This window comes from Lathamus discolor, chromosome 6 (genome assembly GCF_037157495.1).
Source record: "Lathamus discolor isolate bLatDis1 chromosome 6, bLatDis1.hap1, whole genome shotgun sequence".
Lineage (NCBI taxonomy): Eukaryota > Metazoa > Chordata > Aves > Psittaciformes > Psittacidae > Lathamus > Lathamus discolor.
The window spans coordinates 66,414,777-66,522,576 of record NC_088889.1 but is presented as its reverse complement, the minus strand read 5'-3'; the positions used below and the strand labels follow the sequence as shown (position 1 = coordinate 66,522,576).

Here is a 107,800-nt window from a genome sequence, read left to right as displayed (position 1 = left end):
ACCATTACATGGTAAAGGAGATTGAAATTAAATGAAAGACTGATTCCTACACTTGTAATTTGTAGTTCAGAACATATCTAAAATGAAAGTATTTTGCCAGAGCAAAAAGAACTAGTCAACCAACACAAAACCACCAAGAGAATTACAAATTGGCGTTGTGGCACTGTGAAGAGTATTCCCTTCCCATTTAAGAAATATCTATATACTTCAAGATTAAACAAGTGTAACCTGACACATTCAAATATGTGTAAGTTTTCACCAGTTTAAGAAAAAAACCCAACATGCCAAACATTAAAAATAAATATCACTTTAATATCATTGCAATGCTATTAAAAATCAGAATATAAAATTCCATGTTCATATCATTGAACGGTTTCAGTTGGAAGTGACCTTAAAGCTCATTCAGTTCCAACCCCCTGCCTTGTGGAACTTCTGTTTAACAACACCTTAAGTCCTTCTCCTCAGGGCTGCTCCCAGTTCATTCTCCTCTCAGCCTCCATTTGTGCTTGCAGATGATGAACAGGAACATATATTTTATACCACCTTAAAAATCTACTTGTTTCTTCTTATAAATTGTGCCATTTTTCATACCTGCATACTTGTGAAGACCATGGTGTGTTAGAGGTCTGTGTAAATGTCACATACACAATTTTCAATCTTCTGGTATAGAAAATGTATTTCTGTAATATTCTCTTAAGAAACACAACTGTCTTTGGCTGCACACTGACATTTTTAGCAAAGTCCTTTATGACAATAGAGTACATGCTGTAATTTTCCCTAGAGCTGAAAACTCTTTCAAATGAACATGAGTCAGGCAGTACTTTCGGGAATAATGTTGCAAAGTTGTAAATGCTGCTTACCATCCCCATGAATGCTGCCTTTCGGAGGCAGTACATCAACAGTCAGACACAATGTGAACTCTAGATTATTGGAGTACCTGTTAACGTAGTGATATTTTCAAAGTTGTCTTGCTAACTTTGAAGAGAAACAGCTATTTAGGTTTGCAAATGAAACAAAGGTTGCACAAACCGAACACATGACATTGACTGTGACTTGTTTAATGATGTAAATATGGGTCTAGATTCAAAGCTCATTGGCACTTTTTGATCCAGGATAATTTTATATGAAATACTGGTTATTCACAATCTAACACCAGCCTGTTTAGTGGAGAAGCACTAACAGTAACTAGCTTAGTTTTCAAGCACTCTGGTGCTAGTTCTGAGAAATCTTTTAAAAACACACGCTCAGCTTTTCTACCTCCTGCTAGGAGCCTGCCCTACTAGAATTGTGCCCTCTGGAAGTCTAGCCATGTGGTAGGGGTGATTATGATTACTGTAGTAATTACTTATTAGAAGCAGGAGAAAGCACAAGGTGGCACAAAAAGAATTAAATCTGAGTTCAACATGAACCATTTACTTCCTTCTGCAAATACTTCCTTCTGCAAACCTTTTCAGGAGAAGCTTTCTCCTTATTGATGATGATATTGCTGTTTTTTATTTCATGCAGGCTTCACAAAGATGTGTCTTTTAGGAGTAGGTGCCGTCTTAGATTGCTGATGGTTTTCCTATTTTTTTGTCAATATTGAACTTAAAAACAAAAGTTGTACATTAATATTTTCAAAATTGTTATGTTTCAAATGAATATTCAGAGTATTTCACTGTGTGACCAGATTAATAGTTCATAGAAATAAACTTGGTGAAGCAGCCCTCTATTTTCATAGGCTGGGTGAATATATAGAGTTGATTTACAACAAGTATTCTAAGTAACTTTTTGTAAAGGGCTTGAAACAAAGCTGGGATTTCCAAAGCTGCATATAGCTAAAGTATTCAAAATATCTTGTCCTGTATGTCCTTATGCTTTACATAGTAGTTCCAGCCTGTGTTTAATGAATGATGCACGAAGGGCTGTTAGGAAGTTGTGCTGCAGGGAAAGACTTTATTCTGAGTCATGAGCAGTGCTGAACTGTAGCCTCATTAATTTGATTAAAAGCATGGCTCATTATAGCCCAGCTGGTTATGCAATTTTAAAATAATACATAGTTTTCCTGAGATCTCATTAATTGAAGTTATTATGCATTTTATATATTTTTGCGACTTTGATCTAAACTGTTGCGTTATCCTGCTGTTTACATCATCAAATTTGCCACTGGCCATGCATGTGCAACACCTGAATGTTTGCAACATAATCCTTCTGATGCTTACCAGACATATAGTTGGGTTTTCAGCTTTTTGGTATGGTTTGGCATTATGAATCACTAGAAAGATGAATAGATTGCATCCATTTTGAAAAATAATTATATAACCCAAAAGTACTGCTAATAAAGAAGTTTATAACAGAATTTTAAGTATGCTTTGAAAGAAACTTCTTTTGCCTTTTTTAAAAAGTAAATGCTAATAGGATACAGTTAACAAAATGATCTACTGAAAAATTAGTTCGATAACTGCTTTCATGCACATACTTCTTTTCCCTGGTGGTCAAAGTTATTAAGGTCACAGTGACAAAATTATGCTTTCTATGAATTGCTCAGTATTACATACCACGAGGCAATTAGCACTAAATCTAGCACAAACACTATTCTGAATCACCTCAAGAGATGCCAAGTCAGTAGGTAGCAAATAGGCAGTAACAGTTTAAAAAAATAATTAATAATAAAGACTGAAAAAATAATATTGAAAGAAATTCTACAGCAAAAAGAAAAATTTCACTACTGCAAAGCCAACTCACTTGAAACCTTTGGTTCATATTGTCCTTAGGTGAACTATCAATGCCATTTTTTAGCAGGAATACATGATGATTCGAGTCACATCCAATCCACTGTCTCTAGTGAATGCAGAAAGATGACCTGTGTCATAAAAGATGCAGGAAACATCCTGGAATTTGACTCTAGGTGAAGACAACAGTAATGAAAAATCTCCTTCAAGACATAAGATTTCTTATTGCGAAGCCCTGGCTGACGGGCTGATGTTTGACATGTCTGGAAGTCTTGTGATTGTCTGGCGCTCCATATGATGTGCTCTGATTCTGCAAAGAACCGCTTCATAACTCAATTATGGTTCACTGGGAATATAACACTTTCTAGTAAGGAACTGTGAATGACAGACGGATTCTTAAAACTCCCAGGGGGGGGACACTGGACTTTATACCTCCTTATCAAAATCACATGTTCTTCTCCCTCACAGACAAACACTGGTTTTAGAGCTGGCAAATGCTGTTTCCAAGCTTGCCACTTTTGCCAGGCACTGCAAAGATGCATCCTGAAGGTCAAGCAGAACATAAATTATTAAGATTTTCACTTCCTATATGTAATTTTCAAAAATTCTAAGCCTTTACGTAGACAAAACTTCTAGTGTTGAATAAGAACATGTAAACTAAACCCCACCACCCCTCCATATTAACTAAATCCAGAGGAGTTGAAAGTAACTATTGCTGTTAAGGTTTTTTTTTATTGAATTATTTATATTGAACTCAATTCAACGGATTAATCTAAAATATACCTGATGGGACTTAACCAAAGGAAACTTTGTTTTCTGGGAAGTGATTATCATGCTAGCTGAGAAGCTATCAGAACTATAATCAGAACTGTTGACCCAGGCTTTCTTATGAAATATGCTCAACTCCTTTTGTAAAATCTGGGCCATTCATACCCTATTTGAGGTGCTCAGGGTTAATGCATCTTTGTGGGATTTCAGCATTTCAGGCTTTCTAGTTCAAGCACACCTTCTACCTGATCAGTGTTCAAACTTACACAAAGAACAAGAGAAAGTCTTATCAAACAATATATGAGAAATTTGTCAAATGCCATATTAATCTTACTGAGATGCATCTGAAAAACAAAGTACAGTCATATAAGTGATAGAGCCATCTAAACCATAGAGCTGAAAACCACTGTGAATGTAAGATGGCATACAAATTACCTAGGATAATTCAACACAGTACTATTACTCTTCTATCTCACAACATGCTGTTGAACTTTCATCCAAATTAACTTGCACCTGTCTTTGACATTGTCATGGTTTATCTGTATTTTAACAAGATACAATCTTGTCTTTAAATAAGGAAGAGATAAGCAGGCAAGGTTTGAAAGATTCATACTTGTGAATCTTTGAGCTGTGAAGCATGCAAAGTCATGCACCAAAAGTAATTGGTATTTGAAAATGTTAGAGTTTCAGAAGTGTTTTATAACTGACTTCAATATACAATGATAAAATATTTTGACTCAGGATTTTTTTAACAAACAGGAAAAATAAAAATAAAAACCTCATGAAAGAAAAATTTCTATTCTTTTTGGTTTTCCCCTTTAATACACATGGTAATCTCTAATACACATGGTAATTAAGTGGTAATCTTTCCATTATTTAGTGCTTCTATTTTAAACAAACCTTGTTTACAGAATCATGAATTATAATTCCATGGATTATGGAAGCATTCCAGTGACAGGCCCCTCTCTTCTATGGTCATTGTGATTTTACATCTGTAAAGAATCATGAGTTATGTAAATATACTTCTTATTAACTGATCAGAGTTTACATGTAGTTGTAGATTTGCTCTAGAGAGCTCAGCTGGTATATGAACAGAGTTGTCTTGACATTAGTTGTGCTGGGTTTGAATATGGGTTTTTATCAATAGGCAGATTTTAATGATTTTTCCCTACTGTTACTACACTCATAAGGAATCATAGTAAATTTCTGTCAAAAAACCCTAGAGATTTACCTATTCACCACTACTAGCAGTTGGACTAGATGGTTGTTGAAGGTCCCTTCCAACTGGAGCTATTCCATTCTATTCTATTTAAATGAGTTATGGAGTTGTAGTAAATAACTGACATGTCCTTCTCTAGAAAGAGACCGGTTTTGGTTTGGCCAGTTTCACTGACACTACAACTGCAGTGTTGAAAACAGAAGTTTTCCTTACATCAAGTCTTACCTTGCAGTAGTACATGAAGTTCCCAGCTCCAAGTCCAACATCCACTCTTCATACTCAACCCCTAAAGACTTCCCAAGCATGAAAATGTAAATCACCTGTTGGAACAAGTTGGGTTTTCTGAAAGAACAAAACCAAAGTGACTGAAGAGCCTGGGTTAACTTTACAAGACATCCAATAGGATGAATTCCTTTTAAATCCCAGTTCAGTTATTATGCATTTTACCCACCACTCAAATAGACACAGGATTTACCCCAGGGAAAAAAAACAGAAATGTAAGTTCACAATTTATACGAAATAACAGGAAAATGAACAGTTTAGATAATAAAGAACTAGTCCTTTCTAAACAATTATCTAGAAGACAGGGTTGTGCAGCCAAAAGCTAGTGTAGAGTGAACCACAACTAATCACTTTTCACTGTCTCTTTGGCTGTCCTGACTGTTTTTCAACAGAAGCTTGGATGCATTTTTTGTTTCCTGAAAACAATGAAAATGTAAAGTAGCCATTAGAGCACAGAAGTTTGGGTCTTTTTTGTCTTTTTTTAGAGCAAAACTTCAGAGTGTTGGGGTGGGAGAAAAAACCCTGAACTTACCTTTTAGCAAAGTTAGCATATCAAGAGAAAAAAAGCTGTCCTCAGCTGCTGCTCAGAAAATGGAACATCCAAGCAAAACACATCCTAAGAACAGAATTGTGGAAGACACTTAGCTATTTCTGAGATGAAATATTTTGTTGAACTGAAGAGGACTGAACTTACTCAGGTGGAAAGACTTAAAGAAGGAAAACTGGCTGGGACCAAAGAACCATGGCTCAGTATTATCATTTCTTTATTTTTTTGAGAATGAGCTTATTCGGGCAGGTTGCTTGTGCTTAGCACAGTTATATTCTTCTGGGCAAATTGCTATACAAAAAAGAACTCTGAACAGACACATCAGTTTTTTGGCAAGAGATAGATGAGCAGGCACAAGCATGCATCTTCACTGTGTCTTATCCTCCCAGGTGATGGCAGAATTTGCCTCATGGTCTCTAAGCATAATTCTACAAATAATGATTTTTTTTTTTTTTTTATAGGAGAAGAGACAAAATAGCTAATGTCCATGTGCTAAGAAACTTTTGGGAGCAGTATATGCAGACAGCTTATTTATATAAAGCATAAGCTAAACTGTAAGATCACAAAATGATCTAAATAATACAGATGTTTCTTATCTGTATAGCATGTTTCCTTCCAGAGCATCTCTGATCTTTTCAGTATTATCAGACTTGACTTTTGGGCAAAAGAAGAAGCTTGTAACCAAAACCACCAGAGAATTCTTTCTGGGTACATGCAGAGCCTCTATTTAAAGTCTCATACAAAAGGTTTCTATAGAAACCTGGAGGACTCAGCCAACCAGTACTAAAATGCTGAACCCTGAGGCCTATACAAAACCCACAAACATATTTGTTCCTCCTAACGGCTCCTTAAGTCACTGATCTCTATCATGCTGAAGCATACCTACCTTCTTAATATATAGTGTTATACCTTACACTAGCATACTGTATCTTTGAAAATAAAACAATCTGGTAACTGTTAAAGCCATGTTTTTAACTCAGGTCCTTAACTGATCCCATAGCTAGTGAACTGAAAATTAACTCTGATCTCCTTTCTGACATATACTATCTCCCAGGACTTTTTTAAAAGAGCTGTTTGTCCTATATATAGTTATGTTTCAAATTGTTACTCAACTAAAAGAGCAAGTATTTTTGGTTCCTTCTGAAAGTCATATTTCCATAGTGATGCCAAGCTGACAAAAATATGCAATACATCATGATAACTGAAAATTAACTCACTATCACAGATACTGCTCCCAGATGCCATCTTAAACTTGCTCTGGAATATTATACTGGTACAAAATCCAGGTTTTCCTGAACGTGATTTTAATATATGTTCAGTATGAAGCATTCTCTCCTCTTGATTTTCAGCTTGTTCCTTGTTTCTCTTTTGGGTTGTTTCAGTTAGTTATCCTAGGCTAAAGCAGAGATAAGGACTCATTTCAGTGTCCACTCCTGAACAGCAGCTTGGATGGGACTGTGCTAGGTTTGGCTTCCTCTTCCCTGTAGAGTGAAACACTCTCCTCATAGTGCCATAAACGCTGCACAGCCCTCCAGCAGGCTTCCCAGAAGACTTCCATTCCTCATCTCCACAGCATCTCTTTCCCCTGTGCTCATTTTCACACTGTAGAACCACCAGGGTCATCATTCCACAGACAATAATATTTCTCCATGTTTGTCTCCTGGAATGTCCATAAATGCTCGTGTTCTGCTGGCTATTAGGGCTATGCAGAACTCCAGAGAGTTCACCATTGGTTCACCAATGATGAAAACTCACACTGAGCAGAGGGTATATAGCACAAGACAGAAGGAAGTCAGCTCAACTGTCTCACTTAATTTGGGCAGTGCTTTCAATGTGCCTGAAAGGACAGACCACATATTTCTCATACCTGTTTAGTGGGAGGGTTTTCCTTGTGCAGAATCTTTCTGCTTTCTTGACAACAGTCTTAGAAATGCAGATTCCTTCATTTTCCCACTTCTGATCTTCCACTATGGCTCAATCTCTGTTAAAATAACATTTCAAATAGAATTTAAGTCCATAAATATAGTAGTATTTCCTTTCTGTTAAACCAAGAACCACCTGCAGCAATGACAGAACTCCAAAGTTCAACAGCATAACAATACTTCACAAAGAAACGGCTCTCCAAGACAAGTTGGGCATTCATCTCTCTCTTGAGCTTGCAGAACTATGATACTAGGACATACCACAGACACCAATTCCAAGGATAATTATACATACCATCTATGAACAACTCTCACAAATGTGGAGTTTGGGGCAAGTTTATCTTTATAAAGAATTCATGACATACCTCCTTTCAATCATCTCATATCCACCCACACTGACATTTCACAAACCAAACTTATCCGTAATACCTCTCAACGCAAGGCATTTTCTACACATTTGTTCAGGTCAGTGTGCAAATGTTCTCACTTTCCAGCCTTAAAAAAAGAGAAATAAAATAAAAGGAAAAAAAACCCCACATATTCCCACATCCTTGTACAAAAGACTACTCAAGGTCAAGATCAAGAAAAAAGGCCTTTGTCCTCCCCTTTTGTCCTCTGCTTAGCCTGTGCAGTACATTCTTTCACGGAGTGCGCAATAAATTTCCAATCAGAATTTCTCATCTCTCACAAGCTCTTTCTCCCAGGGGTAACAAGATCAGACAGAATCAAACAGACAAATATTACACACCTTTATCTAATTGCCATTGCAAAATGGCAACCAAAACACACCAACCCCCCCCAAAAAAACCCGCAAAAAATAAACCCTCTGAGAAATTGAATTATGGAAAACAAAACCCTCACAATCTTTATTTCTAAGTAAAATCCTCACTGTAGCTTATTTATGCCATGGTTGTTGGAAACACCTTTTGAAGCACTTTACAGCAGATTTGCTGCCTGTGTCTTAACTGCCTGCTAAGTTCTCTAGACCATCTTTGATTTTTACCAATGTTTGATTTTTACCAATGTTTGATTTTTGCCATTTTTTTTACATCTTGGATTTTTTCAAAGATTCAAAAACTGCTGAATGGCCCTTTTTCCAATTCTAAGGCAACAGCTCCGCTTTTCTCTTGGACAGACCTCAATGACATACTTCACATTAAAAAAAAAAAGAAAAACAACGAGAGAGTTCTTTTTATGGCAAGGCAATAGCTGTCTCAGCTGAAGTCAAGCTTCTGTGTATGATAGTTATTATCATCATATTGGATGAACTGCATTACAAGTTGGAATACTACTTGAAGGAAGTAATGTATTTATGTAAAGGAATTAAACATATGAAAAAATATATCTATATTTTATATGACTTTAAATGATGTAAAGGCAGAAAATGCTAACTTGCATTTGCTGGTTCATCAAGATAATTATTCTACAATATTAATTAAGTAGCAAACATTATTATTCTCTGATTTCCAGGTTTTTGTTGTGGAAGTGAAGTCACTCTCTCACAGCCTGCTAGTGTGTCATGACACTGACTTTATGAAAATGAATCTCACCCCAGAAAGAACAAATGAAGGATCAGGCCTGCATGAAGTAAGGATCCATTCCTGCAGTTTTAGAGAAGAGTCATCACCAGCTTCTCAATTTTGTTGCTGTCCCACTGAAGCACCATGCAGACTCATTCATGGAAACAGCTTTCAGCAACCCATGTCAAAGGATGCTGAGCAGACTTTTCAGAGGCTTTTAATTCATTTTTAATCTTTGTTCCTAAATGTGAGGCTGATGCAAGTAAAACGGCCAGAACAACTTCATTTTAGGAAAAAAGAGTCAGTTTTATGCCAGCATTGCTCTCAGGTAGGGCTGAAATGTTTCCTCTTAAACTCCCCCAAAATGTCAGCTTCAGGCAACTCATCTCAAGTTTAAAATATCATCTTTACGACTGAACTACAATAAAACAAATGAAAAGGGTCTGGCAACTGGAAGTGTCGGTAAAGCTTAACTATGGATGACACTGTCAGTTCCCCGTGCAGCACCAGGAACCACACTGTGTGGTAAATGGTGGGTTTTGTGATCTGGATGTACTTCCTAATGATCTGCACCACTTCCTAAATGTCAGACATGTGATGTGAATTTCTATTCATGTTACCACTTCAGTCGATAATCCTGAATAATCACTATAATCTGTTCTTAGCAACTGTGGTCATGGTAAGGGATGTACATCCACATCCATCAGAAATCACTGCCAGTTCTCACAGGAAACTTCAGGAGAAGAGAAAAAAAGACTGAAATAAATGAAAACCCTTCATTCAAGATTCTACAATGCCAGTATGATTTGTGCCCTCTTCGCATCAAGCCCTTGAACACATGTATAATTAAGAACTTAATTAATTCCACTGAAGGAAATAAAGCTGCTTTATATGTATCACTGTTTTGAAGGAGTGCAGTATTGTTCTCACAGCAGTAATATTTCATGGAATGCTGTTGAAAATTAAGTAGTATAATTTTTTCATTACATGGAATAAAAACCAAACCCCCCTCAATAAAACCCCCAAACCCCAAACTGAAACTTAGGTGAACACACATGCATCAATGTATTTCAAGATGTAAATAAATGGATCACATTTAGATCTCTGTCAGAGAAACTAGTTACATTTAGTTAGAGAATTTAGTATTAGTGTCTACTTAGAGGACAGGCAGTTTTATGCATTCAGAGAAAATACTGCTCATATCTCTTTGCTAAATACCAGCACCAGTACTACAGAAGGACTGCTGCTGCTGAAAAAAAATCCCAAAAAGCAAATCATAAAGGGAATAGGCACCAGATTTGATTTAAGCACAAAATCACCTAAAAATAACATACAGCTACATTGTATGCAGGCAAGACAGAAGCGGCAGACTAGTCTAACCAATACAAATTGAGGTCCCAAAAAAGGAATACTAGTAAGCACATACTTGACATGCAAGAAAAAAACCCAAAAATTCAAAAGTAACACATGCCACCAGTATTGTAGACTTTGTGTCTGAATATTCTACTAGAGCTAGTAGTATTTGTTACTTTGCCTTATAAAGGAATGATTAATTGATGACATTATTTTCTTAATACATTTTAAATGTATTACCTTTAGAATTAATTTATTTGCTGAGCACAGGTTAGACTGAAGTTAAAATCCTCTTAATGGTTCATAGCAATCAAAATAACTGAATTAAATTGAAAGTGGATCAACTTAATACAAATCTTGTTACTCTGTGGTAAAACACCCTATCATAAAAACTAATATAGGCTTTAAAGTTCCATAAAATTGAATATTCTGACAATGTTCTGATCTTTCTAATGTTCAAAAGAAGTCTTCTAGGAAAGGCTGAAGTAGACTGGAACCACTATTTCCACCATGACTATGTTGGTAAAGGAGCTTGGCAGAACCAGTTTTTCAAGAATGAATAAAACTCCAGCAGGGAAGGATTTCTACAGAGTCTTGCTTTAAAAAATGTTATCATTCCAGACAGAGGAGCAGCAGAGAGATGGCTATGACTAAGGACAACAGATTTTAGACGTGAAAAATTAATCTTGTAATTTTCTAATAGTTCTCTAGCAAGATATCAAGTAACATTTGAAAGCATCACTGATAAAACTGTCTTAAGAGGGATTTTAGGGGGGTAGTACTATAGATGAGAATTAATGAAGGTAGAGGCTACAGAAGAAAGCCAATACACTTCACAGCACATCTGGCTTCTGATACGATAATGCAGGTATTGAAAAGTGCTCATTTACATATCACTGTATTCTAATGAGGAAGGACAAATCATAAAAGGAAGGAGGAAGCTGATCTTTTTTTGTTCAAAGCTGAGCATCACACAAACACACAGAGTAAGGCAGGCCCTGGTGTTAGCTTCAATTTCTAGGAGTAAAAGAATCTTGTCTCATCTAAGGCTATGTCAAAGAAAAAAAACAACCCAACCCTCGCTTGAAGACAACTTCAGCGGCAACAGCATTCCTTTCCTCAAGCGGCAGATCCAGCCCAACAACGTGTTCTGTCTTGCTGTAATGTGCCACAACCAAATCCCATTTTATGTGTAACAGACAAGACAGGGAGCAGACTGTGGCTTGTGAGCATCACTGACACAGAACTCTTTCCTAAACTTTTTGCTGAACCTTCAATTTAGTACAAGCAAAATTATTCATTTACCCAGCGCAAACCCTGCAAAGCATCTAAACTTTCACTAAGTCCTGTTTTTCAAAGTTAGCATCTTCAAAAAAAATGTAGCAACACACGTACACCAGAATAACCATTTCCAAACAGAATATTAACATTCCACATGTGCACTTCTGGATATTAAAGAAAGATTAGTATTCAAATAAAGGAAATAAGGAAGGTCTGGGTTACTTTATTCTTTCATTCCTGAGAAAGGAACCTCATTCTTTGTTATCACAGAGCTTTTGCTCCTCTTTATTTGAAGAGCCAAAGTGTCAGACTGTGCTCCTGCGGGCTGATACATCTTTTTCACTGATCAGCTAAATTTCTCTTTCCCTGATTTTGTGTTTTGTGGTCAATATTTCAGACATGAAAAAATAATCTTATAATTTGTGAACTATCCTCTAAAAAGAGATCAAGTAACAGCTGAAACCAAGTGCTAATGAGATAGCCTTGGGACACAGATTTAAGCAGGGAAGGAGCCAGCTCATTCCTGCTCAGTATCGTGCAGGGTGTTGGCCTGTAGAAAGTTATAACAAAACCTGTTAAAACTTCAGACTCAGAAGGACATACCCTCAGAGTATATTCCCTCTCTTTGCCTTTCTGATAAACAGTTGCATTATCTCTTTTGCCAGCCATCTGATGTCTTAACGGTCACGCTGCTCTGCCTGAACAATGAACCCTCTCCTAACACAGATACTAAGTTAGTTGACTAGGTAAATTTACTCCCCATTATGATGGAACGAAGTAGCTGTGCTACACCTGTTCTTTGGGTGCTGATACAGTTTTCATAGGTCTAACTTGTACTGAACAAAGACTGGTAGGAGACCAAAATTATTCCAATATATTTCTAAAACCACACAACGATCTGCATGTCCTAAAACCAACCAAGGAAAGCAGAAAGCAGAAACAGACCACAAAGGCAGAAACAAAGTGCAGCTTTCCACTTTTCCTCATGTGACTTCAGCCCATTACATGGGTAAAAACTTTTAAGTGCTATCAGATAAAATTCGGATTAAAATTTTAAAATGTCTATTTTTAGGATGGGACAACATGGAAGGCACTATGATAAGAAGTCTGAAGGTGAACAGGATGGTGTGTTAAGCCACCAAAACAGAATTTTATGATGGAAACTAACATGTTCCTCAGATACTCCTTTAAAGTAAGGATGGCAACATCTTCTAAGAGCAGTTGAGTACTGCAAATTAATTAGGTGAAAATTAATAATGTATGCAATTAATATCTTACATTGCAAGAAAATCTAAATAGTTTGTCAGTGCATAATACATACTGCATACAGAAATACATAAATGAAACAAAAATTAATCACTTGACTTTGGTGCTATACTATTAATTTTCTGCCTAATTCTTCAAAATTTCCTTACACAAATATTGCATTCTCTTGATGTTTGCTAAACAGAATGCTCACCAGTGAAAACTGTTGTCCTTATGCTCCTCTGAGAAGCTGCATTCACTGTATGCATGCAGCAATCTGTTCTTCTTGATTTTCTGCAGCTGACAGATCATATCCTCCAACAGCATCACAAAAGGTTGTACCAGCAGAGGCTTGCTAACCTATCCAAGCTGAGGTGCTAGTCTTTCCCTTTGCTAGAATACATTATAAGTAGATAAACATGAAAATACTAATTCATTTGCATATGAATTAAATCCATATTTGTGGAAAGTGAGTTACCAAACTAAGACATATTTGACTACGTTTTGAGTAAACTCTTGAAAGAACTACTGACCCCCAAAACCATCAAAGGCTTAACAGAAAAGCTTGCCTTCTAAAGAAGGCTTGCCTTCTAAGTCAGCAATGCTCTTCAAGGAAATAATAAATAAGGCATGAAGAGGCCTTAATTTCATTCCAGATAAAAATATTCTTCCTTAGCTAGTAAGTCTCAGTAAATTACATAGGTGCATGAACTTCAGTCAGGCTTTTCTAGTTTTTGTGAGCATTGGCTATAATGCAACTACTGCCCTGGTTCATGGGGTATATAAGTATTACTGATTGTTTTCATTACAACACCAGTAGTAAATAATACCTCAGAGAAAAGGAAACAATCAGCATGTCTGGACAGTGCAGGTAAAATTCACAGACAAAATATCATTGTTTTCCAATGAAGTCTTGTACAAGATGCTGTGCACTGCCATGTCCAATTGGAATATTAGGCAAAGAGACAGCATTTCAGTTTCCAAGGATATTAATTATTTGACTCCTAAATAATTTCCAGCAGCAGCTTTAGTTTCCAAACTGTTCTGTATCAGATTTGCCTCAGGAAAGATAAAAGACTAGCTTAACTCTCAACGTGTGACTGGCACTGTTCCCTTCACATTTTTTAACTCTATCTACATTTGATAAAGCTACTTTCTCTAAGTCCAGCACCTTTTTTTTACCATTCCATTTGTCAGTCTAGTTTGGGAGTTCTCCCGGCACTGGTATCTAGAAAGGAGGAAGAGTAATAATTAAAACCAGGAATCAAGTCCCTTTTTGAACAGATTGAATTGCCCACTGTCAAACCATTAAATTTTGCCCTTTTTATATGTCATGAGTTAACTTGTACTAAGGTTTTTGTAGATCAGACTCATCAGCCTCTTTTAGGCCATTCTGCTTTAACAATTACATAAGGTTCTGGTTAGAGTTTTATATACAGATATTACACTGAGAAACTCCATCATCCATCTAACTAGTATGAGATTCTCTCTTCTTTTATAAAGTCCTTCTTGAGATGGACACTAACCAACAGACAACAGCTGTGAGGCAAGCAGAATAACACTGACCTGACCTGTTAATATGTTTTGAAGCTATACTGTTATGACCGTAAAACAATTTGGAGAAAAATACAACATGTTATTCAAATTCCAGCTTACATACCATTAAGACTGTGTTATCAGCTGATATACTTGGAGTGACTCTCAAACTACTTCAAAACAGAATTTGCAGCATTTTATGCATGGTTTTGAGAGGAATCCAGATCCATAATTTCAGGCTAGAAAGCACTAATAGCTGTTTATATATACAACTTGCTTACATACAACTTGCTGAAGATGGCCAATACCAGAAGAGCAAGACATTCCAAACAAAGACTTAAAAATATGTCTTTTTTTAGGGAGTGGAAATAATTTTGACTGACAGCAAAGGATACCTTTATATATGCCAACTTAAGCATCAGTGTTTGCAAAAGCAGACCTTTTATTTACTAAATATCCACTGATGTTTGGTTTAATCTCTCTGAAAATAACGAGAAAATCAATTCCATATCATACTGGCTGAATTTTAAACATGAGATTCTCAAAAGATAAAGCTTTATCTGGAACACTCCATGCATTTATCATAATTCATAAGTACAACTTTACTGGAGCAAGGAAATAGAAGAGCTAGAATAATTAAGAGAAAGATGAGACCAAAATGCTCTTGGCTTATTATTCTCAAAAGAATTAAAACTTTTGGAGGGTGAAGGATAGGATGAAGATAAATTTGTTTCCTAGAAACGTAACAGAGAACAGAACACAGTCAGGAAAAAGGCTATGTGAAAGTTCAATATGTTGACACCACAAGTACACATGAGCTGTCCATAAATAAGTTTAAAAGAAGCATCCTACGCATCAAAGGAGTGAGGGTCTGGAAAAGATCCTCAGAGAGAGCATATTAATTTATTTTAAGATGGAGCCAGATGCATCTAGCAAGAAGGATTAAGATTTGATGGCCGAGATTTTTCATAATACTGTGTTCCAGTTCTGGCCTTGGATTCCCAGTTCTGCCCCTTTGTCCATCGCATGCAGGTTTCCCTTTGTTTAGGGAAGCTAAAGATACTTTATTACAACACAGATATGGCATCATAGTTTGGATTTAAATAACCAAAAGTCAAGCAGTGACAGATGTGACTCAGGAAAGAATTAACTTCACCAGTTTTAGACTGACAGCAGGATGTAGGGCTTCAACATTTGCAGCCATTTAGGAGGTGAAAGTGGGAAGAATGAATAGATAGTGAAGCTTCTATTTCTTTACTTGCTTTCTTTTAGCTATATTTTCACCTCCCATCAGGAAAGAGCAGAATACCAAAGATCTCTGGGCATCAGTTCCCTGAGTTATGTAACCTGACTTTCATTTCTTTTGGGATCCTCTATTTCCGAGTATAGGATGGAGATTACTTGAATCTCTGGAAATGTCAATATGAGATCACAATGCCAACATTTCTTATGTAAGGTACACCATACTGCTATGTACACAGGATAAATTCAAGCAATTTATTCTCTACAATGTTATCTAAGCTTATTTTGAAAACATTAATGTGATAGGGAAGTAAGCAAACCATGCAAAGCACATCCAAACCTACCAGAATGAAATATTTCCAGAGGCAGCCAAAAAATGAATCCTTTGATACATGATAGAAATAGAAGGCTAAGAAAGAAACCTGTACCATGCTTTATGCATAAAACAATGGATTTTCTTGGCTGTCCCAGCATTTCCTCTTTAGTTCCATTCAGCTTACTGCCTGACCCCCAAGACAAGTCTTCTGGCTACAATGACTATGGCAAATACTAGGGCAGAAGGCTGACGCTGTGGTAGGGCCGGTTCACTTCATGCAGAATCCTTTCAGCTTACCCAGTCCACCAGAACTGCTCATCGGAGAGCGTACATCCCTGCTTACCCAAGACCAGCCATCATGCGTTTGCACAAGCTCATGGTGAAAACAGCAACTCCCTTTTTCATGCAGCAAGATTCACTCTCAATGCAAAGAGCAAGCAGTACTGTGAAGCACTGACGGAACAAAAGGAAAAAGTGTGTGTTGTTCTACAGCTCTGATGATGTGAACTCAGTTGTGTCAGGGTTTGGGGTGTGGGGTTTTTTTGGTGATATTCAGAGTTGTATAGGGGGAAAGTGGTTCTTGTCTGTAAAATTCAGTTTATGAACTTCCTATGGAATTACTGGGATAAAATAACTAAAATTAGTGTAAAACTGCGTAAGACATTCATAATACTGACTCAAGAACATGATGAGATTTAAAAGATGGATGTAACTGGAAGGAGGAGGGAGGGGCAAAAGAGAGGAATTTGTGTTAGAATTGATAAATTATTCAGACCCTAAACAAACCATCCAACAGATTTGAACAGAATAATAGAATTATTAGCCATCGGCCTCTCCCCCGCCTCCCCAGGCAAATATTTTGCTCCACATCAAAGTTTAGGAAATTGCTATGGACTGAAAATGGAAGAAGGCTTCTCTGCATTATTTCTAGGCCTTACTTTAGATTTGGAGAATTTTAATAACTTGGCTAAATCTTATTTGTCTTAATAGAAGACAACAATTCTTCCATTTATCATCAAGTGGTAAGGATATTTCCCAGAGGATCTAGAGCCCCAAAAGATAAAAGTCAAATCTGCATTTCCATAACAAATAACTACTTAATTAAATTCTATTTTTAAAGTTGTGAGTGCAGCACAAGTGTAGGTGGCTTACTTTGATTTTGGGATACACAACTGAACTTTTTAATATGAGAAAAAAAAAAATCACAATTCAATTTCACCTTTACTACAAGTGCTTCTATGCATAACCAGAACACGGGGTTAAGCAGTTAATATTTTTCATACATTTATGTTTTAAATGCACTGTTTCATGCTTTTAAATTTTCCTTTATTATGATGTAATTGACTTAAAATGAAGAGTGGGGGAGGCGTAAAAAAAAAAAAAAATCTAGCCTACCCAGTGTCAAAAAGAATATCAAATTATTGATCTGGAGACAGGAGAAATTAAATATGGGACCCCCTTCTCATTTAAAAGAAAATAATTGGAAGAGCTCCTTAAAAGTTCACAGAACAAATAGATTAAAAATGTAGTCATAAAATCAACTGCTGTCTTGAATGTGTCTTCTGCAGAAGTTTTATTTACAGAACACCACAAATATCAGGATTTATCAGAGGAGTAAGGACTTAACTTTCTTTGCTGACCTTAACTCTTATGTGTATATAGCCAGAGACATTTCCTAGGTGTGATAGCCAAAATTATTACTTCACCTCTGAAAACCATTGTTTTCAGTGACATATCATCTTCATATATTTTGCGTCAGCAAGTTTCTTCTTCTTGGATTTCTTGAAAATATCTCTACATTTTATCAGAAGTCAGTCTAACGGACAAAAATCAATACTTTTTCCATGGAGAGCTACAAAATCATTTTTGCAGCTCTGAGGCCTGAGTTGCATTAATCTGGCATGCTTTATTCCATTAAATATTCATGGAGGGTCAATCCAAATTTGTAACTTAACTGTAAACTGTTTATATCTGTGTTATTGTATTTTTATCTGCATTTAGTGTCATTCCACATACAGCTTGGTCTCTAAAGAAAACAAAGAATGAGATAAAAGAGACCAGCGCCTTATAGGTGTCCAGGTATCAAGAAATTCAGATAGAGATTTAAGATGTAATCATAAAGACTAGCTTTAGCTTAACAGTCTAACCAGTACTCTCCATGTGCCAGTCTCTGCCAGAAAGCAGAATGCTTTCTTTCCTTTCCCTGACAGTAGGTGGAACCAGAGATGACCATTCTTTAGATAAGTTTTCCTTTCTAAATATTTACATCCCTGTACGATTTAGGCAAGTAGCACCAGTACCATGGACACTGATTCCCATGCTCCCAGAACACAGGCTCAGGTATTCAGCTATAGCCTCTAAGACCTATGTAAAATTGTATTTGCTTAGATAACAGTAATTTCCATTGTTTTTCATTCTTGTGCATACACACTGTAAGTGGTGTACTTCATGATAATTTGAGAGAAAAGAAAGAGTCTTAAAAGGATTGTGGATATTCAGACAACAAAAGCTTGAACACAGGATCTTAAAAGCATGTAACAACCCTGTTTAGAAAGGATCTTGGCAGTTCATCTAGCCCAAACCTCTGCTCAGTGCAGGGTCAGCCAAGTGATTAGGCACAGCTGATCCAGACTTGAACCCAGTCAGGTCTTGATAAAACTCTAAAGATGGAGATTTACAATTCCTCTGGACAACCTGTTCCACTATTCCAATAGTGTATAATGGTCCCAGGGTGAAAAAGGCTTTCTTTGAATCACAGTTGGAACCTCTCATGTTTCAATTTCTTTCTGTTGTCTCTTGCCCTCATGCACAGGGCACACATGGCTTCCTTCATGCTGGACTATGTGAAAATGTGAGTAGGATACTGTTTCCCAGCACTGATACAGTAGTTGCACTGAGGTTAAATACCTCAAGTACAGAAAATACGGTTTTAAATTGCAGATTATTACAAGTAGTTTCATTAGTTTACTTAATAAAAATAATAGAAAAATTAAAAAACCAGCGTGCTGTCTGTTCACTGATTCCATTCCCACCTTTCATCTATGCTTTTCCAGCCGTACAGCCCTCTGACAGAAAAACTAGGGAAAAAATGGAAAGAGAAGAAAATCTAGAAATAAATCAAAAACTCTCGGAAGTTTAGAACTTCCATTTGAAAAACTGAAATACAGCTTCAGATCATTTTTGCTATCTTCAATATTTTTCAATTCCAATATAGCTCAAACTTTTCATTCCTACTAAATTTATTGAGAAGAAAAAGTTTTAAGCTCCACTCTGAAGTATTTACTAACCCTACCCAAGAAATTTCTTGCATCTGTGGAATTGTCTGGAACTCTTCAAACCCTGGCTCATTCATTTGATCAGAAGCACTGGGAAAAAAGCTCTTGTACAGTTCTCCTAACCTACCTTGATTACATGCAAAGAAAATCAAAACACAAAGAATTCACAAACTGTAAGAAATAATTTGACTACAAGACACTGCATCAATGTTGCTGCTGTTAACTATGACAGATATTTGGACAGAGTATTTTGTTAGTTGAACAGATTTATCGTGGAATTATTTCTAGGCAAAGGCTAACACTTTCAAATGTCAGTACCCAAAGATCAATCTCCAGGCACACAGTGAAACAATCATTTTCAGCTGTACATCTGTGTAATTTCAATTTTCTCATGAAAATCTCATGAATCCCAACAAGATTATCTTTATATTATGTGTATATCTAATGCCAAGGTCTGAGAGGTTTCAGGTTTTGAAGGGAAGGATTTCAAGAGAACCCTCCCTTCTCCCTGCCTGACCATAGATATTAAGTAACTCTCAAATAGCTTTGTACCAGTCTACATCCTATTATCCTTCAACAAGGGAGAAGAAATTAAATGGTCAAGAATTGCTGAGAAATAGACATATTAAAGAGATTATCAGAAAGTTAGGTTTTATGAATGGCTGCTCACATATTAGAGAAGGTAGGCTTAGCATACACGAAAAAAATCTCATTTGTTCCAAACTGTCTTTTCCTGTGCAAGCGTCCTTCCTTACGCCTACAGGAAAGAGAGATTCTTGTTTTTCTGTTTTGTTTCCATCCACACAGACCAGGTAGTATCAGAAATACCACCCACACAGCTGGAAGTGATGGTCTTGATTTTTATATTAAACTGTTTTACTTACGTACAATGATGTCTGGGACGACAACATTAGAACACATTTTAGCAGACATGTGCAAGTACCCAATTGACATAAGGGAAAGAGGGGTATTAAATGCACATCACAAATTTAGAAGTAAGCAGCTAGCTGACAAATCTTTCCTCTGCTGGTTCTTGTCTTGTTAGCTTTTTTGTAAGTCTCCCAAGAGTTGCTTTAGCTGCACCTTGTGATATTTCACTACTGCTATTTTCTACCCTTGCAACAGAACCTACTATTTCATCGTAAACAAATAGTGTTAACGCTTGTGATGCTTAATGTTTTGTCAGTTTGCTCAGCAAGTGTGAAGAAAATGCAAACACTTCCAAGACTTTTTTCATGCTGTCAGACTTCACAAAGTCGAGATCTCCCAAATGGATGGTCTTGTATGCTGCATTTAGATCATTTGCTAAAAAGAGTAAGAGCTGAAACTCATGTGATTCTTAAAACAGTCAATACCTGGTTAGTAAAACCTCTATTTTCCACCTAGAAGAAGTAAACATTTTTCTTCACAAGAAGCATTGAAGCTATGGACATATTTCTTAGCTACAACAGGCTTGCTTCCCAGAATGGCCTGTCTTCCTTTCATTTCTGTGAATGGCTTCCTAGATATTCCTATGTATAATTTCCTATATACATGCTTAAATTATTTTAATTATAATTAATATTAAATGCAATAACTTACATTAATTCTAACAAATACAGGTAACCTTAGGAAAAGTTGATACGCACAATTCCCACTCTGAAGACTGATACAATTTTAGGGGTTTATATAAAGTACTCAAACATGTAATCCTGAAACTTACTGTCCCTTTGATTTCAAAAGGTGCTTGAGATACATTAAAACTTTGAAAATGTAAACATCAATGCATTTATCAGGTATCTAGTGCTTTTGACAAGGCCTATGATATTCATACTGACCTCTGGCTGCTAATCCAGAAAGTTACAGGTTTCCGCAGATGAGAATCTGCCAGCCCCACGCAGCTGGTGCAGTCCAGTCTAAAGTATCTTAGATACAACCAGAATTGTACTTAGAAATAGCACATACACAATCCTCTTCCAAAAAACCTCCATAAGCCACGTAATCTTACTTTGGATGTAAGGGACATGACTAGAAAATTAAGAAAGGCGCTTTTCTTAGCAACTACCTAATCCTGGATGCAGGTTTTATTACCTATGTTACCACATCACATGTGCAACACACATTATTTTGACAAAACAAAACAAATCAGTATCTCCCTTGCCATTTCAAACCGGATCTTATCACATTTACTCATTAATCTAATAAATAGAAATTAAGAACCTCTGGAATTGTAACTCACTCTTCAGTGCATCACCCAGGAATCCCCTTTAGAGAAACAAGACCAGCTCTAACAGATAAACTTCATTCAGCTCAGCTTTGACACTCATAGAATGAAGCAAAATAAATTTAAGAAAGGACTGACCTGTGAGGTTTAAAGAAAACTCTCATCCTAGATACTTATTCCTAAAACATTTCCATAATCACTGTGAATGTTTTATATGTAACTATATTTTATACACCAATTTATTTCTGGTTAAATACTTACACTATTTGCATCATGAGAAATCAGTTTCACCAGACTAAAGACAACAAACATGGTCTCTGCAGGACTGGAAGAGAAACAAAGAAAACATATACAAGAGAAGTACCAAATCAACGTTAGCTAAAACACTGGACAAAATCAGGCAATTGCAACATGTTCTAGGAAAAGAAAAAAAGCAACTTATCGTTAACTCTGATTAAAAAATTACCTAGAGACAAACAGAGCTTTCCTACTAGAACTATGTAATGAACTGCCCATAGCAACCTCTTTGACTTGGAAGAGACTGACCCAACAGTACAAAAATCCAGCAAATTAGGAAAGGTATCAAAATCAAGCCTCCAAATCGCATAGTGTCTGAGGTAAGTACTAACTCAAGCTTGACTGAGGTCTCAGAACACTACTGCTACTTAGGGATTAATTTCTTTCCCTGGAAAGCCTAATTCCAAAGCCAAGAGTGCACTGCCATTCCTAGAGCTCATATGAACCCCTTCAAGCACAATACTAGAATAACCTGTTGGGGAGAGGGAAATAAAAATCTATCTGTAGCAATCTACTTCCAAGCTATTTACCCACATTGATGGCAACTGAACTGGAAGTAGACTAGTAGCACCTGCAGGATTTAGTTCAGAGAGCACTCACCAGTCTCTGATGTCACTGAAAGTTTCCAAATGTCTATCTAAACTTATTAATGGATAGAAAACACTAAGGTGGGGGGAAATTAAAAAGGGCGATTATACTCCATTTATTGTTATTAAATACTTCCTTTCCTATTTATAATAAACTGCTAACAACAGGAGTTGCCCGATGGTGTGAGGCATCTTGTTATGTAGAATATTTTTGAAATAAAGACTATAGGTTTTTACAAGAGAAACAACAACAAAATTAATGCACACACAAATTTCATTTTTTGCTTCCTGCTGGAGTCTTGGTATGTATGTTTTTGTTCTGCTTCAAAATGATTTTTAAACAGACTTGGACACCTCTTTACTTAACACTGTCAGTTTGAACCAGATTTATTTGTCCAATAAAGTATGTTTTATCAGAACATTCATTACCCTTTTTGAACATGGTGGAGTCAAGGATCAGAAAGCAATTTTCCTTTTTCCTTCTTTCCTGTTCTCAAAAGTATGATTTTTTTTTTTTTTTTTTTTTTTTTTGGGTGAGGTTAAGCAGTGCTTTTTCAAATTCCCTGTGCTTATGTGTCATCTGTCGATGAGTCAAGCCTGTTATGCTGGAACTCTGAATGCAAGAAGAGTCCCTCACTTTGCAAACTTTGAAAAGGAATGCTTTATTGTCTCTATAAGGGGCTCTGAAATACGGTCTCCTTTTATTTGTAGATGTCATGGCCATACCCACTGATACAAGGTGTTGACTTTGTACACAGCCTCTTCAAATATTCATACTTCCACCATGACTGCATTGCCTAACTAGTTCTGTTTTGAAAGACTAAAGCTACTACATCAACATGAACAGACTGGAATTTCTTCACATTTTTAGAAACATCTGCTCTACGTGTCACTATGTAATATATCCATATATTTACTGTAAAAGAAATTAAGGTGTTAATTTGCTGCCAAAAACTTAAGCATGTACAGGACATTACTATTTTTGATATGCTGCAGATGGAGTGCTTTTAAAAGGACAAGTTTAGCCTTTGCAGCCACATGTAATGGATGCATATCCATCCTCCAGATAAAAACAACTCTAGGAAGTAAATGTTTAGTCTGCCTTTCTGCTTTTCACTGAATTTTACTTCTGACAGCTGCTTTCTAGTTCAGGTAAAAACACTACTGATATTTGAGGGAAGAGCTATGCGTCTAAAACTTGATGCATGATTTTCTTACTGATCAGCTTAGCCCCTTCCTTAAAATAAGGGAGTTTGAATTCAGAGGTCGAAACTCCCAGGAATATATTCCAGTCACACAATGACAGGCTGGACAGGGGCACCCTTTATGACTGTTGATATGAAAATGTGCCATTATGTGAAGCAGCATATAATATTCACAGGGAGGGAAGAAAAAAGCAAAAGTATGAGACCTTTCACAGTGGTTACAATTTTTAGCTACAACATTTGTAATTTCTAAAAGCTCTTACGTCCTTTACCTTGCTTAAAGCATAAAGGAACAGCAAAGAAACTTAGCCTATAGAAAATGTTGAAGCACTGGCATGCATTAGGAGATTTCAGGGCGGTAGACAATCAGGAGGGGAGGATGTGTCACTCTCCCAAGATACCCACTTCATTGCTACAGCTGAGGCAATGGTGAAAATGAGGTATTTTTATTTTTTGCCTGATCCATCTTTTAATTTCTCAAACCCTGCCTCTTCTCAGTGAAGAGTCTTTCCCGGACATTTTTGTTCTTGGGATACTCCAACTGCAAAAGGAAACACTGGTTCCATTTAAAACTAAATTGTCCCTTGGAGAATACAGAGAATACATCTATTTTGTATCACCTGAAAAGTTGAATTGATTCAGGAGATAGTCCACAATATGTAAAGAAAAAAAAAACCTCTTAATCTCAAAGTTTCCTAACATATAAAGTAGCCACCCCCAGCAAGTAGATCAACATCTTTATGACAGTTATCTGGAAGGGAATTTGTAAAAAAGAAGGGGCAATATCTGAGCACGAAGAGTCTCCTGTGTTCTTTTACCTTCACAGATACATGCAAGAGCCAAAGATTAATCCAGTTTTAAACATTCTTTTTCTCCAATGTTCAGTTTCTTGTAGTGTCTGATACGTAGAAAGTGACAGTCTATTATTGTTTCAGCACAGGTTAGAAAAATCCTACTGAGGCGAGCCTCTGAGCATTCCCTTTGACTGTGCTTGAACACGAGTTGGATTCTGGCTGCAGGACACTGCAGGAGCTCCCTTAACACACTCCAGCTACAGAGGGGCAGGCAGAACGCCTGGGGACTATATTACAGCTAGGCTGAAGGAAAACCACTCCAACAGAGGCAGAGTGGGAATGTCCTGTCCCCAGCAGCAGCTGGTTTCCCCTACAGATCCATTCCTATTTACCCACGTGCTAACACAGAAGTAGCTCAGCTGCCTGCCAACTGCATGTTAAGAACCATGACTAGCATTTCTTGCATATGCTCATTCTTTTTGTGTCTCTCTTACAAAATCAGGCTGAGAGATTGATGCTAAACAGCACAAGACATTCTCTCTCCTCAGTGCCTGAGCAATCTGTCTCTGTGGTCTTCCCAGCCTTTATGAACCCAAGGATTTGGAAAACAAAACTATCAAGTAAACCCAACTAAATCATATTGCACAGAACAAAGCAGAGACAGAACTCTGGCTGGCCCTCACCATTCAGGAAGACAGTACTGTGCGTAGATCACTGATATGGGGAAAAATAAACGCTTCTCTCAACTGACAATTTTTCAATTTAATTTTTTCTTTCAATAAATAATACTGAGTTAGTATAGATGCTTTTTAAGATGGAGAAGAATGAAGCAAAATTAAGTGGCATTGAACATCAAAATATCGCTTCAGCTAAGCAGCAGGATGTTTAGATCCTTGCTGAAAGCTTGTCTGAACTACTGGAAGCTCCCTGACTCTGCAAAATCATGCAATAAATTTTAAAGCAGGCACTTCCACTGCCAGGAATTTCCCATTAGCAAAAAAGAGAGGATGGGGAGGAAAGAAGCTCTTCCATCATTTCAGAACCTAGGAAAGGCTGGTACTACAGTCAGGTGACAGTTAGGGGTATTGGATGTTGTTTTATCTAGATTTTCTTTCTACCAAATTTGATTACACATAATTAATGTTTTTTAACTAGGTTATTGTTCTTTTTAAGTAGTACTTGTGCTCAGATTCAGAAGTGTTCTGAAAATGCAATTTCATGCAGGCTTATGAAAATCATTACGGACAAATATGATAGAATAGAATCATAGAATATTAGAATATATAATATTCTAGAATATTCATAGAATTCATAGAATATTCAATTGCATGTATGCATATAGATAATTTCCACCATTTGCATTTACACATCTCTAAGTGTTTGCAAGAACAATCATAATATTTGGACATAATTTATTAGCTGGACAATTACACAAATCACATATTTGTATTTTAAATGAGTCCCTTATTTTTTCTACATTTTGTGTAATATTTGATTAACTCATTAAGAAACACGAAAGTTAAAATTCAGGAGTGGCTGGATGCATGCCTGTTACACTTAATTAATGACTGCTGAAAGAAAGATCTGAGAATTGTCATACCCCATGATGACAAAGATCTATGCAGCAGTAAAAATATTCTGCACAAGGTTTTAATCTGGTTCTTTGGTAAGTTTAAATAGGTGAAGTAAAATGCAGTATTGTGCATTATGTCGGGATTTAATTTTAGAGTTTTATTTACAAATGCTACAAGTCATTTAAAGAACGGAATCCTAGTAGGAAGGTGTAGTAATACAGGCTTCAGTATATAGAAAATATTTAAATACGTATGCCATACATTAAGAAATTGACAGAGCAGCAGATTAAAATGCAGCACTTTTTGGTATAAAGATTTCAGATACAATACAGGGCATGAAAGCAAAGTAACGGAGTAAATGTGAATCATCCTGCTAAGATGCTGAAAATGTTCAAAGGGTTAAGGATGGCAAATCACATTTTGTTGCTATGTGCAGCAAGGATAAAAATCTACTGGAACCCCCTTCAATAGGTGAAAGGTGGTCTGAGCCAAAACGCACATACTGACGTCCAACCCTTCCCCCCAGAGAATCAGTGATGTTTTTTTGTGTGTGATCAATGTAATATTCCACAGCTAAATTTAGGGACTCTGCATCCTATGAAAATGGCACCTCTCTATGACTAATTAACAAAAAATTGTGGTTATCTACAGGTTTAATTATTTGATCTCCAAGCTTTTGATTAACTTAAATCTTTTTAGTAAGGACGAAGGAGTATATGGAAAAAAAAATAATGCCTTTCTAATGCTGTTTATTCAGAAGGGATTCTGTAATTTTCCCTAGTCAGCTTGTAAGGTTACACCTTTGCCGTTAAATCCCCTAACCCAAGCAACGTACAGCGCGAGACAGACTGCTAATAAACCTGTGTCACTGTGCCTGTGTATTATTTGGCTAAATCATAAGCTATACCTACCTTTTATTTTTGTAGGCATTATGTATTTATTTTAACAAATAACTTTTATTTTGGAATGGTAAAGACTTAGTAATATAGAGATCATCAGATTCAGTGTTGTATTTTGAGGTGTTAGAAGAAAGCTGAAAAGGTAAAGGCAAATGTCTTTAGCCACAGTGATGGTAACTGGTTTCTGGTGTATTTTTATAAAGCAAACAAATCTTTACATACAGGTCCACTCTCTTTTCGGTACTGGCACTGCATCTGCATGTTTATAAGTCATGGGGTGATACGTGTTGGTCCACCAAAGTCGGAGGGAGCTTTGTCTGATATCAGTGGGGCCAGATTTCACTTTTAGTAATTCATTTGGCACACAGGCTGAAGTATTTGAAGTGACAGAGCAGGTGGGTATTGTGCAAAGAATGAAATAGGAAAGAGACACTCTCACCATAGAAACTCTTCCAGGAGCCAACACCATTGTAAGTCCTGTTTTCTCCATGTACTCTGAAGATTCTTGCTTATATCTTATTGCTCTGTCCAAAAGTGCGTATTATTTTAATGAAGATTTAAAGGAAGAAAAAGACCTGAAACTCAGGGAATACGAGTTCAGTTCTCAGCTCTGACACCAGCTTGCTCTAAAACCATAAGCAAACCCATATAGCTCAATTTAGAAACATTAATAAGAGAAATTAGCACATGAGGAGATTTGAATCATATCACAGTGAGAAAAAACTCAAGAAAGTCTGCTTTTGAAAATATACTCAGGTCTCTTCCTGTTTTTTTCCCTTAATATTATGCCCCATAAATGAAAGTACACTATAAAAATGAGTATTTTAATATCAAGTATTGTTCTTAGAACTTTCAATATTTAATCTATTTCTGTAGAACTTGCCTTACCAAGCAGAAGATCATTAGGGATAACTTCATATGATCTAGGCATTATTCTGAAATAGTTTTTATGTTAAGCTTACATTCAAATGCATTTTTGCAAGAAGAAGCCTGTGCTAGCAAATGGAACACATTTTCAAGAACCAATTAACCTATATGCACCAAAGAAAACCCCGACACTTTGTCCAAATACCTGCAGAAAAGCTCTATTTGGATGATTGCAGGGTGCAGATGTGATCTTCCCAGACAGAGAAGTTGTTGGTTTGATGATAATGCTACGCAAGAAAGGAAAATATATTGATCAAGAAAAGTCAGGCTCAGTTTTCACTATTGGCAAGTAAGCAACACATGGACAACCCAGTTAGAAAGTTTCATACTTTAAATTACTTGTTCTAAATCAATGCAAAATTTTGACCTATGATTAGAACAGCCTACACATGCATTCCCAGGCTCACAGCAAGTATCACAGCTCTCCACTGGTATTTTTCTAGTTTATTGCTAACAATACTTTCTTGCTCATCTACAAGTTCTGATACCATCATCCTACAACATAATTGATACATACCTACCTCTACTGCTGTTACATGTGTTCCTTTACCCACTGTGTTTTGTATTCAATATGCAAATGTTTATATTATCACAAAAATCTGGCTCTTGTGATCTTAGCGGGTAAGTGTAAAGAAAAACAACATTGAAAACATTTTTTTTTTTCCTACTGCAATAGACATGTAAACAAACAAATCAGATGTCTTGGACCATTCAGCTCTGCCTTACCAAGAGCCATATCTGTCAGGATGATTGCAGTCCTATCTAATCTCTGCTGAAAAGTGTGAGGACTTATTTTCACTAGCTTTATCCACAGTCTCCATTTACAGACAGACTCCAGATGCTAACATTTCTCTAGAAATAAAGTTTCAGGGCCATTTTACAACCACATGGCCTTCTGGTGGAAAAAAAGAGAGCCATTCACGTATTCCCCCTCATATAGATAGATAGATAGATAGATAGATAGATAGATAGATAGATAGATAGATAGATAGATAGATAAACTAACTAACACAATTCTGATTTGTTCCATCGAGAAAAAATATTCACAGAACTCAGTTCAGCCTTCTTATCTTCAGAGTATTTTGTATTAAACATTAAAGTAAACTGAAGTCACTGAAAGACATGGAAGCCTCAGTGATTTAGGAGGAGAAAACACCTCTGAATTCATAATTATCCCCCCACTGGAAGCAGTGGCACTCTTGACTGTCACATAGTAAAATAAGGAAGCCATCTCTATTTCACTTGGATATGTGTTGTCTTGAAATCTTGTTAGGCCCATTATAATCCCAGGTCACAAGCTAGGGAAGTTAGACACTTCTCTAACAGAGTTAATATGACAGAAAGAACAAAGACCCAAAAGACAGATGAAAACTCATTTGGGAGATATTCAAGCATTTGGGGAACTAAGCAGCAGATTCAGGTCTATTCCAACAAAACAAGGATGTGCATGGTAGACCTACCAGAACCTCAACGGCTGAGGCACTGGAAGACCACACATACATTTGACAATTTGATGGAAGTTCTAGCTGTCAGAATTTGTAGCTGTACTTCATCTGATCTCAACTTAGTTCTTGCTATATACAATGATAAAGGCTGATACAATGAAAACAAAATTACGTAAGCTACAAATTATGTATGTAGGTTTTTTCAGTTGTTCACTCATCAAGTGCCCCCACAGTCCCAAATGTTGATTATTCCCAATAGTGCTCCATTTCAAATCAGTGACACAAAGAAAGGTAGCTTGAATTACCCAGAACCTGGCTTCGAAGCAAATTATTCTTCAATATGTTCAATATTTTTGGAAGAAAATAGTCCAGGCAGCCCTATATATTTAACATTTCTGAAACAATTTTGAATCCAGCTGAAGTAACAGGTGACTGAAGAAAAAACCCAAACACTTACATGTGATCACAAGCTGTTTTTCAGATGACTCTTGTCATGTTCCTGACAAAGAACAGGAAGCTTTCACGGTATGCATTATATCTGTATAGCGGACAAGGCTGTTGTCCATTGGAATCCTGCTTTTTTTGAAGCAAAAAGGAAATATGTGGGCTGAAATGGAAGAAACTGTGGAAGAATAGAAAGCTGAAGGACAGCAGGCTCAGGTAACTTCCAAGGTCACATACAAGAAGGTATTATAAGGCATAAGCAGAAGACTCTTTCTGGTCTCTTCTTTCAATCGCTGAACAACAGGCAGTACGAAGAAAATCTGTCCATGCAGTATGACGAAATACTTGTTTTGAGCTTACAGCCCAGCTTTTTGTTTGTGAAGTGCTGTGTGCTTGCTGCTCTGCCCTGGGCTTCCACACTGGTAATGGGAAAAATCAGTCATGAAACCAGCCCAGCTGTTGGAATAAACCTGATTAACACTTCCAGTCTTTTTATGCGTGATACAATCTACTCTTCCTTTTCTCAGATTAGTTTTTCTAAATGCATTCCTTTTCAATTTAATACATTAAATGGAAAACTACATTAGTTTTGCATAAACAACACTTCTAAACACTCACAGACATGTCACATTTATTTTCCCTCAAGACAAATGCTTTCTCCTGCATAAAGTTTCTAGAAGATGGACTTTTGGCTTGCTTTTAGGATCTCTGTAAAAAAGTGAAAAGACACTCCTGAACATCAGGGATGTTTAGTCACATGATTAGAAGTAGCCAGGAAAATTTCAAGATATAAATTATTTCCTGGCTCAGAGCTGAAATGAATGTGTCCATGGAAGGTAAGAGTACAACATCACACCCAGAAAATAACACAGGCTCTGCAGTTCTCAGGAGTACCCTTACCCAGTGTGATTTAAATCAGTCATCAGGCAGCTGAGATTTGGGACACCGTACAGCACTACACAACACCGATGAGAATGTATGATGCATTCTTTACTCTGATATTTTGAGAACCCCTCTTGTACCCTATGTCAACATTTCCTTCCCTGAAAGACTTCTGTCCAGAAAGAATTCTGTGAAACATTTTTGGCTGTGGGGTCATAATGAATCTGACCCTGTACCATGTTGTGCTGCTAACACAAAAAACACTTACCGACCAAACATCATCTGTGGCTCACAGTCTGTAAGTGCAATTTCGTGTTAGAGATACACGATTACTTGTTCCTGGCTTCATTACCTGCTAACAATATATAGATTGGCCAGTGTAGCACAGTTCTGTGCTTGAAGGGGATCCATGGCTGTCCTGTAAATAAGTGAAATGCAAATAAAAGAAACACCTAAACCAGTTTGTGAAAGCCTGCTTGTAAGTGTTATATTAGTACTTTTGTCACCACAGGCAACCAGAGTGTGAAGCTGGTAAGAAGTAAAGCAAGGCCTTGACGTCAGTTTTTCCTCATTTAGAACAATTTTGAACAATCCATGACTTATGTTCATGTGCTGATTATTGATTAAGCCACAGGGATGTTTCCTCTGGTGTTTCTTTGCCTTTATTACTATAAACAATGTAGTACTTTTCCAAACCACTTAGTTTCAGACTCTGTGCATGGTCTATTAATAAGTGCACCCTTATAGTCTTTGTTTTTCATTAATACCTAGAAAACAGCTGATTTTCTGACAAGCTCTGGATCTCTGAAACAGGCATCATTATCAGCACTAAGTTATGTTTATTTCTTAGTTGCATGCAAACATTAGAATTTATGCACAAAGAAGAAATCATTCCTCTAACAGCATGATCAATTTTTTTATTTCTCCATGTAGTTACACATTAGTCACTTGGCATTTTCAGTTAAATGAATACGTTCACTTAAAATAAATAGTAAGGAAAAAACAATAGCACATAAAGACATCATAGGCAAGCAACAGCAGTAACTAAGGGACTTCTGATGTTTTAAGAAACCCCTGATGCCTGCTTTCATTCACACAGCACAGATTTTAGAGAGAATTAATTTCTTTCAGTATGTTTTATTAAAAGCAAATGAAACTCCAGTGCACAGATTAATAGTCTGTGAGTTATTATTTCAGCTATGTTCAATGAATATTTCATGTGCATTTCATGTTTCTTCATAGCATGGAACCCAGTAATATGGACTCCATGTTTCTTTTCAGCCTTTCTCCATATCATTCTCAAAAGCCATTGCTATTTCTTGCTACCACCCCATTAAAAGCATCAAATTGTCTCCTGGCCATTGTTTTTCAAGGCAGAGTCACTGAAATAAGGTGCTGCAGCTCAATAGATGCAGTCTGAGAGCCTCTTTAGAGGTGGTGTGGACACTGCAAATACCAAACATAAGAAAGCCTGGTAGATCAGCTATGAATTGTATGTGGGATGCCTTGTACTGTGTGCTGAAGCTAAACTTGGAGATGTCAGCTCAGCAAAGATGGGAATCTGATACCACAGCTAATAGGAAAGAACAACATGCCAACAATTGCTGTGAACAGGAAAACTGTTCCTTTCCTTCCTATCTCTGGTTACAGTCAGGAATGGCTCATTCTTCAGGCTTGCACTACTCTAGGAGAGCAGAGGTGCCTGGCCTGTGAAGGAAGACAGGAAAAGGGAGTATTCCCAAAGCAGGAGGTGGAAGGAAGGCAGCAGTCTGAAGTAGCAGGTATGCAGAAGTACAGAGAAAGGGTTTGCCCCTCTGCTTGCAAGTTGCTAGACTCTATTGACCTCAGTCTTCTATTTCCAAAGTATTACTTATCTTCACAGAAAGCATGTAAGACTTTTTTCTGGCCGATTATAAATTCAGTGCATCTTCAGCTGAGAATGGCCCAGCAGAATAAGCCAATTATGAAAATCTTTAGATCAAATGCCTGGCTCTGCAGTTTCCATCCCTAGGAAAACCATTTGAAACCCCTCTTTTAGGAGTATGTGGAATAATATTCAGCTACTAATTCATGAGCTGAATGCACAGAAGCATCAAATAAGAGTGGTATGATGCAGAGCAGTGCGAGCTGGCAGACTAGTAGTTAATTTCTCTCATCAGGTCATACAGTACCATGATCAGCCTACTACCAGCTAGACTTGACCCTTTCAGTAGGATGGTGAAAGAGAACAATGTACATATATTCAGTCATTTTCTGCTATTTTTTCTTGTTTCTCCCACACATGCTCTAAACTGTGACAAGAGGGAAACCCCTTAAGCTTCTTCACACATTTTTTCTCTCTAAAAGGTGTTGAAGCATGAATTAACTGCTACTAGGATAGTTCAGGATAAGTATTTTTGTGTACATGATGACATTAATTATTACTGGTGCTGAATGTTACATTCACGCTACTATAGTTTTTCCTCCCCTGAATATTTGGAAATACTTGGATGATTTAAATGATCATTGTCTTGGATTCACATAGCAATGCTTTGGTAGCAGGGGAGCTACAAGGGTGGCTTCTGTGAGAAGATGCCACAAGCTTCCCCAATTTCTGGTGGAGCTCCGATATGAACCCACCACTGGCCAAGGCCAAGCCCATCAGCAACAGTGGTAGTGCCTCTGGGATTACATGTGTAGGGGAAAAATACCCTGCACAACAGCAGCTGGAGAGAGGAATGAGAATATGCAAGAGAAACAGCTCTACAGGCAGGTGCTGGAACAGATATCCATCTGCAACCCATGGAGGTACACAATGGAGCAGATACCCACCTGCAGTGCAGGAGGACCCCATGCCAAAGCTGGGGGATGTCCAAAGGAGGTTGTGACCCTGTGGGAAGCCTGCACTGGAGCAGGCTCCTGGCAGGACCTGTTGCCATGCGGGAACAGATTTGCTGGCAGAAGCTGTGACTTCACAGGGGACCTAGGCTGGAGCAGCCTGTTCCTGAAGGACTGCACCCTGTGGAAGGGAACCACACAGGAGCAGTTTGTAAAGAACTGCAGCCTGTGGGAAGGACTTACATTGGAGAAATTCATGGAGGATGCTCCAATGGCAGGGACCCCATGCTGGAGTAGGGGAAGGGCATGAGGAGGAAAGACTGGCAGAGACAATGTATAATCATAAGTTCATAATAATGAACTGATCACAACCCTGCATCACTCATGGGGAGGAGGTAAGAGAAGTCCAGAGTGAAGTTAAGCCCAGGAACAACAGAGGGGTTGGGGGAAGATATTTTAAGATTTGTTCTTATTTCTCATTATCCTACCCTGATTTTATTGGTACAGGTTCATTTCCTCCAGTGGAGTCCAGTTTGCCTGTGTTAGTAATTGCCAAGTGATTTCCCCGTTCTTATCGCAATCCACAAGCTTTATGTCATATTTTCTCCTCCCTGTCCTCTTGAGGAGGGATAGTGATAGAACAGCTTGGTGGGCACCTGGCCACTAGCCACGGTCCATCTGGGCTATCATTTAACTATCAAGGTATCACTAACTACAGCTTTGGAGTAAATTCCACTCCCACTGACACTAGTAAGAGTTTTGCATTTTTTCCAAAGATTCTAAGTGTATGCCGGTCATACACCAATAGTGCCTGCTATTAAGTTGAAAAGAACCACATATTCAAAGTGCATACTCAATGATACTAGAAGTACTAAAAGCTTTCCTTGTGAATGTTTATGTCAAATTCACCACCACCAACATTTAAGGACAAAAAAAAAAAAAAAAAAAAAGCCTCTAAAAGCAACAAAAAAGGCCTAGAAGAACTGCAAGAATTAAAACTTAACTACAAAGGATTTCCAGTGGAAAAACTAACATTTCTAATCACTTCTTTGAGGAAACCTGCTTCTCTCAACTCTTACTGCAGTATTGCCAAGTAAGGTCCTTACGGATGTCCCACTTGGGTTTGTTCAAATCATCATTCCTGCTGTAGGAAGGAGAGCAGAATTATTTCTGGAAAATAAAAGGCCATGGACAAGGAATGGAAATAGACCTAGAAAGGAAATATCTCTGTTGAAATCCCCACTACTGGAGATGAAGCTCACTCTACAGAGAGCAGTGAGACATCTTCCTTCCTCACTGCTCCCCCTTTCTGTTCCTCACCTCCAGATACTTATTCAAAATATTCCTCTCTGAATGTGCTGAGTTTTGGCCTATGATATATGGCATGCAAATTCCAGCATACCAAATAAAACCAGGATCAAACTCTATTAAGCCAACACATCTGGGGAGGTTTTTCTGACAGATTTTCTTTTTTAGTTCAGTGAACCTACAAAGCATGAAGGGCTAGCAGTTATATTTCTGACACACACACTGGAGTAGTAGCAGGTGGTTTGCAACAAACTCGAAGACTACAGTCTCTTCAACACCATGTAAATTCAAATGTGTCACAGGTTAGTGCTGGGTGTGTGGGTACCTGAAGGCTTTCCTCTCCCCAACCTTGCAGACCAATGCAATCTCAAAAAAATACTGCTCTGTGTACAGCTAAGCAAACACTCAGATTGAACTCACTGAAGGAAGCCACAGAGGTTAAAAGAGAAATACTATTAACACAAAGTGCTACCCCTATTACACCAACAGCTGGTAAGCCCTCAGAAAAACATAAACTAATTAGACACAGAAAAATCTTCAGTGTAATGATGCCCATCCACGCATTGCACCACCCTCTCTGATTAGCAAGGGCAAAAGCGAAGCAACACACTTTCACTTGCAGGCATATGACCTATCCACTACTGACCTTTAAGTAGCGGGGTATCTCAAATACAGCTATGTGCCAATGTACACAAGCATGCCTGGCTACCCCATTAACTGGATACAAAAATCTATCAATGCCTCTGCACAGCCTTTCAACCCCATTCCCTCCCCCCCTTTTTTTCTTGGCATTTTAAGAGCTGCACAGTCTAAAAATTCCTGAAGGAATGTGTGGGAGCACGTGTTACCTGTGTAATATTACTCTGTGAAATTTTCAATACCTATAATGGAATACTGAAGACAAGTCATTGTACAAAGCAAAAGCATCTATTAACATTATTAACATTTAGTTAGTTTCTGCTGTTGCCCAAAAACCTGCTATGTTTAGGTTTTCTGGCACACAAGCAAGACTACTATCCACCTTTTAACTAGAAGAGTAAAAATTCTTCAAAACAATTTAACAATTAATGCATCAGACTGGGGAGAAGGTGAAAAGGGAAGAGTTCTACAAGAGCTGAGAGGTGACTACTGACAGATGTCCCACTTTGTCAGCAAACATGAGTATGGATGGTTGAGCGTCTGTCTACTTTCTGGTTAACAGATCTAGTTCTGTTCAGAAGGAGGTTCACCTCAGTTTCTTCCTTTTCCATTTCAATGATAATACCACAACACAGGCATGGACCAAAGCTGGGTGCTTCATGAGATTTGTGCTTTACATAATACTTTTCACTGCGTTATTTTATTCCTCTCCAAATAGCATATTTATTTGCTTTTCAACTCATAGGTACTGTCCTGGGTTCAGCAGTAGCAGTCGTTTTTCTCCTTCTCAGGAGCTGGTGCAGTGCTGTGTTTTTGACTTTCAGCCTGGGAACAGCATTGATTAACACCGACGTTTTTAGTTGCTGCTCAGTAATGTTTAGTCTGACCAAGGACTTTGTGAGTCTCATGCTCTGCCAGGAATGAGGGGAAGCTGGGAAGCAGAGACAGAACACCTGACCCAAACTAGCCAAAGAGGTATTCCATACCACAGCACATCATGCCCACTATATAAACTAGGGGCAGTTACCCTGAAGGGCTTGATCACTGCTTGGTTGGGCTGGGTATCGGTCTACAGGTGTCTGAGGGGTTGCATTCTCTTCCCTTGTTATTTCCCTTGTCATTATTATCATTGGTGGTAGCAGTAGTTATTTGTGTTATACCTTAGTTACTGGACTGTTCTTTTCTCAACCCATGGGAGCTTCATTCTTTCGATTCTCCTCCCCATCCCTCCGGGAGCTGGGGGGAGGAAGTGGGGGAGTGAGCGAGCAACTACGTGATTCCAAGTTACTGACTGGACTTCAACCATGGCAGGTACCTGCAAGAATCTCCATACCTACACAAGATTTGGTTTTCAAAATAAGACACCATACCAAAGCACTCAGTAAGCACAGCTGCTGGCTCCAGTCAAAGCAGAATCAGAACATAAATGCTGCAGATTAGATCCTGCGCTGTTACACAGTGGTGCAGTTCAGTTTAATCACCTGATTAGTGGTGGGCTTAGTTTAGGTCAGGATGCCCTCTGACACAGATTTTAATGACAAATTAGAGGTATAGACAATAATATCAAAAACAGTTTTCCAAATTTTGCAAAAGTGAAGTGAGTGAAATTCTAAAGCAAACAAAAAACAGGTTTGGAGTGAATTTAATGCTGATGAAATAGCTAAGATTTTCTCCCAACCATAGGTTTCCTAAACTCAGAGATCTGCAAAATCATACTTCTATGTTCTTCTTGGTAATATGAAATATCCTATACATTGAGTTATGTGTAAAAACTACTACTACTAACTACCTGCAACTTTTCCACTGACTGTGGGGCACTGCCATTCTGCCTACTTCAGGTGTTTTGCAAAGTCACATACTGCTCAGTGAAATTAAAACAAATGGAAGATTTTAAATTGCACAATACTTCAAGCAGACAGTATTTTGAAACACACACAAGTGTAAACCTTGGCGGATCACAAAGAAGAATACAGGCAGAAGCTCTGTTCCATAAGCACCATTAATGATTACACAGCTGAGGAGGGAAATGAAGTATGCTAGCACTGGTAATCTACCTTCTAATGGCAGAAATCAGCATAAATTTCTACTTACTGGCAGAAATCAGCATAAGATTCCCTACAGCAGAGGAAGAGCACTGATTTACATCAAACACTGGACCACTCACCCACTCTCAAGGGGTAAGGCTAGGGTGTATATTCTACCATTCACTGGCAGCAGTTGGAACATTCCCTTCATCTTAAAAAGAGAAAATCTTAGGCACCCACTACTGTAATTTCTACATTTATAGTAACCTGCCAGCTTCTGCTTTTATTTAAAGTAAGTTCTAATCATACATGGGATTTTAGGTCTCGGTTTATATTTGCAAAACGAAACAGTATTCTCCTACAGATTTTTTAAGGAAAGCTGAGAAAACACTATTTTTTTAAGAATGCAAGTGACAAGGTAGAAAATCCCTTTTTCTTAAGTGCTGGAACAATAATTTAAAACAGAGAGAATAAGAAGCAGTACATGACACGTATTTTCATTCATATACTTGCTATTGTATTTCCACTAGAGTCAGAATTCTAAAATTTGCCCCATGAGTTTCATTATTTCATTTTTAACCTTCAACACTTTATTTTCATGTTAAAGATTTTCACTAATACGTAATTCCTGTGGGAATATTACAGGCTTATTTGTAAAAGACTTTTCTTTTTTCTTCCTCCCCTTGAGTTTTCCATTCTAACTAGGAAATGATGCTGCTAGTATTTGGATGAACTCCAGGAAAAGGAGTAGGCTAATAGCATATGTGCTGGGTGAGAAAGGATTACAGACAATGGAATACACTATATGTGTATGGTTAGCCAAAAAAAGAGATCCTGCTCTTGAAATACTTGAAGTTTTCCTGCTGCTCCCTGCTGCTTCCTCTAATGAAGAAGTTATCATCTTCACCTTTATAGATTCTGAATTATAAAAGAATCATTCTGCAGGGAAAAAATTAATTGCAGCAACCATGCCATACTAGCAACAGGATTGATCCATACCCTCAATTGTTGGCTCAGTGATTTAGCATACCAGTGAATGTGTAGATTTAACTCACTGCAAATTTCTTGTAAAAGAGAACACCAGATGTTTTCCTCATTCCAGTAGGCTACACTTGTCCTGCTAGCTCATGTGAGAACCTTGTAAACAACAAACAGCACTCTAATAGTATGTCTATGGAGATCCCATAAAAAACATAACTAAGAAAGTAATCCAGAGTATGACATTTGCTGAACTACCCCAATCTGTGGTTCTCTCTCCTTCCACTTCTCACTCTTCAACAAGATTACTCGCTTGTAGTGCCTGGTATTTGCACTCTTCCACCTGGCTGTGGAGCACGAGGTCTGGAAGTTGGAACTCAACTCAGTCAGGATGGAAGGGGAAGCATTTAATATCCGAAGTGGAAGCTCATAGGTTGGGGTGAAGGAAAGTGAGCTCCACAGGCTGGGCAAAAAGCCTCCAGCCGATCTAATGTTCTGTGGGTAGCAGGGGCCCAGAAAATAGCACATTCCATTATGGCCACAAGGTTTTCACTCAGTAATGGAATACGTAGCTTTTCAGATACACATCTCGTATTTGATTGTGATTATCTGGCCAGTAGAATACATCAGGACAACAACAGGAGAAATTGCAATTGTTAACTTTGGAGTTTATTGCCTCGGAACTTAACCCCATGGTCTACAAAATACACAAGGGAAACAGCATATCTGTTATATAGCATTATATGCCCAAGTTGCTCTTCCAAGCGACGGGCAAGTAAACAATCACATGTACTGCACTGTATGGCTCATAGCTATATTTTCAGTCAAATTTTGCTCAAGACTTGATGATTATCAAATACCACATAGCACTGTGGGTTTCCATACATTATACTTATTTGCTTGTCCAGCAAAACGTAAAATTTTGCACTCTTTATCCTCATAGCCCTAAATAAATCCTATATACCCACTTCCAGCTGCTTTTTTCCAAGTCTCTTCAGTGAAATATACTAAAAACCCCACAATGTAGCACTCGAAACTGAAGATGCTAAATCTCAACTTCAGGAACATGAAAAGACACGAAAGAAAGGCTGGGTAAAGTTTAAGCCAATGGAAGTATGAGTCATTATTATATAACAAGCAAGTTGGGTATGTTCTGATATTTTAAGCTGAAGAAGAGAGAGGTTGAGAGGGGAAGAGAGCACAGAAGTGGGAGTCAACAGGGGAACTGAGGTAAAGTAAGTGGGTATGTAAAAGTTTAGGAGCACTAATAGGAACTTCTATGTTCTCTTAATTCTTGTTTCCCCACATTTTTTTTTTATTATTTTTTTTTTTTTTTTAGAAAACTAAGGTAGACCTCTATAAAGAGGTTAACTCTATTTTCTTCTCAAGGGATGAAGTATCCATGTAAACCATACCAATGTAATTAATTTTCACTAGGTAGCGATAAGGCAAGTTCTAGGTAACTTTGACAAACTTATTCTGTTCATAGAAGACACAGCTGGGCAGAAATTAGTCTCTAAAAATACTTTCACACAACCTGCTTGTTTTCTAGTCACTGTCTTCTTATGTTATGCTCATTCCATCTGTCAATAGATATGAGTCACACATTCGACCTTTCAGTTTCACTTGCGCACATAAATTTCTTCCAATTTCCTGTGAAACAAACACTTTTAACTCTTTGGGGGCATAATTTGCACATTTGGCATGCTAGAATTAAGGTAGAAGCAAGCTCTTGGGCTGATATTATTAGCTTTCCAGTCTGCACTACCTTTCAAAAGCAGTCAGTCGCTTCAATTTGGTGACCACACTTCTGCCCACATCACCATTTTTAGTGAAAAACTAGCAAATATGTTGAGCTTCAGTTTAAAAACAACAGTCTAACCATGTTGTCCTGGATTCAGCAGCAGCATGACACATTTTCAGAGTAAGCTAAACAGCAGAGAAGCAGATACAAGTCACTCCTGACATTATCAGCCATGATCAGCAGATTCACTGATGGAAAGCTGTAACTTTACCATTTTTACATCTGAAGCAGGCAACATTTGGTCCAAAGCTAACTTAAAAATAAAGACTCATGCTTGTCCAAATGCTACCCACTGACATAAATCATGATGCCTTCACCAACAGATCCTATTTTCTCTCCCTAAACAAAATAAACACCTCCAGTATGAACAAAGAAGGAACACAGCCACAAAGAACAGTGCAAAACATGAAAGCTAGAGCAGTATTCTGGAATTTGGGAGTAGATTGCCTTACTCTTTCTTTCAGGCACAGTACACTTAATTTTTCAGGGAGCTTTCAAGAAAAAGGGGAGAAAATAATCAATTTTAATAAGAACCACAAAGCTGGACTACTGAACAAAAGACCAAATTTGGCACGTAGATCTGGTAAAAGAAGGAGCAAGACCTGGAATGTACAATTTATTGGCAGACCTCATTTGTGAGCTGTTCACGCATTATTACTGAAACAGCAGCTTACAGGCGAGATGCTTTAAACAGACTAGTAGACTTATAGTCCGTTTCAATAAAGCATTACGATGGCATGCAAATGTCTGTGGTTTGGCCTTATGGGTCTCTTTTAAAATACACCAAACTCAGACCAACTGCAATACAATCCCATGAAAATTACTTTAACCATCTAAGCAAACTTACTTTTCCACTAATGACTGAGACTTCTCTATCTATAGTAATAAGAGGATACTTTTAATGGAGACAATAGGATGTCAGGCCTGAAGTTCAAAGCCCACAGTTGCTGGAAAGGGTGAGTGGATGAGGTATGGCTGAGATGACACTGGAACTGCTCAAGCTCCTGTGCCTGTACACCAATGTGACAACAGTGTGATCAGTGACACTTCAGGGATCAGTGATACTTCAGCACTGTCATGTAAGAGAAGTGCTTTAGACAACCCTGTAAAATGTGCTAGCATCCAGATGTATGTATGAAGACTGAATTTTTTTGACCTTCAGTATGTCAACATTGAAATAACAGAATGATGGCCTGTTGATATAATGGACATGTCTCGCAGTCACTTAAGTCTAGTCAAATTATTGAACCCAAGATGACACTGTAGATGCACATATGTGGTATTTGCATTAAAAACCTCTTCCTTCCTTGCAGGCAACACACACAGAATCACAGAATCACAGAATCCCAAGGGTTGGAAGGGACCTCAAAAGATCATCTAGTCCAACCCCCCCACAAGAGCAGGGTAACCTACAGTACATCACACAGGAACTTGTCCAGGCGGGCCTTGAATATCTCCAGTGTAGGAGACTCCACAACCCCCCTGGGCAACCTGTTCCAGTGCTCTGTCACTCTTACAGTAAAGAAGTTCTTCCTGATGTTAACGTGGAACTTCCTATGCTCCAGTTTACACCCATTGCCCCTTGTCCTATCACTGGATATCACTGAAAAAAGCCTAGCTCCATCATCCTGACACCTACCCTTTACATATTTGTAAACATTGATGAGGTCACCCCTCAGTCTCCTCTTCTCCAAGCTAAAGAGACCCAGCTCCCTCAGCCTCTCCTCATAAGGGAGATGTTCCACTCCCTTAATCATCTTTGTGGCTCTGCGCTGGACTCCTTCAAGCAATTCCCTGTCCTTCTTGAACAGAGGGGCCCAGAACTGGACGCAATATTCCAGATGCGGCCTCACCAAGGCTGAGTAGAGGGGGAGGAGAACCTCTCTTGACCTACTAACCACTCCCTTTCTAATGCACCCTAAGATGCCATTTGCCTTCTTGGCCGCAAGAGCGCATTGCTGGCTCATGGTCATCCTCCTATCCACCAGGACCCCCAGGTCCCTTTCCCCTTCACTACTTTCCAGCAGGTCAACCCCCAACCTGTACTGGTACATGGGGTTGTTCTTCCCCAGATGCAAGACTCCAAAGACGAATTTTGGTGAGTTAAACTCATTGCCAACTTAAGGAAACCAATTATTTTTATTTTTATTTTTTTAATCCTAAAATTAGCAATAAGCCCTATTAGCCACTGGGGCTATTGGTTTGTTTCATTAGGTGGGGGTAGGATAAAGTGTGGAGAGTTGGCGTTTTTTGTTTGTGGGGTTTTTGTTTGTTCGTTTGTTTGTTTGCTTTTTAGTGTCAAGAACTATGCAAATTGCATTTGTATACTGATATTTTGGTCATTATGTGCCTTTAGGATAAACTTACATTATCATTCTTCAGGCTCTTCATATTTATTAGTTCAGATAAACACTTGCCATTGGCACACTGTTAGCTGATAGTAACACCTACTGGGTAAAAAAAAAAAAAAAAAAAAAGGAGCAAAGTCTGTTATGTGATGGTTCCAACAAGCAGCTTTTCTGTGACAGTCTTTCAAAAATGTTATGATCCATTTACAAATCTATACACTGCCTACTATTGCTTTCTTAAGGTTTCAAATCAGCATATTTTCCTCAGCTTCCAAAAGCATATAGAATCATAGAACAGTTAGGATTGGAAAGGACCTTAAGACCATCCAGTTCCAACCCCCTGCCATGGGCAGGGACACCTCACACAAAACCATGTCACCCAAGGCTCTGTCCAACCTGGCCTTGAACACTGCCAGGGATGGAGCATCCACAGCTTCCCTGGGCAACCCATTCCAGTGCCTCACCACCCTTACAGTAAAGAATTTCTTCCTTTTATCTAACCTGAACTTCCCCTGTTTAAGTTTGAACCCACTACCCCTTTTCCTACCACTACAGTCCCTAATGAAGTGTCCCTCCCCAGCATCCTTGTAGGCCTCCTTCAGATACTGGAAGCTGCTATGAGGTCTCCACACAACCTTCTCTTCTCCAGACTGAACAGCCCCAGTATGTGTCCACTGTTGCTCAAACGTCTCACTGAAGTCAGTTGGATTTAGAAGGTGACTTTCATAACCTGGTGTGACAACACAGTAACCTAGCCAGACTGTTCCAAAGTCAGTGCATATTTACTTCTCCACAACATACCAATCTTATTTTTTGGCAAGACCAGATTCTTATTTTACAAATCAGGCAGCGAAGAGTTATATACATTCATAGTATAGATTAACAAAGAGAAATTAATACGAAGATCTCGAATGTTTCACAGGAAACTATAATAAAAATTTATTGTCAGTTGTGAAACTATGACCTAAAATACAGATGCTGACTCAAGGATAATTTAAAATACAACTAGGTATTTATGTATTACGTATCAATAAGTACTTTCCATATTTTAACCTGATGCTAAATTAAAGTCAGTGGGATTTAGATTAAAGTCAATCAGAAGGAAAAGAATAATGCATTTCAAAAGCCCAATTTCATTTTCTTTAGTTTTTAGAAAAACTCAAGATGACTACTACAAGTAGAGCAAAAGAATCAAAGATAGTCTGCGCTTCTCTTAAAGGATCCTTCACAGAAAAGCAGCAAGTGATCCATACCTTGCTAGCAGTGACATTAAGGATGAAAAATCCATATTTACGGATTCTTTACCAGATATGCATTTGCATCAGGTCACTCATCACATGAGACAGATTTTTCCACAAATCTGCAGGGGTCTGGTGACTCTTATTTGTGCCGGATAGTTCCTAAAGGGAAAGCAAAACTTGCAGCAGTCTTTTGGACTGAAATTCATTACTGTCATTTTCCATGAAGTTTCTAAGGCTGAAGTTTAAAAACAAACAAACAACCAACCACCCCCCCAAACAAACAAACAAAAAACCCCCCACAAAAACACAAAACAAAAACCATAGGACTCTGTGTTCATTCCTTCCAGATAGTTACTTATCAAACAGAACCATTCCAAAACAATCAATAATTGACCAGGTGTTATTGTCAGCAATATTTTCCAGCCACAGTTACTAGAACATTTATTAAGTGATTGCAAACAAACAAGGCATAACCTGATCAAAGCATCCAGACAGGAACAAATTTCACATGTTGTTCACTTTCTGCAGGTTGTTCTGGAACCTTAACTTTAACCAAATGGTATGAAATGTCAGATTCAAACCGGCCATCAACGGCCACTCTCGATCAGTTGCTGAGATGAGTAGCTTGAGAGAGGACGCCTCCAACACCGGAGCGGAGAGGGGAGAGATCAGCGTCCAGGAGCCTCAACTCAGAGCGACAAGAGCCACTGAGGAGGGAGCCTCAAGTCCTCAACAGGACTTGCCCAGGACTCGGAAGCTCAGCTCCCGCCAGGGGCTGACTCACAGGGGGCGGAGGCAGGAGGAGTGGCACCAGCTGGGAGTGGCTAAAAAACCTTCCCAGGGAGCGCGGCGAACAGAGCCGGCAAACAGAGAGCGTCGAGGCAGTTTGCGCGGGCAGGGGAGCGCGCAGGGAAGCGTTCCAACCGCCTCATCGAGAGGACTCGCCTGGAGTACAGGAGGGGGAAGGAGTGCTGAGAGACGTAGACGGATTGATTGACCAGATAGATCATGGTTACAACACGATCGAAAGCTGTAGTGAGTACTAATGTGGGTATCCAGACTGAGCCTTCCTGCAGACATGCAGCTGTGCAGGTCTCTGGCTGCAGCGAATGCCTGAGCCTGGCACTTGTATTGGAGGGAGCCAGTGACACTGCTTGTGTTCGCTGTGAGCAAATAAATGACCTGCTCAGGCAGGTGGCTGAACTGAGGGAGGATGTTGAAAGGTTGAGAGCCATTAGAGAGTGTGAAAGTGAAATAGATTGGTGGAACCACACCCTAAGGCAAGGGCAGAGCGAAGTGGTTCAACAAGTTATGGATCCCCTTCCCTCCTACCATCAGACAGAAGGAGAGAGCTTAATGGACAAGGATGGATGGAGGGAGGTTCCTCCTCGGAGAGGTAAGCGAAAACCCTCACAATCCCTTCCTCCCTCCCAATTGCCCTTGAATAACAGGTACGAGGTCTTGGAAATTCAGGGCCAGGTGAATGGAGATGGTGAGGCAAATCTATCTAGTGAGTCACCCAGGGCTAGTCACTCACCCCTATGCCTCAGAACTTCCCCAACCAAGAAGAAAAGAAGAGTAATTGTGGTGGGTGACTCCCTTCTGAGGGGAACAGAAGGGCCCATTTGTCGACCGGATCCACCCCACAGGGAGGTCTGCTGCCTGCCTGGGGCTCGGATTAGAGATGTTAAAAAGAAACTCTCTGAACTGGTGCAGCCGTCTGACTACTATCCGCTGCTGGTTTTTCAGGTTGGCAGTGACGAATTTATTACAAGGAACATAAGGGCAATGAAGAGAGACTTCAGGGCCCTGGGACGGCTGGTTAAAGGGTCTGGAGCGCAAGTGGTGTTTGCCTCCATACCTGTTGCAAGCGAGGGTGAAGGGATATATAAGAAGACTCTGCAGGTTAATGTATGGCTATGTGACTGGTGCCAAAGGCAGGGGTTTGGGTTTTTCAGTCACGGGCTGCTGTGTGTGACACCTGGTTTGCTGGTGACAGGCGGGATACACCAGTCCCAGAGAAGAAAAAGGGTTTTGGGGCAGGAGTTAGCAGGGCTTATTGACAGGGCTTTAAACTAGTTATGAAGGGGGGAGGGGATTTAACTGGGCCTGTTGGGGACAAGCCCAAGAGGAACATGCTAGGGATTGAAGGATGGCGGGCTAAGGAGGACTATCAATCTCTTGTTTCACTTGTGGGAAAGGATAGCTTTTTAGACCCTGCCCCGCAGGGGAAAAAGGGTACTAGGACTGGCTCCCTGAAATGCCTGTACACCAATGCACGCAGCATGGGGAATAAACAGAAGGAGTTAGAAGTCTGTGTGCAGGCTAAAGGTTATGATCTAGTGGCAATTACAGAGACATGGTGGGACAGTTCACATGACTGGAATGTGGTCATGGATGGCTATGTCCTTTTTAGGAAAGATAGGTCAGCGAAGCAAGGTGGTGGAGTTGCTCTTTACGTGAGAGAGCAACTAGAATGTATTGAGTTCTGTCCGGGGTCGGATGAGGAGCAAGTGGAATGTCTGTGGGTACGATTTAAGGGGCAGACTGGCACAGGTGATACAGTTGTGGGGGTCTATTACAGACCTCCTGATCAGGATGAAGGAGTTGATGAGGCTTTCTACAGGCAACTGGAAGTAGCCTCGCGACTACATGCCTTAGTCGTCTTGGGGGACTTTACCCCGATATTTGCTGGAAGACTCACACAGCCAGTCATTCACAGTCTAGGAGGTTCCTCGAGTGCATTGATGATAATTTCTTAATGCAAATGGTGGACGTACCAACTAGGGGAGCAGCGCTGCTAGATTTAGTACTCGCCAACAAGGAGGGTTTGGTCGAAGTGGTGACGGTCAATAGCAGCCTTGGCTGCAGTGACCATGAGATGGTGGAGTTTAGGATCCTGTGTGGGAGGAATAGAATACCTAGCAAAGCCACAGTTCTGGATTTCCGAAGGGCCAACTTTGGCCTCTTCAGTCAACTGCTAAGGGAAGTCTCATGGGAAAGTGTACTAGGCGGTAAAGGGGCTCAAGATAGTTGGTTAGCATTCAAGGACCACTTCTTCCAAGCTCAGGATCGGAGCGTCCCAATGAGTAGGAAATCAAGTAAGGGATCTAGGAGACCGGTGTGGTTAAACAAGGAGCTGCTGGGCAAACTCAAGTGGAAAAGGAGAATCTATGGATTATGTAAGGAGGGGCTGGCCACTTGGGAGGAATATAGGACAGTTGTTAGAGGATGTAGGGAGGCAATTAGGACAGCTAAGGCCTCCTTGGAACTCAATCTTGCTAGTCGGGTTAAAGACAATAGAAAGGGCTTCTTCAAATACATAGCAAATAAAACTAACACAAGAGGCAATATAGGCCCAATGCTGAACGAAGTGGGTGCCCTGGAGACAGAGGATATAAAGAAGGCAGAGGTGCTGAATGCCTTCTTTGCCTCTGTCTTTACTCCTGCAGACTCTCCCCGAGGGCCCCGGATTTCTATAGCCCCAGAAGGAGTCAGGACAAAGGAGGAGTTTGCTTTGGTAGATGAGGATTGGGTTAGGGATCAGCTATGCAATCTGGACATCTGTAAATCGATGGGTCCGGATGGAATGCACCCACGGGTGCTGAGGGAGCTGGCGGAGGTCATTGCTAGGCCACTTTCCATCATCTTTGGTAAGTCGTGGGAAACAGGCGAGGTGCCTGAGGATTGGCGGATGGCAAAGGTCACACCAATCTATAAGAAGGGCAAGAAGGAGGACCCAGGTAATTATAGACCGGTCAGCCTTACCTCCATCCCTGGAAAGGTGATGGAACAACTTATTCTTGACTCCATCACTAGGCATATCAAGGATGAGGGGGTCATTAAGAACAGCCAACATGGTTTTATAAGGGGGAAGTCATGTATGACCAACCTTATAGCCTTCTATGAGGAAGTGACTAGGTGGAGGGATGATGGTAGAGCGGTAGATGTAGTTTTTCTTGATTTCAGTAAGGCATTTGATACTGTCTCCCACAGCATCCTCATAGATAAGCTAAGGAAGTGTGGGCTTGACGATCAAGTAGTGAGGGGGATCGAGAACTGGTTGAAAGGAAGAAGGCAGAGAGTTGTGGTCAATGGCGCAGAATCTAGCTGGAGGTCTGTGACTAGTGGAGTTCCTCAGGGGTCGGTGCTGGGACCGGTGCTGTTTAATATTTTCATCAATGACCTGGATGAGTGAACTGAGTGCACCATCAGCAAGTTTGCTGATGACACAAAACTGGGAGGAGTGGCTGACACACCAGAGGACTGTGCTGCCATTCAGTGAGACCTGGACAGGCTGGAGAGTTGGGCAGGGAGAAACTTGATGAAATTTAACAAGGGCAAGTGTAGAGTCTTGCATCTGGGGAAGAACAACCCCATGTACCAGTACAGGTTGGGGGTTGACCTGCTGGAAAGTAGCGAAGGGGAAAGGGACCTAGGGGTCCTGGTGGATAGGAGGATGACCATGAGCCAGCAATGCGCTCTTGCGGCCAAGAAGGCAAATGGCATCTTAGGGTGCATTAGAAAGGGAGTGGTTAGTAGGTCAAGAGAGGTTCTCCTCCCCCTCTACTCAGCCTTGGTGAGGCCGCATCTGGAATATTGCGTCCAGTTCTGGGCCCCTCTGTTCAAGAAGGACAGGGAATTGCTTGAAGGAGTCCAGCGCAGAGCCACAAAGATGATTAAGGGAGTGGAACATCTCCCTTATGAGGAGAGGCTGAGGGAGCTGGGTCTCTTTAGCTTGCAAAAGAGGAGACTGAGGGGTGACCTCATCAATGTTTACAAATATGTAAAGGGTAGGTGTCAGGATGATGGAGCTAGGCTTTTTTCAGTGATATCCAGTGATAGGACAAGGGGCAATGGGTGTAAACTGGAGCATAGGAAGTTCCACGTTAACATCAGGAAGAACTTCTTTACTGTAAGAGTGACAGAGCACTGGAACAGGTTGCCCAGGGGGGTTGTGGAGTCTCCTACACTGGAGATATTCAAGGCCCGCCTGGACAAGTTCCTGTGTGATGTACTGTAGGTTACCCTGCTCTTGTGGGGGGGTTGGACTAGATGATCTTTTGAGGTCCCTTCCAACCCTTGGGATTCTGTGATTCTGTGAAATGGGAATAGGCAGCTTATGATTTAGCACATCAATATGCCCAGACACCTTCATCTGTATGCTGGCAGAGTTTTACAGCTAGAAGCTGCATTAAAATTGATGAAAGATAACATAACTTCTGTTGGATTCTTCTGTGCATCTTTAAGTTGACAAAATAATGTAGCATTCCTGAGGAAAGGTACCCAGTATTTTCCTTGGTTTATTTAATAAATGCCTTTGCTCTAAATACCTTGACTTCCTGTTTTGATGCAGTTTCACTGTTTCCACTTTTAGTTCTTTGCATACTGTAACCATAAACCTAGTGATTAAGCCCCTGTTAATAGCAAGTTAGTGACACAAAATTATTTGCTAGAATTCAAGGGCACGGGGGACCTTTAAAATCCTTCAAGTTCTGTCATTGTAGAAGTCCCAGAATCACTGAGGGTTTTAAAAATCATGCACTAAACAAGTACCTTAGTGATTAATTATTACATATACAAGACCATGTTAAACTTGTGTGCTCGATATACGGGCACAGGTGCACTGCAGAGTAGGAGGGTAACATGCATGTTTTCATGAGATGGCAGGAAGGTTTTGTTGTGGGTTGGGGGGGTTGTAACTGCTCTGGATTGCTTCATTACACAGCAAAGGCAGTTGTTCTGTTAGTGCTAATTAAGCCTTGGGGAACCATTTGTTGAGGTAGCAGGAGAAAATTTGAATGAGAGCAAAAAGAGGAATTTTAATGCTTTAATCCCAAACAGAAGCAGAAGCTTTCAAGATCTAAACTTCTGGGATTGCAGCATTGCAGCTCAATGACTGATCCTGCAAAGAATGAGAACCCACAGCTTTCACAGAAGCTTACAGACATTTACACCATGTTGCAGGATTGAGCCTTTTCAATGAAGGTCTGTTTTTTACATTAAAATAACTTTAATTAACTGCATCATTTTATATGCTTGTACTATTACAGCAGACTCTTCTGTTTGCCAGGGTCATATTCAGGATTTTATGGTTGTATATGGAAGTACCACAGGTAGTGGGTTTTCATTGCTAAAGATTCTTCTCTTCAATTTTTTCAAAGGCTTGTTACCAAATGAAGGAACCGTCACTCTTCCAGCAAAGTAGTTCCTATAGCGACTATTTGATTTCAGTAAAAATCACGCTCACAACATCTCAAGAAACAATGCTAATACAATAGGTAGTTCTTCTAGATTACTGAGATAACATACAAAGACTTCTCCAAAAAGAGAACATCTTTACTGTGAGAGCAGTCTCACCACCCTCACAGTAAAAAACTTCTTTATATCTAAGCTAAATCTCCCCTATTTAAGTTTGAACCCACCACCCCCTGTCCCATCTCTACAATCCCAGATGGAGAGTCTCTCTCCAGCATCCTTGTAGCCCCCTTCAGATACCACCAGAAAGCTGCTAATTAGCTAAAAAGTAATTCTGGCAGAAGCAGCATGGCCACTAGCAAAAGAAACCCACCAAACCCAAGTGAAGAGACTGAGCCTTTGTACCCGACAGGCATGAGAAGCGAGGGGGACCTTTAACCAATAAGGGGTGGAATACTAATTAACAAACAAATTGTGTAACTCTTAACCATTGGATACTGATTTCTTTGACAAAATGTAACAAATCATCGGGGTGCTTGATTTGTGGAGACTTCCACCAAGCACCCTGCACAGAATAGACTGTTTCCTTCGTAAACTAGACGGTCTCTTTGATTATGAAGCCCCAAATCAACAACAGCCCTCAGAGCAACAGCACTGAAGCCTGCATCCCATGCTGTCATATCAGCTTGGATCAAAGATGGACTGCTAGCATAGGTAACATCTCATCTTTCACCTAAATGTGAATTTAGGTGATGGCTGTTTTTTCTTCTAGGTCATAACTTAGAGAACTGAGAACAGATAAAAGGCAAACAAGATAAAAGACTCTGCTTGTTTCTTTGCTGGCACAAAAAGTGGCAAACTGGGAGGCTGTCTAGGGATGAAGAAAAAAAATAAATAAAAAATGAGCAAGAGTTCCCTGCTAGGGGAGGCAGAGGGGAAAGAAAGGAAGAGAGGTCTTTACTAGATTGGCTATCTGCTTAAGAGCTGAGAGAAACAGAACAAGCAGCTGTGACATACAAACACTACCAACTTTGTTATGGACTTGCAAGGGGTAAAACCAGAGGAGAAGCTTATGGAATCATCTGCGGGCAGGCAAGAGAGACGCAAGTATATGAAGATTTGTGTATCTGGGGACAGCTTTTTGCTCATATAATGTTTTAAAACACTGGAGATGAAAAATGTTCCTTCTTTTAAATTCCCAAGAGTCTCAATGCTTTATAAACCAGAGAAAGACATACATCAGAAAAATAAAACTGGATTCTCTGCTGGGAAACATCACAGCAGCAGGTAAAAATAAAAATTCTGTTTTTCAAACACAGATGTCCCTCCCCAGTTTGACTTCTTAGAAGACTTTAGTTGCAGAAGAACAGTTCAACACAAATACATGTGCTTTACGAAACCCCATTGTCGTGGTTTAAACCCAACCACAAACCTCGTCCACTCACTCTCCCCACTTCTTGCCCTCCCCCTGCTCCTGGAGGGACGGAGAGGAGAATCGAAAAGAATGCAACTCCCACGGGTTGAGATAAGAACAGTTTAGTAAGTAAGGTATCACACAAATCACTGCTGCTACCACCAATAATAATAATGATAAAGGAAATAACGAGAGGAAAGAATACAACACCTCAACACCAGCTCACCGATAACTCGCCCCACTCCCCCCAGCCGAGCACCGACCGATACCTCGTCCAACCCTGCAGTCCCTCTAGCCCTTCTGGGTCACTCCCAGTTACCTCCTGGGCATGACGTGCTGTGGTATGGAATACCTCTTTGGTCAGTTTGGGTCAGGTGTCCTGCCTCTGCTTCCTCCCAGCCTCCCCTCCTCCCTGGCAGAGCACGAAGCTCAGAAAGTCCTTGGCCAGACCAAACATTCGAGCAGCAACTGAAAACATCGGCGTTATCAGCACTGTTCCCAGGCCAAAAGATCAAAACACAGCACTGTACTAACTCCTAAGAAGGAGAAAACTGACTGCTGCTGCTCAAACCAGGACACCCGTTCTTCCATTTAAGTATCCTCTCCCAAGATTCCATGAGTTTTCCATCATTTATAGTTTTACAGTCTTCCCACAAATCTCCATTTCTCTTTATTACTCTTTCCTACATCCCCTTTTTTCACTCCCATCCAACCAACTCCTCTGCATCTATTTCTGTCTGCAATTTTGTCATTCTTTGAGTTTGCTCATAGTTACTGTTCTTTGCTCTCAATTTGCATTCCTACACGCACATCCTGCACATTAACCTTCTCCCCTCAACTTCCTCCTGCTGCCACAAATTGCAGACATCCTTCCTTGAAGCAGCTTCTCTTTGTTCCTTCAGGGAACAAAGCAGGAAAGTGACCGTCTTGTCTAAATTCAACCAAAGTTTTGCTTCTCAGAGGATGAAGGGCGATAGTAATCATTTTAACAGCATATTGGAAAAGCAGTCAAGTTTACTAGTGAAATAACACTTTTCTGTTCTAAGCCACAGTGTATACATTTGGAATTAAGAAGAAATTATGAAATGATGGATGTGCACATTTAAATAGTGTTTTATTTTTTTTTTGAGGAGAAATAAATGAAAACCCAAACATCCCGCCCCCCCCAAATAATAAAAAATAATCATAAGCCACCAAACTAAAAAACCCAAACCCGATCTTAAATTACTTATGTTCAACAGAGACACCTCAGGAGCTTAGTGGCTGCTCAATAGATTTCTCTATGCAATACAAAACCACCCAATCAGATTTCCTTTAATGTGTCTGAAAAACCCTCATACATTTGGGGTTCTGTTGTTAGCATCTAGAGGCCACAATCTGCCCAGGCACCAGGCAAAACAAGACAGCGGCTTCTGTTTCAGCAAACAAGAGGCTGTTAAGCTAATGGGTATAGCTAAAGTCTAGAGTTTTAGCAAAAGCAACTGACGCCTCTCCCTGAGGCCCCTCCAAACCTCCTCATTCCCTTGAGAGTGTAAGATGTGACTCACTGAAATGCCCAGAGGATATACTTTTAAATAATTTCAACTCATCATCAATTACCAAAGGAATTGCCATTAAATATGTTTTTCTACACACAGGTTGTGCTCCGAGTTTGGGAAGTGTGATACCTGTTATGTGGAAAAGCTGAATTCTTTCGTCAAAGGAAAGGATTGATGCACTCTTGACCATGGAGTGGTCTTCTGAATTTCCAGGATGTTAACTCCCTTTTAGTTGCCATTTCCCAGAGAGCCCAGGCTAATAAAAACCCAAAGGCAAAAATGGTAACCAAACTAAATCGCCAGCTGCCTCAAGAAAGCAAGGAAGAGCTAGTGTAGAACTCCAGCATTGAGAGCAGTAATGCTATTCCTCTAAGCAGAAAAAAATACAACTAACAGGAAAACATACATATATATATATATATATGTATATAAAAATAAAAATCTGGTTATACCATGGGGTTTTTTAGAAATTAATTTAATACTGTGTCTTGCATGTGAATTTTCAGCCATGTAAATCCTTCTTCGAAGGTTCAAATGACCCACAGTTATTCACAACCTTCTATACAAAGAGAAACTATAACTCAAACACAGCCTGAGGGATAAAGTCTTTTAAACCAATGTTTAAGACATTAACTAATGCTCTCAGAAACCATTTATCTGTTTCAACAGATCAAGGATAACAAAGGAGTATGTAACAAGCCAACAGATAACTGAAAAACACCAGTAAAGCTAGATAAGTTACGAAGTTTACCCAAAAGAAGTTTTGTATAAATGCCCATTCTGTTCCCAGAGTTAGAATTCTGTAGTTCAAGCCCATTTCAAGTCCAGCACTATCCTACCGTGCATGTTTTGATTGTGTAATTAAAACAATGAAGTAACTGGAAAAGTATTAAACATTTCTGTACCTCTTGCTTTTGGTTTACAGTTCTCTTTCGTAAGACTTCTTCTCCCTTAAGTACCTCCTTTGATCAATAGAGCATTTTTAATTTAAAAGTCAATGTTACACGTAAGATTTGGGTAAAAAAATCCAAGGATCAACCCTGATCTCTAACATCACAGTTTATATATAGCTGAACACTTGTCCTCTAGCCTAGACCAAGAAAGCCTGAAAGAAGAGATGGTAAAGATGAAAATAAACCACTGACGATTAAGCCTGACGTAAGGTTAGAGCACTGGCTAGGGTTCAAGGCAGCAGAGATTCAGAATGTGATATACTGAAGATGTACCAAGGCCTAGAAAATCTGCAGTGAGAGGTAGGTGAACCAGACTATAACTGCATATCTAACACTAGCTAGATTTATCTTGTCACCCTCACTTTAAAATTAGAGGTCTTTAAGAGGAAAAGCTAGTACCATCAGGAATAAAAGATAAGAGGTAAAAGCAGGGTTAGGATCAGATGAAGGACTGTGTTTATAGCAAAGCCTTTTGAAACACTGCAAAGGCTATGTGCAGTAGACAAGCGGGTTAAGACATAATATAGAGACAAGCAAGAAGTATGGGTAAGATTTGCTGTTTAGGAGAGCACAGGCTGAGAAGAGAGCCAAGTTGTATAGAAGCCCTGGGCAGCTTAGAGAAACACTAGAAATAAAACACAGTTCATAGTATAGTCTGGCATTTGGGTGTGTTAAAGACAGATTTGACACTGGTTTAGAGTTCAAACATAAAGCACCTTGATCCCCAAACTGAAGTAATCACTTCATCCTACAGGAATCTTAAATGAGATCAAAGACTACAACTTCAAAGACTACAAAAGGTTTTTAGGGTCAACCCTTGAGTCTGAAAGCTTAAACTGAACAAAACTCAAAATACACAGACAAGAGTAACACTTACTACTTAATCCATAGGATAAGCAAGGGTAATAAGGAAATATTTAAAACAAAATTTCAGTTCAGACATAGCTGCAAAAAAAAATCTAGAAGTGTCAAGAGATTAGGATGAAGGCTATGAATCACTTGGGATCTGGATTATGTCCCTTGCAAGCCTCTGTTCCATAACCAGTTCCTAGGTTATGAGGCTATACAGTGTAGGGTGGGAATAGAGTTAAGGGTTCAGTGACTAAGACCCAGATTTATATCTTAGTGCTGGAAAGGCCCCAGGTCTATGACAAGAATTTATACTGGCAGAGGAGTTAGAGAGGCAGAAAACCCTTAGCTTGGCTAAGAAAAAAGTGGCAGCTCCCTTAAAAGATTTAAGGCATATACAAGATTGTAAATGGGTTAAAACTTAAACAGGGAAAGTTTAGACTGGATATGAGGAAGAAGTCCTTTACTGTGAAGGTGGTGAGGCACTGGAATGGGTTGCCCAAGGAAGCTGTGAATGCTCCATCCCTGGCCGTGTTCAAGGCCAGGTTGGACAGAGCCTTGGTAACATGGCTTAGTGGGAGGTGTCCCTGCCCATGGCAGGGGGGTTGGAACTAGATGATCTTAAGGTCCTTTCCAGACCTAACTGTTCTATGATTCTATGTCAAAGTCAATGACTAGCACTACTAAAGTATGTCAAAGACTTTTTTCACCTTTTCAGGAAACATTCATATTAAAATAAACATGGAAAAGTAAATAATAACATTATAGCCAAAAGTAATGAGACCAGATTATCTCCCTGTCTAAATCAGGGGACTTGAAATAATACAAGTGAAAACAGTAAAAGGAAGTACTGCAGGGAAAATTATCTGTTTATTTTAAGGTTTGGTAGCAGTTGGCTTTTGTTTTGTTTTTTAACTCAGAGAAGTGAAAACAGTATGCATTGTATTGTCTTTCTCCTGAAAGAAGTTATGGATTTTTCCCTCTACTTTTTCCATATGTTATAATTCAATTTCATATGAGGATAAGCAACTGTCATTGTCTAAATTCTGTTCATAACTAAAACACAAACTTGGTTTTGTATTCAAGTCAATCCTAACGGAGAGGAAGCATTTAGAAATAATTCCCAGTTAAAAAAAAAAAAAAGTTAGTTTTATTCAAATACCATAACATGCAAAAAATATTGTATTAGTGTTCCATTTTTTGTCTCTTCTGTATCATTTAAAAAGTGTTTATTAAGGAGGGGTACTTTTGAGAACTTTTAAAGGCATAGTTCTTGATTTAACAAGATCTAGAATAAGCACTAAAGATTTGCACTGTCTGAAGTCTTACTAGACTATAAAACTAGATCAATAAAATATTAATCTTTTGAAGACCATATAATCAGGAAAATATTTTAAAGAAAGGAGTTAAAATAACATGTTTCCCACACCCACAGTAGAATATATTTCCATTTAAATACTCAGTCCAAAAGTAAAATATTTTGAGTTTGTCATGTATCAGCAGTCAGGTATTAAGTGTTTTAGGTCATTTGGATGATAATATTACCAGCTATATTTTCTGGTTTTCTGCTGGGGGAGGCTTTCACTGGGAATTTATCTGTTTATCTACAGCACACAGGTGGCTGAAGGCTGTTTCAGTTACATAGACAGCAACAGCAACTGTACCAGGCCCCAGCACAAAGGCAGGCTAGTTTTTGTTGAAGTGCTTTTGTCCCAGTAATCCTCTGTCTTAAAGCTTCATCCCCCACATCACCGTTTCTCCACCTACATAACATTTAAACAACTGATGAATCACAAGAGCTCATCACCCTGTGGCTGGCAGCATCTCCCAGACACACTGCACAGCTGTAAGTGGCCACACAGCTGCTGAAAGGAAGGTTAGACTTGTATTTCATTCTACTCTACTGCCTTGGGCTAGGTTACAAGCTACAGAGACCAGCATGATAACAAGTTATCAAGAACATTCAAGAGAGGGGTAATCTATAACCACACCAGCTGAAGATGACACAGGACACCCCAGACAGTACTTTTAGCAAGACACAATGAAGTGGCTTCACTTTCTTCTAGACATTTACTTGGGAGATTAGTAGAAAAAACAGCACTACCGAAAAACCAGCAGTACCAAAGACCACATTTTCCTTTGCATACTCCTATAATGAAGACGGCAGTTGAGATGGAATGAGGAGGAAGGAAATGCAGAGGAGATCCCATTTTGTATGTTTCATAAACTGTTTTACTACCTTTAAATAAATAAACAAAAAATAATCACACTGACAGCTCAGTCTTTTAAAAACTGAAATCTATGAAGTTGTGGAAACACCTAGCTGCTTCTCTCAAGAGGTTTCATGGATAAGCCAGACAATCTTGCTTTTCAGTGTGTATGATAGAGCCTGGGAAGTTCATGGCACTGCTCCATTAACATCTGGCTACTGCCTCATTGATATTCATTGCCTGCAGTCAGAATAAGACACTATTCCTGATGAAATAAATGTTAAGTCACAGAAGATGACTAATTTCTCCTCTTTTCCCCCATCCCCAGTCAACCATAGCCAGCAATTCAGAGGAGTGTTTTGTTATTTGAGGAAATGAGTCTGTGGCTATTCAAACAGTAAAGACCCCAAGAACACCTGAACATGTTGCTTTAAAGCTTCTCTATAAATAAGCATCTGAGTGCTAGCTTAGGTGCTTAAAACACAGTATGTGCATGTCCATGGTGAACTATCATTACTGCAGAGCTAATCTAAAGGGAACAAGCTAGGTGTAAGAGGTCAATAACTAGGCAAGTTCTCCAAGACTGACTCATTTACACACAGGGGATTTTTGCTGTCCTGCAGCCAGTGCATAAAATTGAGAAGTAGTTATGACTGTACACTATGAGTACCGCTGCACGAATAATCATTCTCTCTCTAAAATGGGGGGGATTAACATGATAGCTTGGATGCTAAGGGTAAGCTGTGGCTGTGTGAGGATCAGTTTTAAGCCATCTTGGCATCTGCCTCACTTCAGAGGTAGATTTCTGTATATTTTAATACAGAGATAGACAGAGTTTATGCCTTACACTTTTTCTCTTTTGACAGACATAACTACAACTGACATCATCCATTGCTAAACCCTGGCTCCACTAGCAAGAGACACTTAAATTAGCACTAGTCCTGTTCCTAAACACAGGGACTTGTTTCTGTGTAAGACAGAATCTCACTCCAGTTGACTGTAAGAAATAACTGTTTATTACTTGACTAACATCTCACATGACACTGGGTAGACCCTGAACATCTCCAGAGCATTCCTTCAAGTAACAAGTTTTTCGGTTGTTTATATTCTATGGTTTTGCCTCTGTTTTCAAAGTGGGAGCCCCAGATTTGGAGGTGCTACCACCCAAGTGAATTCCCAGCGCCAGAACTCCAATGTTTATAATATGCAATTATCCCCTTCTCTGGAAACAGGAGGAGAAACAACAGCAAAGTCATGTATTGCCACAAAGCAGCATAGAAAATGTATCAAATCTGAAAAGACAGCCTAAGCCATCTGACCTCTCTGTTCGCAGTGCCAAACATCTCTCTTACTGTGCTGTCTCCAAGGGAAGCATTGCTGGAGAAGCCACTTCACACCTGCAGAAATATCTCTGTTGAATAATGGGGTGGATAAAAACATAAAATATTTTATTGCTCGGGTTTTCTCACAGAGCCACTATCTGGCTGCAGGGCACTTCCACCTACACATCAACATAAGAAAGATCCTGCTATAAATGTGCTGTCCTCCCCCAGTGGGCAGGGGTAATGGGAGAGGGGAATTCTTCAGTTACTACTCTGCCTAACTGGAAGACAGACATTCTTGTAAAACTGTGTGTGGGAGCATTTCACAGTGAAACCAAAACACTGTTTAAAGTAAATTCAGGGAACTACTTCTCATGCAGCACTGTTATATGAAAAGATGAGGGTATTTTATTATACACACACAAACTGCCAGACACCAACACCACTGCAGTGCCAGGTTGCCACCAGAGAGCTAGCATGCTCTTTGTCCTTAATCATACCTATTATTAAGGTTCTGGACCAAGTCATACCTTCACATGCCAGTCCCAATCTACCCCTTATCAACCCAAAGAGCTGAGGGCAACATGTACCTTGTTGCTTCAGCTTCTATGTAACTCTTATAGCCCAATTTAAGTCTTGTTTGGAGATGACACAATCAGCTAGCATTAGTCAGCATGGAACCCTTGACTTTCTAATCACACCAGATTAATGCTGATAAAAAAAATTAACAGAGGCAGCCTTACAACACTGCCATACCATCAACAAACTTCTGTGCCAAATCTGTTTAATGAGAAAAATTCATTGCACCTAGTTGCTCCATGCAGCATCAGTCCAAAGACATACTGAATGCGAAAAAGGTTTTACTACAACTATGAGGCACTATATTTTTAAAAGAGCCATATGGTAGGTACCAAGAGTAACATGCGATTGTTTTGTTTTGCAAGTTTTATCCTCAATATGACAAAATAATGAAGATTTACTCTCTGCCTTAGCCCAAGTTGACAAAATTGAAACACTTGATGTTTAGTGTAATTGATTTTCCACCCACCAAGAACAATAGTTAAACACTAAAAATCAATGCCGATCTCTAAACTCCTACTTTTTTTTTTTTTTTTAATCACATTTGGCTGTTGCGTAACAAGTTATATAGAAAAGCGTCAAAGCGAAGGGAAAAAAAAGTAGCGAAGGAAATAATGTGGTCAAGACCATCATGCCCTTCATAATAAACACTAAAGGCATCAAAATATTAATGACAGAATAATTCTCCTTGGCAGTAAAAGTACATTGGCTGTTCAGGACACTGGTATCTTAGGGTCAGCCTGTATTCCCACTTCATACCAATGGGAAACAAAAATTTACAGCATTGCAATACTCTGAATTCCAATAGAGTAGAATTGAAGGTTTGTACTCAGCCTGAGCAAGTGTTGCTACTGCTTACCTATAACTTCTACTCTTCCATTAAGCCTCTTCATGCCTCAGACATTTGCAGCTACTCCCACTCAGATTTGTGTCCTTGAAGGCATTCAGATTAGTATTTGCAGAAAATATTTAAAGAAAAGTTTTTTAAACTGTTGTACCATTGCCATAGTATGTTCTTAGGGCAATCTAAGAGAATGACAACCATGTGCATTACATACACACTCAGGTACTGTTCATAAGGGAAGCTCACTCAGTGGGAGCCAGTTTCACAATTTATAGTCAAGATGCTGTTATGAATGTAAAAAACTGAAATAAACTACAAATAAGCATTAGCTGTTAACACTACAGTGAACCTTTAAAAACATCAGGTCACACACAGAGTTACAAGCTTTATGTAGAAAGTGCTATATACTCTACCCAAGAGCATACCACTGTTTCATCTAGCCAAGCCAAGACAAGCTTCATCTTCAACTATTTCACAATTTTGCAGCATTATTTTTATATGGAGATATTCACTGCTTACATGAAGGAAGCTAATACTCGCATCACACACTAGACACACAAGTCAAGAAGTATTCTGGAAGCTAGCATAACCAAGTGGACAAAGTCAGGCTTTTCCTTTATTATCAGCATTGGATAAAGATGCTTTTAATTTCTATCAAACATTTGAGACTTCTTTAATAATTCATAACTGGACACAGTTAATGAAATGACCTATTGATTGTTCTTTGTTGACTTGTGTATTAACTAACCATAAAAAGCTTTTGCCTAGCAGAAAACATCCCAAATTCTCTCTCTTTAATCCTCATGGAATGTAGCAAGTTTCCTTTATCCCTCAGGAAGACTTCTACCCCAAAGCGGGAGTTGCAATTCTGGTAACACCACATTTAGTCAGACAGTGTGCTCTCTGATACACAGGGCACAACTTGAGAGTTTCCTACCCATACATAAATTTATCCTTAAATTTGAATGAAACTACTGATGGCCTATGCAGTAGAAGTTCTGCACTTTTTGGTTTACAGCATGTAAAAATCAGTTTTATGGAAACAACCACACATTGGTGTTGTCCATAGCACTTGGTGATTAGGCTGTAGGCACACAGTTACTTCTTAACTGGCTACAAGGATACTATAGGCTCTCCAGCCTATCATAGCTTAGGAAACTGTGCACAGCTATATTTACCTCTGTGAAACTGCAGTTCAATTCATATTTGAGCTCAAGTCCAAGTTCAAGTTAAACTAGTTAAGAACACAATAACAAGTTTCTCTTCACTAAGGCAGACTGCTCCAAGTGATAAAGTAAACCTTAAGGAGTCAGGGTCGGTGGAACTGAAAATTGGCTTTACACTTTCTATCCTGAGCCACCTTAACTACACCACTAAAACAAACACACAAAGCTAATATTCACATCCAGCAGAACTAAGACATCATTTTTATGCTTGTATTTAGCCAGGAGGGTGGGGTTTTTTTGGTTGTGGTTTTTTGGGTTTTTTTTTGCCTATGAGGTGCACTAGAGTTTTTAGTAATGAAATTGTATTATAAATTATAAAATTCAGACACAATACTGTATTCTGTGCTCCACACTGAACCGTGTATGTAACACTGAAATAAAAACAATTCATGTTGATCAGTTATAACATTATATGCATGAAAATTGCTGCTCAGAATAACTATTGTGTTATCTGGATTGACATGGAATAGAAAGGCTTAAGTTCTATAGACATCCTGCCATTCTACACCATATTAAACAGATATAGTTAACACCATAATGAAACTTGTGCCATACTTTCCAGCACTGAGCACTTTCATCCTAAAGGTCTTACCAGTGAGAGCAAGAGGGTGTTTTGATCTGTCTTTTTCTCTATGCCAAGACCAGCAAACTCACATATCTCCACTGTGCTAAGGAAAACTACAAACAAAGGCACTCTTTGCATCTGAGAGCAGTACTCCCTTTTATCTATACAGGGAACCAGGTCAAAGAAGCCCCAAGGCCTCTCTGGACTACATAAGCAAGCAGAGGCCCATAAAGGGATATTTCTGCAGCTGAGAATCCCTTGTGCAAAATAACAGCCAATTAATAGTCTCTTTTCAAGACACACCCATGCACTGGATACAGGAGAAAAGGACAATGTCCAAGTTACTCCTTAGTTCAAGAAACATCCTGTTGGCTTGCTAAGTCAGTTCAAGGAGAAGGAAGGAGTCTATACAAAAGAGAACCCAGGGGATAACAGAAGAGAGCCACAGGCTACTATTTACTGCCAGCTAGTATTTACTAGCAAATAGCCAGGCATTTTACCTATTGAGGACTGAAAGGAGACCAAATTAATTTCAGAATTGTTACAGTCCAATTATTGTTTGGTTGCAGTGTACTACATCAAATTTTAAATACAACCTTGCAGCTAGATGGTTCTCTAACCCACTGCCAGTCATGGGCCAGCCAGTCATCTCCAACTATATTTTCTTACAGCAGATTATAATGAATCAGGAATTTCAGAGAGTTTATCAGAAAGATAAAAGATGAAATTTCTTTTAGATGCAACATAGAAACCACTTGCTTACTATTAAGAGTGCATCTATACAGGAAAACAAATAAGAAAGAAACAAAATACAACCTGGCACAAAGGAAGAGACAATTCTCTTAAAGCTCAGCATCCAGGAGTGCATCAACCCAAATAAACATACAAAAACAGGACTGCAGCTTGGGAATCACACTACATTTATGGAAATGATACCGAGGTGTTCAAATACCTAACCATTTTCTCTAGGAGCGCTGCCTCCTACATACTAGAAAATTGTATTAATAAACAAACCTTTTCCAGCCTCCAGTGAAGCAAAATGCACTACACCCAAAATAACAGAAGAATTTAATAATCAAGCCTTAGAGCCTCATAGCTGTGCAATTTTTCCCCCAAAAATCCTCTATTACCTCAGCCCATTCCAAAACCCTGTGGCGTCATCCATATTTGCAGCAGCCTTATTTTTTTACCTAGTTTTTGGTGGGAGTTGTACCTGGATTTTGGGTTTCGTTCATGTTAGTTTCCTCGAGGAAGAAATTTTCTCCCCTTAATATGAGCAGGGCCTAACACAGAGGATTCTAGACTAGATAATCTCTGTGTCATACTAAATAGCACATTTTAATGTGTTAAATGAATGGGAAAATTTCCTTATTGAATAATAGCTCAGTATAGTAAAATAAGGGAGAGAAATGCCAGTTAATAATCCTAGTGTGCCCACACAGAGGAGTATACTAGTGGGCAATTGACATAATTTCTTTATATTAGAGGTGGGTTGTGGGAACAATGGAATAACACATTTATGCAGCTTTGATAGGCAATGTTTAGAAGTAAATGTTATTTGCAGGCTACCCACTTAGAAGAAAAGTGAGATATTCCAAATGGAGATTATTGCAGACATGAGATAAATAAGGGTGTAATAAAATGAACATTTGCCTGAATCTATAGGAATTACACAGTCAGAAATCTCCCTAGACAGAGAAGATACCTTGACTTCTTCCATTAGTAGTACCAGTTCTATGTGGATAAAGGAATAATTAAGTTACCACAGTAACTTTTGCTGGTTTATTTTTAGGTATAACTTGAGCAGCAACACCATACATATGGGAATATAGCATGCCACCAGTAAGTTCTGCATACCTATAGAGTCTAAACCATGAGGGCAAGGACTTCAATAGAACATTATATACAGCAGCAAGCAGAAGAAATGTGTTGTAATAAGATAGGTTAACCATAGTATGCCTTACAATGAGCCATATAGAATTAGATATATTAGATTCATAATCCCTATATATTAATAATATATATAATTTATATATATAATTGACATATAGAATTATAATTATAATATAGAGTTTATATTCTATACTATAATATAGATAAATAATATATAATAGATATAATATATAATTATAATATATAATATAAATCTAATATATATATATTAGATTAATAATACCTAGGATCTGAAAAATACAATAAGCAAAGGTAAAAATGGATTACTTACCCTGGTATTATAAGTTGCTTCAAGTTCCCATCTCTTTAGCTTCATAGCTGCAGGTACATGACACACCACAGTTTGCAAGCATATCACAAAGTCCAAGTTTTCAGGAAATAAAGCTGCACAAGTAAAAGAGTACTTCCCCAGTTGTTCATTTATCCAACATCAAGACAAGAAAAAAATCACATCTATTAAGACTGAACTCCAAATTACAAACTACAAGAACAAAGCACAAAGGAGTACTGTCTGTACTCACATGTTCTGCAACCTGACCCAGGAGATAAATTGGTTACAGGTGAGACTCCTCAGAGACCCTCATCAAAGAAACCTGCTGAGCTTCACAGATGCCTCTTATTTTATGTATTGGGGCTAAATCAGGTATCTGTTCCTAGTTCCTTGGGTTTGCTGTTGAAAGCACAAAGTTCTATTATTTCCTTCTCCTTATCAAATCTTGGCATCAAAAAAGTTTGAGGTTTAAAATGAAGCCTACAAGACTTTAAGTTACAGCACACAGAAAATAATAAGAAAAAAAAAAACAGAAATGTGCTTCCAGGTATGTCAAGGCTCAGAAAAAAAAAGAAGTGTTTTGCTTTGGATTGTGTGCTTTTTAACATTATAAGCTTTATCTCTGACTAGTGGCAATGTTCTTTGATTCCACGCAGCAAACACATACAGACACCCCCCCCCCCCCCCCCCCCAAACTCCCTTGATTCAATTTACAAAGAGATGAAGAGCTTGACATATTCAGTAGATTTTGTTCCTGGTCATAATCCTTCTGAAGTAATGTCTAAACTTTGTTGCAGCTAATATCTCAATGGTCTGTCTGTTTAGATTTTCTGTACTCTTACCACAGATTAAACACTCAACATCTAGCTGCCCGTGCAGCCTCAGAGCCCCAGTTCTGCATTTGCAAAACTGATGCCAGGGAGTGGTAATCATACTTCAATGACTTTATTGACTGCAAATGATTAAGCTAAGCATGACTGACAAAGCTTCACTGACCACTTCTATTTATAACACAGTACCATTCCATACCCATTCAGACTCAGCTACATGCAGTTCTTGCATGAAGCAGGGCTTTACTGCCTCGTAAGTCTTGGGGGCTTTTACAATAAGTGGGAGTTATTCTTTCATAACTGGTCATAATGCCATTTGGAAACTTCTCAAAGCTTTTGGGATTTTGGGAGACTGAAACAGAACTCTGTTGTTCGCAAGCAGTGTATTTTTCATTTTCTTGGTTTGGATTAACACATACTGCCATCATGTGGGCAGACGTAAGAAGAAAAAAAGAAAAAAAAAAAGTAAAAACCTCTCACCTTGAAAGCTTTACCTTCATTTTAGAACCTTATCACCAATGCAGACACTAAATCAAGATTATTGAAACCCTTAGGGACATGGTTTAGGGGTGGACTTGGCAGTGCTATGTTGGACTCCATGAATCTATCATTCTAAGAAAAACCTGGCATTTTGTTTGCTTTTGTTGTCCTTTCACAGAAAATAAGCCACTGCTTGAGGACTCAGTAGAAGGACCATAAAGCTATGTTGCAGCAGCACAGTAGCCGACAAGCACAAGTGGAACTATACCAGCTTCAGCACAGTATTTTAGCTACTTTTTTCTCCTACTCCTTGACTGCACACCTAGACATGACTCACATGGGGCTGGAGATTTGAGTGACTAGATAAAGAGAGTGCAAGCAAAAGATAAGCCCCAGTGCAGCAGTGCAAATGCTCAGTTTGCATGGCAGTGCCCAATATTACTGTCTTTTAACCCATGCACAAGACTCAAGAAACTCATCAGGTGAAAAAAAAGCTCCTTCTACACATCACTCCCTCTTGCCTGTGGGTTCACCCTTTTCCCTGAGGCACTGCAAGAGTGTATTTACCTCTTTCAGCATTAGGAACTTAAACTAGAAGTACTGTTGCAAGAGATCCAGAGTATAAAGGATGGAAAGAAAAACAATGATCCAAAAGGATATATATGTTGTATTTTACAAACATACCTTGAAAGAAAAGCACTATAGAATTTAAATATATCAAAAATGTCTTACCATTTTGAGGAGCCTTGTCATTGGAGGAAACCCAAAATCTTCAGTTTTCAAACTGCATGTACTTGCATGGACTAATGCTATTTAAAATATTTTATAAGACCTGTATGGTTTTAAAAGATAATATAAGCATCTGATATTGCCAAGAGCCCCAGCCCCCACACTGAAATAAGAATACACTTAAATTCTAGAAATCATCCTAGAAATAGCAGCAGTTTTCAAGTTTAACTACACAGTAGAAAAATAGGGGTAAGGTGTTTATATATTAAATGTAGCTTATCAAAAACTAGTACCTAAGTCTTCACTAAAGTACTAAAATGCCCAAGTTAAAGCTGAATTTACCAGCTTCATGGTCTCTTTCTGCAGAGCCACTATAAGCTACTTCTCGAGGTCCATCACATGGAACCAATTAGTGGCATCTGCTTTCACAATGAGAAGCACTGTGTTCCAGAAGGGTCCCACTGAGTAATTTGCTACTCATACAGAGCTCAGTACATCAGGATCAAAGAATTACATAGTAAAATATAAATAATATGTTGATTCCCCTAGTGTAACAGCTTATCAAGGAGTAATATGAAATCCATTAAATATGATTCTTATTCCAGAATCTTACCTTTTGCAGAAAATAACCTTTCACACAAGAAAACTACATCCAGACTGCATAGGATCTGAGATTGTATGCTATAATTACTGTATAAACAAACTTACATTGGTTAACATAAGTAACTTAGACAAAAACACGAATATACTGTCACAGAGGTGTTACTTGAGAAATCAACATTCACCAACAAGATTGAAAGAATATTTCTGTCCACGTTTACCAACAATGGTTATCATCAGGTTTTTTGGTTTACAATAACTATTAATAACTATTTTTTTAAGAAAGATGGATTCGAAAAACTTGGCCAGTCTAACAGTTTCACTATTAAGCTTTTTAAATTATTTATTATACAGAAACAATTTTTCATTCATTCATTTTCTGAGTGCCATTTTCCTCTTTTATTAAAAGCAGATCTTTTCCTGGAGCTGCCTTTTAGTAGAGTTATTTAGTTGCTTCAGAAATTGTCATGTCATAGATTGCTATTTTACAAGGTATAGCTAGAGGTGAGAAATAACTGAATTTATACCAGGTGTAATTGTTAATATGACAATAATTCCTTCAATTTAATAGCATTAATCTAAATTAAGATCAGGTTACCTCTCCTTTTCATTTTAAGTACCAGAATTGTTCTCTCATCTGCCTTTAGACACAGGCATAACAAACTACACTAATGGAAAAGAAAATTCAAATAGGTGAGCATTAAAACAAAAAGACAAGAAAGTTGCAAAAACATAGGAGAATAATGAAAAAAGGGAGAGCTATAAACTCTAAAGCAAGAGTTCCATCAAATACACTGACAAATTAGCTATCTTTAGTACATCATGATGTTTCATGGAATTTCCGCCATGAAGACTGAGGTGCAAGCTTGACAGAAAATTCAGGACTTCTAACTCATGGATCAAGCCTATACATGATAGAGTAAAAAGGAATGGGAAAAAAAAGGGAGCCAGCACCACTTATTTCTGCCTATTCACTTCAGGGTCACCCAGTTTTAACACATTTCATCAACATCCTCATACTCTCCAACAGAAAATACCTGGATGAAAAGTAGGTTGAACAGTGGTGCTGGAGCGAGTCCAACATATGTTGCTCGTTTATCAGTAACAAGTTCACCAGCTTCAGTTGTAGCTCCTCATCTTTCACAACACTTCCATTGTAAGCACAAATAATTCTCATAAAACAGTGCATGAAGTTCAAGGAAAACAAATACTAAGCCAAATGTATCACAGCCCTCTCTTTATGCAATTTCTATAATACAGGAAGTTAAGAAACTCCTCTGGTTTGGACTGGAAGGAGCCCTATGGATACACACACACTGCATTTTCACATCAACAAATATGTTTTTATCCAGCTTAAGAAGGACTTACGTAAAGACAGGACAGAAAGGGTGTTTTTTAAATATTTAAAATTGCTAACTGGATTTTAGGCTTACAGCTAAAAGACTAACAAAATTATTTCTCAGTTTCAGTGAGATTCATTCTTTCCAGTTACTTCCAAGTAGAATATATGGATACTTTGTTAATTATCTAAGGATGCTATCACAAAACATGATAGAATATCTGACCCCTGATAGACAATTTTGTTACATTTTGTCACTATGACTTGAACCTACACTGAAATACAGGCCGTCCAGTGAGCTACAGACCAGACAAAATTGTACTGCAACCTCAAAACAACAGCTTAATCAACAGGCAGAGAAGTACCCAGTGCTTCAGGATTCTTAAGCAAACTGCTACCTAGATAAAACATATAACAAAGAAAACATAACTCTGTAGTCTTTTTTTATATATTTCATTCTAAGACAGCAGTCTGTGAGGGTCTAAACAGTTTTGGGTTCAGTACCTTCCTACCTTACTTTAACTTGTAAAAGTCATTAAAAGTATTCTTTTTTTCCCCACCTCAGTCAGACCACAACATGCAACAATGGCGAGACAAATACATGATGTTTGCCAATCAAATCAAACAGAGTATTTCCCCTTCCTTCTGTAAAGAATTAGATACATTTCTGTTCTTTTTTCCTTACCTTCCTAGATGTGAGCCCATATTTCATACAGAGGTTCGCAGTGGTGTCTGGCCAGGTTCAGTTAACGACCAGAGCTGGTTGAAAAACAGGCAAAAGCTCAACAAATCTAAGAGGATTCATCTCAGCCCTGAGAACTACAACACTTGAGCTGAAGCACCAGCCATAGGGGAAGTTCAAATGGGGCTGTAGCCACACTTGCTCTGTGACCTGCAGCTGAATCCCTCAGCAGGAAATTTCTCCACAGCTACAGGAAAGAGAGGAGTTAATATTTTACATTCTTTATATACCTTAAGTCTGACCCTCTGAATTTGGCTGCTTGCTCACTGACCACTTACACAAAACTGAGCAAGCTCTGGGCAATGTATTGTGCTCCCACTTAAGAAATTGATGCTGCTGTGCACAGGGCAGCCTGTGTGGCAGAGGTTAGACCAAAAGCTGAGGTAAGCAAGTGAAGTCTGCCAAACTCAGACTGAGATTTGCATTATGACAAGGACAGGTAGGTTTGACAAACTGTTCAAAAAGCACAGAGCTAGACACCACTGTCTGAAATGAAATCATACATTTCAGGGACGTTTTAAGGTTTGTGAGCTATATCCAGGTCTGAAACTCTCCAGTAAAACTAATCCCCTGAAACCTTAGTTAGACAAACAAATACTGGAGCAGATAATATGTTCCTGTAAATATAAGAAGAGTTGCAAAGGTACAGAAAATATAGCTGTTAATAAAAAATGCAAGTACATTTCCTACTCTTGCTTTCTCCTGAATCTTGTAGTTACCTCCTCTCACCACCTACCAACTTGGGTCTGACTGGTTAATCTGTTTCCTGAAGTGATGGAAGATAATCATAGGTGCTTATGTTATAAACGATTAAGAACCATACTGAGTTGTATACACAACAAGGCTAAAACTGAAAAGGCTGATTACAGAAACATTTTTTTTCAAGGTTCTGAAATTCCTACCTTAAGGATAAGGTTAATTCTAAAATTCTTCATTTAAGTCCTATTTACCCAATCATAGCAACTTAATTTTTGAAAATCTGTGGTTTTGTTGTTATTATTTATCTTGTTATTAATCTCCTAGAGGTCAAGACCTAAGACAGTTAATATAACATGAGCCCAAATCTACTGTCTACACTTTAATACATAGAACGTATTCACGGTAATCCACAGAAAGGCTGTTTAAAAGGCAGAGATCAGGACAAAACCTTAAATTCTGTAGCATACCACTAGAGGGTATACAAGGCTACTCTATTGTAACCTCTGTCTTCAGATACAGATACTCTCACAAAGCTCCAAGTAGGCTTGTAAACAGTTACTCAAGCTTTAAAAGGTGTGATCCTGCACTTCAGAGGAATTGCACTGTTCACTTGAGTAAGGGCTGTGCTAGTCCAGAATCAGGCACAGTCAAATTTGGCTTTCTGTTCTGAATATTCAGATTGGCTCCTCCAATGTGCCAAGGTAAGTTTGCCCAGTGGCTACTGTTTTGTGGAAGTTCGGACTTTTATGCTGTTTCTCCGCACCCTTTGGAGGAAACAACACAGCCACAAGCAAATTGCTGCAAACAGCTAGTCTTTCAAAAACAATTCAGGATTCATTTGCTCACTCTCTTGGAGCCCCCTGGACAAAAACATGAGCTGAACCAGTCCATATGATTCTCCCTGTGCCTGTCCTTTCTTCTAGGCTCTGCAGACTTCATCCCAGTGGAAGTCTTTGTGAGGAAGGGGTATAGTCTGCATTATTATTTCTAATGTGACTGGAATACTGGAAGAGACTACCAAAGTCATAGTAAGCGGGGGTGAGGAAACTCCAGTTGCAGGAAAACCATTTGACAGGGGGTTTCCTTTCCTGTCTTGTGAAGGTAAGGGGATAAAACTGTGGCTCCATGATTATTTTTCATGACTCTGGAAAATCCTTTCTACTCTTCTGCCTTAGCCTTGCCAAAATATTCAGTTGTCCTGCTAGAAAGGTGACCTCACCAAACACTACAAATTAAAAGAGCATCAGAACTAAGGGTGTCTAGGTCATGTTTTGGACAGAAAACCACATGTTGCTGGCTTGGGATCAGACCCTAAGGGCTAATGAAATTAGGGGCACCAAGCTACCATAGATCACAGAATCACAGAATCCCAAGGGTTGGAAGGGACCTCAAAAGATCATCTAGTCCAACCCCCCCACAAGAGCAGGGTAACCTACAGTACATCACACAGGAACTTGTCCAGGCGGGCCTTGAATATCTCCAGTGTAGGAGACTCCACAACCCCCCTGGGCAACCTGTTCCAGTGCTCTGTCACTCTTACAGTAAAGAAGTTCTTCCTGATGTTAACGTGGAACTTCCTATGCTCCAGTTTACACCCATTGCCCCTTGTCCTATCACTGGATATCACTGAAAAAAGCCTAGCTCCATCATCCTGACACCTACCCTTTACATATTTGTAAACATTGATGAGGTCACCCCTCAGTCTCCTCTTCTCCAAGCTAAAGAGACCCAGCTCCCTCAGCCTCTCCTCATAAGGGAGATGTTCCACTCCCTTAATCATCTTTGTGGCTCTGCGCTGGACTCCTTCAAGCAATTCCCTGTCCTTCTTGAACAGAGGGGCCCAGAACTGGACGCAATATTCCAGATGCGGCCTCACCAAGGCTGAGTAGAGGGGGAGGAGAACCTCTCTTGACCTACTAACCACTCCCTTTCTAATGCACCCTAAGATGCCATTTGCCTTCTTGGCCGCAAGAGCGCATTGCTGGCTCATGGTCATCCTCCTATCCACCAGGACCCCCAGGTCCCTTTCCCCTTCACTACTTTCCAGCAGGTCAACCCCCAACCTGTACTGGTACATGGGGTTGTTCTTCCCCAGATGCAAGACTCTACACTTGCCCTTGTTAAATTTCATCAAGTTTCTCCCCGCCCAACTCTCCAGCCTGTCCAGGTCTCGCTGAATGGCAGCACAGCCTTCTGGTGTGTCAGCCACTCCTCCCAGTTTTGTGTCATCAGCAAACTTGCTGATGGTGCACTCAGTTCCCTCATCCAGGTCATTGATGAAAATATTAAACAGCACCGGTCCCAGCACCGACCCCTGAGGAACTCCACTAGTCACAGACCTCCAGCTAGATTCTGCGCCATTGACCACAACTCTCTGCCTTCTTCCTTTCAACCAGTTCTCGATCCACCTCACTACTTGATCGTCAAGCCCACACTTCTTTAGCTTATCTATGAGGATGCTGTGGGAGACAGTATCAAATGCCTTACTGAAATCAAGAAAAACTACATCTACCGCTCTACCATCATCCCTCCACCTAGTCACTTCCTCATAGAAGGCTATAAGGTTGGTCATACATGACTTCCCCCTCATAAAACCATGTTGGCTGTTCTTAATGACCCCCTCATCCTTGATATGCTTAGTGATGGAGTCAAGAATAAGTTGTTCCATCACCTTTCCAGGGATGGAGGTAAGGCTGACCGGTCTATAATTACCTGGGTCCTCCTTCTTGCCCTTCTTATAGATTGGTGTGACCTTTGCCATCCGCCAATCCTCAGGCACCTCGCCCGTTTCCCACGATGCTGATGCTATAGACATCTATATTGTTTCCCACGATATAGATGCTATAGACAGAGACAGCATCAGCAGCCAGATTGGGCTAGGTATTGGAGGATGTTATATTCTTCATTTGTAGATTATCAAAGGAAAAGGCACATCAGGGCAGATGAAACAGAAATTAGCAGACCATATATGGACAAATAATAATTTTTATTTGCTATTTATTCAATTATTACTTGCATTTATAAAACAGAACCTGAGAGGTAAATGCCATTAAAATGTCTGACAACAGTAAATAGTATTTTCTTAGGACAGACAAGAGAACAGGGAAAATGCAGAATAAAATAAACCCATCCTTACTGTTCCAGAAGATTGGAGGTCAAATTGCTGTTAAGGGAATTCACAAATGAAGATTTCATATGACCTATGGCAGTTAGTAGTCCTCTGAAAGAGATCTGTTCTGTTCCGTTTTAACCCTTTATACTTCAGGCCTGCCTATTTGCTATCTACTGTTGTTTTTTAGACCAAATTTTATTTAGCCTCTTCTTTAACAACCCTTTCCATGACTATCTTTATTGTCTTTCTCTGCTATTTTTAGTTCCGCTAAGAAGTATGAGAGTTATCAGTGACCACACTCAGGACTTTATAAAGTAGCATGGTAATGATTTCTACTTTTTCACGGTCGTTTCCTGAAATTCCCAGTCTTCTGTATATTTTGACAACCACTAAGTATTGAGCTTATGATTCCTGAGAACTACAAGAATTACTTTAACTTTCTTTCTATGGTAAAAGAGAGCCCAACATTTTGTTAAGGTTTGTATCACCAGAACTCTGTCAACTTAACTATTCATTTGTTTTTAAAGTTTATTTATGTGTAATGGCCACTTTTGTTTAACATTCTCTAAGGGGGAAAACTATTTAGTACCATGCTTCATATGCTATGGTTTAATGTTTTTCACTCTATAGCAAGAAATGATTTATTTTCTTTGTTTAGAAACCTTATCCATCCATGAGGTATCTAAAGATACTGTTAATTATTTATCCATATTGACATTGTCACTGCTTCAAAGAATTGTAACAGATTTTGAAGATAAGATTTCCATCTGCAGAAGTTGTGTTTTGTTTCTCCCAACATTACCGTTATCTAGATATCTACTAATTAATTGAATTTATTACAGTTTCCTATCTTTTCACACTGTATAGATCTGTAGCTCCTTAGACCCACTGTCTTCTTTCTGTTCTGGAAATCATTGTGAAAAGTTAGCATAATTGCTTTACTAATATACTAATACCTACTCCTCTAAGCAGCTGCATGGAGAAATGACCACAGAAATGGAAGCAGCAATTTCATGTTTGATTGCCTTGGAAGTCATTGGTTCTACCAATTTGTCAGTGGTTATTTTATCAGTTTGTCATAGGGTATCTCCAACGAATTCTTCAAATGAAGACTGCTCCTTCAAACCCATGCTTAAAAAGGATTATTCTCAAGAAGATAATATCTTTTTATTTCTAACTGCTTACAACTGTGAAGTTATGCAGAAAAGCTACATTAATTTTTCCAACACAGTTGAGTCCTCCCTTTGCACTTCCTTCAGAACAAAGCAACTCATCCTTACTAAATGCAATGGATTTATGTCCATGGATTCAGAAAAAAACAGATTTAAGCCTAGATTCAATGATCATCTGCAATCAAATCTACAATGTTAAGGATCGCAACCTGTGGAGGATTGGCTTGTCGAAAAAGGTCAAAAGGTCACGCTCCCATCAACGAGCTGAAACAAGACATCTGTGTAGAACATGGTGCAAACCTCTCACGCCAGATAATGAGGAAATGAAGGACACCGGCAAACAGCAACATACTATGACCAATCACAGCCAAGGCCACTAAGTGATAAGTGCATGAGAAGGAGGATGGTGGGGGGTGTGCACGGTGTAGCTGCAAAAAATGTAGAAGCTACAAACCAATGATCTTGTAACATGTAAAAGCTGTAAGCCAATGATCTCTCTGTAACCAAACTATAAACATGCAAGCAAGGTATATAAGTATCCATCTGCTTAGCAATAAACGAGACTTGTTGGTCATCATCTGATGAGCTCGTCTCCTGGCGATTCCCACAAATGGTGACCCCGACGTGATCCCTCGAACACCACGGTGGGACGACGTAAGTTGTGCTCGGGTCCTGATCGCAGCCACAGGACGGTCAAAGCGCCAAGATCTCAGGATTTTAAGCGCCGGACCCTGGGTGACCGTATAGACGAGCCCGGCTGATACGCGCCGCCGAAACCTGAAGGGGCTGCAACAAGCGCGCTAAGGTATGGAAAGGCAAGCGGCGTATGATTTATTTACTGCCTTCTTACAAAAGCGGTAGGTTAAAGGGATCGACCTGCAGAAAGAGCTGCAGGGACTGTTAGCTTATGGACAGTCTAAGGGATGTTTTGTTAACCCTCACACTGTCCATAAATTAGCAGAAAGGCGAAAATTTGGAGATAAGATTTGGCAAGCTATATATAATACCCTGTTAAAACAAAAGGCTGGGAAGACAGCAGGGATCGGGAAAGCTCCGAAGAACGCAGCCACAGAAGGCAGTGACACTGTGAAACATTTGTTGGTGATTTGGAGAACTATTTTAGAGATGTTAAAGTCAAAGTTAGGTAAATTATGGTGGGTGGTACATAATGAACTTTTACAATATCAGGCAGAAAAGAAAGCTGCCGAGCAGGCACTCACGGCTCAGGCAAAAAACAGGAGTTATGAAATTGACTGGCCTTCCTCCATTCCAATGCCATCTGCTTTTTCACAAGTAATGTTGCCATCTCCACAAAATGCAGATGACACCGGAGCAAGCCCCTCAGTTTCGGAACCAACAGCTCCCCCCACCACTACGACTCTAAAACCAGAAAAGCCCTCTGTTAACCCTCTTTCAAGCAATGAGCCTATCCCTGGGGCAGAAAGTGACCTAGTGGAGGCCATAGCTAAAGAAAGAAGGGAGGCTTGGGCAGCGGTGGCTAAGGACAGCCTTGAAAAGGGGGACAATGAGGTGGCGACCTCCTTGGCATGCCCGGTGACTTTTCAGCAACACCAGGGTGGTTTGATGGCAACTGTTACCCCTTTAGATTGGAAACTGTTATCACAATTACGAGCGACGGCCAGTCAATTTGGAGTCACCAGTGAGCCGGTAAAGCAGATGTTAGATTATATCTGGACTGCTCATATCTTGCTACCATCCGATTGCAAGAGTATTGCTAAGCTTATATTCTCACAACATCAGCAGTTGCTTTTTAACGCTCATTGGCAAAATCTGGCTCATGGATTCGTAGCTATACAAAGACAACCTGGGGATCCCCTTTACGGGGTAACCCTGGATGAGTTAATGGGTACAGGACCGTTTTTTAGAACCGAGGCACAAGCTTTATTAGGACCTGATAAGTGTAGAGCAGCTATGAATTTGGTACGGCAAGCTATTAACCAAGTTAAGGACCCAGGAGGTGTGCCTTCATATATGGCTATCAAGCAAGGACGAGACGAATCATTTGGGTCCTTTATAGACAGAGCTGCTGCAGCTATTGAAAAAGCAGGCGTCCCAGACTACATGAAGGGAGCCTTGTTAAAACAATGTGCTTTACAAAATTGCAACCCCATTACCCGAAATATTATTCTTACTTTGGGAGCTAATTGGACTATAGAGGAAGCATTAGAAAGAATGGCCTCACAACCAACAGGACCACAAGCTATGGTAGTAGATGCCATAAAACAGCTAGCTGAGGGAATTCAGGAACAAGCTAAGGCTTCACAGACTCAGGTGTTAGCCGCTCTTGCACCCCTTCAAGCGTCGGCCGCACTTGGCCAGCGCAACCGTGGCCCTCTACGCTGTTATCGATGTGGAGGAATGGGACATCTCCGCCGAGAATGCACTGTCTCAGGAGTGTGGTGTCAGAAATGCCGAAACAACACACATAACACCTCTATGTGTCGGTGAGGTTCGGGAAACTGCAACAGGAGCGCGTACACCAACGGCCGCATGCAGAAACAAATTGCCGCTGTAGCTCAGATGATTCCACCCCCTTGCAACCCGCAACCAGCGGAAGCCTCGGCTTGGACCTGGCAACCTCTGTAGAAACACTTGTAACTTCACAACCTCAAAAGATCCCTACAGAAATTAAGGAAGACAGAGATGAAGACACTCTTTTGACCCAGACCCTATTGACCCCAAGAAAGAGCCTGTGCGTGCTCATCAGGCTGCTGTTGCTGCTCCTGAAGTTCTGACGCCTGTTAATTCTGATGCTGACCTGGATGATCCTTTTGACATGGAGCCGGAAAAGAAGCCTAATTTATATCCCCCAGATCCTCATGATAAATGGACAGCTGTAAAGGGAGAAGCGAGATGGGTGTGGGATGCAGATGTATTGTGTGCTTTCCCTGTGATGTATGTGCTGGATCAAGACCCGCGGTGGGAAGGTCTCGTATGCCCTTATCAGGGGTATTGGGAGGACTGTGGTGGACTGTGACGGACTGTGGACTTGGGGCCCCATATACAACTCATTTGATACAGTCTCTCTGTGATACTCATGTACTAGAAGTTAGCAAATGTCTATGATTCTATTGATGCTTGGAAACCTTTATAGATATTGCTGGCCACTTCTTCTGACATAGACTGGCCACCTGTGTCAGAATGAGTGTGCATTTTGATCAGTATAAAAGCCCTAGCCTCATGCGATGTGAGGGAGGCAGAGCCTCTGCGGGGACGCTCGCTAGGGCTGAGCCTGCCACCTCACACTGGGATGATGCTTGTTGGAGCTGGTTTCCTGATGGTCTTCACAGAGTCCTTATGCCACGTTCTGTACGTGGAACTGTGTAGTGCGAGTAATGATTGTCTGGATTTTGTGTTTCAAATATTGTAGTTGTGTGAAATGTGCTTGTGGGATCCCATATGCATACGTATGTGTGTGTGTGTGATGAGAGCAGATGGTGTTCTATGTATTTTTTTTTGTTATCGTGTTCATGTAAAAGTTTTTAACAGGTAGTGGTTTAACGTTTCAGGCAAGAAAGGGTTAATGCAAAAGTGTGGTTGCTGACAGGTATTTATGGCTGCTGCTGAAGCAGGCAGGCAGCTGTAGCTGCTGCCGAGCAGGCTGCTGTTTGTAGCCGTGCAAAGCAGGGTGAACAACTTTTGAAAAAAAAAAAAAAAAAAAAAAAAAAAAAGGGGGGGGGGGGAGAAGAAAGGAAGGTAAAGTTGCAGAGCACAGGTAGACAAATGCAAATCCAGGTGATAGATTGGAAATCTATTCAGAGAGAGACTCTGTCAAACAATGATTTTGATTGTTGCAGGAAAAGATTCTTGCCTTTCCTGTTAAGTACCAGATTAACGCTCAAGGTCAGGCAGTAAATGCTGAAATGTCTCCCTTAAATTGAAATTGCTATCTCAGTTAAGGCAAACTGTTATTTCTACAGGCATTCAGTTTGAACCCACTAGGCAGATGTTGTCATATATTTGGGGAACAGATTTGCTGTTATATTAAAAGTATTGTGAAATTAATCCTCACCCCTTTGCAGTTGTTGTTATGGAACATGTATTGGCAGAAAGCCTGTCAAGAGGCAGTTGCAGTTCAGCGAGGCCAGGGAGATCCCCTGATTGGGGTGCAATTACAACACCTTATGGGAACTGGACAGTTCTCCACTAAGGAGGCTCAAGTCCAGCTAGGTCCAGAATTGTTAAAAGAATCTATGAGACTAGCCTTGCTACTGGGGAGATCATCATCTGCGTTGAAAGGACTATTCATTGTTCCAGGTGTTATCAATGCTGATTATATGGGTGAAATTACGTTAAATTATTTATGCATCTTTGGTGATGAACAAACTCCAGCGGTTATTAAGCACTTTGTACAAACAGAAGATAAAGCCTTCTTTTAAGGCGTACTATCGAGATCCTAATACAGATTTGTGGCAGGGGCCGGCAGAAGTAATATATCTGGGCCGTGGTTACGCCTGTGTTTGTGCTCCTGCAGGACCCTTGTGGGTACCATCCAAGTGACTAAGACCGGCTGCTGCAGAAGCTCCAGTGACGGCGTCTCCGAGCTAGTGTATGGACCCTGACTCGCAGACCCGGGAGGAGCGTCGCTTGCGCCGAGCACTACAGCCATTAATAGAAGAACTTAACTCCTTAATCAACACAGAGCTTTCGTTGAGCACGGTTGCCCTCCTAGATCCGGTCCATGGCCACAGGCATATAGTGGTACAACTGAGATTGGTGATACAACAAGTGCTTCGATAACTCTGTAGTTTTTGTCATCAGTGTGACCCTACAGTAGAATTATATTGTGGTGGTTGTCAGTCTATAAGGCGTCTTCGCCAGAGTTAGCTGAAACAAAGACCTTTTGTATAGTCTGTCAAATTATCTTTTATGTAACCCGCTTATAGCGCTTCAGAAATATTTAGCTGATTTTAGAAGTTTCACTTCATAGAGCTGCATATACGTTTGCTTTACAAGCTGCTTCGCCGTTATAGGTCTCATAATTATAGGGGGCTTGTTACTTTGTTATGCTTTGCAATGTTGTTCTGCTTGTTTACAACGACTCCTGACTCAGACCTTATTCCTTTATAAAGAAAAAGGGGGAATTGTGGAGGATTGGCTTGTCGAAAAAGGTCAAAAGGTCACGCTCCCATCAACGAGCTGAAACAAGACATCTGTGTAGAACATGGTGCAAACCTCTCACGCCAGATAATGAGGAAATGAAGGACACCGGCAAACAGCAACATACTATGACCAATCACAGCCAAGGCCACTAAGTGATAAGTGCATGAGAAGGAGGATGGTGGGGGGTGTGCACGGTGTAGCTGCAAAAAATGTAGAAGCTACAAACCAATGATCTTGTAACATGTAAAAGCTGTAAGCCAATGATCTCTCTGTAACCAAACTATAAACATGCAAGCAAGGTATATAAGTATCCATCTGCTTAGCAATAAACGAGACTTGTTGGTCATCATCTGATGAGCTCGTCTCCCGGCGATTCCCACAGCAACCATCAAAAAATCACAAAGATTTTTCTTCTTCCTGGCTGGTTGACCAACTGCATAACACTACTATCACTACCCTGATCATTATTCCTGGGGGAAACAACAGTTTACCACAAGAGCAGATGTTCTAACCTTTTCCTTTGCAGCCTGTTACAGATGCTTGCAAGTCAGCTGTCAGGTCATCAGCCTTGGGCTTGTTCGTTTATTTGTCTGTTTGTTTAAATAGATGCATCTCCTGGGCAATTAATTTTTCTAATCACAGTCATGATTTGATCCAGCTGTAAGAAGAGCTCTGCTCAGTTATAACACATATTTATTGTTTGTACAGTAAAACTACTCTCACTGTGACTCTTTTGTTTTGCTGGGCATCATTATATGACATAAACACTAAAAAGAGGAACAAGGTCTTCATTAGACACCTAAAACCCCATTTGGTTAAGCCTCCTGCTGTTGTTTTCCATGTCACTTCTCCTCTCCTTTCCCCCCTCCTTTCTCCTCTCCTTTCTCATTTGCATTCCTTTTCCTAGACCAAGAATCACTTGGACCGCTTCCAAATACTTAAACCAATATCTTATGACATCCCAGCTGTTGTTATCTCTGGAAACAAAGTAATTGTTGCTATCAATTATGACCACAGGACATATAAATAACTACTGATGGCAGTCTAGATGCTCAGGGGACTTCCACTTGGGCATTTCTGTCTCAAGTGACCTTTTCCTTCCATACTGCTTCAAATTCATTTATCCTGGGAATGAATTTGGAAACAGTATCTCAGCTTACTGTCAACAATTCTTAATTTGTCTGCTTTCTTGGCAATCATTTATTGAGATAGTGCAGCCGATGTAAAGGAAGTGTTTTCAGCAGCCTGCCTTTTCAGATTTTTCTTGCAATAAAAATTGGGAGAAACATACCCAGCCTTTAAAGTTATAATTGTCACTCTTACAGTACAGTCTGAGAAAGATGAGAGGCAAAGCAGTAAGTACACATAAACTGATGAAACATGAGATTCCCCAAATAAAACACACTATATTTTCAGATTTTAAAAGGGAACATTTCTCTTTTCTAATTCCTGCCCTTAATACTATACAGTTATCCCTTAGGCAGACAGAGAGATAAGTCCTTAACATGACAGAATGGCACAATCAGCTCCAGAAAGGCTTACACATGCCTAAATGGTGCTTCCAGAGAAATGAGATTATAACATTTTATGCATGTTGAAGGGCATTCTCTAAAATACTGCATACAGAAAAGAACAAACTGTTTGCCATTAAGTATATTTTCATTCTACTAGGACTATTTAAACTAAAGGATGATTTTTTCTTTTCTTTGTGATACACAACTGGAATAATTTTATTGAAGCTGTAACCCCATGCCAAAATGAAGCTTTCATGAAGTATCAGTCAATTAAGCCTACCAAGAGAAGTTTGGTCCTTCATGTCTGTATTTAGAAAAACAGGCAGAAGATAAAATCTCATCTTTTGAAGATCCACTGAACTAACAATTCACACAGAACTAATTCAAACATTTAAAATACTGTGATAAATTGAGATCTCAAAAGAATTGTCAGATAAGACAGTTTGGTTGAGAATGTAGACTTGGTACTGGCAGATCAACACAAAAACAATCATGTAAGAGATCTTGTAACAAATCTTCAGGGACACAGAAGCATTAAATTTAGATGGTGGACCAAAGAATTAGTTACATTACAGAAACTGAGATAAACTGGAACACTGTGTCCTTGCTTGAGTTAGAGTTTCCCTTGCAGTCTTTCAGGACAATTACTGTTTTATCACCACAGTGATTAAGATGAGAGCTTCAGTGCTGTATACACTTAATTGAGCTGATATACAGTTTGTACTGTAATGTTTCTTCACGAAAAACAAGTGAGTTTTGTCATGCATCACTTTAAGTGGTCATGAAAGAAAATACTTGTATAAGAACTAAGTCTCTATTCAAAATCATTTAAAAGAACAGTAGGCTATGCTAAAGTTTAGTTAAGAATACAAATACTTCAAAACTTGTTTTTAAATCATGATGCTTTTCCCGCACACAATCCCAATAAAATATTGTCAGCCCTGCAGTCCACATAAAATATTCTCATACGGAATTCATTGCATTTTTTTATATCTGTGACCTTCTCCTTGGAACTGGCCAGAGAGTAAATTCACCAAAAAAAATCTTCAAGAGAAATTAAAGGTTTTGGTCAGTCTCTGAACAACAACAACAACAACAACCAACAAAAATTAAATAAGTAGAAAGAAGTTTTGAAACTGTTGAACAAATTCACTTTCTTGAGTAGTAGGATAGTAGAAGGTGTTATTTCCCTTAAATAAATGTTTGATGTAACAACTTTTTTTTAAGCGTATGTTATTTATTTGATCTAAACCACAATTTTATGTTTTTATTTATTCAATAAAAAGTTTTCTTTCCTATATTTCTCAGGATGTGTGTACATCTATTGGAAGCACATAGCTGAGTTTTCTAAACTGTCTAGTATAAGAACTTATTTTTAATGATTTGTACTTTGTCCGGCATTGTCTGAACCATGACTGTGATTCCCAGAATGCAGGAGATCTGTTTGTGTCTTCCAGTGCTTTGTGGGCACTGGCAATGAGAAGAAAAGCAGAAGAAAATCTGAGATGCAGGGTAGAAGAGCTTCAGTGGATACAATTTGGGGGATGTTGAGGTAAATTAGGAAGACAGGGAGAAGTGAAGGGGAGTAGAAGAGTGGCTGATGGGAGAGAACAACTGCAAAAGAGCTAGGAGCAAGAAGAAAACATTTGAGCAGCATAAAATGTGTGAACTTGGAAGATGCAGCTGGCAGGAACAAAGCAGGTACAAGAGAGCTGAAAACTGAGAAAAGCTGAAGGTGGTGAGAGGAAAGCAGGGAAGGAGAGGTGTATAATCTTTTACCTCATTCCAGATACTGTTAACTCAGGGGAAAAAGTGAAGCATGGACTGTGGTACAGCCAAGTTTACAATGTCAAGAGGCTTTCTCCCTGCCTGTTTCCTTTGAGTGACCGGCTATACAAGTAAACAACCTTCAGACACTTGATGCTGCTTTGATAAGAGACAATAAAAAAAAAGAAAAAAAAAAAAAAAGGCTAAGTATAATTAGCCCAATGAGGAAGACAAAACATTTTCATGCCCTTGCCTGTCACTCCTTATTCACTGAAATACGTCATCCAGGAAAAGGCATATGGCAGTATCTGTGCCTGGATTGAAAGAGAAAGATCAGCTCTCTAGGAAAAAAAAAATTGCTGGAGAGAGGTCAACTGTAGTTGATATAGAGAAGCAAATACATGAAAAGTGAAAAAAAAAAAAAGAAAAAAGAAAGAAATCTAGTTCAAAAGAACATGCACTTTACAAAATCAAGTACAAGTAAGGAAATGTCAAGTATAAACATTCTTATGTAATCTTAATTTGACTTTGCCACATACAGGCCAAAACTACTTTTAAACTTAGCCTATTTTTGAAGTGGAGTTCATAACTGAAATTTGAGTTCAAGCCATTCTTTACTATCATTTGTATAATTAATTAAATTCACGCCAACAAGCCAGCAGTGAACAACATTTCAAAATCTGGTATTTTGGAGTAACTAAAGCATGAATATGATTATGTTGCCTCTAGACTAGTGAATGATAAATAGTTGCTCCCAATCAATGAGACTCATTTGAATGTGGAGTAAATATTTATATCTGAATGATGAATATCTGAAAAACAGATTTATCATGGAAAGTATTACAGCCTGTTAATTGCAGCACTATTCAAGTTGTCACAGAATAACATAAATCACACAAACATAAATTACTACATTCAAAAAGAAAGGACAGGCATTTTTTGATACTTCTTTCAGATTAATTTACTATAAATATCAATATTTTCTGACAGTAAAATAATATGGAAGAAGAAATGCAATGGATGTGATTAATCAGCATAAAATTACCAGCGGACACTACCTCAAAGAAAATAAACTTCTTTCCTTGCTGATGAAATGAAGTAAACAAATTTCTTTACTCCTAGAATGGAGATGGATAGGCTGAAAATGATGAAGAAATGCAGCAGATTGTTCAGGCTTTCAGAACAGAATTTTTGAAGTCCTTTTATTCTCCAAATACTTTTGGTATCATGTATGAAGAACAAAGATGAACCATATTATTTACCTACTTAAAGCAAAATCAATCTACAAGTTCCTGCCCCATATGCTAATGGTGTTTTCCCCAACCATATGTCAGGGACTTGCCCTTCCTGAACACCTTGTATCCTAGGCTGCATTCACTGGAGACAACACTTCATAGTAAAACACTATAGAATTTGTATCTCACTTCCTTGCTGGGATCCTCTAAAGCTTCTAATGAGAATCAAATATTTCCCCCTTTTTCTTTTTTACTTCATATTTGTATACCACACAAACGGGAAATGAGAGGGAAAAAAAAGGCAGATAAGAATTCTATCTAAAAATGAAATCTAAATATAGAAATGCTATAATTTTGGCTATTGAGAGTGTTCCCTAGAACACAGACAGTGTGAACTGTAGGTTGGGGGGTCTCAGTAATCAACAACCAAACTGTCAAAAAGTATGTTAGTGAAAATTTGCTGTCTTTGCACTCAAACACAAAGGATGAAACTCACTGCTGTAATATACCTGTACACTGAGATGAGAAAATATCACAAATCTTATTTGGAAAATGAAAAATTAGAGTGAAAATTCAGTGCTAGAATAGAAAGATTAAAAATTCTAAGGTCTTATGTTCCAAACTTTGTCTTTTGTATATAGTTTAGTAATTCAAAGTGGGAGTCTTCTAATGAGAAAGAGCTCTCAGATCAAACCTACTGTTTCCAGAACTGTGTACCAATTGCCTAGAAGGGCCACCTTTGATTTTCCAGGCTGAAAACGTATGCTCATGTTGCTTTTTCCTAAACACAACTACTCATGTTATGCCAACAAGCAGTCGCTGACTTACAGAAATGCAGGTTGGTGATGTGTTACCATTCTACTGCAGTTTGAGTTCAAGCTCTTTTTTTTACTGCTATGCCTAGCAGTGCCAGAAGAAGGCAGAAGCTGAACATGTTTCCTATACTAAATTGCAGTGAAAGCATACACAACCACTTCACAACCAACCTGTGATCACTAGATTGTACAAATCATTCCTGACACGCAGAGCTATGTTTAAATTACAAATTTCAGCCTTGAAAAGTGCAAATGCTGTAACTAATCGGGACTAAGAGAAAAAAAAAAAAACAAAAAAAAAAAAAACAAAAAACCACAATAAGAAAACACAGAAGTACTTTGCCAGAGTAATGCCTCAAGGCATTTTTCCCACACAAGGCAAAACCTGTGGGAACAACACTCTGGTCCCTGGGTTAACTCTATTCTATTTTTGTTTTATTGACTGGACATGAAAGGTAAAAATGCTTTTGCAATTATAGAATTGGCCTATAATTGATAATAATAGACTTCAGTTTCTACTTCGGATACCGAATTTCTATGACAAGCCACTTTACATCTCTGTGAAGAGCTTATAGTGAGTTTATAGAGTTCGTAATTTTATAAAAATATTAGCAAACTGTTGCTATATTAGCACAATCAAAGAACACAGCTGAGGTTTTAATTGGAAATAAATAAATAAAAAACAAAACCAAAACAACCCACCTTAAAAACTAATTTTTAGACAAGTTTTTAAAAGGATATTAAAATTCCCACACATGATTTCTGCATGCACTGAGGATGGTATAAGTGGGATTGTTGTATTAACATGGTTGATCTCAAAGGAGTTACTTACTTCTGACAGTACTTGACATTCAGTAGAGAGCACTCGTCTCTGTGTTAGTCTTGCTTGCAGGAAGCAGCTGGTAGAGAAGAGAACTGTAAGATGCCATTTAAGAAAGTATTCCTGACTAGGAATTAGAAGGAGATAAAAGGAAGTATTGACAGTGCTGCTTTTAATCTTGTGTTTCATCAGTGCCTTTGTGTGACAGCTTTCAAACCGGACCTTGTCCCAGCTACTTGTGTCTGTTATAGAAAAATAACCCTCTTCCTTACTCCACAGTGTTCTGAGCAGCCACCTTTAACTAGCATTCTTTACTGCTCCAGGTGGTACACCTCCTCTTTTCAGGAGGACTGAAAATGTAACATATCAGTACATAAAAGACAGAGGAAATACAGAGATTTTTATTTGATATGTTAAAGCTTTTTAACTGAATCAGCAGTAGCATAATAAGCTAAATACAGTGGGCCACAGCAATTCTCTATTGTGTTTCCATGTACACATGTACATAATCCTCCAAAGGGAACAAGTTCTTCTTTCAATGTTAATAGCTGCGCTTGCTGTGAACTTTTCAATGAGGCATAAGCTGGATGAGCAGTGAAGTGAACTGAAAACTGGCTGAAAAGCCAGCAGTGTAGGTCAGAACTGGGTCCAATCTTGTACAATACAGGGTCACAGAATCATTCAGGTTAGAAAGGACCTTTAAGATCACCGAGTCCAACTGTTAACCCAGCACTGCCAAGTCCACCCCTAAACCATGTCCCTAAACATCACATGTATGCATCTTTTAAATCCTGGAGACAAAGCCTTTGCTTCTGTAATGTGTTATGGTTAAAGTTTAGATTACCTGACACCTCTACCAAGGAGCTTGCAATCTTTCTCTGTAAGCCTTGAAATGCCTACACACGTGAGTACATCCTCATGGCACTGAACTGCTTAAATTCTATTTGATGTATCTGTAAGTCGTGTATACACTGTCAATGTAAGGCTCTAAGTATATCCCAGGTAAAACAAAACAGCCTTTTCCCAACTCCAAAAAAACCCTTTGGTTACAATATTACACCAAAGGCCTGTGACCTGTCACACACCTCGCTAGTTCTGTTGTCCTGGGAAGCTGTCCTCAGGACTCACTGTATCATCTGTACAGATGTTAAAGTTGTATCTCGTTCACCTTAATTTCCTCACTTTGTCATTTTCATGATTAATAAATTTCTCTTTGAAGATGCTTCATTACTTTCTAGTTACATTAGTCATTCTTGTTGAGGTGACTAAAACCCATGACTAGATACAGAACATAGATTAAGCTAAAATATAATAATATTATTTCAAAATAACATAAAATCCATGACTAATCTATGTGGAGAGGTGGCTGGCAGGGAGGGGTCGTGTTCCCATCAACGAGCTGAAATAGAACATTTGTTTAGAGAATGGTGCAGACTTACTAGCACCAGATAATGAACTGAGGGACATCTGGAGGGAAGCGCCATGCTCTGGCCAATTACAGACAAGGACACTAACTAATAAACAAGATAAGCACATAAAAATAGAGAATATAAGAGTACACAGTTTAAATGTAAAAATAATGAGCTTACGCAATGCCTCATTTGTGCCAGAACCAATCAAGTGCCTAGTATTTGAATATTCACTGTTATATTAACCAAAGGTAGAAGCCCAATAAACGCATCGTGCTTATTGATCACAATGGTCGTGTTGATTCCTCCCTGCTGCAACAAATCTAGAACATAGATTAAGCTAAAAATAATAAAATACAACAGTAATTACTAGGAAAGTAATTAACACTTACTGATCTTTCACTCTTCCTTTTACATGCTTTACACTTTCTCAGCTTCAGGAAACCCAGGCTAGTTACTGTGCATCTCTTTATATCCAAGAAAAAACAGATGCACAAGACTGGAAATATTCATTCTACAGGCTACCAATTTTCCTTTTAAGGAAAGATTGCTACAGTAAACAAAATTAGTATAAAAATGTGATTTTGCAGTAGGCACTTTTATTGACTCTGGGTTTTGCTTTTTGTAAAAAAATGTACGATAACGTTCAACAAAAGGTATCACATTTTCCATTAAATAAATGGATTTCTGTATTTACATTGAAGAGGTTTAGCTGGATTTAATATCCCAAACTAGAAACTATCCTTGGGTCCTTTCAAGGCCTAAGGATATATCCAACAGCTCTGATAGCCTGCCTAATAAGAAGGATTTCATTAAAGGTGCAAAATTTAAGCTAATATGGCTGAATTAGTGCAACAGTTAGCATGCACACCTGTAGTCCAGGGTAAGATTACCTTTCCCCTTAACATTAAATCAAACAGGATTGGATTTAAGCTAAGTGGCAAGATTACACAAAGATTTTGTGTTGTCAGAGTTAAGCCTGTAACAGTAAAGAGTTCATTGCTGCATCTTGACTGAAGGAAAAAACTCAAAGGTGGGCTGTTCCTTGGACAGTGTAGGTGTTTCTGCTATCGTTGCTGTTCCATTACCATTTTCTATTACTTCATCCATACAGCTATTTCTTGGTGAAATTATTCTTGATATAAAAATCAATTACTTAATACAGTTATGTCTATATCTTATATAATAAAATAAATTATTAATATACTTATGCTCTTATGCTTATTCCAACTAAAAATAGCTAAATTAATATTACAGTTGTGCTTTGGGCACCACTCAGAACCACTCAGCATGATGTGCTGTGTAAAGCGAGAATGGTGCTGATCCTAGAGTATATGCAACATGCAATGGAAGATGAAAATGGACAGCAAAACTAAATACTGAGAAAAATATGGTAATCTAATAGGCAAAATTCCAAGCACTTTGTGTACCAGCTGCTTATAATTTCATGGGAAATAAATACGAGGAGAATAAATTTCTCACAGGGAAATAAATACGAGGAGCAGAAAAATGAACTAGCTTGACTGAATAGCAGCAGTACTTGTTCCCAAATGAGGGAACCGAGGTCAAGAGAACTGATGAAAGACCAAGAGATCTCAGATGGGACAGTAAATGTAGTGGAATAATTATCTTACTTGTGTTCTTTTTTTTTCAGTAATCAGATCCAATTGAAACAAATGTAAATGTCAAGGTACAGAAGGTGATAGGAGAAGAAACTGTTAGTATTGAGTGGGCACCTAGAACACCTAGAACATAGTATTATCATATTCTAGACATTAATCTTTACTCATAACTTGAAAATATGTATAATAATAAAAGATTCTGAAATCCAACATCTAGGAATGGAGGAAAAACCCACAGTAGCAATGATGTAGTAATAATATTGTCAAGGGGTTGCTTTCCACATAATAAAGCACTGAACTTTTTTTCTTTGGGCAAGATGCAATTTCCTGACAAAGGTTTCTGTACTATTTAACTGTACTGAACTTCATGAAAGGACACTCTTTGTTCTTTTTCTTTCTTTTTTTATTATTTTTACATCTTAATTGAATTACCTTTTATAATGACATCAAATATTTCCCCCAATTTCAGGCCTCACTAGGAGGACAGTCACAGCCTTTCATATCCACCATGAATTGTTAAATTAATGAAGGCAATAAATAGAATATTGACTTTATATAAATGAAATCATCACTGTTATTTATTTTAAAAAGCTGAAAATAAAACATTGTAGAAGAGATCAGAACATGACAATATCTCTGGTTGTATAATAGATCTATTTCTATTCCTATTTTCTTCTATTTTGAATGTATATAACATTTTATAACTGAAGTGCCCTTCCAAAGCTGGACTCTTAGTAGCTTTTACACTAAAGCACATGCCAGGAACATTGAAATGATACAGATAAGCCCAAGTAAACCAAATTACATAAATGGCAGAAATAATCATCTGGTTTGCATTTTTGCTGCTATACAGCAGTAGGACCTTTTCTCCATTTTGCCAAAAAAAACCGCCATCACTACCACCAAAGCATAGACAATTTGATTATCAGTGCTTTTAGCTGTGCTGAAAACAGCACCTGCACAAGAAAGACTGCGTGATCTTCCTTTGCCCTCTGAAGTTTCCTTAAAACCTCTTATAAATTTTCTTCTGTGTACCTTTGTTACTTTTCCCTACATATTTAGCTAGGCATGTGAAATTAGTCTGATTTGATGAACTAATTTTCTACACTCTTGAAGTTATTTGAATTAATTTCTTATCCTAATTTAGTAAAAGCTGGACATTTAAGGCTAATTGCAAAGATTATCAACTTGCTCAAACCATCTCTAAAGAGATCAACATGGCAAGTGGAAGCCAGGTTTCAGGAGTTCGTTGTACTAGTTGAGGTGTAGACTGGGAAGTGAGCAGATGCATCCCTGATCCAATTTTCCATGAATCACAGACAAGAACATTACAGTGACAAAGATCCACAACAGAGGCTCAAGAAGACAACCTACCCCACACATTACAAAAAAAGCTTGTCAATGCCTTGTAAGAACTGCAAGGTTATTATGATACACAGAAAAGGATCAAAATCCATAAATGGACAAAGGGCAGGGAAAGTAGTAACTGCCTTTACTATAATCATGTTAAGAGATGAATTAGTATATAGTAAGCTATGCACACAAAGATAAAAAAGCCTAAATATAACGCTAAATTATATTCTTTCTACATAGGTCTAATAAGCAAACAACGTCGAGTAGAGTGAAGTGCAAACATTACACACAGAGTTCCAAAGGAATACACCTCTGAGAAGCACGAAGTGCTCATCTCAACAAGCACGACAAATCAGTTTGCATTTTCCAAAGATCTTAGCATTTTGTCTTCTTATCTCCACCATATACAAGAGACACTCTGAAATGTCGATAAAATTCTGTTTTTTACTAACTCCCCTGGTGTCAGAAATGACAGATGCCTCCACTGAAATGGTGAGAATCTTTTCACTCAGGTCCCCACACTGGTAATGTACAATCTTAGCTCCCTTTTTTATTAAATTATAACTTGATTTAAAAGTTGTTAAATGCTTAAAATTTTGCGTAATGAACAGCATCACAAAACGATGTCATGCCCTGTAACCCCTCTTTGACTTTTAGTTTAAGTTAGTAGTAGCAAAACATGCTGGTGCCATCAACTGGTTCCACTGTGGTTGTTACAGCCTGGATAAAATCACCTTCACATCGTTGCCAAAGGAAATTAATCTCATTCCCTGTGCCATGCTTCTCATGGTGTTTCTGCACCAAAGATAATGAAATTGTTTGATGATACAGGCAATAAAAGGTGATGTAACAACTTAGAACTTGGAGAGATACTATTTCAATATCATGGAGGCTCTTTATAAAGCCCTGGAGCCTCTTCCTTCTAAAATAACTAAAACCCAGCAGTGTCCACCTCTATTTGGGGTATTATAAAACTCATCATAGCCATCTGAGCACCAATGTGTATTTTTTATTTTATCCTGTTCTAAACAGCAGTTGGAGAGCTGTAAGGGCAGAATCCTAAAGTGGAAGAAAATATTGTTGAAATAGAGTCATCCCAGTGATATAGGAAAAGTGAAATTAAAATTTATTCAAGACATATGCTTGAGTAGAAGTACAGCATATGATCATGTGAAATACTGATGTAAGCTTATTTAGCTCACTGCAAATATGAAAGCTAAAGACTGCCTTTTTCACAAAAGCAGCTCCTTGAGCAGACCTTAAGCAACAATAAACCCTAGTTCTTACCCAGAGAGATTCAATTACTTGTCAGATGAAATAGTATCAGACAACCAAAACAGATCCTAATTTTCATCGAGAAATAAATATAAGGAAAGACTTTCAGGCAAGGGGGCTGTGCTGTAACTGCAGATAAAGACAGCCTGTAAATACAATACTACAACTTGCCTCCTCGTCTATAAAAATGCAGTACTTACTATGAGTTAGACAACAGGTGCACAGTCTACTGGATAGAAGACATTCATCTGGACTTTAATAACTTAAGGTACAAAGTTGCACTTATATGAAAAACCAGCCATTCAGGACACACTGAATTATTCAAATTTCACCAAGAAAAAGCATCCTAATAAAAGACTAGCAAGGCTAGCTTGCAGTATCCTGGAACACCAACATCTCTCTACATTGCTCTCTGGAGTTTATACCAACCATGACACAGTAAAGTACGCGAACTAATTTTTTAGCTCAAGATCTGCAGAAGATTGGTTTTCTCAGCTCACAATCATATTCATAGACAGGAATTTATAATAGGTTCAGTGAACTCCTACAAACAGGAAATTACATTTATAAATAAAACCTTTATTGTTCCAGGTAGAAAGCTGATACCATCATGGTGATACTCAACAAGAACTTCAAACTCAGTTCTGAGATGTAACATAGCTCATCTTACATTGTGGGCAATGTTGATGATTTAGACAACATTCTACAATACAATGTGGACTACACCCCCAATCTTATTTCATTTATAATTTAGAACTCTAATAATTCTAGATATAATAAAATAAGCCACAGGCAATAGAAGAAAATAGAATTTCAAAAGATATCTAGTCCCTTTTACATACCTTATAATGCCCTCAATAACTCATATCAAACTTAAAATACCTTGCCAAAAAAAATCCAAACTTTAAAAATTAAAATATAGCTGAAGAAGAGATTGATAGAAATAAGAGCATCTTTATTTTCAGAAGCTTCCCCAATAAGGAATCGTTTTGGTGAAAATGCATAGAGTATCCATACTAAGATGAAAGGAGACAAGCTAAAGCAAAGAAACAAACTCCAGCTTTTCTCTGCCTGAAGAAAATTCTGTCCTGATTCTACAACTGGTGGTTGCTGTAACCCTGATGTGTGTGAGAACACATACTAACCAAGTAGCTGGAAGACTTTCATAACTTAATATTAGAAGAACAAGCTAACTGAGGTTTGTCTCTTGTGCTCTGGAAGACACCAGATAAACTATGCACCAAGGAAAAGGCCTCCTTCTCCCACATTTAATATCATCACTGGTGCAAGTATCACTTCAGCCAAGCAAATTGTTCATTTACCTAGAGATTAAAATAGCTCCATTTAAGGTATATGTTCTTTCCAAGATCGTACTCCCCAATGGAACTATAGAAAAAGTTGTATTTGTGCCCTATTGTGTCCAAATTAATTATTGGAGAGCTAGAAGGGAAAGAACAATCAGAATAATTAAGTCTTAAATCAAGCTCAAAATTCACCGACATTTAATGAATTATCTCAGGGGAATTCTGTCTCCTTTACAAACTGGTACATAAAAGTTTGTAATTTACAATACATTTTCAGTCCTGTAGCTGTCATCAATAGCCTACAGTCAGAAAAGACATCTTTCTTGAAGGATGCAGTGAACATTCTTATAGGATGTAAAAATGCTGAGATCAAGTGCAATGATGTTCTAGTACGTGAGCACAGTGACAGCAACAAAGCTTGTTCACAGCTGCTTGCAATTGAAATAGGAGCTTATCTCTTAAGCTTATCTGTTTAGGCTGAACAACACTCAAGCGATGGACTCCATGGAATAAAATAAAATTCTGATAACTAACTGGCAGAGATTATCATCCTATTGTTCAGCTCTGCACTAGCTCTCTATAGAAATTGGAATTATATCAATATGCCTGTTACATGTCCTCCTGGGGCTTTAACTCAATTGGCAACTGAACAACTACTTTTATTTATAAATCTATCCACTGCTACATTCCAGGTTACATTTTTTCCTTTGAAGTTTCCTAACAAACAATGACTATTCCAGTAGAACTTCCTTTTTAAGTTTCTACAAAAATATCTGGGCAGCAAAAACCACATGATTCAGGAAAACAAATAAAATCAAGTAAATATGTTCTCTTACCATTTTAATAAAAACAGATTTTCTGCAGTAGGGTTTTTAAATAGTTGAATAAACATACAAAATAACAAAATTAATAAATATACACATTTATTTCTTATTTCTTTTGCATTAAAAATTGTCACATACTCCATGAATTGTTTTAACAATAACCACTGGAATTCTCAACTACACATCAAAATTCCCTCTTTTGAAAATGACTGATAAGATTGATAAGGGTGAGGAGAAATTTATGCCACTAAGAAATACCTCAAGAGTTCTAAGATGCATTGCTACCACGGGGATGGCATGCATAGAGAAAAGCATTAGGAAGAATGTATAGACAGATAACAAGACTTCAGTTTGACCTAAATTTCTCCATACACAATTGGGTAAGCTCACATCCCTGCTTATGCACTTCTGGGTAAGAGCACCTCTCATTATACAGAATTTCATTCAGTATTTTCATATCTATTGTCAGTGCAGGTTTTCTTACTCATAAAATGTAACTGCATAGGTAGCTCAAGAAAAATTTTTGTCTCCCCAGATCAGTGCAGTAGTCCAGGCATTATGGGTCTCCACAAATTTCCTGTACTGGAGTAAACCAACAGGTGTTCAGATAATTTTGCAACATTTTCAATGCACATCTCTTGGTAATAGATCTTAGCTAGGTATTAATGAGACCAGCTACAGGCATGCTCATAATTTCACAATGGAACTTAATCAGGGTCTGTCCTCCATCTAAATTCCAAGAGAAGTCAATGTGCGTGATCATATTCAGGTCATATTGTGGCACCAGCATGCACATACATGTGTTTTTCACCACGGTGCCTGGCCTCAGTGTCTGCTTGTAGAGAGACAGAAAGGGCAACCTGTAGCCCCTGCATCCCAGACATACCGAAACAATACAAGTCTGGGAAATTTACCTTTGTTACTTGCAAGTTAGACAAGTGGAAAAGTATGAATGTATCTGTTACATTGATACTGCTTTTAACCTGCAATCCAGGGATGTGCACATTATGTTTGACCTACCAGTTTGACACAGTTACCTTCTGATTCAGTTAATGAAGATTGCATACCCTATAAATCCCATTAAAGTTTTATTAATTAGTAGTTGTTTTTCTACATCTCCTTTTTCCAATTCAACCAGTGCTTACTGTGATTCTGTTCACTGTTCATTTTGCCTGTGTGCTGTTATAAACCAAAACAAAAAAGTGAGAAACAGAACAATAAATGAAATTTTATTTTATGCAAATACACACGCAGAACTCCTACTACACCTGAGATGGGAAGGTTCTATTGCTGACAGGTTTTCTTTGTTTTTTTACACAAAATGGTCAACTGTGTGTAGATGACTAAGAGCTCAGGGGCAAAAATACCCATTTCTTCTGTCGCATTCACCTGCTTTACCAGTGGGATCAGAAGTTATATAAACAACCAACCTTTATCTGGATGTCCCAGAATAATTTCACATGACAATGTTCATGATAAGGACAAGGAACAAAGCATATTTTTACCCCTCTCACTTTCTGACACTTAGAGTACACAAGCAAGACAGAAAATTAGAGACTTTAGGAATGAAATAATGATAACTTCACCTGCTTTGAAGGAATACTTAAAAATATTTTGTATTTGCATACTATATTGTGTTGTTCAAAATTGGTCATCAAATTTCAGCAGCTGATACATGTTCCCAGTAGTATCTGCAATGAAATTAGCAGGCTTATATTCTAAGCAAAGCTATTAAGATAGTAACATGCCTGGATGTCTCGAAGTCAGAACTATTAAATTGGGTTTCACCGGGTATGCAGATCAGAATGTTATTTTTCTGTTATACATTGTAACTTAGATCTGATGCCAGGACCCTCTTTTTCTATTTGTTGCTAGCATCATTTCCATTAGAGGTTCAATACTACATTTTTAGTGGAGTAAGTATGAAACTTCCAACAGAAATGGCATTGACTGGGATTGCAGGATAATTGGTGATACTCAACATTTATAACTTTTTTACAGTCTTATGTGCATCACCACAGAAATGGAATGGTAAAGGAAAGCACAAGGAATAATGGAATAAGTTGACTCTTATTTTCATGGCAACCAATTCTGTTTTCACTGATACTGAACACGATATGGGGAGGTAAAACAAGATAATAATTTAGGCAACATTTAGGCTTTAATCTGACACACTCTTCTGTACGTTTCCAGATATACAGTAGAAGAAGTTCCGTGTATTAGCAAATCCAGATAACAAAGAAATGACAAACTCTCCCAGCCACCCATGGGAATGCATGCAGAGAAGAAACACAGTTCTATGTTAGATAAAGAAACCAGACTGTCTGGGCATTTTTAATAGTCTTGCTGCCTGCAATTCATGTGCAACTTCAAGCCTTTTTAGTACTTCCTTTTGTTTGCAAGAACAGATATGTTCAAATGAACACATAGGAGGTAAAGAAGTAAATGAAAACTGTATTTTAAGTGTTTTGTTTTGGGGTTGTGTTTTTTTTCCCCTGAATAAAATAGTTTTGAATATCTACCTTAACTTTACCTTGAAAATCCGACAGCATCTAGAGCTGAATATGATTTTCATCTGAAACATGGAATTTTGATTAACAACAATTAAATAATATTAACTAAGTTTTTCTAATTAGAATCCTTTAGATACAGTGAGCATATCTGTATGCACATATGTAGACCATACTCCATTTTATTTAAATAAAATGGTGTTCAAATTCAAAATCAACATAAACAATATTAGTTCCCCACCACCATTACTAATATCGCATCTGGCATTTCAGACACATTAAATTAATTTGAAATTGCATTCATTGATATTCTCCATTGCTTGAACATCTTAGCAGTATTTGTTTTCTTCCATTTATGGCTGATATAACTTAAAAGTGACATGCAATTGTAAGGAAAAAAGGTGGTTAGTGTTTATTTTCACAGCTGGTGTGAAATTCCCTCTCGGCAAGGGCAAGAGGGAATTATATATCTGGAAACAAAGACATTCATTAAAGGATTTGGAATGCCAACTAACTCATTTTCAAATGCTTTGTGCTTTATTCCTTCAGCAGGTAATGTTATTTAGTAATACTGATATAGGCATTTTACAGCCAGTTCTATGGCATGATTAACTTTCTCAGTTCTATTATTTGAAAAATATTCAAATAGGGTGGGTAAATTGGAAATACTATTGAGTACTTTCAAGCTCTGAAAAGCCAGATTCTGCTGTGTTTACACATTGCAAGTAATATCTCATACATACTTTCATTGATTCCTATGGGTGCTTCTCTAGACGAAAGGAAAAAAGGCAGTAGAAATAGGCCATAATCTTTCATCACATTCTACTCTACTTTCAATAATACAGAGTAATTCAACAGATTTATAACAACATTATTGAGAATAAAATTATTAGGGCTATTTGTCATCTGCATTTCAAGCTTAAATATCAAAGGTTAGTCATGAAAACACCTGAAACAAACACACCTTACTACTCAGGTAAACATCATCAATGAAGAATATCTGGTTGATTTTCATTTAGCATAATGATATTGATTTTTATATTTGTGGATCATATTTGTGATTAGCATAAAAGAGACAATGTCAAGTTTATTTTTAAATGAAATTATGTTGAACTGTAACAATATATCTATTTTATATTTTTACATTATTATATTTGTTTATATATTAAATTCAATTATAGTGTTTTTATTTAAAAAAATACACTTCTGCCTTAGATTTATACCCATTAGAATTCACACCGTGATCTCACTGAGGATTATTTAATTTCTACATGATAATTCAAACACACATACATGCACTGGCAATAAAAATGTTCCATTGATCTTTCGTAACTGTGGAAGGTGCTATATATAGCTCATGCTATTGTGGGCATATGTTATGCCTCCAGGAGGGTCTGATTAGATGAGATACTTGGAACAATTCCATGAAATAACAAATTGAGATAATGAGTGCACTGAATAACTAAAGCCTTGCATACATTTATGGACATGCTTAACTTCATGCATACCACTAATCACATTTAAAACAGAGTATGCCTTTGTGTAGACAACACAGAGTTAGATGCTAAACTAGATATTTATATTGCATATTAGCAGAGTATCTGTGTACTCTAGAATCCTTATAAGTTTTGTCTGTTTACCAGTCCTCTGAGACAGAAAGTAATGCATTCATTTTAATCAGAACAGACAATGCAGAAGTCTGTGGCTGAACCACATAATGAACTCAAATCTCACAAGTCCCATTAAACTACTCTATCTACTAGATTATACTTGCTAAATCAGAGCTCACAAAATATTCCCAAGTCATACACAAAGATACATTTATAGTTTTGTCAAAATTTGCTAAAGCATTGCTAATGATTCGCTCTTTTTTAGCTACCTTGAAATTATCCCATTAAGTAACATCCAGTATAAATGAATACCTTGAATTTTTCAGTAAGTACTCTGCCATATGCTTACAAACAATCTGCAAGAAGATGCTCCTCATCTTCTTTCTCAGATGGGGACTATTTGAAATAGGAAAAATGAATGGGACAAACAGGCCCTAGACATTACTTAAGTGATGACACTTTTTTTTTCCATAAATGATCAACTACAGATGAATGCCCTTTTGCAGCTACAGTTCTATGTTAATAATGTCTATGTCAATATCTTTTATGTCAACATAGAGGTATTTATGGAAGCAAATAAAAATAAAACCCCTGATTGATAATATAAAATATTTTTAAAAGACAAATTTCACAGGAGACATAAATAATCATGGTTTTATTGCATCAATGGAACCTTGGCAGCTGTGACTTAGAAAGAAGTTTCTGCTGAAAGGAATTTTTTTAAGTTTGACCTGTGAAAAAGTCTGCCCATGAGTTATCTATCATGATGGCAGAGACCTCTGATGAGGATATTTAAAGGAGGCATATAAGAAACAATACAGGTCAAATGGTGTATTTACAACATTAAATTGAAAACAGATTAATTTAAAATTAAATTAAAATTAAAAAAAAAAATTAAAGCAACATTAGGACTTGGGGTTTGGTTTGTTTATTTTTTTCATGACACAACAAAAAGGGAGTATTTAATAAAAAAGGAAAGGTGGAAAATTGAAAATAACCAGGTCTTTTAATTGTTGCAAAGGTCAAGAATTTATCAAAAATGATCACGAAATCATACAGTTGTGTAAATATCCATTTATGTGATAATAAAATTGTAGGAGATCATCAAGCATCACATTTTAATTTTAGATTCTAAGTCAATTTAATCTACTGAAGATTCAATGTGACCTAATGTGGGTCACATTACTCCCCATCTGTCTGCAGAAGCAATCTTACAGCTTACTTTGAAGCATCTAGTCCTAGCTACTACCAAAAAGCAGGAAACCGTTGGTATATCTTTTAATAATATGTGATATAATTTGTACAATTATAGAATATTTACAGGATTTTAATAACTCCACGGGAAAGATAAAAATGCTTAATCAGATGGATCAATGTTTTTGCACTGTTACTTAATAGATTTTTAAATGTTCTGTTATTTTACTTGCAATATACAGGTTGAAAAAAACACCTGGAGTATATACCAAACATACTTAAACAGAAAAGTGTAGCTGTTAGAGAAAAAATACTTTCCCTACACGGAAATAGCATTATCATCCACAGCGATACGGAAATTAGAAGTGGCTCTCTAGTTTTACGATGTGTTGCCACTTTCTTGAACAGTATGCAAAAGATCAGTTTATATAAATCAGTTTATATCATTAGATCCCAGGTGTCATGGTTTAAGCCCAGCCATTAACTCAGAACCACGCAGCCGCTTGCTCACTCTCCCCTTTCTTTCACCCCCTGCTCCTGGAGGAATGGGGAGGAGAATTGAAAGAATGTAAACCCCACGGGTTGAGATAAGAACAGTCCAGTAACTAAGGCATAACACAAAACTACTACAACTACTACCACTAATAATAATGATGATAAGGGAAATAACAAGGGAAGAGAATACAACCGCTCACCATCCACCAACCGATATCGAGCCTGACCTGAGTAGCGATCTAGGCCTTTCAGCTAACTCCGCCCAGTTTATATACTGGGCATGATGTACTGTGGTATGGAATACCCCTTTGGCTAGTTTGGGTCAGGTCTCCTGTCTCTGCTTCCTCCTTGCTTCCCCTCCTCCCTGGCGGAGCATGAGACTCAGAAAGTCCTTGGTCAGAGTAAACATTTCTTAGCAACAACTAAAAACACCAGCGGTATCAGCGCTGTTCTCAGGCTGAAAGTCAAAAGCACATCACTGCACCAGCAGAAAAATGACTGCTATAGCTGAATCCAGGACACTAACCTAGTGTCAGAACAGGAAAACATTTGAGATATAATACTACATTTCAAAGTGTATTTCTCTCTTTTGTGAATCAGTGTTCCCAAAGTCTTTTTCAAAGCTCTAAACTCAATGTAATGATTGGCAGAAACAATTCCACTCAGCCACTGATCAACTGAACTGGAAGAAACCCAAGTGACAGTTGCCTTGGGTTAACCAGCAGAACTGATGTTCATTCAGCAATAGCAGAAGAGTCAGCTGAAATGTTTACCTCAAATGCTTTGTAAACCTCCCAAGTGTTCTTGGAAATAGTGGTAAGGATTATGCTTTGTTACTAACCTTTTCCTGATTTATCCCAGTAAGCAACAGAAGAAGACATCTTTCAATACACAACCTCACAGAAGACTGATTACAGAAATAATGATATTTAATGCAGTTGATGATTTTCATTAACTGCACTATTGCAAATATCTTACATCTGAAATGATAAACGCAACAATGAAATAATCCAATAAACTAGCATCTCCAGAGAATCCTTTACCATGAAAAATGGTACAGGCTTTCGTTAAGAGGGTATATTTATTTTAATTAATATCTGCCACGTACTTGTGATTTTGTCTAAGCATTAAAAACTCTTCAGGCTTATTCCTCAAGAGAAATCTAGCCCAATGCAACAAAACACAACCAGGGCAATTCACCTGCTGAATCAGAGCTCAGTTTTGGTGTCACTGCAAGTAACCATCAAATCATTTTGCAGTGTCACCACACTAAATACATTGAACCCAGGAGTAGACTGCAAATTGGCATTGATCTTGCAGAAAACATCATACCACAGCTGCTTAGTTCACAGAGACACTTTGGACCTCCATGTCCTTCCCAAACGATATTAGATCAAATAAGATGCATCACTAAGAAGAACAGGCATTGCTGCCAGCACCTCAGTCAGGATTTTGATTTACAACTGTTTCACTCAAGCTCCAGAGCCACTTCCTAACATGACAGCAAAGTACCTTCAACAGAGACATTAACTACAAAATGCTGCTTTAGTAAATGGATACGGAGTTTTGACAAGGTTAGCAGCTAATAAATGGAAGAGAACCTCTGTGAAAGTGGTATGTGACACTGGAATTGTCTTCACTGTGAGAAAGAAGGTATTTAGGGGAACTACAGGCAATTAAGTTACTACAATAGTCTCTTTCCTGCTGTACTACCTTCAGCTTCCTCACCATGTAATTCAAATTCAATGATAGCACAAATGACACCATTTTGTCAGTGATACAGGTTTTCATGTGTAAAAATAACTTGTATCACAATTTCAGCATCACTAAATGAAATGATATATGACAGTGGGAACTCCAAAGGTTAAAATCCAGGTTAAAAGAATGAGCACAATATACCTGTTTGTCTGTTACTTGCATTTAGAGACAGGGTTTAAGTGATCTGCACTTCACCTAGTTCTGGAGCCCATTGTTTCTTATTGGTTAAGGGTATCTAAAAGTCTTAACACAATTCACAGCTACAGGAGCATAGATGAAGTTTCAGTTATTTCAAACCTGCACAGATTCTGTGAGTACTAAGGCAGTGGAAAGGTAGTGCCACAGAAATTACACGTCGTTTATGTCATGACGTTCATCATGGCATGTGAAGTGTATCAGCCTTCATTCTGCCATTTCAGTCTCAGCCACAAACCCCCAAAATTTCCAGGTGACACAAGGAATCTGGCTAATGAGCTTTATAGATTACAAAATAATATTTTCATTCAACAGGATTTTTTGCTTGAAGGGTTTTACATTGCGTGAGTGAGGGTATCCAAACAGTCTCTGTAAAACCAACATTTGGTGTTATGTTTGTCTTAATGTCTTACACATGAGAAGATGGCAGAGTAAAGGATGGCAATTACAGCTGAACAAATATAATAAATGCAATACAGGAGGTGTTTCCTTTACATGAACAAAATTTCAGCCTAATATTCTGACTTTGAAGTCACACAAATTAAAGGCCAGTGGCTATTCAGCTAGGCTATGCAATCTCTGTAGGACTCCGTGCCCACACATTATGTTCCAACAGAGATGCACAAACTCACCTTTTGTATAATCTGACTAGTCGTTTGGAACTATACATCAGTCATCCTTCCCTCATATAAAAGGCATTTCTGGAAATTTCATCATCACTAAATGGCATTTCTTAATTTACTGGCTATTGAAATAATCAGTCATACTCAAATTGTCATTGACACAAAACAGCATGAATTTCCTTAATTCTCTGTGATGTTTTTGTGGAATAAGGATTTCATTAAAATAATAGAGGATCCTAATTCCAAAAGGATGTGCAGCTGCCTTTATACTTACTTAATAGTGATAGAAATACTTAATTCAGAATTTTACACAACGATGGGTCCTGTCACTTCTTTCAAATTTTCCATTATTTGGCATCTGGAAATTTTTATTAAAAGATGTTAAATACAACTTGTTTATTGGGTGTTAGTTCTTAATGCTGACCAATCTATTTTATTTTTTTTTCCCTCTGAACTCCCAGTAGTAGAAGTCTGATTTTATCCTGGTGACACTACCACTTTAAACAGGATTGGAAGTTGTGCCTCTCTAAGTTTTGCTTATTTTCCTTTCAGAGTACCATAGATGTTTTCCAGAAACATAAAAAAATTTCCAGCACCTTAGCTCCCAAATTAATCATGCTGTAAGTAGCATTATCACTTCTAGCCTGATACATTTTCTATTTGTGTCCTCTTCCTCTTTCATCTCAGACTGTTACAAGGCACAAAACCCACTTAATTATATCTATTTTGTCAATTTTGTATTTTTCTTTCAAGAAAAACAAGCAGTCTGGAGTACAGCTGGATTGCCTAAAATTAATCAGGAAACTTGAAAGATGTCAAAATTGATTGAAAGGGAATATGTGCTTTTAATTCCATACAGCTTTTCTAAAACGTCTGTTTAGATTTTTTTGTTTAAAAATTAGAAACACAGGAAACATCCTGCACACAAATTTTAATAAAGTTGGGGTTTTTTTTCTGACCAGTATTGATGGGTAGTTCTGATCTCCAGAATTCTCTATGACAGCTGATGAGATGGAAAAAGAGACATTTGAATTTACTTATGGTAATTTCTCTTTAAATTTTGAACTAGAGATGGATAAATTTAAGTTGACATCTCAATCTCAAATTGGAGTTTAAAGAAAAAGGTGCTTGTAATTTGGATCCAAATTCTGAAATATTTTCTCATGCCCAGCTTAAACTCACAGCTCAATAGACTGCCCAATTCTATACATAGCTAATGAACAATTCCTGCTGGAAGCAGCTGGAAATTAGCCAGTAACCTAATAAACAGGCTTGTCAGGAAAAGGGAAAAGGAGACAGAGCTGTGGTTTCTGGTACATAGGCTGTTAACAATGTGATAATGGTAAAAGGCAGATCTATGGGGGAAAAAAAGGACCATGTCTTTCTTTTTGATCTTCAACTGTTAGCAAACTGCTCTGTTTTGCTACCACAACTAAATTTTCATGCTCTAATTGTTAATTATATTAATGTCAATGTTCAAATACCTTCAAATTGTTTCTCTGAAAAATTTTCCCTGGATTTTTACTTTAAAATCAGTATCATATTACTTTTACATCTATCTCACCGCTGTAAAAGACATTTGTCAAATGGCTAATTTGTTTCAACAGTTACATGTTTATTTTATTGGTTGTCCTTTGAGATCTAAGTCATCTAATTCCTTAGGGACAGATACTTCTCTGGTTTACAAGACAATTTCCACTGACATCAATGAGAGATGGACTGGTGGATTTATGGCAGAATAAGACTCTAAGCATGAAGATTGTTCATTTGGGACTAGGCTGGTTTTAGCTTTTAGTGCTCTTGGGCTATGGAAGCAGCTTCTTATTAATCAGTCAAGTCAGCCTATTGAAGCTTTTAAGATCTGACTTCTCTGACGGTTTCGACTTCCAGAAAGAAACACAGAGAGAAAAACCATATAAAACTCCCCCTTGGCTGTCCACTAATACTTCAGTTAAATTTCAGGCTTCATTGTAAGAGTTTCATTCTTAAAAGACGAATCAGTTCTTTGCCATTTTAGTATGTTGAGGAAGAAACAGAAAAAGCAATGCTGATTCTTTCCTCAGTCCACAGACCTTAGGGATTCCCTCCAGGTCACAATCACACAGAAGTAAAACAACGTTGTCCTTATTTTCAATTCTGCACATAGCTTACAACCTTTCAGTCAATAAATTACAGTGTATGCATGTGAAAAGCATGTCTCTTGAGGCTTGGAACTGAAATATTTTTTTGGTAGTTGCAGGGAAGATTGGAAGTATTTTAATCAGATACAAGGCTGCCCCTCTTGTCTCCACGTAAACAGAGTTTGTGAAATTAGTTTGCTAATTAGAGAGTAGTTAGTGAAAAACAGTGAAATATTTTAAAAATATATAGAATATTCTGCAGTTGGTAAGCTGAAATTTAACACATTACAACTACAGCTCAAGTAGAGAACACGTGCTTGAAGATGACAATGCAAAGCAAAGATTAACACTCAGCTATCACCCCTTGGGTTAGTGGTATTACAGCTCATCACCAGTCTCAGCAGTTCTACCTGCTGTCAGTTCCGAGATCTAGTATAATGACTTTTATGCTCCCTGTGACTCCCAGGGAGGTAACAGTCATAGAACAGCAAATCAGTTTTTAACAAAAGTTTCCCTGATTTTCCAAAGCTACAGAAAGAGCTGGTTTCCCTCTTTTGTCTGATTCTTAATGGGAAAAGATGTTTTGCCAGATTATCCCCCACTCTCATGGAAACACACAAAGGAGATGGTGCATAGTAAGTGAAAAAGAAAACTCATTATTTTATCAGTCACAGATTGTGTCCCTGGTTCTCCAAGACTGCACAGAAAACCTACAGATTAAAGAGCAGGGAGAAAATGAGAACAGTGCTACTACAGAGACAGCACTGTGCATTATTCACTATTACTGACTGCAGAAATAAGAAGCTATGGTTTAGGATATGATTTAAGATTATTAAGCCACATGGCTTTTTCTAATATAGCTTTTTAACTTTAAATGAATCCTGATCTTGGAATTATTTCAATAATCTTACAATAAGCATTAGGAACTTTCCTATTGCTCACCAGTCTTTCTAAGAACCAGATGGATTAACTGAAAATGTACTCCCCTCTCAAAAAGGTGATTATTTGCAGCAGCCAAAAGCAATCTCCACATATTTTTGTGTTTAACTGCACTACACAGAATTTCTAACCACACCAGAATATAGGATCTTTCACCGTTCCCCTTATTACATAACCCAAATGTCACTCTGATCTATTTTAAACCTGCAGCACATTAAATATTTGTGACTTTTAGATAGTAAGTAGGGCAAGTTATTTTCTGATGAAATAGTATTTACACTGTGCTTGTGGGTGGGTATTTTTATTTCTTGATGTATTCCACAGTTCAGAATGTGGAATATATTCAGAATCAGCAAGGTGGGTTTTCCAGCCCTGTGAAATATAGCATAGCGATTTACTTCTCTTTAGAACTGACAGCAACTATCAAAAGCAGTGATCCCTAATTGACAGCGACAGCTGACAAAGGTCATTCAAGAGTTAAAGATGAATACAAGGTTCTAAAATATGGATGTGGAAACAGTTCTAAGGGAGTGAAGCAGGTTTGAAGATGCAACATCCCATTTAGCAAAAAATTAGACTTAAAATTACAATCTGATGGGTAATACCCAAAGCAATTTCCAAAAAGAAATACTATTACAGAAAACATAAGATAGTAACAGAAGCAGCTAAAGCTAAGGGAAAGTCATTCTCATACATGCTGCAGTTTGAAATTAGTTTTGATAGATTGTTACCTGCACAAAGTAAAAACAAAACAAGAAAACCCCAACAAAATCCCACCCAAAATATTATGCAAGACCAGCTATTTCAGTTATTTTTCTCAGTATTTCTGCATATTCACCAGAATGACTGGCCAAGCATAATTTCCCTGAGGGACTCAGTTATGCTTGACAAATCAGAAAAGACATGATTTTGTAAATATACTCTTGAAGCACCAGCTCACTCTCATATTTACATTCACGTTCTTGTTCGCTTGTGTTAGCTTTTCAAATGTGGAATAATATTAATCTTTCTAGAACCTGAAAAAAACCACTATATTAAAAATTTTCTTTAGCCCTAACAATTATAGCAGAGAATTATATAAAGTGAATTGAAACAAAGGGACCCTTTTAAAGCAAAACATGACCAAACAGATAAATGTAAAGAATATACAGCAGTGAATTTCCTTCGATGCACTGGTTTAGTCCACTACTCTACCAGTTGAATGACAAAATGAATGTCACAACCGCACCTCAAAGAAATGTCTGTGGAGGTTCAGCTGGGTAAGGCAAAGACACCTGGCAGCTTTTAAGGCAGACAATATACTCTGTGTACTCTACTGAAATATTAAACCAAAGATAAAATACTTATTTTTATTAAATTAGCAAGTAACTCAGGCTTCTTACACTGAAAATACTCTTAATATTCTACCTTTTCACAAGACTGCTTAAAAGGAATTTATTAGGTGCTACTATAATTAAATTGTAGCTGACTGTAGATCAGAGACTGATTGATTCAAAAGACTAAGCTATTTCCTACCATGATTCTTATCCATTCCTTACAACATGATCAGAAACTTCCTTCAAGTTTCCCCTTTCCATCATGATTATTCCTGTATCATATTCCTGTACCTGGATTTGGAGAAGGCTGAGGTTCTTAATGACTTCTTTGCATTGGTCTTCACTGGCAAATGCTCTGACCAAACCACCCAAGTCTTGGAAGGAAGACGCAGGGACTGTGAGAATGAACGCCTTAGACCCGCTGTAGGAGAGAATCTGGTTCGAGACCATCTTAAGAACCTGAACGTACTCAAGTCCATGGGACCTGATGAAATCCATCCATGGGTCCTGAAGGAGCTGGCGAATGAAGTTGCTAAGCCACTGGCCATCATATTTGAAAAATCATGGCAGTCAGGTGACGTTCCCGACGACTGGAAAAAGGGAAATATAGCCCCCATTTTCAACAAGGGGAAAATGGAAGACCCGGGGAATTACAGACCAGTCAGTTTCACCTCTGTGCCTGCCAAAATCTTGGAGCACATTCTCCTGGACAGCATGCTAAGGCACATGAAAAACAACAAGGTGCTTGGTGACAGCCAGCATGGCTTCACTAAGGGGAAATCCTGCCTGACCAATTTGATGGCCTTCTATGATGGGGCTACAGAACTGAAGGACAGGGGTAGAGCAGTTGACGTCACCTACCAGGACCTGTGCAAAGTGTTCGACACTGTCCCACATAACATCCTTGTCTCTAAATTGGAGAGACATCAATTTGATGGATGGACCACTCGGTGGATAAAGAACTGGCTGGATAGCTGCATGCAAATAGTTGTGGTCAACGGCTCAATGTCCGGCTGGAGACCAGTAATGAGTGGTGTCCCTCAGGGATCGGTGTTGGGGCCAGTCTTGTTCGACATCTTTGTCACTGACATGGACAGTGGGATTCAGTGCGCCCTCAGCAAGTTTGCCGATGACACCAAGCTGTGTGGTCCAGTTGATATGCTGGAGGGAAGGGATGCTATCCAGAGGGACCTTGACACTCTTGTGAGGTGGGCTGATGCCAACCTTATGAAGTTTAACCATGACAAGTGCAAGGTCCTACACCTGGGTCGGAGCAATCCCAGGCACAGCTACAGATTGGGCAGAGAAGAGATTCAGAGCAGCCCTGCAGAGAAGGACTTGGGGGTGCTGGTCGATGAGAAAATGAACATGAGCCGGCTTCAGTGTGTGCTCACAGCCCAGAAAGCCAATTGTACACTGGGCTGCATCAAAAGGAGCATGACCAGCAGGTCAAAGGAGGTGATCCTGCCCCTCTACTCTGCTCTTGTGAGACCTCACTTGGAGTACTGTGTGCAGTTCTGGTGTCCTCAACATAAAAAGGACATGGAACTGTTGGAACAAGTCCAGAGGAGGGCCACGAGGATGATCAGGGTACTGGAGCACCTCCTGTATGAAGATAGGCTGAGGAAGTTGGGGCTGTTCAGCCTGGAGAAGAGAAGGCTGCGTGCAGACCTCATAGCAGCCTTACAGTATCTGAAAGGGGGGCTATAGGGATGTTGGGGAGGGGATTCTTCATTAGGGACTGTAGTGATAGGACAAGGGGTAACGGGTTCAAACTTAAACAGGGAAAGTTTAGACTGGATATAAGGAAGAAGTTCTTTACTGTGAGGATGGTGAGGCACTGGAATGGGTTGCCCAGGGAAGCTGTGAATGCTCCATCCCTGGCAGTGTTCAAGGCCAGGCTGGACAGATCCTTGAGTATCATGGTTTAGTGCGAGGTGTCCCTGCCCATGGCTTGGGGGTTGGAACTGGGTGATCTTAAGGTCCTTTCTAACCCTAACTATTCTATGATTCTATGATTCCGTAACAAGCATATGGAAATTTTCTCGGGGAGCAAAATTTCTCCAGAAAATACTAACAAGCTTGGTCAGAATCTCGGCCTTTGATGCATTCCCACAGAATTAAAGGCAAAAAGCCCAGAAACCAAGCATGGATTCCTCCAAAGCGCATGATGGCCCAGATCCATTCAGAAAACCTATTCAGCATCAATGTCTCAAACTGGTTTAAGGAAATATCTGTGAGATACTGTCCTGGGTTTAGCAGATACCTTGCTATAAAGCTATAATTCAGGATTACCATATAATAGGGCAAATTCCCACATAAATTATTCTTGGTTTGCAGGCTTCCTAAAACAGGGAAAACCTCAGGATGCTTTAAGCAGGGACATGGGACCCATTCCCAGTTTTTTATAGTGATTAAGAAACAGATGACAATGCTATTAGCATTCTACCTTTTTACTGCAAAACCAGAATGCCAAAATCCTTGGATTCTCAGTATCAATTACAATCCCTGCTTTGTGATTTCAGGCAGCCAACAGTAACAGTAACACTAATAGCTTCATCTTTTTGTCTTTATTCCAGAGGCCTCGGGAGAATATTTATTTAAGAAACATCAGATATTTGGTTTCCATAACAACATTTTCTGCATGGTAATAAACATGAAAACAAACAAATTAACCCTGCCAGTCCTAGTGCTCCCAACCAGCTGGCTCTGTTCTCAGA

The 107,800-nt window shown here is 38.6% G+C and overlaps 1 long non-coding RNA gene across 2 annotated transcripts; it reads right to left on the bottom strand.

The window, feature by feature from the left end:
• Window positions 1-4,386: 4,386 nt before the first annotated feature.
• On the bottom strand, window positions 4,387-84,600 carry LOC136016331 (uncharacterized). Of its 2 annotated transcripts, XR_010613566.1 has the most exons (4): window positions 84,546-84,600; window positions 7,395-7,508; window positions 4,924-5,018; window positions 4,387-4,471 (listed from the first exon to the last, which is right to left on the bottom strand). It is a non-coding gene; the product is annotated as an uncharacterized LOC136016331 (long non-coding RNA). The 2 variants fall into 2 exon arrangements; XR_010613567.1 differs by lacking the exons at window positions 7,395-7,508; window positions 84,546-84,600 and adding an exon at window positions 5,513-5,589.
• Window positions 84,601-107,800: the final 23,200 nt, after the last annotated feature.